The 144,179-nt window shown below is 42.2% G+C and overlaps 3 protein-coding genes across 4 annotated transcripts in view; 2 read left to right on the forward strand and 1 right to left on the reverse strand.

The window, feature by feature from the left end:
• Positions 1-47,763: 47,763 nt before the first annotated feature.
• On the forward strand, positions 47,764-51,581 carry LOC147604617 (putative pentatricopeptide repeat-containing protein At3g47840). Its single transcript, XM_086794768.1, has one exon. The coding sequence runs from the start codon at positions 47,850-47,852 to the stop codon at positions 50,571-50,573; it is 2,724 nt and encodes a 907-aa protein (XP_086650894.1). The 5' UTR covers positions 47,764-47,849; the 3' UTR covers positions 50,574-51,581.
• A 16,085-nt stretch (positions 51,582-67,666) lies between these two features.
• Positions 67,667-106,696, forward strand: LOC147604618 (Membrane fusion protein Use1). Of its 2 annotated transcripts, none has more exons than XM_086794678.1 (9): positions 67,667-67,809; positions 68,100-68,201; positions 75,525-75,592; positions 76,631-76,706; positions 76,855-76,982; positions 92,014-92,097; positions 92,229-92,309; positions 97,141-97,240; positions 106,267-106,696. In XM_086794678.1, exons 2-9 carry the CDS (start codon positions 68,118-68,120, stop codon positions 106,441-106,443), a joined length of 798 nt encoding a protein of 265 aa, XP_086650804.1. In that variant the 5' UTR covers positions 67,667-67,809; positions 68,100-68,117; the 3' UTR covers positions 106,444-106,696. The 2 variants fall into 2 exon arrangements, with proteins under 2 accessions (XP_086650804.1, XP_086650805.1); XM_086794679.1 differs by having other exon boundaries at positions 76,858-76,982.
• Positions 106,697-112,536: 5,840 nt separating this feature from the next.
• The window catches only part of LOC147604619 (uncharacterized), a 32,738-nt gene continuing 1,095 nt past the window's right edge, over positions 112,537-144,179 (reverse strand). Inside the window, exons 2-5 of the mRNA XM_086794870.1 lie at positions 114,461-114,610; positions 113,965-114,271; positions 113,611-113,824; positions 112,537-113,367 (exon numbers count right to left, since the gene is read on the reverse strand). Coding sequence (XP_086650996.1) covers positions 112,937-113,367; positions 113,611-113,824; positions 113,965-114,271; positions 114,461-114,609 — 1,101 coding nt within the window. The 5' untranslated portion in view covers position 114,610 and the 3' untranslated portion in view covers positions 112,537-112,936. The remainder of the gene's footprint in view (positions 113,368-113,610; positions 113,825-113,964; positions 114,272-114,460; positions 114,611-144,179) is intronic.

Here is a 144,179-nt window from a genome sequence, read left to right on the forward strand (position 1 = left end):
CTCTTGCTGTTCCACCACTTGCTGATAAGAAGCAATGTCATGGGCCAGTTCAGCTTCCAAGCGTTGGGACTCCTCTGTAACTCCTGAACTGATGCTCCTCATCTTTTTGTCTATCTTTTTTGGTCTACCCTTCTTTAGTTCCTGCATTATCTCCTTTGTTTCCTTTAAAAGTGCTTGCCCTTCCTACAACTCTTCAGGGGTAATTGTTGGTAGTTCTAGTAGTGTTGCAGCTTGTGGTACTTGTTCTTATGGCATGCTTTCTAGAATTGGAAGATCCGCTACATGACTAAGTACCTTGGTGAGCAAGTATGGATTGCACACTTTTGATTGGTGTGCCTTCAGATAGTTCTCCATCTCTCTATGGATATACCAAGCCTAGTCATCTTCTTTCTCTTCATGCACTTTGGCTATTCGGTTGAGAGGGACTCTATTGTACCTGTCGACTGGCTTGACTTGCATAATTATGGACATTGCTTGGTAGGATTTCTCAGTTACTTCATCTTGTATATTCTCATATGCTGCCCCATTTGAATTGTATGAACCCCTTTTGAGCATTGCTTCTATTGTCATGTTTTCAAAATTGTGAGCGTGTACTTTTATTAGTGGCGACAACTACAAGGCTTCACGTAGTAACTCTTCGGAGAGGAGGATGCTCTTTTGTACCATCTGCTTTCATGACCTGTCCCCTCTTGGTTGCCCTATCATAGGATTATAAGTATTCTGCACATAACTCTACGGCGTTGATTGTGCCGGGGAGGCATTCGGCCATTCTTCCAAGCCCCACTTTCTCCAGCTTTTCTTTGACTTCTGAATCCTCCAAAATCTGTAAACACTCCGGGCTATGGTACTATAGGGTTATCTTTCCATGTATTGTATTTTGATCTTTGCTTATCATTAAGCCCTTGAACATCTGTGCATACAGCCCCAAATAATTGAGTTTTGTACCACGTGGTGCTCTCTTTTTTCAGTCCATTGGTGACCCTGTGGTACTTGTTTGTGTGACGGTCGGAGTCTCTTTGACTTTCGATTCTAGGGTGTGGAGGATAATATTTGGAACATTGAGAAGAGCGTCAATCATAATGACTGGTAAGAGCTTGTGGTCCTCCCCCTCTTTTTTTAGGGGGGTGATATGGTGTGTTTGTGTGGTATCCTTGATGAGAAGGGTGTTAGTGGGGTGAGCAATAACAAGGTGTATAAGACGTGAAGATGTAAATGTGAGTGCTTAGTACTTGAAAATGTAGGCGAAAGGCTTAAGCCGTGAAGTGTTAAATTGTGAGAGGGTTAGTACGTGAGAGGCTTAACTCGTGAGATTGCAAGGTTCTAACCTGTGAAGTTGCAAGGTTTTAACCGCTATGAAGTTGCAGGGTTTTAACCCGTATGGTTTTTTATTTTAAATGAGTCTATGGGTCAGCTAGGGCATGATTTATTCATTCAGACAGAGATCAAGGATTGTGTAGTCCCATTGAAAGGGTCGGTGTGGATGCCGTGAAATAGCAGATTGCTATTTCACAAGGTATCTCAATTGCTAAGAGTGATCATAATTCTTATGCACATTCTTTCTTCATATGGGTAATGGGTGAATAGATATAGACCATAGAACACAATTAGATGAAGTTCTACTATTCACAATAATGAACATGACATGCGATTGATTCCCACTAAATTCCAAAAGAAGGAAAGAAAAGAGGTTCAAGCACAAGCTCCCACTTGAAATCGAAGGTCGCACAAGCAATGATGGACGGAAGACCTTGTGAGTACAACCCCGCGAGAGCGATGAGCACAAATGCAATGTATGAACCTTGAATCCAGAAGTCGCACAAAGAAAAATATGCAAAAGAGGAAAGAAATGGCTTTTATGATTCAGCCCATCGGCCCCAGCATAACTTAAAAGAATCATGCCACGTGTCATTGTTCGATTGGCAGATGGCTAGTGACCATTTCATGGCATAAAGCACTAAGGCGGTTCACGACATGAACCATGTCTGACCGTTTCATGACATGAAGTACTCTGCGTTTCATGACATGAAGTACTCTGCGTTTCATGACATGAAGTACTCTGCGTTTCACGACATGAACTATTTCTAACCCATTTCACGGTGCAAAGCACGGAGCGCTTCACGACATGAAGCTATCCGAACATTTGTGCGTGCAGATTTGGATACCCTATGCTTCATATATGATCAAACATTTAATACCCCATATCATGCATTCAGAGAAGGATCGAATACTCATGAAACAAATGATCATGTTTCATAGTGTGAAAATCAAACTCTTTTACCTTGTATTCTCGAAGAATGAATACCTCTTATACTTCTTCTCTATTTATTGCCACACGGAAACCAATTCGGTACTTTGGCACTTGTGGGAATTTGTTGTTATAACCGTTCAGTTCAAAGTGGGAGTTTCTGATTTTGCCCTCCATCCAATTGAAGAGTGCATCCACTCATCCTATTTGGTTGCTGGTGCGTGTAGGTGCACACTTTCCTTTTTCTTCTCCTCAAGTTTGGTTAGCTCATTTATCTTGGTGGTTGTAGTTGGTGGTATTGCTTCCTTCTGTTTGCTGGGTTGAATGGGTTTCTTCTCCGAACCCATTTTTGGGTCTTCTTAGTATTTGATTTAGATGGAAATTGGTTATGTTTGCTTTCATGGTCCTTTCTCGTACTTCTGAAGTACATGCAATATTGGAACTCGGGTAGAACCTAAGTACCCATATTGCTATATTACCTTGATAATAACCTTATGCAGTGAGTAAATCCTTTCAAACCCATTGTTTTTTAGTGCTTTTAGGATGGTAATTCCACTTGGAATACTGCATGCTGGCATTGGATGGCCTTCTCTGTCCTATGTCCTTTGCTTGAATTTTTTGCCTTGATCCCCAGGCTACCTCTTTTGTATCATAGTATCCCTATGCTTGAAGTTGTGGTCCTTGGGAACCCACTGTTGAATTATCAGATACTTTGGTTGTTTTTCCTATGGTATTCTTGTAAGGAGGTGTGGTTGTGATGATGACACCTTCTCTGGCACACGACAACCACGTTTTGTGGGCGTGAGTGGTTTCATGTCATCTATCATTGCTTGTTTTCCTTTGTTTAAGGGAGTCCATAATGGTACGGTAATCATTGAGTTGTGCTGCCCTCTCTTCCCATTTGATATTATAATTACTGGCGCAGATCCAGGCTCATCCCCCCACTAAGGATCATCTCTTCTTCCATAGATCTTTCAGGCATGACAAACACCTTTACAACCAAGGGATTATTTCTGATGGAAATATTCACATTTAAAAATCCCACAGCTATGATGGTTGACAAACGCACACTTCACACTTGTGCATTAGTGGCTTCAAGGTGAGGTTGGTCTAGAGCTTCCTATGTTTCATAAGAGATCAAGTTATTACTTGATCTCGTATGCTCATTGAATAACTCTCTTTCGTAGAGTCTTTTACACTGAGGCGCGCCGGCTCAATGTCCAGGTCATTTTCATCCAGGAGAGTTAGTGAAGGTGGCACATTCACTAACTCTCTTTCGTTGAGTCTTTTACACTGAGGCGCGCCGGCTCAATGTCCAGGTCATTTTCATCCAGGAGAGTTAGTGAAGGTGGCACATTCACATGCAATATTTTCTCATAGAGTCTATGTTTGGCTTTGGCTTCCCTTGCCCTGGCTTCCTCTTGCGCTTGTTTTATTTTTTGCTTAGTCAACTCTTCCTTTTGTTTCAGTAGGTGCTCTTGCATGAGCATCTCTTGGTTCAGTGGTGTTGAAATATGCAAGTGAATGGGTGTGTGCGAGAACAAGCCCTTAGCAAGAGACTGTAAAAGGGAGTCTGTAATTGAGTGGGTAGCAGTGAAAAGGTGAGAGGTATCTAATGATGAGAGAATCAAGGGTAGCATGAGTGAATATAGGGGTGTGGAAAGATCTAGGAAAAGGTGTTCCCAAATGTAGGAGAGGTGGCACAAATCAAGGAGAAATCAATGGGATTAGATGCTTGGCATCTTGTGGATGTACAACCTATAAATTGAGGCACTGGCCTAATGAGAAATTTTTGGTTTTTGAGTACCCATGCCTACATTATCGTATTAGATTTATTGTTCACTAATCTCATCTTAATCACATGCTAATTATGTTGATTCTTGCATTTTAACTTGGTATCAGAGCCAAACTTAAGATTCATCCAATTTTTGAGCCTAATTATCTTGCTAATCACCCTATTAATCATAATTAAGAGATAATCACATTTTTAGTCTATTTTCAACTAATCTCTGTACCCCCAGCTAGTGGAGGAGCTCTCTCTCTCTCTCTCTCTTCAGCCACCATAACATTAGCCCAAACCCTCTTAGCCACACCTAAGTAGACTCCCCACGCTTCAGCCAGCCACCTCAAATCGTCAAACCGCGCCGAGAGGATCTACAAAAATCGACGATTTTGCTAATGCCTATTTTTCTAAGGAAAACTCCAAATTGCTCTTTACTACTTGGAATTGGGAGCAAAGGAGTTAGCCCAAGGGGTTTTTGGATGCTCTGAACATGTTGGTGATCTCAAATTTGTGAAATTCCTCAAGGAGAAGTGGCATCAAGCTCGCTCTACATCAAATCTACACAAGTGACTTTGATAAAACAGAGATTAAGCATTCAATGTTTGGTCAAAACTTTTGTTTCTTGGCTTGATCCACTACTAGACTAACTGCTATGGATGCCTTTGAAAGGATTTGAGCTCATTTGAACTATAAGGCACCAAATCTAGCCTCCCCATACACTCTATTTTTTACACACAAAATAGGAGATTATTTCACTAATCAATGATTAATTAGCACTAATCACTATATTTTGGTACAATTGATGGTTCATATTTACCATTGGGTATCTGATACAAATCCCTATTAGTTCAGATTATAATTTGGAGATGGTTTGATATCCCAACCATTCAGTACAGGTCAGCTACCCTTGGCTTTATGTAATTTTTGGATTCATGCTGATAAACTTGTTGTAATCATCATTAAACATCACATTTGACTTGTAAAAGGGTAGACACTGCCCTTGAATCTTGAATTGGATCAAGAGGTAAGACCCCCTTCACATCATCATGAGCAATGCACAAGAAATAGCTAAATTTAATAGGGAGTAGTTTCATACATGGCAAACAAAGACCATGGATTTGCTCATGAGGAAAAATCTGTGAGGGCTAGTTGAGGGAAGAGATGAATGTCTAGAGGAGCATGGGGAGAATGAGTGAAAGAACAGGGATGAGAAAGCATTAGGACTCATTCACCACATTACAGGGATACAACGGGCTAAAGATGCATGAGAAATAAATTATTTGGCACTCAAGCAAAAAATTCAAAGATAAATCTGCTAATGCAATTCTATAAACTTGACATGAAGGAAAGTGAACCTCTAATCACACACTTGAACAAATACAAAAGCATTAAGCAACAAATGGAAGCCATTGGGAAGAAGGTAGAGGATGATGAGGCACTAGTAGTGCTTCTAAAGAGTGTGGACAAAGGAGATTATGAGAACATTGTGGGAACCTTAAAGAATGTACTAGAATTGAAGCTACATGAGATAGAAGGAGCTCTACTAGAGCAAGAGAATAAAGTCTCAAGAGAAGCAAGGATTGCACCCAACAACTAGAGAGGAAAGAGAATTCTACACCCGAGGGGGATTCTCACGTGGACGAGGATGAGGAAGAGGCAGGGGAGGAGGAAGTGAAAAGATGCAGGGGGAAAGAGAGCTTGAGCTCTTGCAAGCACACACACACTCACAAAACCCTAGTAGAGAACACACAAGGTGAGAGGCTGGAAATCTTCTTCTTCTTCACTCAACACTCAACACACCATATACAAGATAAGAGTACACATAATATGAAAGGTACTCAACCAATACATACACGGGTTCTCTATAGTGTGAACCCAACTAAATGAGCTGGCGCTATAACTATGCTAGTCTCTAGAATGGCTGTCACAGAGCCTGTCATCCCACTGGCCGCATATCACCTATGATCTCACCAACCATGCCAGTGGTGTAAGTGTGGGGCCTATCCCCCACACCAGCGCAGGTCATCAGTGTGTGTCCACCACCGCCTCACTAGACGAGCTCGATATCTCAACACTCCCCCTCGAGCTCAACTCCATCTCATGTACACCAAGCGAAGCCCTGAATCTGCGGAGCTTCTCTGTACCCAATGCTTTGGTGAAGATGTCAGCTACCTCTTTGTGCTGACATAAACAAGGTCAAGGTCTCCTGCCAAGACCTTCTCTCTGACGAAGTGGTAGTGGACCTCTATATGCTTCGTACGAGTATGAAAACTGGGTTCCTGGCCAACTATATACTGCTAATGTTGTCACAGAAAATGACAACTTGTCTATTCATTGATAGACCCAAATCTGCAACAACAAGTAGCTTTCTCAACCAAGCTACCTCACATGCTGCCATAGCAGCTCCTCTGTACTCCGCCTCTGTACTGGATAGAGCAACCGTAGGCTGCTTCTTGCTGCTCCAAGTCACAACAGCACTCCCCAAAGAAACCATGAATCCACTGGTAGATCTTCTATCTGAGATACTACTAGCCCAATCAGCATCTGTGTACCCATGTACACATATCTCTGTCCCAGTCTCATAGAATAGTCCACAATGCAAATTAGACCTCACATACCTCAGTATGCGTCTCAATGCATCCAAATGCGGTTTTCGTGGAACCTGCATAAACTGACTCACCAACCCAACAGCATAGCTCAAATCTAGCCTGGTGATCGTCATGTATATCAAGCTTCCTACTATGCACCTATACATAGTAGGATCCTCCAAAATCTCTCTTGAATCTGCACTCAACTTGCCATTCTGATCCAATGGCACTGAGATAGGCTTACAGCCTGTCATACCATACTTGGACAACATGTCCAAGCCATACTGTCTCTGCAGTAATCCAATACCATGTGGTGCCCTACTCACCTCAATGCCCAAGAAATATCTGAGCTCCCCCAGATCCTTTATCTCAAACTTCTGTCTAAGCAAGATCTTTACATCAAAGATCTCTGCATCATGGTCCCCCGTAATGATCAAGTCATCTACATAGATGACAACAAGCACAACCCCTCTATCACCATGTCTCACATACAGCGAAAAATCTGCATTGGCTACATGAAAGCCAATAGTGACAAGATATTCAGAAATCTTGTCAGACCATGCTCTTGGTGCCATACAAGGCTTTCTTCAACCTGCAAACATGCTCGGGGTGACTCACATCCTCATAACCAGGTGGCTGCAACATATACACCTCTTCTTGCAAATCCCCATGCAAGAATGCATTCTTTATATCCATCTGATGTAAAGACCATTGCTTTAACGCAGCCACTGCAATGTTGCCATCTTGGCAACTGGGCTGAAAGTTTCCTCATAATCAATGCCATATGTCTGCGCATATCCTTTGGCTACCAACCTAGCCTTATACCTATTTATGCTTCCATCACTGTTATGTTTTACTTTGTACACCCACTTGCATCCAATGGCTTTCTTGCCTTCAGGCAATTGCACTAAGTCCCAAGTTTCATTTCCATATAGTGCATTCATCTCCTCATCCATAGCTTTCTCCCAACACACATTTCTAACAGCCTCATCAATGCATGTGGGCTCAACAACCTGCACAACCTTTGCCATATATGCATAGTGATGTGCCACATAACCATCATAAGTAAATCTCTACACATGATTTTTCACTCTCCCAGATCTTCGTAGCTTTTCATTCATGGCTTCCATAGCCTTCTTTACACCAGGTGTTCTCATAGCTGGGATCCCAAGCTCCTCATCAAGGCTCATATCTGAGCCACTAGACTCTCCATCAACATGAGAATTCCCTGCAGAAATGTCAGGCATACCAAGGGGCTCAACCACTTTCTCTTTTCCTTTATGTGATGTACTAATCACATTTGCAGGATTGGTATTATGATGCAGCCTGCCACTCCATGGTCTATAAATTGACCCAGTAGATGAGGACTCTCCTGGTCCACTCAAAGACTGTGATTGCTGACTTGCATTTTGTGCAACCACACTTCCACTCACATCAGCCCCTACCGCTTCTTTTTCAGCAGCATACCAGCTGCTCATCTCATCAAAGACAACATCCCTGCTTACCCTCAAATCACGTGTAGCAGGGTTATAACACCTGTATCCCTTTTGCTCAAGGGAATATCCAATAAATACACATTTTTTAGCTTTCGGATCCAGCTTAGTTCTCAGCTCATCTGGCACATGCACATATGCAATACATCCAAAGACTTTCAGATGAGACAAATCAGGTTTTCTGCCAGTAAACCTCTCCTCTGGAGTTACATCATGTATGGCTGTAGTTGGAGTCCTGTTCATGATGTATACTGCTGTAGAAACAGCCTCAGCCCAATAGCTATGCGGCATATTTTTCTCTTCCATCAATGCTCGCGCAATCTCAGCAATGTGCCTGTTTTTTCGCTCAGTAACTCCATTTTGCTGCGGAGTGTATCTGCATGTAAATTGTCTCCGAATACCATTCTTCTTCAAAAATTCAGAGAACTCATTGGAGAAGTACTCTCCCCCTCCATCTGACCTTAGGCACTTTACATATTTCCCTGTTTGCTTTTCAACCAAAACTCTGAAATTCTGGAAGTGAGTGAACACCTCACTCTTCTCCTTCATGAAATATACCCACACTTTCCTTGTGTGGTCATCAACAATGAATGTCACATAATACCTGCAGCCTCCCATAGACATGGTCTTCGTAGGACCCCATACATTTGAATGCACAACATCTAGTGCATTTCTGCTCACATATCTGTTACGTGGAAATACATGCTTTGTTTGCTTTCCAAATTGGCATGCTTCACATATTCTCTGCATACCTTCCACTTTAAATTTTGGCAGCCCTGTCACAATTCCTTTAGTCTGCATAGACTTCATTCTCTACACATTCACATGTCCAATTCTTTTATGCCAAATGTCTATGTCTCCAACAATTCCTGAACCATTTGCAAACATCGCAGCACTCATTTCAGGCATGTCTACATTCAACGTAAACATTCTGCCCACTCTGTTGCCTTTTGCAACCAACCTGCACTTGTCTTTAAAGTCTTCAACATAACAACCATCAGGGTTAAACCTAACCTGCAAACCCTGCTCAATCATCTGGCCAACTGAAACCAGATTCTTTGTTATGTTCGGAACGTGAAGTACATCTGCAAGGTACTTCACTTTGCCATCCTGCATAGACAATGGCACATCTCCAACATGGGCAATTGGATGAGCAGTGTCATCCCCTGTTTCCACAAAACCTGGTCTTTCCGGGTTTTTCATCTCCTTGAACCACTCCCCATGACTTGTCATGTGGTTTGAAGTACCTGAATCCATATACCATACATCATCTTTTTGTGCTGCTTCAACATTTTCAGACATGGCATTCACGACATGCTGCATAACAAACAACCTTTCATTATCCTCATTATTTCTGCTTGAGGATGCATAGTTGTTTTGCTGCAATTTCCCATTTTGCATGTCAGCCTGTTTCTTATAACACTCTGCTTGTACATGTCCAGGCTTACCACAATAAAAGCATTCACGTGCATCATTATACTGCCTTTGCCAATTTCCACGACCTCTTTGACTCCCCCTGCCTCTGAATTTGCCTCTTCCACCTGCGTGTTGTTGTTGTTGTTGTGAATTCTGGGATTGTTGTTGTTGTTGCTGCTGAGACCATAATTCTGATTACCTGTTCGGCCACCTCCTTCACCATGTCCACGGCCTCCTCTTCCTCGTCCTCTTCCTGAACTTGTGTAGAAGGCTTGTTGCTCTGAACTGTTTTTGTTTTGTGAAGACTGTTGGTCTTCACCCAAGCTCTTCTCTTTTATAATCAGCATAGACACCAAATCTGTAAAGTTGGGAATGTTTTTCCGAGTCTGAATAGACATCTTGAACGCCTTGTATTGTGGCCCGAGACCACGTAGACAGACTTCCACCTTATCTCATCATCATCTACTGACACACCAATAGATGCAAGGGATTCCACAATACCCTTTATCTTCAATGCATAGTCATTCACAGACATGCTCTTTTTCTCCACAGTATGAAGTTCGTTCTTCAATTGTATCTTCCGTGCCTTGGTATTTGTTTTATAGAGTTTAACCAAGGTGTCCCACATCTCCTTGGGGGACTTGGCATCCTGAATGTGCCCAATCATGGTGTCCTGTATACTAATGGAGAGCCAATACATAACTTTCCTAGCTCCTTGGTTCCAGTCTTTAAACTCTTTCACATCTGCAGCAGCAGTCGCATTTATGTCCGGTATCTCCGGTGCCTCTTCATGCTCACCTTCTATGTAGTCCCAATAGTCCTTTCCCATCAGGAAATTCGTCAACCTGAACCTCCAAGCATGAAAGTTATTCTTATCAAGCTTCTCAGCCACAATCTGGATTATGCCATCATTTGACATCTTGCCAGACACACAATTTTACCAGAAACAGCACTCTGGTTTATCTTGCACAAACTGCTGTATTTTCTGCAGCGGTACTATAGTACTCTCAAATGTCACAAACTGCTGTATTTTCTGCAGCGGTACTATAGTACTCTCAAATGTCACAACCAGTGACTTCAATGTGCATACATACACCCAATGGCAACTGTTGACCTCTTTGTAGCACCCACAGTGTCTGCACAGTCAATCTGTCTTCCTGCAATTCTTAAAACAGAGTTCTGCTAACAGAGAATCGATGACTTACCAGCAATGCTCGAAATCGCCTGCTTTTTGAAAAATGGAGGTCCAGACACGCCCGAAACGCGTTTTCGGCCCAAAAAATACTGTTCGATAGGATCGGTAGGACAATATAGTTGCCCTATAGCCTTACTCCCGCGACGAAGAAAGCTCCTCAATCAGAGATCGTTTGTCGGTGCCTCCCGTAGAGCTCCCGACAAGGGTGTAGTCACCAACACAAATAGGGAAGAGTAGTTGAAGCTCTTACCCTCATACCGCTTCTTGTGGTTCTCTTGCTTGCAGCTCAGCCCTTATAGCATGCACCAGGCTCTGATACCATGAAAAGATGCAGGGGGAAGAGAGCTTGAGCTCTTGCAAGCACACACACACTCACAAAACCCTAGTAGAGAACACACAAGGTGAGAGGCTGGAAATCTTCTTCTTCTTCACTCAACACTCAACACACCATATACAAGATAAGAGTACACATAATATGAAAGGTACTCAACCAATACATACACGGGTTCTCTATAGTGTGAACCCAACTAAATGAGCTGGCGCTATAACTATGCCAGTCTCTAGAATGGCTGTCACTCACACAGCCTGTCATCCCACTGGTCGCATATCACCCATGATCTCACCAACCATGCCAACAGTGTAAGTGTGGGGCCTATCCCCCAGGCGGGTCATCAGTGTCCACCGCCTCACTAGACGAGCTCGATATCTCAACAGGAAGGACCTTCACTTGTCACAACTGTGGGAAGCCAGGACATATGGCTAGAGAACTGCTACAGCAAACCCAATGAAGAAGGATTGACATCGGCAAACGTCATGGAGACTCCTAAGAAAGAGGAGTCAGGACATCTTTTCTGACAAAGAAAGAGAGAGAAACCCACAACCCAATGTAACTTGCCACAATAGAGTAAAACCACCTCTAAGCCACTGATGATATAGGCCATGTGGTAGATGTATGTGTGAGCACTTTAGTCAAGGTCAGGGGCACTTGTAGTAGCACTTTAGTCAAGGTCAGGGGCACTTGTAGTAGCCTTGGACACATAGAGAGAGAGTGTCAAGGACTATGAGTTAGGGACTTGAGGCACTGGGGTTGCGGGCTACCAAGTAAGAGGGAAACTTGGTATAGGGTCCGGGTGTACTAGAGTTATTCACTTGAGGGGAGGTGTTGAAATATGCAAGTGAATGGGTGTGTGCAGGAACAAGCCCTTAGCAAGAGACTATAAAAGGGAGTCTGTAGTTGAGTGGGTAGTAGTGAAAAGATGAGAGGTATCTACTGATGAGAGAATCAAGGGTAGCATGAGTGAATATAGGGGTGTAGAAAGATTCTAGGAAAAGGTGCCCCCAGCAGATGTAGGGGAGGTGGCACAAATCAAGGAGAAATCATTGGGATTAGATGCTTGGCATCTTATGGATGAACAACCTATAAATTGAGGCATTGGCCTAATGAGAAATTGTTGGTTTCTGAGTACCCATGCCTACATTATCGTATTAGATTAACATCTTAATCACATGCTAATTATGTTGATTCTTGCTTTTGATCCACCATAGCTCATCATCTTGCTTGCATTTTAACTAGTGGTCTATAATACTTCTTAAGCTTCCATTGATGTATCCTTCCATTTGCACTAGCTCAATGGTTTCAAGTTAGACTGACCCTTGAGGAGTGATTTCGGACACTCTAAATGGTCCTAACCCTCTGTATTTTAGTTTCTTTTTCGTGCTACTTTCTACACCATACATGAGGACAAGGTCCCCCGTTTTCAATTCCTTTTGTTTCAGGTTATGGTCAAACCAATGCTTTCTTCGCAATTTCTCAACCATAAGCCCATGTGATGCAATTAGCCGGGTTTCATTAAGTTTTTATAAATCCACCAATCTTTCGGCTAATGCATTTTCGGTTAATCTCTCTTGCACCACAATTTGCATGCTACTAAGTACTCCATAGGTATCACCGCCTCAACGCCATAAGCTTGACGAAGGGAGTATATCCCGTTGCTACCTTATATGATGTTTGATATGTCCATAAAGCTGCAGTTAGCTTGTGTTCCCAATCCGTGCGGGTTGGCTTCTAATGTTTTCGTCAAGATAGTACACAAAATCTTGTTTATACTTTTTGCTTGACCATTTGCTTGCAAATAATAAGGTGATGACTTTGGGTGGACTACAAGGAATCCGACGAGTAAGTACTCAATCACCTCATTAATGAAATGTGATCCTTGATCTCACTGACTAATTCCAGTGGGTAGCCGAATTTAGAAATGATTTGTTCATATAAGAACTTTGCCGTGGTTTATGCATCAGCTCGTTTAGAGGTTCTTGACTCTATCCATTTTGTGAAATAGTCTATGGCCACGATCACATATCAAGCTTGTGATGGATGCGCAGCTGGGAAACTAATGGGTCCAAAAAAATCAATACCCCACTTCTCAAAAGGTTGTCTTACAATCACGAGGGTGAGCAGCATCCTGTCTCTTTGTTGTAGAATAGCAAACCTTTGACATTCCTTGCATCGTTTTACAAATTCCATGGCATCCCCGAATAATGTGGGCCACCATAGTCCTGCTTGAAGCACTTTGTGAGCTGTAACTTCCCCCACGAAGTGTCCTCCGTGACTATTCCTGAGTGTGCTTCTTCTAGTACTGTGAAAATTCATCTTCCCGCACACATCTTCTTAGGATATTTTCCTTACCTAGCTTGTACAATTCTCTAGCAATCAATTGGTAAGGCATAGCTAACTTAATAAGCCGATTCATTTTGTCCTTATTTAAAGGTCGTCCTTGTGGAAAACCATAAGCTAGATAGTCTCATATCTCCTCACTCCATTTAGGCACCATGTCTAGTTTGAATAAACAAGAATCTGGGAGATCATCATTAATACTAGCAGGTTCCCCATTCGGAATTCTAGACATGTGATCGGCCAACACATGTTGGGACCCTTTTCTTATTGTGATCGTGAAGTCGAATTCCAACAATAAGAGCAACCAGCATGTGATTATTCCCATAGTGCAAGGCTTATTTACCAAGTATAATAGGTCTTGATGGTCCACAAAGAAAACAAATTTGTTGGCCAATAGGTAATGTCAATATTTTCTTAACAGCATAAACCATGGCCAACCCTTCCCGTTCCGTGGTGGTGTAATTTATATCTACATCATTTGACTGATGACTAGCAAAGCAAACTAGGTAATCCAATTTGAACTCACCAGGTTGTGCCAATACACATCCTATTGCAAAGTTTGATGCATCGATGTGCACATGGAATATAAGATCTTAGTTGGGTGGTCTCTCAGAAATTGGGGCACTCATCGCCAGTGCTTTCTTTAACTTATCGTATGCTTCCTAGCATTCCTCAGTCCATTCAAGACAATGAGTAGTCTATATAATGGTCTAGCAATTTCAGCATAGAATATTATAAAGCGACGATAATAACCAACATGGCCCATAAACCTCTGTACACCTTTGTAATTGGTGGGTGGGGGTAATTCCAAGATCAGTTTTACCTTGCTTTCATCAGTGGAAATACCATTCTTAAAGACAATGTGTCCTAAGATCACACCATATTTGACCCAAAATTGGCATTTCAAAGGGTTTAAGGATATACTATACAATTGACATCGTTCAAACACCTTCCTCAAACAAGTCAAATGGTCCAACCATCGTGTGTTCGAGATATCTCAGCCCACTGGGCGTCTGTGGGTTTACTTTGTAATAGGGCATTTCGTCGAGCGATATACCTCTTTTGTTTTAGCCATCTTCTAAGGTGTTGGGCACTGATGCGGCCTTGTGATCTAGTCCCTTCTATGTTGGAGGCTTCATCCTCTGTATCCTCTTCTCTTGGTTGCACATTTACCATGCACATTGAGGTGGTCGGGACGTTTCCTGATTCAACATATTGTGCTCCTTTGGGCTGCAAAACATCTATAGTGGCCAGCACATGCATCCAGTTTTCACTGAAGTCTGGAGGGGTGAGTGACGCATACATTGCAGCTTCTTCCTCCTCCTTTGAAAATTCTACCATTGGTTGGCAGGCTTGTAAGAATGTGGTTCGCTTAGTGGTGAACCGAATCATTGCCAAACAATTGCCCTTCCATTGGATGTGCTTTCCACACTTGTAAATCTATCTTTAGGATTTGCGAGTCCCTTCAAACATACACATGATCTAATGCCCAATCATGCACCAATTTGGATTCCCCCATGAAAGGTCTACTTAAGATGATGTTGTATGAGTCTAGTTGGCGTAGAAAGTCCATTATTATAACAAATGTATGATGGTAGCAGAGCGAAAAGAGTTTGAGTTGTACATTCTTCAACAGCCCCATGGGTCTTGACAATGTTCCATCTCCCATTTTGACAATTAGATCTACTCTTTCCGGATCTGGTTTCCCCAATTCTCCCAACATCGTTTTGTAGTAATGATGCTCACTCCCGCTCCTCCATCCAGGATAGCCAATGTTTGGTACCTATTATTATGAATTGGGATTGTAGAATTTGTGTCATCACTCTCATAATATCAGCCTAGTTGATTGATTGGTATTTTGACAAATCTGGGGGTTCTCACCTGTGCATGCTTAAGGTCTTTTTCTGCCAGAGGTGACCGGGTCTCCTCTGCCCAGATATTGGGTTTAATCTTTCTTCTACCCAATCTTTTATTTCTGTCCACAACGTCCGATGAATTGCATAACAATGGTCCTAAGGGCATTTGAACAGTGGTGGATAGTACGGCCTACGAGACTGTCTATGTCTCTTGGCTACCTAGAAAATGAGGGCTCCTTCCATGTGCTTGTCTCATATTCACCCCTACTAGGGAATGAATGAATGGTAGTATCTTGCTCTGCCTCCTAAAACATTCTTGCCATGAGGTCACTGTGTGTCCCTCCCTCAGACTCTTATGGAATTGGAGTAGGCACATCCAATTTCCTTTCCCTTATCAGCTCGTTTCTTGGATACATTGTATCCCTTGCCCTGTTAGCCCTTAATTTGGCTTCATGAATTCGTTTGGCACTCCTCCACTAGGGCCTTAGCTTCTTCAAGATTTCTTATCTCTTCCTCAGCATTTGGGTATTCGCCAATCCCCTTAGGGGTTGCTGGTCTCTCTCTTTGTGCCTCTTGGGTAACGCTCATTTGATTTTGGCACTTGTTCACTTCTTTCCTTAGATTGGGTGAATCCGGTGTCAATAGTATCTTCTTCGGATCCATCCTGGATTGTGACCATGGTGTTTCCCTTACCTACTTTTTCACTCTCCTCCTTTTGCTAGTTGTAGAGGTTGTAACACCTGTTGGGTTCTTCCCTTTGTCCTCTTATTTGGCTTGAGCTTGTGTTAGGACATTTAGTGGTGTGGTGTTTCCAGGTTGCACACTTATGGTCCTGATAGTGGCCTGGTTAGAAGTAGAAACACGGAACTACTAGTGTGATATGGATAGTCTTTGATCAAATGATCAACCCCACACTTAACACAAGTGTTGGCATGTCATTAGGGTGGTGCTTCCATTGGCTAAGTTTTATGTGCATGAACCACATTCTTATTAGGATAGTCTACTATTCAATGAGGTCCATCGCAACCAAAACATTGTAGTGGCCCCTTCTCATACCGGAGTTCACATCTTTACCTTTCCATTGCACCGTGGTTTGGAACACTAGCACTGGCATGTTATTTTGTAAGATATAAAACTCTAGCGTAATCTCCGTGACCTTCTCATAATAATCATTATTGATTTCTACCTCACACACAATCTCACCCTCGTCCAATGGCTCCTCAATCAATACTTGGTTGATTTTGGCCTGTGGTGGTTGTGGGGGCGGTAGAACATGTGGTGGCAGGGGTGACCTGTCCTGTATCCAGAACATCTCTCTTGGTAAGTAGGATGGGTTTGGTTGCCTGGCCAACGGTTTGCATGGGTGGTACTGGTAAGGCTAATGGCACTTTGGGTGCTGGCATTTATGCTATGGTGTAGAACCTCGGATACCTGCACATAGACGTGTCATGGTTTCCTAATTTCACACAATGAGCACAATAGAGTAGTGGCCTTACTCTTAATTGAGGGCACCATACTAGATCCCTCCGAGGGTAGGGATGAGCATGCCCATGCCCTGATGCTTCTCTTCCATTCTTGACTTTTAATTTGTCCAGTATAGCATTACTGAGCTTGTCCTCCATAGTCATGTTTCCAACTTGCTTGCTCTGGGTTCCTGTGTCCTGGTAACTTAAGTCTCACGAAATGTTGTTGTTTTACTAAAGCTACCTTGGCATCTTTAGGTTGTGGCAATTCAAGCATGTTGTCTTCAAATTCTATTTCCAACTTACGACATGCATCTAAGGTAGTCGGTTGTAATACTAGATAGTTATGCACTTTATGACCTCAGACCCCTCTGCGGAAGCAAGGCAATAACTGATCATCCGTTAGCCTCTCTCATAGCTTACATCTTGAATTCAAGTGCTTGAGCCGGGATACATAATCTTGCATAGACTCGTTATCTCTTTGCTTTAATATTGTGAAGCTGAGCCACAGGACTCCATCTGTCCCAACACCACTTTGAGTGTGAGGTCCCAATACCCCCTCTATGCACCTGATTCCCGGATGATAGCCAGTGGAAGTAACTTCCTCTTGTGCGGGGCAGGGTTTCTCACTCGGGGCCTCGCCCTCGAATGTTCGGGCACAAGACTAAGTTGGTGGTCATTCCAAAAACCGAAATCGGGAAAATTTCCACGCTCGAAAAACGGGGACAATTCCACCATTTATATTTTCTTAATGAATTTTTCTAACGAGGTCAAGATACTGAACTAACCTTCATCTGAATAAACCAGATAGAAGGGAAACTATTACATACTTAACTTGAAGGGATCAACGCTTTTTTCCTAATTGAATCAGGCACAACCATTAATCTATTCATTTGAGAAGCCTTCAGACTTTTAATTAACTACTCGAGTTCTAAGCGTAATCCTATTAATCAATTTTATTATTAAAACTCTACTAATTCCAGCCCCATCCGGCCCATGGGTTAGCCACTGCCCAACCACTGGAATAGTAGAACCAGACAAGTACTCACCCACCCATAATTGAAAGCCTTTCTTAACTTTTGCTTTAGAATACAGATACTCACACACTCCTCTTTAAACTTTAATTTAAAAAACAATCCATTGACAAAAAATTACTGGTTACACATGTCATAACTCAAAATTTCCATTCAATCCTTGATTCTCACAAAACAGTATCAGTCTGGACTCTCCATTGAGACTAGTGGGTCAGCAACAAGATCCAGTAAACAGATTACAATAATTTTCTCGTCATCATTTATATATACATCTTCCACGACATACGCATGGGTGTCCTAAGCCCTGTGAGCCCGCGCATCGCCTGGTCAGAACCCTCCAGGATCCTCCTTAGGTGTCCTGGCACTTCACTAAGGGACCGCTTCGTCGGCCCTCGCCCATTGTACCGGAAGCACACCATTTTACACCATACCCAGGCTGGTCAAGACCTGGGCAGGTTTTTGCCACGTGAGCCGTCCTTTGAACACTCCCCGCCAGCTGTTATAACCGAACTTCCCTTAGAAAAACACATATACCAAATGCTCCCTCCAGCATTCTGGCATAAGACAGTCCTTTAAGAAAATAGGGTTTCTATACAAGTTTTTAGTTTTGAATTTCTTTTGTGAATACAATGGGTATTTTTTAAATTTGTATCCCAATACTTCTAAATCACAGGTCTGGATTCCCAAGCAGAATTCCTCGAATTCTGTAATCTTGATCCTCAGATCAAAATCAAAGGTCTCAACTTAGTTTCAGATTCGGTGGGTGATTTGAGTGTAGATTACTGAACTAGTCACATCGTCTATTCTTGAAAAACTGACGATGAAGGAGTTATGTCTTGCTCATAGTCTGATTCAGGTTTTTAGACTGGAAAGGTTCTCTCTGAACTCTCTTTATAGAAGGGTAATATTTCAATTACTACTTTACAGAATTTCATTCATTGAGTATTTGCTTAACTGAATTCAAAACTAATCACGAATTCCTATGAGGGATAATTTAATCATTTAACTAAAATATCAACTTCGATAGATTTTTTAAATTTTCTCATTATCATCCTAGAGAATATGAAATGGTAAAATTTTCTTTCATAGAGTATTTACTTAATTCATTTATCCATATTCATGCGATTTAAACAAGGATTAAAGAGAACTCTTATTTTGATATAAAAATTCTGTATGTATCTATTTATGCAGCATAAAATCCAACTTCTATGGGAATAACACATAAAAGAAAATCCTTTTATGCATCTATTTATGCATAAAAATCAATATTAGTGAAAGTAACACTTTTACAATTTAAAAAAATTCTTTTATGCATAAAAATTGATATTAGTGAAAGTAACACTTTTACAATAAAAAAATTCTTTTATGCATCTATTTATGCATAAAAATCCATTTTGATGAAAGTAACACTTTTATAATTAAAAAAATTCTTTTATGCATAAAAATCCATTTTAATGAAAGTAACACTTTTGTAATAAAAAAATATTCTTTTATGCATCTATTTATGCATAAAAATCCATTTTGATGAAAGTAACACTTTTGTTTAAAAAAATATTCTTTTATGCATCTATTTATGCATAAAAATCCATTTTGATGAAAGTAACACTTTTATAATAAAAAAATATTCTTTTATGCATCTATTTATGCATAAAAATCCATTTTGATGAAAGTAACACTTTTGTAATAAAAAATATTCTTTTATGCATCTATTTATGCATAAAAATCCATTTTGATGAAAGTAATACTTTTATAATTTTAAAAAATTCTTTTATGCATAAAATCCATTTTCATGAAAGTAACACTTTTGTAATAAAAAAAAATAACCAATATGCATCTTTCTATGCATAGAACTTAAATCTAATGAAAATCACTCTTTTATAATTTTTAAAAAAAACCAATATGCATCTTTCTATGCATAGAATTTATATCTAATGAAAATCACTCTTTTATAATAAAAAAAACCAATATGCATCTTTCTATGCATAGAATCTAAATCTAATGGAAATAACACTTTTAGAATAAATATATTTCTACTATGCATTCTTCTATGCATAGAATGAAAATGACACTTTTAGAATACACAAACGATAGGGATTATTCTTTTAGAATAATAAAAGATGAAACTTATTTCACAAAATTTTAGAAAATTTTGCTATAACCTCCTTTGTATGGCTGACCGTTTTTTCAATTTTTCCTACTTTAATTTACTTAAAAATTAACCCCAATTGGTTTAAAGCATTCTAGACCAATCAAGTTTCACTTTTAAAAGAGAACAATATGAAAAGTTTAATTCTAACAATTAGATTACTTAACTAGGATAGAGAAGGGCTGATTTTAAGAATGAGATAGGGGGAAAGCCTTTTCAACAAGGCATAGCATCCATTTATCATTTCAAACAAAACAAAAATTAGAAAACCGTTAAAAGAATAAAGAAAAATATAAGATTTCTAACTTACATGAATTCTAGGAGCTTTCCTTTGGCTTGATGGTTTGAGGGACCTACTCTTGTTTGCAACAAGAGCGGCCACCAAATCTTTAGAAGAGGGAATGGTCAAAAACTAGTGAATTATTGAGAAAAACACAGTTCTTGGCTCTTGGGAGTAGAGTAATAGTGCATAAAACACTATTAAGCTTCAACAACGGGGGAGGCTTCTATTTATAGGAAAAAATGAGCTTCTAACCAAGCAAACTGATTCTAGAATTTTCCAGATCAGTTTGGTCAATTTTTGACCATTTTTAGGTCAGTTTAGCTTAATTTTTGGAACTAGACTTGAATTAGGAGAGAGGAGAGATAAAATATCTCAATTTTTGATAATTTAAAACTCCACCACACATGTGAAATAGGCACCTCCTTCATGAGGGAGGAATTCCCATTGTGAGGTGTCAAAAATCCATTTTTTAGTATTTCCTTTGGTGGATTTGATTATAGGGGAAGATGCTGGACATCTTGAGAGGCTGGGGAGGAATCTTACATTTTCTCCCACTTGAAAAACGCAAGATGTCCTCATCTCACAAACTGGGGATAGTCCCGCAACAATTCAGCTTTCTTCTCCCAGGTGGCATCCATTTGACCAATAATTCTCTTAGAATTCTATCTCTTGAGAACCTTTTCTCGAACATCAAGGATTTCTTCAGTTGGAGTTCCATATGCCCTTGGGTTGAAGAAGTTAAGATTTCATCATCAAGCACATGATTCGGGCTTGGTACATACTTTTTAAGAAAGCTGACATGAAATACATTATGTACTTTTTAAGAAGGCTGACATGAAATACATTATGTACTTTGAGATGAGGATGCAGAAGAAGCTCGTAGGCTAAGTCACCTACTTTCTTTGTAGGCTAAGTCACCTACTTTCTTTGTAATCAGACATGGCCCACAATATCTGGGGGATAACTTCTTGTACAACCAAAGAGATAGAGAACTTATTTTGGGGCGTACTCGCAATGAACACCATATCTACTTCTTCCAATTCTTTGTCTATCCTCTTCTTATCTGCATACAGCTTCTGTCTATCCTTCGGCAGCTTTTATATCTTTTCGAATTGCCTGCATCTGCTACTCCATGTCATCAAGCATCTGTCTGGACATCTCGACCCTAAAATCAATGGGTCAGACCAAGTTAATGGAGTTAAGCAATCTTGTCCATACAAAGCTTTGAAAGGACTCATCCCAATACTTCTGGATAAGAAGCATTGTAGGCAAGCAGATAGCTTAGCCACTTCTTGGGTTTCCTGCCCCACAGCATGACCGAAGTATATCTTCGATTACTTGGTTTACCCTTTCTATTTGACCATCGGTCTCAGGATGGTAAGCTGTGCTAAGATCCAAAAAAGCTCCTACTGCTTCGAAAAATTCAGTCCAGAATCTTGACGTGAATTTGGGACCTTGATCACTTACTATTCTTTTGGGTAGGCCATGCAATCTGAAGACTTCTTTGAGGAACACTTTGGCCACATCCACTGTAGTGTAGGTTTCTTTTATTATTGGAATCAGATGGGCAACTTTGGTTAGTCTATCAACTACCACGAAGATGGAGTTGTAACCTGATTGCATTGAAGGTAATCCAGTAATAAAATCCATACTGATGCATTCCCACTTCATCTGGGGGATGTCTAATGGATGTAACTTCCCAAGCATTTTTACTCTTTCGGCCTTGACTTTATGACAGGTCAGACATTGACGTACATGATTAAGCACATCCTTTTTTAGACCAGCCTAAAAGAAGCTTTTCATCACAGACATTTAGGTTTTAATGAAACCTGGATGTCCTGCAATAAGGTTGTCCTCATGGGCTTCATTCAAAATTTGACCCTTAGTTCCCTCATCATTGGGAATGCATAGCCTGCGATTATAATACATAATTCCATCATCCAGGCTGTACCCTGAACTCGGTTCAACTCCTGTGGAGTTTTGCTTTCATGCATAAGTAGCAATAGGGCCAAAGAATCTATCCTGCATGATCTTCTTACTTGCTTCAATAATCAAAGGATTTGACACTACAGTAATTACAAAAAGCAAGGAGGCTTTTCTGCTGCTGCTGAGGGCATCTGCTACCACATTTTCTTGGCCTGGGCGGTACTTGATTTCAAAATCAAATTCCTGCAGGGTCTGCATCCACCTTCTCTCGTGTATGTTGAGATCCTTCTGAGTGAAGATCCACTTTAAGCTCTGATGATCTGTCAATCAAAGTGAATCTTTGACCTAGTAGTAATGTCTCCACAACTTCAGGGCATATACTACTGAAAGTAGTTCCAGGTTGTGGACACCATAATTCCTCTCATGCATTCTGAGTTTTCGGGGTTCATATGCCACTGCATGACCTTTTTGCATGAGTGCACCTCCCCAGGGCAAAACCACTGGCATCAGTTACTACCTCAAAGGAGGGTAGAGAGAAATCTGGCAGCTTCAGAACGAGATTGGTTACCAAGGCGTCTTCAGCTTATCAAAAGCACTCTGGCACCTGGCAGACCATTGAAACAGAATATTCTTATTGAGAAGATTTGTTAGGGGGGGAAGCTATGAGGGCATAATTTGGTATAAAAATTCTATACCAACCAGTCAATCCCAAGAATCCTCTGACTTCTTTCACTGTCTTTGGTTCAGGCCAATCTATGACTGCTTGGACTTTTGCGGAATCTAGAGAAATTTCATCTTTTGATACCAGAAAGCCCAAGTATTCAACATGGTCGGTAGAGAAAGTGCATTTGCTCTTTTTTGCAAAGAGTTGGTGCTTCCTTAGAATCTCAAGAACTTTTCTGACATGAGCTTCATGGTCAGCTGCATTCTTTGAGTAAATCAGAATATCATCAAAGAAAACAAGAACAAAATCATCCAATTATTCTCTGAGAATGTCCTGCATTAGGCGGTTGAATGTAGCTGGGGCATTTGTCAATCCAAACAGCATGACAGTGAATTCATAATGCCCATACCGAGTATTGATGGCTGTCTTTGTCGAGATATCTTGCTCATTAATCCTGATCTGATAATATCTTGGTGGCTGTCTTCGTCTCGGGATATCTTGCTCATTAATCCTGATCTGATAATATCCTGATTTGAGATCTATCTTTGTGAAGATCTGGGCTCCACTTAGCCTGTCTAGAAGCTCATCAATTCTGGGGATAGGATACTTATTCTAAACTGTCAGTTGTGATTGAGACCTCTGTAGAGTCTTAGCGTTCCATCTTTCTTTTTTTGAAAGAGAACTGGCGCACCCCAAGGTGAAACACTGTGTAAGATTCCTCCTAGCCTCTCAAGATGTCCAGCATCTTCCCCTGTAATCAAATCCCTCTTCAGAAATATAAAAGATATTGTTTCTACCTGTTTTGGCCTAGAGAGAGAAAATATTCTAGAGAGAGGTTATTTAGATTTTGAATATTTTTGGATGGAAAAATATCTCTTTGTATTAAAATAAGTTCCCCCGAAACAAAAGTTCAAAAAGATTTTCAAAAGGTGCATTAGAAATCAAGTATAATCTGTTCAAGAGGCCTTATCTTAGGGGTCCAGATTTTCAAAAAAAATTAAATTAAGGTTTTGGGGGGCCAATCAGATTCATCCAAGTGTGTGGAGAAGATAAATACAAGAAATAAAGAAAATCCCCCCCCCCCAAAAAATGAGTAAATACTCACATAAGATGAAGAGTGGACTAAGGAGGACCAAAGGAAATACTAAAAAAATAGATTTTTGACACCTCACAATGGGAATTCCCCCCTCATGAAGGAGGTGCCTATTTCACATGTGTGGTGGAGTTTTAAATTATCAAAAATTGAGATATTTCATCTCTCCTCTCTCCTAATTCAAGTCTAGTTCCAAAAATTAAGCTAAACTGACCTAAAAATGGTCAAAAATTGACCAAACTGATCTGGAAAATTCTAGAATCAGTTTGCTTGGTTAGAAGCTCATTTTTTCCTATAAATAGAATCCTCCCCCTTTGTTGAAGCTTAATAGTGTTTTATGCACTGTTACTCTACTCCTCCCAAGAGCCAAGAACTGTGAATTTCTTAATAATTCACTAGTTTTTGACCATTCCCTCTTCTAAAGATTTGGTGGCCGCTCTTGTTGCAAACAAGAGTAGATCCCTCAAACCATCAAGCCAAAGAAAAGCTCCCAAAATTCATGTAAGTTAGAAATCTTATATTTTTCTTTATTCTTTTAATGGTTTTCTAAATTGTTTATTATCTTAAAATGATAAACAGATGCTATGCCTTCTTGGAAAGGCTTTCCCCCTCTCTCATTCTTAAAATCAACCCTTCTTTATCCTAGTTAAGTGATCTAATTGTTGGAATTAAACTTTTCATATTGTTTCTCTCTTAAAAGTGAAAATTGATTAGTTTAGAATGCTTTAAACCAATTGGGGATAATTCCTAAGTAGATTAAGGTTAGAAAAAATTAAAAAATGGTCAGCTATACAAAGGAGGTTATGGTAAAATTTTCTAAAAATTTGTGAAATAAATTTCATCTTTTATTAATCAAAAAGAGCAATCCCCATCGCTAGTACATTCTAAAAGTATCATTTTCATTCATGCATAGAAAGATGCATATTGATTATTTTTTTATTATTATTATAAAAGAGCGATTTTTAATAGAATTAAATTCTATGCATAATAGAAAGATGCATATTGATTATTTTTATTATTATAAAAGAGTGATTTTCAATAGAATTAAGTTCTATGCATAGAAAGATGCATATTCATTATTTTTTTATTATAAAAGAGTGATTTTTAATAGAATTAAATTCTATGCATAGAAAGATGCATATTGATTATTATTTTATTATTATAAAAAAGTGTTTTTCAATAGAATTAAATTCTATGCATAGAAAGATGCATATTGATTATTTTTTTAATTACAAAAGTGTTAATTTCATCAAAATGGATTTTTATGCATAAATAGATGCATAAAAGAATATATTTTATAAAAGTGTTACTTTCATCAAAATGAATTTTTATGCATAAATAGATGCATAAAAGGATTTTGTTTTATTATAAAAGTGTTACTTTCATCATTATTAATTTTTATGCATAAAATGATGCATAAAAGAATATATGTTTTATTATAAAAGTGTTACTTTCATCATTATTGATTTTTATGCATAAAAGGATGCATAAAAGATTTTTTTTAATTATAAAAGTGTTACTTTCATCAAAATGGATTTTTATGCATAAATAGATGCATAAAATAATAATTTTTTTAATTATAGAAGTGTTACTTTCATCAAAATGGATTTTTATACATAAATAGATGCATAAAAGAATAATTTTTGTATTATAAAAGTGTTACTTTTATCATTATTGATTTTTATGCATAAAATGATGCATAAAAGAATATATTTTTTATTATAAAAGTGTTCCTTTCACCATTATTAATTTTTATGCATAAAAGGATGCATAAAAGATTTTTTTAATTATAAAAGTGTTACTTTCATCAAAGTGGATTTTTATGCATAAATAGATGCATTAAAGAATAATTTTTTTATTATATAAAAGTGTTACTTTCATCATTATTGATTTTTATGCATAAAATGATGCATAAAAGAATATATTTTTAATTATAAAAGTGTTACTTTCATCATTATTGATTTTTATGCATAAAATGATGCATAAAAGAATATATTTTTTATTATAAAAGTGTTACTTTCATCATTATTGATTTTTATGCATAAAATGATGCATAAAAGAATATATTTTTTATTATAAAAGTGTTACTTTCACCAATATTGATTTTTATGCATACAATGATGCATAAAAGATTTTTTTTTTCAAAATACGAGTTCACTTTAATCCTATGTTTAAATCCCATGAATGTTGGAAACATGAATAAGTAAATACTCAGCGAAGGAATATTATACCGTTTCATATTCTCTAGGATGGTAATGAGAAAATTCAAAAAAACTATCGAAGACGGAATTTTAGATAAATGACTAATTTATTCCTCATAGGAATTCCTGTTTAGTTTTGAATTCAGTAAAGTAGTAATTGAAATATTACCTTCGAGAAAGATAGTTCAGGGAGAACCTTTCCAGACTTAAACCCTGAATCAGACTATGACCAAGATGTAACTCCTTCGTTAGTTTCAAGAAATGATGATGTGACCAATTCAATAATCTATACTCAAATCACCCACCGAATTTGAAACTAAGTTGAAACCTTTGATTTTGATTTGAGGGTCAAGAATTCACAATTCGAGGAATTCTGCTTGGGAATCCAGACTGATCTAGAAGTCTTGGGATACGAAATTAAGATATACTCATTGTATTCAAAAGAAAATCAAAACTGAAAACTTGCATAGAAACCCTGTTTTCTATGCAAGTTCAGTTGTTGCAACAGCTGGCGGCGGCCGGGGAGTGTTCAAAGGATGGCTCACGCGGCAAAGCCAGCCTCGGTATGGTTAAAATGGTGCGCTTTCGGTACGATGGACGAGGGCTGAGGGACGAAGCGGTCCCTGAGTGAAGTGCCAAGACACTTAAGGAGGATCCTGGAGGGTTCTGACCAGGCGCGTTCTGACCAAGCGATGCACGGGCTCGCAGTATCGAGGACACCCATGCGTATGTCAAGGAAGATATATATATATATGATGACGAGAAACTTATTGTAATCTATTATTGGATCTTGTTGTTGACTTGCTGGTCTCAATGGAGAGTCCAGAGTGATACTGTTTTGTGAGAAACAAGGATTGAATGGAAATTTTGAGTTGTGACATCTGTACCTAGTAATTGTTTGTCAATGGATTGTTTTATAAATTAAAGTTTAAAGAGGAGTGTGTGAGTATCTGTATTTTAAAGCAAAAGTTAAGAAAGGCTTTCAATTATGGGTGGGTGAGTACTTGTCTGGTTCTACTATTCCAGTGGTTGGGCGGTGGCTAACCCATGGGCCGGATGGGGTTAGGCTGGAATCAGTAGAGTTTTAATAATAAAATTGGTTAATAAGATTACGCTTAGAACTCGAATAGTTAAATAATAACCTGAAGACTTCTCAAATGAATAGATCAACGGCTTCAATTAGGAAAAAAGCATTGATTCCTTCAAGTTAAGTCTGTTATAGTTTCCCTTCTATCTGGTTTATTCGGATGAAGGTTAGATCAGTCTTGACTTTGTTAGAATCATGATGATGAAAATGAGCGTGCCATTTCTCATGATCTGCAGATGACCCTACCATTGGCGATGAGCGAGAGGGTTTGTCAATGGTATATGCGGTGAAGAAATTCAGGCATTACCTATTGGCAAACAAATTTGTATTCTTTATCGATCACCAAGCACTCCTGTACTTAGTGAATAAACCGTGTATGACGAGAAGAATTACACGATGGCTATTGATCTTGATGGAGTTTGACTTCACGGTCGCAATTAGGAAGGGAAGAACACATGTTCTTGCCGACCACATGTCTCGAATTCCCAATGGAGAGGAGCCAATGGGTGTGGAAGATGATCTACCAGACGCGCCATTGTTTCTAGTAGATTTGATTCCCGAGTGGGCGAAAGAGATTTGTCACTATCTAACAAATGGACTACCCACTGATACGCCTTTGGACATGGCCAAAGCAAGAAGGTTGATTAGAGACGTTGCTCCTTATCAACTCATTGCAGGACAACTGTATAAACAGGGAAAAGATGGAGTGATGCGCAGTAATTTGTTAAGAAATTCAAAATTGTGGAATCGTCTCCACTTTTCGAGCATGGAAAATTTTCCCGGTTTTGGTTTTTGGAATGACCACTAGCTTAGTCTCGTGCCTGGACATTCGTGGCGAGGCCTCGAGTGAGAAACCCTACCCTGCGCAAGAGGAAGCTACTTCCGTTGCCACCATCCGAGAATCCGGTGCACAGAGGGGGCAGTGGGATCTCACAGTTGGTATCAGAGCGTTGTTATAATCTACGTAACAGCAACAAAAATTGCTTAAGAATTTTAAAGTAAATCTAGGAAATAATGTTTTCACTTGTTTATATTATGTTAAATGAACTTCAAAAATGGAAAACTCATAAATTGAATTGGAAAATTATAGATGGATACCCCGAATCTATCTGGCATTCCGAGAGTCACGATATGATAGCCTTTGCATTCGACCACCTCATCAACTCTGCTACGACCCAAGTAAGCAGAGTGAGACTCGCACGTCATTTTGAGAGTCTTTACTTTCCTAGCGATGTCGGTATATGTGGTTCTGTGGAGGGCGATGTATTAATGTCAGTACCAGTCAGCGTCAGAGGCTCAGGCAAAATATTTCCTTAGCCATGATTCTTATAAGGCTAGGGCTTGTTCAGCATGTGCAACTCTTTGATCATTCACCCAGGAACTTCAGAACTTCATGCCGAGTTTTTAGGCTTCTTAGCCGCTTTAACCCTAGAGATAGAATTACAGCACCTCTTTTTGTAATGAATCATGTGTACCATGGTATGTCTCCTTCGCAGTTTCGCTTCTTTATGCGAATACGATTGAGGCAGTGATTTTTGGGAGCCATGATACTCTATGTATATATCAAAAACTTTTGATAATAAATAATGTTTTGCAAAAAAAATTCCAAATTGTTTTCATGATTGTGAATATGGTTAATCTTGTTTCATGAAGTATGATGAAATAATTATCTGTTTAAAGAATAAATCGTAAAAATTAAATAATCATAAATTTGTTGTCAAAGTTAAGTTGACGAAAATCTTGTTTTGTCAGAGTCATGAAGCGCGCGGCCCGTGCAAGGCAACCGGATCCTCTAACTGATATGACGAAGAGTTAGATCCGGATGTTCGAAAAGCCCTGCACAGTTTCCAAGCTAGTCCCTTCAAGGGTGAAGGGGAACATTTAGGTGAAGTAGTGGAAAAGCGGATTGAAGCAATGGAGGAATACTTTGATTGTAACTGGCTACAATGAGAGAAGCAAGATGGCTCTCGCCAGGTTAAAGATTGTGGAAACGACCAGGGTCACTTGGAGGAATCACTGCAAGACTAACCGTCTCGACCGGACTACCCAGACCTGGACCGATCTTAAAGCTTACCTCAGAAAGAGGTTTTGTCCTCCGGGCTTCCTTGAATCTAAAATGAATGAATTCTTGGAATTAAAGCAGGATAGCCGGACAATTGAAGAGTACCATCAAGCTTTTGCCCTTCTCCTCAAATATTCCCCTCAATTGGATGAAGAGCAGGCCAGGTTCATTCGAGGAATGAACGAGCCATTGGACACCTTAGTGATGAAGAATGCCAAACCTGTCTCAATGGCCGAAGCAGTAAGAATGGCGAAGGACTTTGCCAAAGCCTTTGTTGTTAAGGTCCCGCCAAAGCTTGCACCCTCTAACTTTAAAAGATTCCAAACCCCGGGAAGTACAAACTTTCCTCTCCCAAAGAGGTAGCAAGGCCCAAATGAGAATCAGGATGCGGGAAGATTCAGAAGTGAAGGAAGACCCTTCCCCCAGAACACTTTCTCAGGAGCCCCACCTATTTCAAGGATTCAGAGGGATGAGCTCAAAAGTGAGAACCGGTGTTTTGGATGTCAGGGTTTTGGTCACCAGCTGAAAGACTGCCTGACTCCTGCCATGTCAAGGGGACAGGGAAGTCAAGGACCAAGAGTGCAAAGACTAAGTTGAACCCCCATATCAGTTAAATCAGGGTCCATCTCGCCCAAATCAGAGCAATCCCAGGAGAACTCCAGCTTAGCCATCTGCCTCTGTCCAGAGTAGCCTCAAAACTCCTTCCTAGAACTGGGGCAACCAAAGAGAAAGAATTCAGCCTCAGACTGCAAACAGCCAGAGCAGTCACAATTGCAGAAGTAGTGGAAGAGGAAAGAGGACAGATTTATGCTGCAATTGAAAACCAAGGGCCAAACCGTCAATTCTCCGTCATTCATACTCCAGCTGAGTATCAGGGTAAGCATTTTAAGCTTTTGATTGATTCAGGCAATATTCATTCTTTCATTTCCCCTGGATGCTTGCGTAAGCTAGTCTTAGATCAGAAATCAGGGAAACCTATGCAAGTTGAATTGGCAAGTGGGAAGATTCTTTTCACTCACCTTGAGATAGATCGTATTTAGTTCAATCTAGATCGTATTCAGTTCAGAGTTATATCTTTGGGAGTTTTCGACGGGATCCTTGGAATGAATTGGCTCCACAAAAATCAAGCTGACATTCACTATCACAATGGAACCATTTCCTTCCGTGACCTTCACAGAAACAAGGTTCAAGGAACCTTGTTTCTGTGACCTTCACGGAAACAAGGTTCAAGGAACCGAAAATTCAGGATCCCCAAGTCTATAGCTAGTAAAGGCTTCTAAGTTACTAAAAGGACTTAGAAAGAAGCAACGCATTTATCTTGTCAAAATGCATCCAGTAGACTCAAAGTTAAAAGCTAAAGAACCTGAATGGTTAAGTGATTATGATGATTTATCTTGTCAAAATGCATCCAGTAGACTTAAAGTTAAAAGCTAAAGAACCTGAATGGTTAAGTGATTATGATGATTTATTCCCAGCAGAGCTAACAGAGATGCCTCCAATTCGGGAAGTAGATCATGTGATAGAATTGACCCCCGGAGATCAGCCAGTAGCCTTGCGCACATACAAAATGGCAGCTCCTGAAGCCATCGAACTCAAGGAACAGCTTAGACAGCTGTTAGAACAAGGGTTTGTAAGACCTAGTGTTTCCCCTTGGGGTGCGCCAGTTCTCTTTCAGAAAAAGAAAGATGGAACGCTAAGACTCTGTGTGGACTACAGAGGTCTCAATCAGCTAAGAATAAGTATCCTATCCCCAGAATTGATGAGCTTCTAGACAATCTAAGTGGAGCCCAGATCTTCACAAAGATAGATCTCAAATCAGGGTATTATCAGATCATGATTAATGAGCAAGATATCCTAAAGACAGCCATCAATACTCGGTATGGGCATTATGAATTCACTGTCATGCCGTTTGGATTGACAAATGCCCCAGGTACATTCAATCGCTTAATGTAGGACATTCTTAGAGAATACTTGGATGATTTCATTCTTGTTTTCTTTGATGATATTCTGATTTACTCAAAGAATGCAGCTGACCATGAAGCTCATGTCACATCACCCCACATCATTCCACATCAATTCACATCATCCCACATCATTTCCAAATCAATTCACATCATCCCACATGAGGATTCTTGGGATTGACTGGTTGGTATAAAATTTTTATACCAAAGTATGCTCTCATAGCTTCCCCCCTTACTAATCTTCTCAACAAAGAATATCCTGTTTCAATGGTCTGCCAGGTGCCAGAGTGCTTTTGATAAGCTAAAGACCGCCTTGGTAACCAATCTTGTTCTGAAGCTGCCAGATTTCTCTCTACCTTTTGAGGTAGTAACTGATGCCAGTGGTTTTGCCCTGGGAGGTGCACTCATGCAGGAAGGTCATGCAGTGACCTATGAATCCCAAAAACTTAGAACGCATGAGAGGAATTATGATGTCCATGACCTGGAACTACTTTCAGTAGTATATGCCCTAAAGTTGTGGAGACATTACCTACTGGGTCAAAGATTCACTTTGATGAGACAGATCATCAGAGCTTAAAGTGGATCTTCACTCAAAAGGATCTCAACATGCACCAGAGAAGGTGGATGCAGACCCTGTAGGAATTTGATTTTGAAATCAAGTACCGCCCATGCAAAGAAAATGTGGTAGCAGATGCCCTCTCAGTAGAAAAGCCTCCTTGCTTGCAATTACCGTAGTGTCAATCCTTTGATTATTGAAGCAAGAGAGAAGATCATGCAGGATAGATTCATAATCTCTCTCTAAAATATTTTCTCTCTCTAGGCCAAAACAGGTAGAAACAAGATCTTTTATATTTCTGAAGAGGGATTTGATTACAGGGAAAGATGCTGGACATTTTGAGAGGCTGGGGAGGAATCTTACATTGAGCGAAGCTTGGTATGAATATATTCTTGAGCTGAGTGAAGTTGATTTTATCTTCTGGCTTCAAGGTTTAATACCATTGATGAGCCTTTCCTTCTAGGGTCAGTGAGAAGTCATGGATCATGGTCACATCACTCACTGGCCCATAGGTTTCGCATGTTGACTCAAAGATCTCAACATGTTGGATTGGGTCCCCATCCCCTGAGAACTTTTGTATAAGCTTGGAAATGATATGTGGCTTCACTTGGGATAGATTCTAAAGCAGTGCCTAGTTCCCTAACCATTCCTCGGCCCATTTTCGAAGCCATATTGAGCAAATTTGTCCTTGTGACCATGTTAAGATCTGCATTTGGATCCACCATTGGTCTTTGAGGAGCTACTCTCCCCCTACCTAGACCTCATCCTCTTCCTGCGCATAGGCTCTTCTAGGTAATTAGGGTCTATATAGGTAGGTCCGGCCAACTCATTATGGCCTGGCTCATTATTAGCAACCTCCGCTTGCCTTTGTTGAATTAAGAGCTCCATGTCCTACAAGAACGTGGGATCATTGATCATTTTCTCTATGTTTTCCTTTGTATAAAGGTGATCCTCACCTTCAACAATTTTCCTAGGTAAATTTTATCCTTCATTGTGCATATTAATTCCTTACTCCTTCCTTGGATCTTCTTTGATGGGTTCTAAATTTAGGGTTGCTTCTTTAGTCATACCCAATTCCATACCATCAGTGGTGTTTCGTGATTGAAATGGATTTACATTCTCCATTTCCTTCTGTTCAGCCCTTGTTCTTCGAGTATCGAGCTCTTGTTTCCTTAAGCTCAATAATCGCAGTTGTCACTCTGCTTCAGCCCTCTTCAAGTCTAATTCTATTTCTTCTTATTTTGGGAAGAAAACTTGACCAATCCTAGCTGCACTTTCCTTGTCTCTCCTAACCCTAGGGGTTCCACTAATCCTCACAGTGTTAGACAGCATGTGGTACTGGAAGGCTGGGTTGGTACATCTAGTCTTAAACCTTGTCCAGCACTGGTTGACGAGCCTATACGCGTAGATTGTACTTTGTCTTCTGTGCTAGGTTGGAGACCAAAAAATCCTCTGGCTTTATCAAAGATACCACTAGATCTTGTAGGGGACAATGGTTTTTCTTCCTCTCCAAACCCAGAGAGTCGTAGCCCTTCTTCCATGGACTCTTCACTACTTGTATCAATGGTGGTTAGATTTCTCTGAGCCAAAACACTTAATTGAGTGCTTGCTGAGTGGTTTGAACCAACACTCTTTTGATAGGAAGATCCTGGGTGGTTGGATGCACTATCATTGAGCAAGGTCATCTCCAACGAGTTTACCATACCTTAAGTGCATGAGAATGTGATTTGATAGGATAAATCACTACCCCAATTTAGATTTTCATAGGATTCTATCGATCTGAAATTTTAGGTCGTAAAAGTGCAGACTGCAGTTCATGTCGTGAGATAGCATGGAATTGTTCACGCCGTGAAACCGTAACGGTGCAATAGAGGCACTTTCCTAAATTTGACCTGACAGTCCTTGGTTCGTGAACTAGATCCTTCATTGATAGTTCACGCCGTGAAATCACAGAAGAGTTCACATCGTGAAGTAGTAAGCAAGAGTTTAAGCCGTGAAACAGGGAATGTTTCATGTCGTGAAGTACATTATGAAACATTGGATGTTTCACGTCGTGAAGTACTTTTTTGCTAATTCACGGAATAAGATTCCTTAGGATCCGTTGTGTGAGAGGTGTTAGGATAAGGTACCCTATTTTTAGCAAGGTAATCCTAAAAATTGTGGCGCTGATTGCGGAAGGCGATTCACACCCCGTGAAGTAGCAGGAAATGGTTCACGCTATGAACCGTTTTTTGCACTTTCACGTGTTTGGCCCCCGCATCGACAGAATGAAGTTTTGGGTGTAATTTACTATCCAAATATTCTAGAATGGTTGTACTAGGAGTAAGGAATGTAATGCAAGTTATTAGAATAGCCATTGGCTCCTTATTTTTGTAATTTTTGTAAATTTTTAAAAAAATAGAAAATAGAGTATCACACTGCTTGTTCATGGTAGCAAGTTTGGTGATACAAACATCAAAATTAAAAGAAAAAATGATGTAGCTTTCCTCTAGGATAACCCAAGTACTCACCCACACACCAAAACAAACAATTTCTAACAACTCTTCACTTCTAATCAAACCTTATCCGTTCATTTTCATCACAATGCACTTTCTGAATGCAAAGGAAATCATGAATCATTCATAGTGGGAGCTGAATCTTAAAGAGGATGGAAGAAACAATGGTGTTCCTTGGCAATGGCGCCAAAAAATGTTAATGGCTATTGCACCTCCCAAGAGAGAACTCTAAACATTCACCATTGAAGTCGCTCGCACCACAACACAAGGCAATCTCACACTCTCACTCCTCTACACATACATGCATAGATAAGGAACATGCACTAGAGTACACTCTCACACTCTCTCTCGCTCTCACAAGACAAAGTAAGAGCTCTCATAGCACAAAGGGGGATTGTGTCCTTCTATTATGAGAAAATGCCTTATATACAATTGGCCCTTATTCACACTTGGGCGCCCAAAACTTACTAACTAAATCCTTGGGTGGCCAATATCTCATAATGTACAAATTTTATAGTGCCTTTGCATGACACTTATTAATGCCCTCAAATGGAGGAGCACATTTATTAATCCAAAATGGCATTAACAGATCTTTGTAATATGTTCCTAGCAATGGTAGTCATAGCATCATTGTCCACAATGGGGGACTCATAAAGCTCAAAGATATCCTCATATACAGTTGGGCAAACAATGTGTCTTGCTCCTTTATTCGTTGACTAAAACCTCTCATGCTCCTCCTCCACATCCTCTACCCTAATGATGGGGTAGCCTAAGCAGCGTGCTTGGCCATTCCACTGCTAATGTGGTGGGTGGAGTCATTGGAGGCGGTGAGGCTAGTGTGGAGAGGAGGGAGATAAGGGGTGGAGAGGTTGTATGTTCCATGGAGATCCATCATAGAAGTATGGGTGTAGAGGAGACTGAAGATGATGAGGATGTCGAGGTTGGCAAGATGGTTGTTGGTGGGGGCCAGCTGCTGCTGCTGAGGATAGTCGATGGTGGGCTATATGATGATGATGAGGTTACAAATGCCATAGTCCCTCATGAGCTAGCTATAGGGGAGATTGAAGTTTCTAGAGATGGAGAAGAGGTGTAAGGAGGCTTCGTCTCATTGATGGAGAGGTTGCTAGGGTGAAGAGATAAAAGAAGGCTTCACTATTGAGATGATGAGGAGTGTGGAGGGGGAGTGATCGAGTGGTGCATTGAGTGGTAGCTATGAGGAAGGGACGAGGAATCTTAGACCACTTAAGTCCACGTGCATGGATGGAAGGTAGAAGTGATATCCATGGGGCTCAACCGCTTTGGATGAGCAATTGAGTGGGTGTGTAGAAATGTCATTTAATGTGGGTGAATAATGATGAGGCAAAAACAAAGTGTAGGTTTCTGTGTGGATGTGAGCTGAAAGATGGTTATACGTAGAGATAATGGCCACCTAATAGATGGCTTGAGACAGACGAATATAGAGTGGAAGGCATAGGATATTCGGGTAGGAGTGGGAGGCAATGCATGTGAGAAGATAATAGATAGAGATGTGCAATGGATGGAGTGAGGTTGATGAGACCAAATTGTTGGCATCTAGGGATATGATGGGGGAGGAATGATCATGGGGTGAATTGAGATGGGTTATCTTCCTCGGGACCAAGGCCTAGATGTTGAGAATCTACTCGTGGGCTAGGATGTTGAAGTACCCATCACCTTTAAGCCTAAGAGCCTATGAGGAAGGTACATGCTAAACTAGATCTAGTGCTAGAACAAGTGGGCAAGTACGAACCACTAACATTGATTAAGCGTATCCTGGACTCTATCCCAGAGCCATGGTGAGGGAACCTTAGAGTTTGCCAAAGGCCTTATATAGACCCATAACCATTCTTAAGAGGCCGCAATAAATAGAACCAATTTAAAAAGCCTCTGCCTCTAAAACCAAAACAACCAAGCCCTACATTGCTAGATGCAGTGATGATGAAGGGCTCAGTGGGGTGGTGGGAGGTGAAAGTTGGCCTTCCATGGGTCATCATGGTCAATGTAACATTTTCTTGGAGTTGATTGATAATGACTCCTTTAGAGGCACTACCTCAGTGCACATCCCTTACACACATCCCTTACACATTGGCAGGTCCTAGCCAACCTTAGAGTGACTATGAACTAAATATGAGACCAGCAAGACGAGTGTAAGTATTGCTCGTGGGACATAGCACCCCTCACAACCTTCTTGTGTCCTCAAAAGTCCAAGTTTTAATAAGTTCTATTTTTAAAGGAAATTCGTAACTTTGGAGATACTTATCTGACCAAATGAATGGGAAGCTAAGAACCCACGTAGCTGAATTTAAACATGAGAGAAACCTCTCTCCATAAACCAAAACTAATAGCCAAAAGTGCCCATGAACAAGCTAGCACACTACTTTGAAAGCGACAAAATGAATGCCATGTTACCTGTCATGTATAAGGTCCTTATGATCTCTCCATCTTGAATCGTGGTGCGGGTGTCAGCATAATTACCAAGGATTACTAGGAGTCTTGGGGTAGCCCACTTCCCATAGGCATAAGCCTTGTAGTGAAGCATATTGATGGGAACACAACCAAACCTGTAGGCATCCTACAAGGTGTAAAAATCAAGCTCTAAGCTTCCACCACACATTCATGGTGATGGATTTTCAAAGGAGAGTCATACAAATGATCAAGGTCTTACATGAGAGAAGCAAGGCTTGTCAGAATATAGCACAAATAGCAAACAAAGTGCAATGGACAATGCAACAGATAGAGAATTTTAAAATTTTTGAGAGAAGTACAATGTGATGGTGATGTCCACCCATGCTTAGATCGCGATTTAGATAGAATCTGGATGGAGGAAGTACTAAGTGTCAAGGGTGTGGATACTCACAAGCATTGGATACCTTACCTTGTGTGATAATTGTGTCCATATATAGTGCTGTAGGTGGTGTGATAGACATGTATACAATGCGGATAGTTACGTGGTATGGATGTGCTCACCACACACGTATGAAGAACGCGACCAATCATCCACCGCCCACTAATAGTGAGCTTAGGTATCTTGGAGAATATTCTTGGAACATTCTCCATACCGTCAAACCGAGCCCCCCGCTAACGCTTGCATGCGTGACCATCTGCTAACCATCAATGGTCACGCTTGCATGCATGACCATTTGCTAACCATAAATGGTCACAATAACGACCCCATCAACGTCTAAGTCGTGGTTCCCACTAAAAGACATGTGCACCACAATGGCTTCTCCTCATAATGGGGGCCTTTATAAATATGCACCAAACATAGATGTGAGATACATGCTGAGAGGCGGGCATTAAGTGTATACAAACAAGGCTAGTTCATGATTGGGAAACCAATCACATCTATATACACAAAGGCAACAAGTCCTTGAAGATAAACCTGAAGATAGGGAAGACTCATCTCATGGGGCGATGCATTCTCACCCCAATAATTCTGACATAAGTGTTTAAAATGCTTCAGTCAACATATGTAAATGTTGTAACAAGATGATGTATAGGGAGATGAGAACTAGGACTCTCTCAGGAGCTTCAGAACTCTGAGGTTTGGGTCCATGTCTTGGCAACCATGGACACTCTTCCAAAAAATCTTGGAGCAAGATTTGCATTACTGGACATGATGGAAATCACCTCCCTGTTCATGCTATTAGTGCAACATTCCTTTTGAGGTGATGCATTCTTACCCCAATAATGCTGACATAAGTGTTTGAAATGCTTTAGTCAACATATGTAAATGTTGTAACAAGATGATGTATAGGGAAATGAGACCTCCGAATCTTTCAGGAGCTTGAGAACTCTGAGGTTTGTGTCCATGTCTTGGCAACCATGGACACTCTTCCAAAAAATGTTGGAACAATATTTGCATGACTGGACATGTGTCGGAAATCACCTCCCTGTTCATGATGTTAGTGCAACATTCCTTTTGGGAGCTAACAGCAGTGATTTTGAGCTAGGAGTACCTAGTATCTCATCTAGCAAGGACTTCTCTATACAAGGATCAACTTCAACATTGCCCACAGTCACTTGGCAGCAGCAAGAGGGAGAAAACCACATAGAAAGCCTAAGAAGTATCTTCTCCTAATGGAGACGGATCTTCACTAGCTTTGCTATGTTCAAGCCATAGATTCACATGAAAATGGGAAGCAAACCTAAATAAGGTCACCATCCATACCTAGACATTATTCTATAAGAGTGATGAGGAGCCCTTGAGCTTTGCACAAGTCAAGATCTATCAAGCTGCCAGATGCAAGCTCAATAAGATCAAGACCAAGGTAGAGAAGGAAGAATAACTCAAAGACCTCATCGAGCCTAAAGGGGACCTGAGGTAAGTGCCCAAGTACTTTAAGTCATGTGCTTGAGTTCTACAATATCAGGGACACGGTGAGAAGGTTCAAAGAAGCATGGGCATAGAGAGCCATATGCTTCATATGATGGCCCCACCAAGGTCAACCCACCAAGGTCAAAGAAGTAAATTTAATTGGCCTAGGTGAAGAACCTAAGCCAATGTTCATTTTCAAGGACCTTACCCTTGTGCAAGAAGGAGAATTGATAGCTTTGATCAAGGAATTTCAGGATGTGTTTTCTTGGAATACACTGACATGAAGAGAATTCCTACGGAAGTGGTGAAGCACACATCCCTCTCCATGAAAGTGCGAAACATCCAAACAAAAAAGCATATCACATGAATGGTCATCAAAGGAGTTTTAGGATGTGTTTACTTGGAATACACTAACACAAAGGGGATTCCTACAAAAGTGGTGAAACACATAATCCCTCTCCACCATGAAGGTGTAGAACCATCCAAACAAAAAGCATTTAATCCCAAGTATGGGAAAATGGTCATGGAAAAAACATGAGAGAGTAAAAGAAAGAAAGGAAGTCCTGTTAAAGTAGAAGCCTAAATCTTCTTAGATGGCTTCTCAAGCTATTATCAAAAGACAATCGACCAAGCCAATCAATATAAAATATGATTTGCTATAGAATGCAAAATCTATGCATATTGCCTCATACCATTCAACTTGAACAATTCCCCCACCACCTTCCAATGCTTTTGATGTGTACAACCTTAAAGGATATCCTTTAGAAGATCTTGGAGATATTCATTAATGACATGTGCATGCCCTCTAAGTGGAAGGAGCATCTGGATCATCTTCGGTGAGTCTTTGAGAGGTGTAGACTCTACTACATCTTGTTAACCCCACTTAAATGTTAATTCTAGGTTAAACACGATGTCATCCTTGGACACATCATCTCCAAGAATGACATCTCTGTAGATAAGAATAAGATCCATGTGATCTTAGAGTTTCCCACCACCCATTAGTTAGGGGTTGCAAAGATTCATGGGAGGGGACGTAGGGTATTATAGAAGATTCATCTTTTTGTATGCTATATATGCCAAACCTTTGTATAAGCTATTGATTGTCTTTGTTGAATGGACATACAAATGACAATGGGCATATGCAAAACTCAAGAAACCATTAGCAAGCACACCCAACTTGAGATCCCCGAATTGGGATCTAATTTTGCATGTGCATATCGATGCTTCAGCATTTTCCATGGGATGCATGTTAGCAGAGCCAGGAGAGCACACCATGGACTTCCCTATGACACCGTCAACTTAATGATGCTAAAAGCAACCACATATCTACTAAGAGAGAGGGGTTAGCCATGGTAAGAGAGAGGGGTTAGCCATGGTATCTACTAAGAGAGAGGGGTTAGCCATGGTATTTACTAAGAGAGAGGGGTTAGCCATGGTATATGCCATCAAGAGGTATATGCATTATCTCCAGGCTACCATTTTTTTCCCCTCTTGCTACCGATTGCTTCCACCTATGGGTAGGTCTACTAACTTAGTACCTTTGATGTTCAAACTATCTATTAGGATGCTTAATGGATTAATGTGTTCTTGTTGCTTCTCATTCTACAGACATCATTGGCAACTTTTTGTGTTGTACAACAATATCCATAAAAGGCTAGTGTGTTGTCCATGGGAGACTCATGGATTACTATATCTTGATCCACTCTCAAGGGTAGTGTCTCCAACTCATTTGTCATCTGTTTACAGGTACATATTGGCTACTTGTTTTGTTATCTTAGAACAAAAAAGTCCTTTTTTTTACCATTTACACCAACTATGCTTTTAGGGCTTTGCAAATCATGGCTTCACATTGCTCTAACAACTCATTAAGGGAGTTTATGGTGGAGAGGCCAAGGAAGTCCTTGGATACCTTGGAGAAACCACATGTAATAATCCTGGCACCCTTGTGATCACTAACCATGAAAATTGGTATTGGTTCACTCATTCTTTGATTCTTTGGCAGGTGCCGCAACAACAGCCTAATGCTATAGATTGTGGATTCTATGTCATGGCTTACATGAAACGGATGATTGAGGGGGCATACGGCAAACGATCGAAGAGCTATGTAAGATGCTTCTATTGAGTCTTATCTCTAAGTTTCACAATTAAGGATTTGTACTCATTTGATTTTATTTTCTCGTATGTGTGCAGTTGACTAAGACCTGGTTCAAACATGAGGCCGTGGAGCAGTTAAAGCCGCATGGGTGAAGAAAAAGATCTTGGAGATACAATGAGTTCACCTTCTTTGTGTCGGCATAGTTTTGGCTTCACATGATACTCATTTTGTATTGTGGCAACGATTTTGGGAATGATACTTTGCATTATTGCAAAGTTAGTTTGTATCGTAGCAAACTTATTGACAAACTTAGTTGTCTTATGACAAATATTTTGGCAATGATAATTTGCATTGTTTCTTATCTTTTCTTGTTTTTCATGAATAACTCTACTATGTTGTGAATGCGAAGTCCCTCATGCTTCTTTCTAATGTGAGTTGTTGTGGATAATTTCTTGGCAAATACAATTTCTTTAAAGATTGTGGTTCTTTCTTGATATTTAACTCTATTATGATGTGAATGAGAAGTCCCTTATGTTAATTTTAAATGTGAGTGGTCGTGGATAATTTTTTAGCAAACACATTGTCTTTATGGATTGTAAATCTTCCTTGATGGAAAACTCCATTATGTTGTGAATGAGAAGACCCTTATGCTAATATTTAATGTGAGTGGTTGTGGATAATAGACAGACAATGGTCTGTACTCCCTTTGTTCTCAAAAAGGGCTCCTAAGTAGATGAACATAATCCTTAGAGGGTATGTGAATAAGATACTCATGCTTGTAATCCTTGTGTGATCCTAAAGTGAAACCTGTGTGAACCTAATGTGAGCCTTGTGTGAACCTAATGTGAACCTTGTGTGAACCATGTGTAAACCCAATGAACTCATGGCAATGAGTCCCGAGAACATGTACCTTCGGGAAAATATTCACAGGGTTGTAAACCCTGAGTGAACCAAGTGTGAACCATGTGTGAACCAAGAGTGAACCCCATCAATTTATGGCAATGTGACCCGAGAGCATACAATTTTAGAAAAGTATTAGCAGGGTAGCGAACCCTGTGTGAACCATGTGTGATCCAAGTGGGAACCATTTGTGAACCATGTGTAAACCATGTGTGAAGGGTAATATTGCATGGCATGTGCAACAAGTTATGGTCACTTTAGGGTCCAGCATAAAAGTCTTTGAGCAACAATGGGGACACCAAATCCATGGTTTTTCTGGGAATCTCACTCGTTGCCGACCATGTTGATGCTTTCTTCTCAACATTGTGGTGAGTCTTTTTGGCCTGGAGGGTTGACAAGTTCCTATTTGCTCCTCCTCACTTATTGAAGATGCCCTTTGTATGCGTTTCACCCCATGGCCAAGCCTCGTGCTTGTGACATGCTCCTCGGGCATGTTTTGAATGTGCCCCTCGCTAACATTAGTAGTATGCTTCTCAATGATTAGCCTTAGGCCATATAGATGCTTGCAGTTGCTTGCAACATCCGGACAATCACAAAAATTGGTCTGCAGACTGACATGATACCATTTATTAGATGAAGCACTTAACATCTTGAATAGCAAATTTAGCTCATTTACTACAATCACGGAAGAAGGCCATTCTTCAAATCTTTGCAGCAATTTTTCTCCTTCCCGTAAACGTGTTGTTTGCTGTTGAGTATGTCCATAGATATTGAATCGTCCGGAGTCAACTAAGAGAGGAGCAAAGGAGTTAAGTTAAGAAGTGAACATATTACTATGCAAAAGCAACCAACATAGTACCTATCTCTTGTTTTTGCTTGAAAAACTCTAATAAGATCCCACCCATGCGAGTGCCACTTTGCGAGTCACCAATGATTGCATGTACCAAGTCCAAAATAGATCGATTAATCTGTGCATTCAATAATGTGTACTTTATATATTGCCATAGTCTCTCCACAAGGTTTGTAGTGTCCACATTTCCATAATTGAAGAGGCGACCAAATCTTGGCCATCTAGTTCGCCAAGGGCAATCACTCCCACACAACCATTTGTAACATATCTCTGCACATTTGTGTTTAACTCATAATTTTGCAAGAGAATTTCGTAGTTAAGCTCAAATGCAGCTTCCATAGAGCTATTCAAAAGGGTACACATTGAGGAGTAGAGATGGTCTTGGGACTCCTTGGGAACTTGCAGAATATATTATCAAACATTAATGAAGCGTATGGTAACCAATGAGAAGCATTACATTGGAAGTCAATGAATACCTTTGGGAGTAAGTTCTCTACCCACGCTTTCTTTGCATGGAACCAGCAGAGAAGGACATGGCATGCCACTTGTTGTTGGCCACCTAAGCCATTGTCTATCCAACAATAAGGACCTTCTTGCACCACTTTGTTGAAAGCCTCAAGCTCCATGTGTGACTTGTCAATTACCAAGGCAGCTGAACGAATATCTCTCATTCTAGATAGCACTGTCTTGAGAGTAACCTGGAGAGCAATTGCTTCTTGTTCAGACCCTCGATCATTTGTGTATAACATAAACCAAATAGGTATGCCAATTCTATTTTGATTGGGCAATACTGCAGCATACAATGGTAGCCCAAAAATGTTTGTTTTAAATGTACTGTCAATTACCCATGAGTTGTTCAAAGAAAAACGCATTGCCATGTGCAGCATCCATTCATCTTGAATTATTACAATGAACGGTCTTTTTCCGCAGAAGGATTGTAGGGTTGACAATAACACACCTGCAATGCCAAGAAAATCTTGTTACTTTCAAGCTGCACTGGGCCTAGCACCTTTCACACATGGCCAACTAAATTTCATACCTTGCCTTGTTTTTGCAATAGCTGTACCTCTTTCCACATTGCAACCCAATCATCTCTTTCCACATTGCAACCCAATCATCTCCAGATAGCCTCCCTACAAAAGACAATAAATGCCATCGTTTGTTCATCACATTATTGCCAATTCAGTGGAGGTATGTACTAGTATGCTTTGTACCTTGCTGTCTTATTTGGAAGGACATCATTGACACTTCTCGTGGTATCAAAAAAAACCTATAGATTACCTTATCCACATTAGAGGCATTATCATAATGCAACTTCTCCTTTGACAAGGACATTTTTGCCACATGACACGGAATTCCCACATCAAACAAGTCCTCTGTACAACATTGGAGGACATTTTGATGCACAGGTAGATGATACAAGTCTTCTCGTGAGCCTGGCACATGTCCTTGATGATAGGGATACAAAGTGATGGAAGCAATATTAGAGACATGGTCAATACGTACTGCAACACGAAAAGGACATCCACACCTTTTTGATTTTCTTAGCCTTCTTTTGCTTCCTTGCCTTCGAGGTTCCCTGCCTCTATGACATGCATAGTCAATTACCTTTTTCTTTCCACATGAACTATTTTTGGAGTGAACAAACACTAGCCGTACTTTGTGCTCAATGACAATGTCATCTAGTGCTTGACCCAAATTAGAAACTGCGATGTTCACGTATTCCTGCTTTGCTAGATTTGTGTTCAACCTGTTAATACCATTTGTTCCAAGCGCTCTTTTGGAATCTTCACTATGCAAACAACTACAGCTATGTAGAAGATCTTTTGCAAACTGTATTGGGATGCCTTGCCTTCTTATATCCATGCACCAGGCGCTCTTGAGCATGCACAAAGTGTCATGAATATCACGGTGGGATACTCCATCTTCTGCCATGTGACATTCTCTAACAATTGTGGCCCACTCATTTATATGGGATATTTTTAAATGTGGTGAAGAGACCAAGCATAGGTTAGAGGACCCATCTTCATTCTTTTGTAGCTGCAAATTGTCCCGTAGTTTTCTCCATCGCTTGAGATCCAAAGAACCTGTGCTGTCACATGCCTTTATCTTCTCTAATCTCGTGGAATCGTTATTTTCAAGAGCTCCCTTCATTAAGTTGTAACTTGCTTTGTTGAAGGAGTAAAATCGTTGAGAAACATACCAATGTGGATCAAGCGGGAAAAAAATACTTGAGTTGATCTCCAAGTCGAGAGGTGGTCTTGGGGCTTCACATGAACGGCCTTCATTGGAGCTTGTTTCAACGATATTTGCCTTGGATGTAGAGAGCTCACTGTCAGTAATACTATCATTGGATGTAGAGAAGTCAGAATCATACTCACTTGATTCACACCATAGCCAATCCTCAAATGACCACACCGGTCTGTCAAGATAACTGCTTGCAAAGAAAGATGCCATAACACACTCCTTGAATAGTTGATAACTTTAACCTTGCACTAGTTTACTAAAAAATCCCCATCATTGTTTAAACCAGAAGCCGACCCGTTCACATCAAGATCACACAAGGTTCACATTGGGATGACATTGCTACTAGTTCACATCAAGATCACACAAGATTCACACTGGGATGACATTGCTAATAGGTCACATTATACTTAGAAATAGGCCTCACCACTAAAGGGAGACTAAAGGGAGCCAAATGGGGATAAATGATCCAAAGGGGGTGATAAAGGGGGTGATAAAGGAGCTTTAATTCAAAAAAGATGCCTTGCTTTAAAGTCCGCATCCTCTTTAATACTGACAAAAGCGCGTCCTGACCGCCGTCGCCGCCCCTAGTTCACACAGGGATCACAAGATGGGATCACACAGGGTTCACACTTGGATTACATAGGGATTACACATGGATCACAAAATCCGACGGTCCACCCGATCCTCGATTTTTGAGCGACAATGTCCGCCATTGATCCCCTTTGAAAAAAGGGGTGTCAAATAGTCCTGAGGCCGTCGGATGGGAAATTAAGAATCTTAAGATTCTTAAAGGGGAATGGGGGGGCTTGGTCAGTGGGGTAGGGTGAGAGAGAGAGAGAGAGAGAGAGAGAGAGAGAGAGAAGTGAGGGGGGGCTTGGTCAGTGAGGGTGAGAGGGAGAGAGAGGAGAGAGAAAAGGTGTGGGGGGAGGGTGGATAAGAGAGAGAGAGAGAGAGAGGGTTAGTCAGTGGGCTTTTTTTTGTTAAATTTTAAATAAAAACAAAAAGGAGGGAAAAAAAGGGGAGTAGTTTTTTTAATAAAACAAAAAGTAATAGATACTCATTAAAAAAAGGATAAAGAAGAATCCAAAGGGTTTTTTTGATAGTAATAATACTTACATTGAAAATAAGTCAGAAGAAGTAAAAAAGAAAATGAAAAAGAATGAGAAAAAGTAAAGAGAAAAAAAATCAAGGGTTTTTTTTAAATAAGTTGGAGAAATACGGAAGAAGAAAAAAAATCAAATTTAGAAAAAAGAAAAAGAGACCAGGGGTGCATATCCACAAGGGGAGAATGGAGGGGAAAGCCGAAGGGAAAGAAAGGGGAAGACAAGTGTAGAGAGAGAAGGGTCAGTGGGGTGGGGGGGCTACCAAGTCCTAAAGTGACGTTGGGGCTAGGGTCCTAGTCACCAGGGGGCCTCCTAGCCTCTCCGCCGCCATTAGAGCTCCCTAGTTTACAGGGGAGGTTCAGGGAAGAAGAAATAGTTTTACAAAAAAACAAGATTGCAAGTATCAAAAAGCAAAAAGAAAAGAATGTTATGCACCACCACCACTCTGCTTGGGGCCACCACTTGTTCTTTGCTCTGCTTGGGACCAAATACCTTTTCACGTGCGACCCATTGTGACTGTTGTCAAACCATACCCCTTGGAGAGTTGTTAGTTGGCATTGTGCCCATGGGGAGGATTGCCACCACCTTGAAGGGCCCCAAGCATACACTAGTTTCCGAGCTCTTAGAATTTTAAACCAAGGCAAAGTCACCTTCTTTGAACTCTAGTCGTCGGACGAAGGCGGTGGTTGTGCTAAGATTTGTGGCAGTATTGCTCTACTTCGGTAGCCACGTAGGCAAGCTGCGGGGTCTCTTCCAATACTTCTAGTTAGATATGTCGAGCCTCATAGGCTACTTGAAGCTTGGGTCTTTTGACTTGCCCACCCTAGCTGACCCTACATTAAATCCAAAGGGTAACATGGCCTCTAGGCCAAGCCAGCTAAAAGCAAGTTCGTTGGTAGTGCAATGATGCAATAAGCCCAAAGGGTAACATGGCCTCTAGGCCAAGCCAGCTAAAAGCAAGTTCGTTTTGGTAGTGCAATGATGCAATAAGCCCAAAGTACTCCCCAATAAGGCTTGGTCCCACTAGTGAGTGTGCTCCTTGGCCACTCAAAGCAATAGCTTGCACAATACTTTATTAGTGTGTTTCACTTGCCCGTTGGCTTGGGGTTAGTATGCACAAGATAACCGATGGAAGATTTGATAACAAGCTAACATGGTGTCAATTACCTTGGGGCATCCAAATTGAGTGAATATGTGCACGTACAAGAACTTGGCTACTGTGATGAGAGTGCCCTTATAGCCCTTGCTTTTGCCCACTTTGTTGCATTCTCGCAACCTCTCGGATGTGACTTAGGTGTGATGGGACCTACAAAATCTGTGTCCCACCGTTCAAAAAGGGCTCGCACTAAGGTGAAGAGTGAAGGGGGAGATGGTTTTGATTGGTCAATTTAGGCCCGGTTCTTTGATACACATCACATTCCTTCACATTTACTTGCAATCTATAAAGAGGGAGGGACACCATAGACCCGAGTGCATAATCTTTATGGATGTGATGTGCCCTACTGGGTGTCCAACCATCTTGTCCTAAGTGGCAGCTTCCATTATCAAGGGAACCTCATGTGGATTGACACACTTCCTTATTATTGCATCTTTACCCATCTTGTAAAGCTGGCCTGCTGTTGACTAGTATTGTATGCTCTTTAGCAACAACCTCCTCTTAGACCTGGTATCTGTAGGGGGAGGGAACCTAGCAGTATGAAGCAACATGACAATATCCTTTTACCAAGTGGGTGTAGCATTGACTGCAAATAGCATGCTATCAGGGAGGTCATCACATATGCCCTCTTATGAGGATGGCTATCCACTTGGAATCCTTGACATGTGATCTGCCAAGACATGTTCTTTGCCCGATCCAAAGTTTGAACTTTCTCGGTCTTGTAGGTGTCCACTTAAACCTCGTGAGGCCAGAAGGATTTGGAGCTTTGACCCTTTTGGAATGTGGCACACATGCATGCATCCTTCAATCGTTAGTTACTCGATGTGTTGGTGGGTAGACCTCTCTACAAGATGCATGTGAACCCAAGCCTAACCTCACAACCGGTCTCTATCCACATGCTCCTCTAGTGACATGGGCACAAATGGCCATTGCATTTTTGGATGCTGAAGGTTCTACCTTGCTATTTGGGCATGCTACTGAAGCTCCTTTGTGGGGTTGCTGTGACGAAAAACCAGAACATTGTTTCCACCTCGCGCGTAAGATGCTCAGCATTGGCACGGATCGGCAACCCTTCAATCGACCAACGCTTGCAGGAACAGGACTGCGTAGGTGAAACCCTAAAGGACCAGAAATCATCACAGGAACGGGCACATGAAACCCTAAAGGATCATAAATCAACACAAGAACGGGAACATGAAACCCCAAAGGAGCATACAGTAGCAGAAGAATGGGTATTTGAAACCCTGCTTGAGCAGAAAACAGCCCATGAATACGTAGGCCAAATCCTAACAGAGCATAGAAAAGAACACGCAGAGCAATCAGCCCGAAACTGCACAGGCGAAACCCCAGTACAGAACACTGAATATGCAGAGTCATTTGCACGATCATGCACACATGAAACCCTGAAAGCACAGACATCCGTGCCGGCAAGGGGAAGCCTGCATCTACTGGACTATCCTTCTCTCTTGCGCTGGTGTGGAAAAGCAAAGGATTTATGTTATGGCAAGCATGCCCACCATGTCATCCGCAGTAAGGGCATGGAGCATGACTCATACATTGGGGCTCTCGTTGTGGAAATGTACTTGAAATGTGAAGCAGTCGGAGATGCTCATTTGTTATTTTTCAGCTTGCCTGTACACAATGTGTTTTCATGGAACTTGATTATCAGGTCATATACAAGCCAAGGGCAAGATGCAGAAGCCTTGCAATGCCTACAGCAGATCCACGGTGAAGCCTCAATACCAGACAAGTACACCTTCGTGAGCCTTATTTCGTCATGTATCAATCTTGTTGACTTGGCCGAAACCCAGCGGATCCATGCTCGCATTGTGGACAGTCCCCATCAATCAGATGTGGTCGTGGGAAATGCTCTTGTCAATGCATATGCCAAATGTGGCAGCATAAGCGAAGCTCGTGAGTTGTTTGACAAAATGCCAGAGCGTGACTCCTTTTCGTGGGACACTGTGATTGTAGCCCTTGTACACCATAAACTGCACGATGAGGCATTTTGTCTCTTTGACCAGCAGCAACATCAAGGAGTATTGCCTACCAGGATCACATATGTGGCCATTCTGGATGCATGTGCCAACGAGGGGGTTGCATGTGAAGTTGTCTGGATGCTTGCACGCATCTTTGGCAGTGAACACGAGAAAGACGTTGTTGTTGGAACTGCCATTGTCAACTTGTTTAGCAAACTTAGATGTTTGGAGGATGCCTTGAGGATGTTTTGTAGAATGCCTGAACGAAACTTGTATTCATGGAATGGAATTTTTGCAGCATGCTCCCATCTTCACCAAACCAAGGATGCTTTTGAGATTTACAGCCAAATGCTGGGTGAAGGAGTATTGCCTAATGAGCTCACATTTGTACGTGTCCTGTCGTTGTGCAATAGCCCAAAAGCACTAATCTTAGGTGAGCGCATGCATGCCTGCATCATGGGCAATACATTCCAATCAGAGATTGCTATAGGTAATGCCCTTGTCAGAATGTACAGCAAGGGAGGCAGCCTAGAGGGTGCTCGGAGAGTCTTTGACTGGATGCTTGAGAGGAACATTGTTTCTTGGACTACGATGATTGTAGCCTATGTGGAACACAGACATGCCATGCACGCTATTGAAAATTTCCTTCAAATGTTAGGAGAAGGAATTTTTCCCGACAAGATTATGTTTATCAGCATTCTTGATGCATGTGCAAGCCTACACTCTCTCACACGACTCCGGCAGATGCATGTACGCATTGTGGGCATGGGGCTTGATTCTGACTTTGAAGTGGGATCTTCCCTTGCTAGCATGTATGGGAAGTGTGGCAGCCTTAAGGATGCATGGAGAATGTTTGACTCGATTTCTGAGCCGAACGTGATGCTTTGGACTGCCATGATAAGTGCCTATGCTCAGCACAGCCATGCCAACAAAGCAATCCAGCTCTTCCATCAAATGGTGCAGGAAGGAACATTGCCAAATGAGGTCACCTTTTTTAGTGTACTCGATGCATGTGCTAAAGTGTGTGCCCTAAATGAAGGCAGGCGATTGCATGCATACTTGTTGTCCAATGGATATGAAGTAGGTGCGCCTGTAAAGACTGCCCTCATTGACATGTATGGAAAATGTGGCAGTCTGGAGGAATCGCAGAGTGTGTTTGACAGTGTATTGAAGCTGGACATTGTATTGTTGACTGCCATGATGGCAGCATATGCCCAAAATGGTAAAGTCAAGCAGGCACTCAATCTATTTGACAAGGTGCATCACAAAGAGGTAAAGCCAGATGAGGTGGCCTTCATTAACATTCTCTCAATGTGTAGTCATGCTGGTCTGGTGGATGAAGGCCGCCGCTATTTTTCTTCCATGAGCTGTGATCATAATATCTCACCAACTATTCATCATTATAGCTGCATGATTGACATGTTTGGAAGGGCTGGATGTTTGATTCAGGCCGAGGACATGATAAATAACATGCCATTTCCTGCAACAGCTTTGCAGTGGATGACCTTGCTCAGTGCTTGCAGACGGCAACTTGATGTAGAAAGAGGTGAACGTGCTGCAAGGCGCGTCTTCCTGCTTGATCCAATGAATCCTACACCATATGTTGAGCTTTCCAACATTTATGGTGCGCTCAATAGGGAGGTTGATGCTGCAGCAATTATAAGCAAGATGAAGGAAAGGTTGTGATTGACTGCAGTTCCGTTTAGGCAAAACTTTTGGGCTCTCTACATTGGTGGTGTGAGCCAATATGAAGGTCGTTCCTTTCCATCTGCATTAAGCCTTACATTGAACTTCTTTATAAGCCGATATGAAGGTTGATCCATCCCATCTTGCACGGAGCCTTACATTGAACTTCTCAAGCTGGCGCACAACCAAGGAGCTAGAGCCATCATGAATGGCAGTAAAGTTACACAGTATATTTGGTGGTGGTTCATCCAGAGTTACACCAGTATGCCCAAACAACACTCAAAAGAGTACAAAGTACTTGCCCAGCCAATCACATAGTATGTTTGGTAGTTCAGGCCTGGGTTTCTAGGTAACACAAAGTGGACAATTTACTGAGCATATGGGGAGGAACATTTTGGAGCAGACTTGGCATGAAAAGAAAGGCACACCAAGTTGGTTTTACAAAGCAGGAACAAGAGCAGGCAGCATCATGGAAAGAGCCTTTATGTAGGCTACATACTCAGCAGATGGAGGAGGCTTGGAGGGAAGAGCTGGCGGCTGACTGGCCACTGGGATACCAGATAACTAATACTTTAAAGACCAGTTATGCATAAAGAAATTCCTTAGCATACGATCGGCACGCAGTGCCAGGTGATCAATCAGATGGAGCATTGCTGTAATAGACTCGGCGTAAATGAAGGGATTGTCAGGTTGGATTCATGAAGCAGGATCCCGGAGGTAACATCACGGGAAGAGTGTTTGTGTAGGGTTACACACTAAGCAGATGGCGTGGCTAGAGCTGGTGGCTGACCAGCCATCCTGGCATAACAAGAATGGCTGACCAGTCCTGCAGAGCTTCTCCAGTCCCCCATAAAGCATCAGTGGACCATCATAATAATTTGGTGGTGCCCCATGAGGCGACTTCATGCTGCACTTTTACTGCCATAGATTCCAGCACAGTCTTCAGAGCAGTTAAGCATAAGGTTACTCTCCTGAAAAGCATCTTTTTAATTCAAAAGCATTATTGAAGCAATTCAATACATCAGTAAAGGCAGGTTGATTTGAAAGTAAGTGTTTTGCTTTCTCGGTTCCCAAATTTTCACAGTAGGAGGGTAAGTGACTGCTGCTTTTGATGTCTATCACTGTCATGCTAGTCAAGTAGTAAGTCTTCACAGTCACTCAGTATTGATCTTTGCCTTATTGCTCAGCCTTAAGGATCTGCAGTCCCTACTCCTCTAGCATAAAGGTCCAGCAGGTAAATAGCAGAATTACTCAACAGCAAATTTTACATCATGAAGTCTACAGCAACTCCTTTTACCCTAAGGAAAAGAGTATTTTTAAGATGTACACATAGCAAGGGTAGGAGTTTTTTCTTTGGAGGAAGGGAGACGGGGACTGTTATCCTAGTCTATGACTTCTGAGCCTGAATTGGAAAAATATTATCAGTACCCTTGAGGAGGAGGGAGTAAGATGTGGAGTGAAATGGCATTGTACTCTCCTAGCCTTGAATCTTGATGGACTAATATCCACAATGCCCATATCCTTCTAAATGCCTTGTGTTAGTCTTGTGACTATGCATTTCCACTGAACCCTCCTAGCCTCAATGAACGAATATCCATAATATCCATATCCTTCTAAAGGCCTTGCGTTAGTCTTGTGTGGCATGGCCGCCACTATGCATTTCCGTATTTTTTTAAAGCATTGATCAGATCTTTTTGTGAGACCCCTACCCCTCTATCCGTGGCAAGAGAATCACACTAAGGGTAGAGCAACTCGTTATATCACAATGTCCTAATGTTTGGCTATCTCATCAGTTCTCAATGTGATTAGAATAATCCTCTCACAGGAAAGGTGAATGATTCCTCAAGGTGTATTTCCTTCATAATTCTCACAAGCAAGTCATATTGAGCGTCTCCTCTGGGCTCAACAAGATGTCAAGAGTCCTTGATTATGAAGGCAACGTGTCTATCCTTGTTCATGATTTCCCAACTAAACTACTCTTCCTTTGTTTTTCTCACTCTAAAAGTTAACATAGATTTCTTTCATTTTGGAAAGTACCCACTTCCCAGGTTCACCTGGCCGCCCACTTTTTAGTGTTTAATCCTTTTTCTACTTCAACTAAATCCATAGGCTCAGACTAGTTCTGTCCAATCCCATGGGTCTAACCTTTCGCCCTCCATTGGACCTATGGCACTTGTGTGAGCTTGCACATCCATAATTGAATTTGCAACTTCTCTCACACACCAATTAAATCAGAGTTCACTCTCACACTCCTTTATAAAAATAGCTTCTTAAAAAAAAACATCACATTGTTCTTTTCAAACCATATATATATCATATATCCACATTACATAGCAAATATCCAAGTAAAACATCAGTGTCATCTCAACAACATAAATCTCCTCATACCATGACTATGATCCTTAGACCAGGACGGTACGCACCAATGAGCCTAAATACTCTTGGACCATTGTGATGATTGAAGGAGCTCTCCAATGTCTCACATCTGCCTTAACACAAGTGTCAATAAGTCCTAGGAGTCGCTTCTATTGGTCATTACCTATCCCAAAAGCACGAACACTCTAGGTACTGGTGTCAAGAGTCTTACAATGTCTTGTACCAGTAGGTATACTTACTCACCAAGCATTGCCATGTGTTTCATTCCGCAGTCGCTTTCTATTTTCACACTGATTGTACTGGGAGCACATCCACGTTCGATCAAGAGGGGTCAAGGTCTTGAACGACCATCTTCGTGTGATGCACCCCATAGATGACACTTACATCACGACAATCCATAAACCTGTGTGGTACCTTCATAGACTACACACAAGCAAACATATGATATCACACGAATACAATATTCTAAACAAATAAGCAACATTTTAATCCAAACACGTCATAATCTCATTTTGCTAGTTGGCGATCTGAGAATTTCAGAGAGCAAAAATATGTAGTTTTTTAATGTTTTTTTTTGGTCATTTTCAAGGTTTCTTTTTATGTTTTTAAGTTTTCTAGCATAATAGTGATGCATAGAAATGCCTTAATGCCATGATTAGCTACTCAATGCATCTAAAAATAACAATTATTAAGATTAACAGTGGCTAGATTATGCTAGGCTTGCCAAGAATACAAAAAAAATGCTAATGTTGTGCATTAATTACCTAATTATCCTAAGGCTAATGCTCGTCGAAATGATGAAAACAACCAAATGGGAAGATAACCTGTGCCAATCGTGCTTGTTGGGAGGGCTTGCTTTTTATCACTCCCTTGAGAGACAAAGAATAGATCAAATTAGCCAAAAAAAAAAAAAACAACAACAAAAAAGGTTGTGGTTAGTAAGAAAACCTACTCTACACAAATCACACACATTAAACACTCTAATCCACTTAATACCCTACTCTAGAACACATTTCCTCGTGATTAACCAAGGATTTACATCCAAGACATGATTAAGTAAGAATAATGAAAAAGATGGCTCTACTTCCTTCCCTTATCCAAGAAGATTAGTCCTTCTCCCTATAGCAAAGCCATTTATTCATGTCAAAGAACCTTCTTGTCCTTATGCAGCAAATCATAGGATGGTGGAAAACCACTTATCTTGGATCATGGAAGTCCCAATAGGAGAGGCAAAAAAGGCCAAGAGAAGTGTTAATCCCTCTTGTTTGAACCCTTCCTCTACTCTCAGTCTTCATGGAAACCCCCCTTCCAATGGCAATGGTCAAGCTAGTAACCTTGAACTGCTCTCTCCACTCTACTCTAGCTCAATGACTATTACTCAGGCTATGTAGAATGCACACTCAACACACTACAAGCAAACAAGAGGGTAAGAGCTCAAGAGAAGAAAGATATGCTCAAGTGAAAATAGTTATTCTCCCCATTCACATTAGTAAAAGTTGTATATATACATAGAGCTTTGCCTGGCCGCCCAACTCAAAAAGGGTGCTCATAAAACTAATACATACAAGCCTTATGGCTGGGCATTTGTTACGTCAATGGGGTTCATGGCCATGCATAATGTGTATTGCTATTAAAATAGAGGCGTTTTGAAGCAAATAATTGTGTTGAATAGAAATTTGATATTTTCCATCCCTTTTAGAAACAAAATTTTAATGTACTTCATGTAGCTTGATCTAGACCCTTTGCCAAATCTATCTAGAATATAGGTTATTCTTATCAAGGCGTTGTTAGGAATGCTAACGATTGCATCGAGACATCGAGATCACATTGAGTCTCCTCAAAGCATATCACATTCACATCAAGATCACATTGAGTCTCCTCAAAGAACATCACATTCACAAAGCCAATCAAGCTTAAGCTATTTTCTATTGTGTTTCTACCTCCCTTATGATGATAACTCTCACCAATGCACCAAGGCTACACAAATTGCATGATTACTTGACGAAAGAGTCATCTACCTATACCACAAACTTTGCTCCATAAAGATACTCTCTGCACTTTCTAAATGCAAGGTTCCTCTTTTAATGTAATGGATACTTAAGCAAAGAGTCATCTATCTACACCACAAAGTTTAAAGTTTGCTTCATGAAGATAGTGCCCCCACTTTTTGAATGCAAGGACCCTCTTTAATGTATTGAATACCAAACATGTGCATTAATCATCTTTTGGTTTATAATAAAAAGACGGTGCATAATGAGTGGCATTTATTCACAAATGGCTCATCAACATTAATCCACAATTTGCAATATGGGAAAAGTTGTTTTCGAATGCTTTAAACCATTAAAGCAAATAGCATATTTATTTATTCAAGTATTGGCTCCTCACTTCTTGGAGCCTCACATCTTCTCTTGTCTTCAGTCTTCTTGTCGTGGTGGGGCAGCTTCTCTTCACGCGTCCATGTCTTCCTCTTCTTTCAGTCTTCTTGTTGTGGCAGCTTCTCTTCACGCATCTATGTCTTCCTTCAATGCTTCCTCTAGCTCTTCTTCTCGGTGTGGATCTTCCTCTTGGAAAGAGATGTTTTTCTTCTTTCATAGCTGGGGCCATGAGCTTGACCGTCAGTTCTTGCTCCATGTGAGCAACATGTTTTAATGTATTGTTGACAGTTCTTTTGGGCTTTTGATGTGTTTATCTTGTGTCATTATGCAATGCAAACCCAAATCTATGCGGGAGGTCTTGCCTCTTGCCTTATTCAGGACAAGGGTAGTGTCTGATCCCATTTTTACAATGATGTAATGTGCCCAATACATAATGCATACAGCATTCATTCTTATGCACATTCCCAAATGCAACTCTGGCTGTGAATAATCTTGAATTTGAGTGTGATTTGCAGGCATTAACCAAGGGGTAAATGCAAAATGATGATTACCACAAATTTGTCTGCATAATTTTACCAGAAATTACATTAAATCAAGGGTAACCAATTTGTACAGAATGGTTGGAGTATCAAACCATCTTCGAATTGCAATCTGAAGTTATAGGGATCTGTATCAGATACCTAATGGTTAATTTGAACCCTCAATTGCACCAAAATACACTGATTAGCAAATTAATCCTACTTGTTTTCGAATGCTTTAAAGCACAAAAAAAGTAGTTGCTATGCTAGTTGTTTTCGAATGCTTGAAACCATTAAAGCAAATAGCATATTTTTTTATTCAAGTATTGGGTGTGTAGTTAATTGTGTTGTTTGAAACACCATTACCATTACATAATTGCATAAGAATATCTAGAAGAACTCTACAAGTCCCAAGAAATTCAAAAAAATTGACCAATCATCATACGTTGGAAAGGAGTGTTGAATTAGGTAGTGCAAATGGTAAAATCAAAAGCTCATAATGCACACACCTTTCTAGAAATATCATTTTGGATACAACGTATTTTCTAATCCAAATTCAATAATACTCGTACTTAAAGCAAATATGGTGAAACAATTTGCACCATCATGCAAAACAATTGCTAAGGTATTATCTTTTTTTTTCAATGTGAACTACTAGTAATGTCTCAAGGGGACTCTCAGCAATTCACTGCCGCGAGACGCGTGCAGTACACAAGGGGTACACAAGCAGTACTATATTGGCGACGTGCAGGCAGGCGCACGCAAACCGGCAACAGAGAAGTTCTAGGACGCCGCCATAGAGTAGATTTCAGAAATTCAACAACTCACTTGGTGTAGAAATTCAGCAGCAGAGACAAGAAATTTCTTTTTTTTTTTTCCTTAATAGAAAATTTCAAAGGCCTTAACACTTCCAAGGGTTTGGAATTTAGAGGCTATTCCCACGGTGAGTTATTCAAGTGGAAAATTTCGGAGCTTTCTTACGAAGCTTGGACTGAGTTTCCCGACAACTCTCAGCTTTTCATACCGCACACTGGTGATTCCACTTCGAGCTGACAACTCGATTGGTTTCCTAGAGCTCGGACTTGAGGTTGGTGCTTGTGTTTATTCTGTTACATCGCATTTAGAGGGTTCACATGGAGTCTAATAACCCTAATGAATCCATAAGTGGAGATCCCAGTTGTTTGTCGGACACGGAGAAGACAGTGGCCAACCCTGATGTCGCGATGACTGACGATGATCTTCTTGATGATAATTTGGTCAACACTTATAGTTTAAGGCTCTAGAGTCCCGTACTTTGGACATTGAGGCCAAGTATGATAAGATACTCCTTTTTCTTCAGGAGTTAAAAGATAATATACAAGCTTCTACCATGAATGTTGGTACATCTCACTCTAGAGATATTGCTTTATTCTAAAAGATTTGAAACCTCCGACCTTTAATGGGGAGGAGAAGGAACACAATAAGGATGTGGTCAATACATTTTTACAAAGTGAAAACTGTAGAAGAAGCAATTAAGTTTGCTCAGATTTTCAACGACACCGTTGGAAAGAAAAAGCGTACGTAGAATGCACAGTGGACATCTAGTGTGTTCAAGGGTTCCAAGCATCATGGTTAAAATAAAAGAAAAAAACCTAACCAAAAGAATGACCAATTTAAGAAGTCTAAAGGACCACAAAAGTTTCTAAAGCATGAAGATTTTGAAAGAGCTAAAAAAGAAAATATATGTTTTCACTGCATGGAAAAGGGTCATAGTAAACTACAGTGTCCTAAGCTAAAAGACAATGAGAAGAATCAGTGTGATCAATGTAAAGAAAAGCAAGTGCATACTATTCAAGTGCTCCCTTTAGAGACTTCTCGTAAGTTTAAAGAGGTTCAAGTTTATCATACTGATTCTACTCATGCGTGTTGTGTCACATCATCGATGTGGGTACTAACATTTGGACCACGTGAGTTGGTTTGAATGCATGGTCACATTAAAGGTCATAAGGTACAAGTTATGATTGATGATAGTTCCACGCATAATTTCTTGAACTATACTTTAGTCAAGAAATTAAAGTTGTCACAAAGTCCAAGTGATCATAAGTATGTGGTTTCTTTGATTAACGGCTATGATAAAGATGTGTGGGATACAATAGTTCGTGATGTTCCATTAGTCATTCAAGGTCATGAGATGCATTTGGATTTTCAAGTTACGCATATCACTCAAGTGGATGTTATTCTAGGTCGAGAGTGGTTATATAACATTGGTCCATCTTTGTCTAGAAGTTATTTGCATAATTCTTTTGAGTTTGAAGTAGATGGTAAGAAAGTGTGCTTGCAAGGTGAACATGATGTACCCTCCTCACCTCTTATATGCTCTATGCAACTCAATCGCCTTGTACAAGCTAATGAAGTAGAAAACATCTTTTTGTGCTACATGCTTCTTGATGATGTCATTTCTTTTCCCGCATGTGAAAACATAAGTGGTTTAAGTGAGCATAGTGTTTACATGACTTCTTTTCAATCAAAGCATGTTATCAATAAAAAAGTTAATGAATCCTTAAAGCAATTGTTACAAAAATTTAAAGATGTGTTTAACAATCACTTTTGGCATGCTGTGTTCAAGAGATTGGACACCATGCTAAGTATGAGTACGATAGGTCATCCTCAAAGGTGATGGTCAAACCAAGAGAGTCGACCAAGTCTTGGAAGATATGCTACGAGCATATGTAAGCAAAAAGCAAACCAATTGGGAAGAATATTTGCCCATATTGGAATTTGCTTATAATAGTGCCAAACATTCAACCACGGGATTTAGTCCATTTATGTTGATGTATGGTTTTCAACCACGAGCTCCAGTGGCCGTTGGACTCGAGAAAGAAAAGATACAAAAGGTTAAATATTTTCTTCAAGATCTCCAGGAGATGATGAAAATCGTAAAAGATAATGTTAAGAGAGCACAGGACCGTGCTAAACATTATGCCAATAAAGATCGTAGGCGAATCATCTTTGAGGAAGGTAATAAAGTGTTTTTAAAGGTTCCCGCACATTTCGAATCTTTGAAAACAGGGAGAAGTCCGAAGCTATCTCCAATACTTAAAAAAGTAGATAGTGTTGCTTATAAGTTAGATTTACCAGAAAGCTCTAAAGTTCATCCAGTTTTTCATGTTAGTAGACTGAAAAAGAAGTTGGGTGATGACGATAATCTCGTTAGTCAAGAGATCCTAGTAGAACTTATCGAACCCCCATCCTTACCACGAACCAGAAAAAGTCTTGGATTTCCAAGAGAAAAGAACTTGACACTCTGTATGACAGGAGTGTTTAGTCAAGTGGAAGGATAGACCAAAAGAAGGTTCTACCTCGGAAAAGGTAAGCACACTCAAAAAGAGGTTTCCGAATTTCACTTTCGAGGATGAAAACTCTTCTTAAGGGGGGGTAATGTCATGAGACAACGGAATTAGTGGGAGCCTAGAGAGGTCGACTATCCAAGCAAGGCACGAGCGGGGTTTAGGGGAGCCAAAAAGACTAAGTGCAGACCCAAGAGTGGCCGGACACTAATGAGAGTGGCCGGGCACATGTGAAGAGCAATAAGCTAATAAAATGGGTTGGGTCCAATCTTAGAGGGTCATGTATGTTTTTTGGCTATGGTTGGGTGGAGTAGAACGTGTGAGCTCTCAGCAGCTTGTGAGGAGTGAAGAAGATTGTGCAGCACAGGCTTCTCTATCAATATACTCAATCAAAAGAGAGAAAATTGGCATCCTCTATCTTGGTAATTAATTTGAAATAATATTTTACAAATTAATCAATTATATGATCAATGTACCATTATAGTATACCTCGTGTTGAGTGGAGGTGTAAGAGACAAACATTGAAAAAGGAAGACATCAATAAAATCTAGATGCCTAAACTTTGCTTTTAAAAATGGTAAAATGCTCCATTGCATCTTCTCTCTAGCTTCTTTAATTGGTTGTCTAACTCCTTAGCTTGCTTTAGAGCTTCCTCTAATTGAGCTTCCGACCTTTTGTCATTCTCTTTGTTCTTTCTCTTATATTCCTACATTGCTCATTGTTGGTATTTTATTAACTTTGCTTAATTGCTTGCATTATTCTTTGATTTTGGCTACTAGTTGCTATGCGAGCATTATATTTTATTTGAGAGCATCACCATACCTTTTTTGTGCCACCTCAATAGCTCTTTCAAGTGCTATTGTTTCTCTATGTTGTTGTTGGCATATTTCACTTGCTCTACTGGCCTTACAAATATGTCATTTATTTAGTGGCTCTTGTTATAGCATTAGTATGTTTGTTTTTGAATTTATTGCTCTTCATAGGCTTTGTTGATGGCTGCATGGTATTTCCCTCTTCAAAAAACCTTATCATTCTTTTTTGGTACATTTGGGTTGCACCCTTGTAGATTTGAGAGTATTCTTTGTTTAATAACCTCATCTCTTTGCCCATATGGTGTATTAGGTGGTGTATTAAAGTGCGAGCCCAAATCTTCAAGATTATCAAGGAAACAATTATCTATAAATGATGATTTTCCAACAAGAGTAAAGGACATCTATAGTGGTCTTTTTACGAACCTTCGGCATTTTCACTTACAAGGGCTCATATGGTACTACCTCTGTATTGTGAGGGGAGGCTTCTTTCGTAGTGGTAATGACATAGAAACACCCTTATTAAAAGGTGTTCTACCATTTCCATACATATAAATGGGTATCGCCTAATACCAAGTGAAACGGAGTACAAACCCTAAGATATAATATTTTTACAAAGATAAAGTATATTTTATTGCTCTACTTCAAAGTAACACGAACAAAGTATTAGAAAACACACACACACACACAAATTATCCATTATTAAGCCTCTCTCCATTTCCTTATCTGGAGAGAGGCTTGATGGGTAGTAACAATGGATAATTTGTGTGTGTGTGTGTTAGAAAACATAAACACACACAAATTATCCATTGTTTTACTACCCATCAAGCCTCTCTCCATTTCTTTATCGAGAGAGAGAGAGAGAGAGAGAGAGAGAGAGAGAGAGAGAGAGAGAGAGAGAGAGAGAGAGACCTTAAAATACTTTTTGAAGAATAATACAAAACTCACATAGACAACAAAGACTAAACCATAGAATTTAATTTTAATTGACATGATGAGCATAAAATAACATAAAAAATAAGAGAGAGTAGACATCACCTTCAATATAATATTGTTCATAAAGAGAGAGAGAGAGAGAGAGAGAGAGAGAGAGAGAGAGAGAGAGAGAGAGGTTGTAGAAGAAACAACCATACCCATGCAAGTGAAGAAACCAAGTTATGACTCTCCATTGAGTGAAGGAAAAGGAAACCCTGTTATTCAAGGTATCTGTCAATAAGCTTGGGCATTATAATGAAAGTGATTAAACCAACACACTTCTACCTCTTCACCATAAATGCCAAGAGGTGAGAAAAATTTTAGATGATGATGATGTAGGTGTTAATATTATCACCAAAAATTCTCAAAAACTTGGGAAACCCCACCCATAGAGGAAACAAATTTGGTGATAAAGCTAGCAGATTAACTACTGCAATACTTATTTATATTTTGCAAAAGCTTAAAATAAAGAAATTTGTAATGAGTTTTTGATATTATCTACATAGTAATGAGTCCCTAGACAGTTTCTCTTTAAGAAATTCTCCTTTCACCTAAATTCTAGGTTGACCTTACATGAGAGAGGATAATTTGGAGACATGTCATCACTACTATGGAGTATGTAACTAATGGGTTGAAGCAAGAGTACTACGACTAAGTTCTTACATGAGAATATTATTGCTAGGTTTGGGTGTATGCTTAACATGTTAGTAATAGAGATTTTCATTTCATTAAAAAAAGTAGTTAGATTCTAGGTAGTAATTTTTTTTTGAGGTTCTTTCCACTCCTTATTATCCAATGGTGGTCAAGTAGAGAAAGCAAGTGTGGCCAACGTCATGCTATAGTGCTGCCTTAGGCGAATCGGCACTAAATCAATGTGGTGCCTCAGTCTCGGCGAATCAACACTAAATTAACGTGCTACCTCAATCGGCGAATCGGCACTAAATGAATGTGCTGCCTCAGTTTGGCAAACGTCTTTTCTCTATGCGTAGCCAAACTAGATCATTTTCTTTGAATTTAATTGGTTGTCATTTCTTGTTGGCTTGAGCGGTGTATTTTGATTGTACTCGCTTAATAGATTGAGTGACTTTAGCTAGAATAGTAGCGTGGTCATGAGCTAAAGTGTAGGATCTAAGAAGATCCATAATGGTGATGTTGGTAGCTTCAATTTGGCCATTGCTTTCTGGATGGAAAGCGGATGTAAAGTCCATTTTAGAACCTAAGTTCTTGAGTAAAGCAACCCAAAAATGATTGCAAAAACGACCATCTCGATCAGAAAGAATGACTTTGGGAAAGCCATGGTGAGCAAAGCTAGTCTTAATGAATAGCTTAGTAACTTGAGGGGCAGAAAGGGTCTTCTTGCAATGTATAAAGTATGCTTGCTTGCTAAATCTATCAACTATCGTCCATATCATGTCATTATGAGAGGACATAGTTGGCAAATCAGTAATAAAGTCCATTGAAATCTCTTCCCATGGACCTTTGGAAATAGGTAGGGGCATTAAAAGACCAAAAGATTTACCATATGGGGTTTAATTCTTTGACAAACAATGCATTCAGACACAAATTTGGTAGTGTTATGTTTCATGTTAGGCCAAAAGAAATATTCTTTACATGCAGCTAATGTGGATTGAATTCCTCTATGTCCTATATATGCAAGAGCATGCATCTCAGTTATGGCTAGTTCTCTAAATGGTGTAGTGATGCAAAGTCTCTTTTGAAAGAACAAAAATCCATTTGCAAAAGAGTAATCATTTAGTTGCAAAGAAGTGTTAGCATATATGGCATTCCATGTAGGTAAAAAATCAGGATCATCATCATATGAGTCAATCATGGCATCGAAAGATTAAACTTGAATAGCAGACACATTATGCAAATAAGCATGTTTAAGCTCAACAAATGAATTAGAATTGCAAACAGAACTTTGATTATCTGTCAAAAATAATTTTAACACTCCAAAGAGATGTGAATCGTTAGGATTCCCATGGATAGGGAGTATAAAGTTATTAAATATAATTCATGAGAAACTTAACATCATAAGAATACAAGATAAATTGATTATTACTATAAAGATGAAAAATACTAACCTTGAGCTGAAAAGCTTACATATATTCAATTGTTACATTGATGTTTTGGAAGGTGTTCGAATCACTGTCTAAAAGATAAAACTTACATAGAAATATTGGAGGAATATCACAAGCATATGTGACGTTTTAATTTGCTGTGATGATTAAAATTATGGAAAATGGAGAAACTTACTTGGGTTGTGGACTGCAAAATATAAGTTAGAAGAAAACGAATCAACAACTATCAATTTTATTTTATGCAAGTAATCAAATTAGACAAAGTGAATACTTAACTGGTAAATCATCGGAGATTTTGCATATACTAATCTGGAGGTTGGTTTCAATATAATATCAAACTTGAATTGTTAATTTATAAAATTTAGAAAGTGTAGTTATTACTTAGCTTTCACCCGCAATTCGTAAGAAGTCGAAAGCTCGTAGAAAGCCTTGATTTAATCTGCAAAAAAGTAAGTCTTAACAAAAGTATGAGACATTGTTGATTTTATAGAGTTTTGATATTGAGCCTTGGATAATGCTTTGAAGATCTTAAGTTTGCTGAAATTTATGTTTCCTTGTAATCTGTGGTGTTGAATCCGCGTGAAGTAAGTCTTAACAAAAGTATGAGACATTGTTGATTTTATAGAGTTTTGATATTGAGCCTTGGATAATGCTTTGAAGATCTTAAGTTTGTTGAAATTTATGTTTCCTTGTAATGTGTGGTGTTGAATCCGCGTGAAGCTTGTGCTTGAGCGGTATGGCCCTCTTGTACATATACTTTTAAGTTAGAAACTTTTAGTAATTTAAGCTTAATCAAGGCTTGTTTAAGCTTTTATAAAAGCGTCCCAAATAAAGGAGTGCATAAAGTTCTCTCTTAAAAATGTCCAAAGATTAAAGCTTTTTACAAAATTTAATGTAAGGTTTAATCTAAGCTCCATAAACTTTAAACTAAGCTCTAATCTTTTCTCTTTCTCTATACAAGGCAAATACTCAACAAGTCTACTTTCAAAAAGCTTTAATCAAAGCTTTTATTAAAAAGCTTAATTTTAAAGCTAAAGCTTTTATCACCGCTAGTTGCTGCGGATGGCCAGCTTTATATATATTATAATTTTATCATTGATATTTGAAACAAGCCTCTCCATGCGTGGCCTTTAAAGCTTATAAGCTTTTTATTAGTTTTTTTTAATATAAAAGCTTTAAAGCTTATACATTAGGCTTTTAAAAAAAAAGTTAAACTTGCTACGCGCAACAGAGAAAAGGAGTCATACAATCTATACCAGCTCTACAAATTCCAAGGAAAATTCTTGTCCTTTGTAATTATTGGGGAATTAAAGTATCTAGTAAAAGTGCCTGTCATATGCCTAGTTCATAGATGTTCCCCAACAAATAGGCCTATTTCATACCGAGAAAAATAATAAAGAAACCCCAATGCCCAAAACTACTTTGGGGGGGGGATTCCGATGACGCGAGCCATGAATGCAGAGAAGTCTTCCACCAGCAGAGCTTTGTAAGACTACCTGAGACTAAGTCTTGGGTGATGGGCTCTCATTGTGTAAATATTTATTTCAATATACATTATATATTCAGAAACTTTCTAATAGAGAGATTACAACAATCCAAAATCATGTCTGGCCTACCAATCCTAGTAACATTTTGTCTTTAGTCTCAATTAGTCTTTGCCTTTTACCTAAACCAATCATTTCATTGTAGTGGGGCCCATTACCTAAACCAATCATTTCATTGTGGTGGGGCCCATTATTTTTAATATTGTGGGGATAATTTACTTATTCTCAATTTGCATTACTAAATACGAGGAATTCTTTGCTAGTCTACTACGCTTGTCTTGGGAATTTGTATACAGCCAGCGTGTGGGAACCTATGAGTGCACTTGGTACTAAACTCGAAAGATATAGTGTTTATTATGCATGCTGATACGGTTGGCTGATAGTGTTTATTATGCATGCTGATACGGTTGGCTGATAGTGTTTATTATGGTGCTGATTCGGTTGGTTGATAATGTTTATTACGGTTCTATTTGAGGAGCATGTGGCCTCCATCTATCTCTCTCACTCTAGGCCTTCCACCCCTAAGAGTGGCACGATGATCTTCTCCTTCCCTCTAAGTGTGGTGCTAGGGGACGGACTAGAGTAGGAGCCTATGTCCTACCACCTTTCATGGGTAGGCAATAGAGCTCTCACATCATTTGTAGAATTTGGATGTGCTCACTCACTTTTGGCCCTTGGCACAAATGGAGATGGGTGGATTTAGCCACAAGGACCCGAGAGGGGAGCTGGTATCCTCCAATCTGGAGGTGCTTATCTTTGTATTTCTTCATATTTCGGTGGAAGTACTCCTCCCTCCCTCCTACAGATACCTTCATTGTGACAGATGAAGCCCAGTTTGCATATTCTAGGGCCCAGACAGAGTGGCTCTACATGGAGGGCAAGATTCATGTCCACTTGGTGAGGCTTCACAACCCAAGATAGACTGTGATTACTCTCCATCCAAACCCACACCCAAGAGTCCTTGGAGGGTAGTTTCGGCAATTTCACCTCCCATCGTTCTTAGTTATGCAAATTGTCTCATGGAATATTTAGGGTTTGGGAGGACTGCAGAATTTGCAAAGGTGCAAGATCCTCCAGAGAGGAGCTTGACAGAGCTTTGGTTGCATACCTATTGACATTCTCTTCCAATAGGAGCGTCATTTAACCGAGGGTTGTACCTGCCATTTACGAGAAGATTCTTTAGATCAGGAGTCAGTTTGCAGGGGCTTTGAACACAAGCCTTAGAGAGATCAATAGTTTGTTGCAAAAGCCACATAAAGCAAACTAGCTAGCTTCAGAGATTAATTTGTTGTAGGAGACTGCACAGAGCAAAGTGGGGCTAGCTTCAGAGAGAATCTAACAATGAAGCCTTGCCTCTTTGCCTAGGGCTTCATAACAGTACCCTAGATAGCCCCTAGATCAAGGGAATAGGATATTCTAGATCATTTTCAACACTTCTCCGGTCGCCAAGTCCACCGATAGCTGTGTGCACTGATGACATGCATGGCCTAGGCTACTCATGGCTCACACCTCTCTCCCCCTTTTCGAAGGTGAGCAAATATCTCTCTTGAGTGCTATCTCCCTCTACCCTTCCCAAGTGTCCCAAGGTGAGGGGAGCATCTCTGTCGAGCACTATACCTCCTTCCTCGATGAACTCTAGCTTGGAAGATCTTTCTTGTAATAGACATCATGATAGGTGTGGATATCAAGGAGGTAGCCCCCGGCATGAGGTGTTACCGAGAGATTGTAACTTGTATAGTAACCTATATAGTAAATTCACAATATGTTATTTTTACTGATTTAGAATAAGTCATTTTCAATGATATGGTAGGTCAAGTTTCTAAATCATTTGTAATGATTCAAAATAAGTAATTTTCAATGACCTACCATAAATCAATGATATGGTAGGTCAAGTTGGTGTTTATCCCATTGATTCCTCTTTCGACTACTATCTCTGGAATTTCCCAATGGTCTTCCCACTTGGTCGATTGGCAAATTATTAGGATGGGCTATGTTCAATCCCTTGCTTGCCCTTAGTTTGTCTTCAAACCTTTCTTTCCACTCTCAAACCATGTTTTGTGCATCCTCAAAACATTGTTTAACACAAATTTTATGATTTGGATTGCATTGTAACGCTCCAAACAACACTAACACAACTTCAATGGACCCAACCCAAAGGATAGTGTACACAAGAAGAGCAATTCAATGTAAGCCAAATGGACCCAAACCAAAGGATGTGTACACAAGAAAGGGCAATTTAATGTAAGGCAAACATCACGGTTTAAAGGCACAATTCTTGGACATACACTTCTAAAATCAGTCATCTACTAGCATTATCCATAACACAGATGCAAGTCACAACTCTCTCCTTCTCCCACATATTTTATAACTCTTTTAATTTAATCATAGTTATTTGTATTGCATTTTCTTTAGACATTTGAGATAGCAAGAAGGAACAACATGGAAAACAAAAGGCATCAAAAGCAACGAGTTTGAGGGCATGACAATGTACATAGAATGTTGCATGTTAAGCACTGTTATGAAAAAGAATCCATTCTCTACACATTCAACACCCAAAAGAGTTTCTAAACGGGGGAAGGATACATTACCCTATGTTTATAAATTTAAGAAGAGTATAATGCAACCTCTCCGCCATACCTTATGTATAGTGCCGCGCTCGGCCACCCGTACACAAAAGAAGCATTATTGTAGTTAAAACGAAAAACTCAATCAAGAGAACTGGTTCACATGTTGTGCAAGGAGTGTGAGAGACTTCTTCTATATTGAACAATCATAGCATCCATCTTGTTTTTAGTCTCAAAATTCTAACACTTCTAATAGCATTCCTGTTATCATATCGATGAGCAATTGGGATCGATTTTCCTTACTTTGTGTCAGGGAGTTGTCTATAGTAACACTAAGAACGAATCATTAACTGTGTGAATATGTATTGATTATAACAACGATTTGTGCCATTTTAAAGTATAAAAGACAAATAATTTCATTGGCTAGGCTAGTTAAAGTTATGTAATTTTCTCTCCCTGAGACCACAAGGCCGGGCAATATGCAAGAGCCTTTTCACATGCAAGGTGCAGCAACGCCCGCCGGCGCCCAGACGTAAACATTGGCGGACGGACACGCGCATTTGTCTGAAGCTGACGATCCCTTGAGTGACTAGGGAGAAAAGGGGAAAAAAAAATTCTTTAATAATAAGGCAACTGGAGAATCGAAACATCAATCGCAAAATAATCAGGTCATTACTTGGGTTTTTTCTATAGCTGATTGGGTTATAAATTCCTCAATTCAGTGGTTTTTAATTGAACCCAATTTTTCTGAATACAATTAGAATCCCACCCAGTAATTGTTTTATTTTTTATTTTTTTTTGGGGGGGGGGATTAAAAAGAAAAACTCAACCAATAATGCCATTTTTTTGGAATTAAAATGCCTATAATGAGCAAGAATTAAAAAAATTCAAATGCCTATAATGAGCAAGAATTTTTACACTGTGCAAAGGTGAAGTTGAATATTTGCATAAGTTGCAGATTGCAGTTGGCAAGTCAATGGGGCTCACCAAAACAGAGATCAATTTGAGAAGACTACTGGCAGCCATGCCTGAACAAACCAATCAGGCCAAGTTGGCACAGGTATGGTGGATATCCAATCTGCATTTTTCCATGAAAATTCTTTAAAAGTGACTTCTATCTTTTTGTTTTACAAACAGAGGTCCTTTCATCAGTATAGAGAAAGAAGTACATGTGAAAAAACCCTTTAATAATACATAGAGGTCTAGAAAAAAAAAGAGGGGGGGGGGGTGGATTGTGGATGGCTGCTCCTGTGGGAGCCACACTGGTTGCCTGTATTGCCAAGTGATGTGATTCCATCTTCACTTCTAGACATGAAAGGTCCAGGGCTAAAGATGTGTTGAATAGCTGGCCAGCGGTCTTGCATAGCTCTGGAACTGCCCTGGAGGTGCTTCCATTTGTCAAAGAGGGTATGGATAAGGCAGTTCAGAAGATGCTGACCGATGCAAGGGGGTTTGCAATCCCATTGATGGCCTCACAGCAGTGGGCTTGCCAAATATGCCATGCCGCGATGCTATCAACATCTCCAAGTGGGAGTCAGGAGGTGTGGAGAATGTATTTAATTTTGTTACAGGCACCAAACTGCTTACCGGAGAACAAATCTAGTGCCATGCTCTCCTTCTCACGGGATTGGTCTCGAGATTCCTATCCTTATATTGTCAATTTTAGTTTGAAAACGAATTTTGATAAACCATGGCTTGCTAAATTCTAGACCCTCCTGCATATGATCAAAGTTTCGTTTTGTATGTATAGAGATAAAAGATATTATATCCTTCTGGCTTAGGGCACCTGCTAGAGCATTGTGTTTTCCTGGTACAATCATCCTGCCATATTGTTGGAAAATTTGACCAATTAATTTGGTGGTATGCCCAACTTACTGGGCATAGTTTGAAGCCACCTCAATCTTTAATGATTGGTCTTCACAATGAGAGTAGGGAAAATATGCAACAGCACCATGAAGCTCAGATGGAGAATTAGATGGTGACTGAATTACAAAGGAGACACATCTGGAGATGAGCAATGGGCTTGAGCTAAGCAAGCAGTTGTAGAGTGGCAAGCCCAAGATTTGGGAGGACCAGCTTGCAATGTTCAAGAATCAGCTCTGGTTTGAACAAAACGGCAAAGAAAGGCTCAAGAAGAAAGCCACAGGAACGATCCATCGACAACAAGAAGAGGCCAATGAGGCTTGATGCCTGCAAAGTGAAGAAACTTGGATTGTTGCTAGTGATGGGGATAAGACTAGAAGGGGGTGCATTTTAGGGGCGGGGGGCACAGCTTTAAGACTTATTCCTGCTGACAAGTCAGCTCATTTTGAGGCATTGGGCAAGGTGGCCATGACCAAACTTTTTGGCAAGGCCTCCCCAGTTGGACTGCCTTGCCTCCGGTGGTCTTGTCTACTTTCTTGCTGCTTGTATCCTTTTAGTTGTGCCGAGGGATTAGTTTTGAAAGAGGCTGTCTGTCTTTTCCTACCATAAATCTGTGAGTGCAAGACAAAAATGGAAGTCTCTTGCTGACTCCTTTCTAACTCTATGATTGGATGTTGAGCTAAAGTACCACGTTCTGGCTGTCTTTGTATAAATCCTTTGTGCTCATTCTTCAGTTTTTGCAAGTACAGAGGGGGGAGAAATCTTTGCTACAATCTCTTCACAAAGTTATCTTGATATAGAGGGGGAAGAAAAGTCTTACAATCCACAGAGTTTTCTTGAGTACAAAATCTACTTCCCCATCTAAGATGCAGTAGAAGCGTGATGGGCCAACACAAAGAAATTCAATATTTCCTATCACTCATTGTAAAATGCGTTTGTCTATAAAGGCCACACACACGCATGTGTACGCTTCACACTTTGGCACTATCATTGACACTTTACTCAGTGCGCTTTAAACAGGAGTTCAGCAGATTGGTCACCATCCTCCAAACTCCATTCATCATCAATGATACTTTGATCAACACCCTCTTCGAGGTTCCAACAACTCACTCCATATCTTTTGATGACAACATCGGCACTGACAACTTCATACGAGCCTTGAAAAGTATCAAAAGTTTTAGCAACTTTCTTAGTAGTATTTTGTTTTAAGCACAAGTGTAGCATGCTACCAATGCCGAATAAACAACCTAGCAACATCTTGATCAGTTACATTAGCCCTGCAAGGAATAAGCGTAACAAATTTGCTAAAACGATCAACAATTGTCAAACACTGAGTATTACTCTTACCTGGACTAGGAGGTAGGTTCGTTATACGAAATCCATCGAAATGTCTTGGAAAGGTCCGTGGGGAATGGGTACAAGTTGTAACGACCCTATCTTCTTCCCCTGAGGAGCTTTCACTTTTGACAAACCTCACATTGTTGCACATGAGTGAACACGTCTCGCCTCATTCTTGGCCAATAAAACTGCCGCTCTAACTTCTCCAGAGTCGAGTTCATGCCCCGATGACCACTAGTGACGGCATCATGGGCATCGTGGAGAAGGGTTGCTTGGAACTGTTTCAACGTGCGAGTCGACCTTTGTAAAAAACCAACCATCGTGTATCAAGAAATGGCATGGTCATGTGGTGTCCAATGCCTGTTCCCATTGAGTACCGAATTTCACGGAATCCGTGTACTTGTGCTTCATGTCATCTAGTCTTGTACCAACGAATTCGAGCCAAGTGGACTGGATGTGGGACACGGTTTTGGCCTTGCCCGGAGAGTACCATCAAATTGCTAGAAAATCTGTCTCCAGTGATGCTGACGGTCACTCCAATTTGCACTTGGTATCATCTAAAGCCAACTCAAAGCCTGGTGATCTGTGCGAACCTCAAAGTTGCACCCGTAAAGGAAATATTTCCAATGCTTCAGGGCTTGTATCATCGCAAAGAGTTCCCGGTCATAAAACGAGTAGTTCTTCTCTGCAGGGATAGAGAAGAATATAAAAAGAGTAGTTCTTCTTTGCAGGGATCAACTTACGGGATATGTAAGCTACTTGATGGCCATTCTGCTGCAAGACCGCCCCGATAGTAATGTTACTCGCATTGGTGATCATGTGAAATGGGTCATCCCTGGAGGCTAATGCTAAACAAGGAGCCTCAAATAATGCAACCATGAGGTCCTTGAAAGCTTGCAAATCCCAAGGGGTCATCTTGATCTTCGGCCTCTGAGTCTTGATGCCTTTAAGCAAATGGGTCAAAGCTGCCGAAACGTCAGAAAACTTGTCGATGTGGGTGGAATATGCCTAGCAAATACCCACAAACAAACTGACATCATACGTTACTTTCGGAATCTCCTAGTTCAGGATCTTCGCCACTTTTGTTGGGTCTAATCGGATGCCTTCGGCACTGATTATATATCTGATGTAGTGAACCTCGTATAAACAAAATTCCAATTTCTTCTCATTGACATAAAGCTCGTTGCTTTCCAACAACTTCATCACTTTTTCTATGTCAATGTCGTGTTGCTCTTTTGTAGTTGAGAAAATCAGTATGTCGTCCAAAAAGATGAAGACACACTTGCCTATCAAGTCCCTGAAAACACGCATTATCATGTGGTTAAACGTAGCCGGGGCGTTGGTTAATCCAAAAGGCATGACCACGAATTCGTAGTGGGTCCGCTCAGTTCGAAATGCAGTTTTGGGGATATCTCCACTCACAATTTTCACTTGATGGTACTGTCAAATCCCCACGGATCTCCTCGTGATCGTTCCTGGTACGAGACTGGAATCCTGCAGACAAACGAATAAACAACAAGAGGTTGCAGGCCTGACTCACCTCCCAACCCTGACAGCCGTGGGCATGCCCACAGTCTTGGCTGTCCCCACCGAGCCACGAGCTGAGCTAACTAGGTTGACGTACCGACCAATCTCCTCCTCGCGACGTCCCATACCGCCACGAAGCTACCCTCGCGGGCCTCGAGATTGCTGCCGGCCTCGGCTGCGTAAAGCAGGTGCACGTTTGCACCAGATCCAGGCTCCAAGACCATAGAGCTCTCACAAACTCGCGAGACTCTCTATATCAATAACTAACCTTGGCCACCCTTTTATAGGCTCTTGGCCGGTCATCGGGCGTCCACACTTGGCCGCCCGTCCGTCCATACTTGGGTGCCCGCTCGTTAGTCTATCCCTAACTCAGCTCGTCAATCAGCGTGCCTAGCTCCAAGCTTCCCCAAGCCTCGAAACTAGTCTTGCGTGCGTGTAGCACACGATAGATACATACTGTGCACATGACATACTCCCCTTTCTCTAAGAGTTCACTCCTGAGCTCACTAAAAAGGCAGGGTAATCTCTCTGAAGAGTAGTCAATGTCTCCCATGTAGCGTCCTCCTCAACACGATCCTTCCACTTGATCTTGTATCCTGTGATAAGCGTATTACGCAATCTTCTTTCACGAAATCCAAGAATCTTTTTAGGTTCGTGCGGAACAAATGTCATGTCCTCGACATCTATAATTTCTTGAGGAGTCACTAACTGATCTGTTCCACCCAGTACTTCCTTAAGTCTACTGACATGAAATACAGGATGAACTTTCACATGAGAAGGCAAATCCAATTCATATGCAACTGAACCAATCCTTTGTGTAATACGAAATTGTCCACAGTATCTTATCTTGATCACTGTAGCCTTGTAGGTGGAATTTTAGCTTGCCGATATAAGGTACAAGTGTCTTCTCTGTATCTCCATCATCAGGATGGACAACTTGGTGCAGTTCCAATGGAGTATCCATATCTTCATTCCTTAGGCTAAGCTCTTTTGCTAATTGCCAAGAGATGAAGTTCTCATTGGCTGCAGGGTCTATCAAGAAAAGAGCTTGCTTTCCTTGCATTTGACTCCCAAGCCTTCAATAGTTGGCACATCTCTGTGGTGTGAGTTGTGTTTCCTACCACATCTCCTATCGCATTGATTGTGACTTGTGGTATGGAGTTGTTGGAGGGTTTGTTTTGTCCTTCACCATCATATTAAACTTACAATTAGTAATGATATGACATGGTATCTAGAACACATTGGAACACTTTATAACTAGAATCCTTTACTATTCTTGGCATATCAGATGGCATTATCCAATGTTTTCTTTCAATTATTCCTGATCTGGAGCTTATATCCATCAGGCAATCCATCCACTAAGAATCCCAAAATAGTATAGGGTCCATGTGTTGCCCGATCCTGCAACTCTCTAAATTTCTACAAATATGTGTTCAAAGGCACATTCTTCATTTCCAAGTTTTAAAACTTGGACACAATGTCGTACTCATCCTCGGCCTGCAGGATTTCTTCCCGGAAAACTCTCCCAAAATCTACCCACCTCGTGGGCTTTACTCGTAACTCTTTCTACCAGGTAAGGGTTTTTCCTTGCAGGAATCCCTATACCATCTGTATCTTCTTATCCTTGGGGAAAGGATGGAACTCAAAGTGCGTACCCCATCTATGAAGAAGCCAAGAGTCAACTATCTCTTGAGTCTTCTGTTTCCGCTCCCCCCTATAGGGCTCTGGAGTAAAAGAGGGTGCAACTAAAGCTGTCCCAACTCCCCTTGCTGTCACCAAACCCACCAAGTATTAGCGCGCTAATCCCTAATCCCGGGGCCCCCTAACCCCGTTGGAGAGTAGATCCCTAATCCGTAGATTAGTGTCCAGCTACATAACATATGGACATCTCCACATCAAACCACTGAAAGGTGTGCATGTGACATCTCTTGTCTCTCTCTTCTCCTATGTGTTTGCTAGATCATTTGGATTAGTGTTAATGTAGTTTGCTTAGCATTAATAATGTATTTCAGTCTTCCGTGGTTAGCACTCATGTGACACCACCTCCACTAAGGGGTTGGAGTTGAGCGGGAGGCATGTGAGAAAGCTTAGTCCACGGTGTGCCCCTTGGAGGCACTCGGATTTTAGGGAGATGGCTAAGACTAGAGAGAAGCAAATGATTGTCTCCAATTGGGTTAAAGTACTGCTCCAAGCCTTTGTATCAGGTTATGGGTTGCTGGTGTTTGACAAGTACTCCTCTAGGTGCCATCTTGGGCTTCTGTTTTCTTCTCTTCAAAGAAGAGGCCTCAGGTGAAGGGGAGGAAGAAGAGGGCGGTGTAGTGGGAGTTGGTGTTGTGAGTGAAGCATGTGAAGGTACAGGGGCGGAAGGTGAGGGCAAGAGTGGGGCCAAGGTATGGCCATCAAACCCGCCATGCAAAAAAAAAGGATCCACCCTAGGGGATCCATTGTTGAATTGGGTGACCAGGCGACAAATGTTCATAACGGCTGCCACCAAAAGTGTTACCTCGGTGCTGTGTCCATATCCATGGTGATGTGGGTCCCACCACATCGATCTTGGCAGCTGGTGGTCTGCCACTCTTGCCCGTTGAGCAGGTCTCTGCTTGGGGCTTGGGGGGTGGGGGGTGTGGATGTTGGGGTGGAAGCTGGGGAGGAGTCAGTTGGTGAGGATAAGGCTAACGTCGGGCAGTGTGAGTGTGCCCTAGCCCCTAGCATTGGGGGCTCTTGGTGGCATTCTTGCTCACCCGCTAGGGCAGCTTGCAGTAGGTCCGGTATTTGTTCCAGTGCCAGCCTGATCAGACGAAGTTGCGTACCTGGGTGGTGGCTTCAAGGGAGGCTACTGACGAAGCTAATAGCTGGAGTTCCCCTTCAGAAAGCTAACACTGACGGTGGCCTTGGATGGGGTAGATGGAGTGCCTGCCGTGGAGTCCTCGAGGGGGGAAGAGCCAAAGGGAGCCAGTCAGCTGCCAATAAAGCACAAAACTAGCCTGGCAGCAGCAAAAGGAAAGGCGGATGGTGAGGAGGGGGAGCAGTCCAGAAGGCTGAAGAAACAAATGAGGGGGCAGAAAATGGGGAAGGCAACAAGGGTTAAGAAAAGGGGATGGGGCTGCTGGGATTGGTGAGCAGCTTGAAATGGAGGGGTGGGGCAGAGAAACAGGAGAGGGGTGGCAGCGTGACAGAATGGGAGGGGTAGAGGTGGGGCTAGGGGCAAAAGGTGGGGGGTGCACGAGGCAAAGGTAAGGGGGGTCTGCAGATCAGGAGGGAGGGGACTAGTGCGCAGACCTGGGGGTGGGCAGGCAGCGGGCTAGTGTGCAGATCTGGGCGTGCGCAGAGAGGCAAGGAGGGGAAGCTGCTGTGGGAGGGGCTATTGGGTGCTCCAGCTCTGCTCGAGATGCTTCACCTTATATCATCTATTTTTTAGAACAAATTCAAGACCTTTTTGAGTGGTCATCTTTGCTGATTGATTCCACACAAGCGAATCATGAAAACATAATTGTTCAGCACATCAAGTCTTACAGGGTGGTTATGTCTATACTTAATCTTTTTTCAGGGTTAATGTCTTGATTATCTAAAGCTCAAGTTTGAATTGCAAAATACATGCATTTTTTTTTTGCCATTTCTTAACATACCCTTATAAATTTTGCTGTTTCTGTTACAGTATATTGTGACATTGAAGGAACAGCTAGCATTGCTTACTGGAGAAAGCGGGCAAGGAAATCTTCCTTGGTATGGAGATTATTCATGAATGCTCTTGTTGATTTTGAATCAAGGCTTACTTGGGACTATGATTATGGCTTTGAATCGAACTTATAGTAGGTCCTTTATAAGTTATCCTATCTCAAATCAATGTATGAACTGCAGTTTTATCTTATGTTTATTTCTTCTCGATAGGGTTTATCCATATCCTCTTTTAAAGAGTAGGTATGAGGTGAGGAAATAGAGGCTCTCAAGATCTTGAGCTCTCTATCTGAAGAGAAAGCCAGAGAGGCATTTCTCACATAGATCAAATCCATATGTGACCACATGCAGTGTGAATTGTCTTGACTATTTCTTTTGCAGGGTTAGTACACTGTTCCTAAGTAGAGAGGCCCAAAACAGGCTGTGAGCAGTTTTTCAAGGCCAATATAAAGGGGAAATAAAAGGGAAGAGCAAGGACTCATGTAACCATTCTGAAAACGTCGTTTGTTTTAGGCAACATTGGCAATGTGGTCACAAAGGCTTTTGGCACATTGATTTGTACCAGACCAATGCTTTGCTGCCCTGGCCAAAATGGGGTCTTTGCACGAAGAGTTTAGGCCATTGAGTGTCAGTACTCTTGTGGAGACGCATCAATATGTTAATGCTTGATGTTCTGAAGTGTTGTGATATGTGCATGAGAAGCTTGTGGGATGGGCAAGTGAGATTTGCACATGTTTATCAATCAATAATCAAAAATCATCTACAACAAGCAATTGTAGTGCCATCTCTTCGTCCAGTTTGGAAGGGGCAATCTACACCATGCCCATGGAGGACGATGACAAAGACATAGGGAAACATGCATGCTTTAGTCCTCTTAACAAAGTTTCCCAACCTGATATGTGCAGTGTTAACACTCAGATTTTCTGCGTAATTAGTGTGAGGTTTGACAATCTCATCTTCAGAAGAATCTGAATATGTACAACTGTTGTTTCAAAATGAGCTTGGGGTCTGATGTGAATCTTGTTGATTGACTAGGCCAATCATGGAACATGGAAGCAGTTCACAACTGTTTTTTTTTCTTTGCAGCATAACGGAAGAAAAGGCAAAGGAGTATGCTGAGCAAATCGAAGCAGCAGCCTCGAGAATCAATACAGATGGATTGGTATTTTTCCAAAGCAAGCCTCATGTAGTGTTATGCTGCATTGCCTGTTTACTGGTTGGGTACACATGATTGGAACCATCTTCCTGTTTTTTTTTTTTTTTCAGAAGCAACATTTTTGATCGAACACTCACTTTTGCCAGCACTTTAGCAGGACATGTGGGAGATGCTTACGTCAAAAGATGCTCAGTCAGACTTTGCTCAGAGACCAAGAGAAAACCTGCCGACTGCATTTTCAAAAGATAGCTCCACAGCATCCGGACTCAGAAAAAGACTTTTGTAGGTGGAGGGTTCTGTGGGTTCTACATATAAGAAGATTATAGTTTATGAGTTACATGTGTTGATGGCTTAAGTTCAGCTTGTAATTTTAGGCCCGTGCGCACGATCGTGTGTGTGTGTGTGTGTGTGTGTGTGTGTGTGTGTGTGAGAGAGAGAGAGAGAGAGAGAGAGAGAGAGAGAGAGAGAGAGAAAAAGAAAGAAAGAAAGATATATTAAAGTCTGCAAAAGGCCAAAATTGGCCTATGAGACAAACAAGTAGTACAATGATGTTCTTCCAGTCATCAAGAGGAAAATGTGGAGTGAGAATAAAATGTACAAGTATGACAACACGACCATAGGGGACTCAATGGTGGTGTACAAACGAGAGGGTGTGGATGGAGTACTAGCGCTACTAATGCATCTCTATATGCTGAAGGGGTGATACAAGTATGATATGTTATCTACTCCTAACTCCATCCAGTCCCATAGTCTGGGTACAATATGTCATACATCCGATCTGAGGATGCCGTAAATGTGTAGAACATGCGTCGTGGATCAGAGCGGAAATGTGGGCTCCTCGACCTCCTGCTGGTGTCGAGACCGGATGGCCGCGATCTCTCTGTGGTGTAGCCGTGGTGTCTGGTAGCCGGCTAGTCTGGGTCGTCGCCTAGCTCGAATCTCCTCCGCTCGCTGAGATGTCGCTCCCAATGTATGTGGCTGGGCTACTGGTGCAAATCTCTGGAAGAAGTCAGTCAACTGGTGTATTAACGTCTACTAGAGGCCGAACTTGACCTATGAGACAAATCAATGTACAGCTGTCAATGTCTTCTGGATGTCCAGAAAAAAAGAAAAAAAAAAGAAAAAAGAAGAAGAAGGACAAAATGAACATGAAATAAACTATGAAAGTACTGAGCTAGTGGGGGGGTGTGATGGATGGAGCACTACTGCTAGAGGCTCAGTATGCAACCTATATGCGTAGGGTATACAAGAATGCAATGCAGATCTGTCTAGCTCCAACCAGTACCATAATGGGGGTGTAATATGTGATACATAGGCGTGGCAAGGCAAACATACCTCGGAGCATGATCTCCAGGTGTGAGTGTAAGTGAGCTAGCCGCTCTTGGAGATGGTGCTGATGTTGAGCCCGTATCTCTGTGATCTTCCTCTGATGTAGTTTGGGAGTCTGGTAGCCTGGTGCTCTCGGTCTCCGTCTGGCTCGGAGGTCCGCAGCGCGTTGAAGTGTAACCCCCTCCTGTGTCAGGGTGGGCACTGGGATAGATTTCTGGAAGAAATCAGTGAGCTGGAGCTGTCGCCCACCTCTCCCTGTGGTATGAGTCCGTAGCAGTGTCTCTTTGTGGCGCTGTGTCTCTAGCAAGAACTGGCCAAATCTGCGCTGGTCTGCGGACTCCATGATCTGGCGGAGTGAGGGATGTCCACTGCAGAGAGAGAAAGAAAAGAAAGAAAGAAAGATATATTAACGTCTGCAAAAGGCCAAAATTGGCCTATGAGACAAACAAGTATAGTACAATGATGTTCCTCCAGTCATCAAGAGGAAAATGTGGAGTGAGAGAGAGAGAGAGAGAGGGGCGTCCACACCAGACCCGAAGGGCCTATGAGACCATGGATAGTACAATGATAACATGGGTATAGAGTGCCATGGAAAAACTAAAAAAGAACATGAAAACTGAAAACTGAAACATGACTCTATAAGCCTCCAGATGGGAGATGTGGCCTATGGTGAGGGCATGTCATGTTGTCAGAGAATCTCATGGATCTGCCTTGGTGTTGTAATTCTGCCGGTCGGTGTGGAATGTTTGGTTGAACACAATGCTAATCAATACACTTAAATACACTAAGATTTAATGGACAACAAGCACAATACAAAATGTAATTTGCTGAATTGAAAAGAGATGCACAAAGAGATCCTCTTGCTACTTGCTTCCATAATTGATCATTAAAGCTTATCAATTGCAAGTAGACATGATGTGAGCAGAAGTTTTCGCGATGGAAGTGTCTAGAATGCGAAATCTTCAATTTGTTGCGATCCTTTGCGACAAATAAGTCTTCAAGTGGTTGTAGGGAACCTGGGAAAGCTTCCCCTATGGTTCAACTTGAGAAAGGAAGGTAGAAATTAGGGTTTTAGCAAAAAGACTAGAAATTACAACAAATAAAAGGGCTGTTTTGCTGAATTTGAGCCATTGGGAGTGTGTAGGAGAGTGAATATGACCTAGAAACACTCTTGCAATCTTGAAAAACACTTTAGCAATCTTGGATATGGTGTACGGAAGGAAGAAGTGCAGAAAATACAGCCATAAGGCCTCCTTCAAGAGGGTGCCAACTTCTAGAGAGGGGAGAAGAGAGAGATGATGAGATGTCCACCTTATATGTGAGGCAGAGGAAAGGTGAGTTGGGGTCCAAGTTGGGAATGGCACATGGCTGGTTGCTCTCTTTGAACAAAAGGGATAAGGTCTCGGTGGGTGGACATTGAGCTTTGTCCACCTCGGGACATCAGTGTGTACGAACATAGGACTGGTCATAATTTATAAGTGAGTTTTGGTCGCCCAAAACTTAATAAAGTGTATACACTTTCACTTATAAATTAATACTAGATCCTAAGGCTCAACTTTGACTAGTACTTACCACGTGTCACATGCCACATAACCATGCCAACAGACAGTTTCGCATGCACGGTTCACAGGTGGGCGTTCCCTTACCTGGATCTACACATTGGTCAAGCAAGCATGAAAACAACATGCAAATTCAATTTGTTGCAAGATCTGAAAATGAAGCATGGAGAGGAAGTTGGCCATCCTCATATGGTTCTCTGATAATTTAGTTTGGGTAAGAAAATACCTCAAACTCTAATGATCTGTCTTCGCAGTGAAATTAGCTCCAAGAAGGTAATTTTTCCATATGGTTAGTGCATGAATTACGGCCAAGAGCTCTTTCTCATAAATGCCAAGAGATAGCTTTGCATCATGCAGTCTACCGCTCTCATAAGCCACAACATGTCCCTCTTGATTTAGGACAGCTCCTACACAGTTTTCTAGATGCATCACATTCCACACTGAATGGCAAATCCGGAATGATCAACATTGGACCATGTGTAGTTGCATCTTTCAATTTAAGGAATGCACCTCTCTGAACATCAATCCATTTAAATATAGCCTTCTTCTTTGTCAAGTCATGCAAAGGAGAAGCAATCCATGCAAAGTGCCGAATGAACCTGCGGCGGTAGTAAGAGCATAGCCCAAGAAAACTATGGATCTCATGCACCGATCTCAATTCAAGCCAATTCCGAATTGCATCAATCCATGGAAGATCCATCTGCACTGCGTCTTTGGACACAATATGCCCAAGATAGTGTATCTCTAACTCACTCTTCTCTGCATTTATGGAGTTTATGCTTATGGAGTTCTTCAAAAACAATAGTCAAATGAGCTCTATGCTCTTCTTCGGTCTTTGAGAAGACTAGGATGTCATCAAAGAAGACACGTGTAAATTTGCTATACCTACGATCCATCATTCTATTGAATGTAGCTGGGGCATTCCTAAGACCAAAAGGCATAACAAGATACACATAAAGCCCAAATGCTGTCCTGAAAGTGGTTTTATATACATCTTCAGGCACCAAACACACTTCATGATACCCACTCTTGAGATCAATTCGGCTAAAACATGCCGATCCATCCAACTTGTCAAGAATGTTATCTATGCGTGGGATCGGAAACCAATGTTGATGGTGAGCTTATTCAAAGCTCTTTACCAACACGGAGTGCAAGTGGTAAAGTGGACATGACGGGACTTATGTCTATGCCAAGGGTCATGTGGACCGATGTCTTGTTGGCAGGAGACTTATTTTGTCTCGCCCATTTACTTGGGACATGGATTATGATATCTGGACTTATGAGACTGTTTTGTCTCGCCCATTTATCTTGGGACATGATTATGATATCTGGACTTATGGGACTGTTTTTGTCTCGCCCATTTATCTTGGGACATGATTTTGATATTGGTATTATGGAGACTTATTTAGTCTCGCCCATTTCTTTGGGACATGGATTCTTCAGTTATATTGGATTTTTGAGACTGCCTCGTCTCGCCCAATCGATAGGACATGATGATATCTTGAATATATGGCTTGAAGCTTAAAGTTGCGGACAACTTTTAAGAAGTTGGGGAGGATGTCACCAGCCTGGACATTTCCCAGTCTGAAAGGGGTCTGGTGGACTCCAGGATGTTTAAATATTTGGAAAGTACAAGCTTTGGGAATGGGGGATTATCCTAGAATACAAAGGACCACACTCCTAAAATTTAGGAGAGTTGCTATTTTTGGCCCGACTTCGATGGAAATTCTGTTCGCGTCATTACATCTGGAATTGAGGAGATACCAAGAGTTGGCAAAGTGCCTATGATAGAATGTCTACCAGTTGGGATATTTTTAGAGATAAAGTTTATGGAAGGACCTATCTCTTAGATTGGGACATGTGGCAAGAAAGTGGACCAAAGTGAGACAAGTGGCCTGACACTTGTTAGAAAGTGGATCAAAGTGAGACAAGTGGCTTCACACTTGTCACTTCAACTATTGTGTGGCTCTCCACTTGTCATTGTAGCCTTTTCTTGCCATTTTAGCTCATGGGAGGCCCAAATCTATAAATTGGAGCCCTTTCTCTTCATTAATGGAGGCTCTCTTGCTGCACACTAGCCTCTACCACCGTTACAGGCTGCCCATGAAGAATACCGGCTGTTGGGGACTGTTTTGGAGGCTTCCATCGCGAAGAAATACTGAAGGCAAGGGTATTCAATCATTTATTATGATTTCTAGCCATTGTACTTGTTGTACCAGCATTTGTACTTGCTGTACCTATTGTACCAGCCAACCGTACCGACTGTACCAGCCATTGTACCTACTGTACTGGCCACTGTACCTATTGTTCCGGCTGAATGGAGAGCTGAACATGTTGTACCAGCTCTATTGCATGAAGACCCATGGTTTTTGGGGAAGAATCAGTACCCACACGGAGGTATATGGATTATGTTGTTGGCTCGGCATTTCTACAGCCTATCTTCCGGCTTGGTTGCCTCGTGTTGGGTTGTGTTATGGCATTTGCATATGGATAATCCGGCATCTCCCGTGGGGAGAGTAAGGCCCTCAAAGCTTGTACATGATATTATTCTCCTTGGGTAATAAAATACTCCAGGGGGGGGGGGGGGGGGGGGGGGGGGGGGGTTCGGCCCATTCCGACCTCTATGCGGTGTCACACGTGCAAGCTCCATTTTCAGCATTTGTGGATGTTTTGTCTAGCTTTTATGTTTTATGCAAAGTGATGATGGATATGTGTTAAGGCTGTGGCCATGTTTAAATGTTTTAATATGCATTGATGGTATCAACAAGTGTGTCAAAGGCCCTAGTCCCTAGTCCCCCGGGCACCCGCCGCGAGTTTCACAAACTCCCACAACATATCCCATGTGATAGGTGTACATCCATGTACGCCGGGCGGTTGATAAAATCATTTGGTAAGAGGTGTAGAAAATGGCTCTTGTAATGAGCCATTTTCGTGCCTAAGGGCTCAAGGGGGCTAGTCCATGTCCTCTCTGTGTCCACTCTGATGATATCCATCCTGATCACGCGGTTTTGCTCTGAGCGGGTGAGATCCAAAAATGGACAATCGAGACTGTACTGAAAGGGTGGTAGTGCCTCTATCCTCAAACCATGTAGGTCAAACCATGATCTCATCTAAGCGTACCAGCAATGAGTATCTCCATCCTTTGCCAACTGTATGGATGAGGTCAATGCCAATCGGGAGTATTTCTACTGAGGGAGCTCCCACAGCCGCTGTAAAAAGGTAACTCCCTGGAATATGGCCTTGGTCACTACTGGTGCGGCACCCAGCTCAGCCCGAACAATCTCATGTGGTACTGATGATTTGCTCTGAATCATGCGGGCAATCATCATAATCAGTGGTCTCTCCATTTGCCTCCATCCCTCATCCGTCCCTCTTTTGAGATCTGTGATGTATGCTGGGCCCCCAAATTGGAGCTCCGTACAGGAGGGTCGGTGTGACAAGCATATCAAATAGCCACAATTTGGTGCGTGGCTCCTGAAACTGTATGCGTGCACACTGCCTCTCAACTGCCCCCAAGGCTGCATGCCCTAGCTGCTGCAACCTCCTTCAAGGAGAAACGCGGTCCTGTGAAAGTAACTCCCAAGTAGACATATGACCTGACGTACTCAACCAGCTCCCCTCGGAAAGTGAACTGCGGCTCTAATCTCATCACCCATGCCTATGTGGTGTGAAACACCATAACCTTGGTTTTCCCAAGGTTCACTGTCAGATCTCTATCCGCACAGAAAGCCTGTAATGCATCGAGGTGTCTCTGTAATCCCTCCGGAGAGTCTGATATTAGAACAATATCATCAGCATATAACAAGATGGGTATCAACACCCCTGCCAGGCATGCCCCTGGGCTCTACATAATCAGACACCGCATCAATGCATAGTCCAAAAGAGGGTGGGCGATAGCGGGCATCCCTGCTTCACCCCTATCGTGCTGGTCACTATATCGGACAGTCCGCCTGGAGCTCGGACGCTGCCTGTCACAAACTCATACAAAGCATATATCCCCCACTGCATATCCTCGGGTACCTCAATGTCATGCAATCTGTGCATAAGCCTAGCACGTGGTACGGTATCGAAGGCTTTGCGGAAGTCCACAAAGCAACAGTATATCCTTCTCTTATGTGACTTGCCCTCTTCAATAAGTGCCTGAAGTGTCAGTATGTGATCTAAGGTGGTAAATCCTCTCCTGAAGCCGGCCTGTCCATGTGCTCAATGACCATGCCTCTCTGCCCAGCGGCTCAGCTCCGACTCCAATATAGAGCCATATAGTTTAGCCAAGTAATGACCAATCATGATCGTCTTGTAGTTGCCTGGTACCATGGGGTCCCCACTCTTAAAGGGTGGTACAATGATATGCTGTCCAACTTGCCGGGAAACCCTCACAAATGGCACGATTAACCACATGGACGATGAGCGGAGCCAAAGTGTCGCGTGCATATGAGAAGTGCTCTCCAACTAGCCCATCATGATCCTGTGCCTTTCCATTCTGTAACCTGTCCATCGCATCTAGCACCATCCGCATAGTAAAAAAGGTGCTGCTAGCCGATCTAGCTCCCAGTTGAGGGGGGTGTGGGGGGCTGTCTTGGTGCATCATATAGCTCTCTATCATAAGTATGCCATGCCTCAGGTGCAGTAATCAGAGTACCAGGCTGTCTCTTTTGAAACATCTTCCATGCCCTCTTATTATCCTTCCCCAGGAAGAGTTGGTAGATCTCCTCCTCTAGCTTAGCTAGATAGGCTCGTTTCTTCCTCCACACAAGGCGCCGAAAGATCATCCTGGCCTGTCTATGCATGTGAGTCCAAATGGCAATCTCACGCTGTAGCTGTGCTCGTGTCTGACGACACTCATCATCATACCAACTGTTCTGTGGGGCAATGCTGCGAGGGTGGGTGGAAGGGATCATAGTGCAGGGAAACGCATATGAGAAAATGCCTGCCATAATCTGTAATCTGCCCCTCATCTTGTGCTGATCTCTGCAACCCTACATCCTCTGCCGTGATCTCCCGATACATAGCCTCTTGAGTATCATACAACTCTTATCTGCTCTGTGCCTGTACGTGCATTAAAGTCTCCCAATAGTAATATGTCTCCCATGCTGGCAAACCTCATGATATCATCATATAGTGGCGTATAGGGCGACTCTCCTGATGGTGCAAACCTGGAGTGGGCTGGGGGAAAGTAGCATACCGCCACATATAGCTCGCGGAGCCCCTCTGCATATTGGGACCCACATGTACCTCGCATCTGCATCTCTATGAACCACATGTATTTTGTCACGAAGCTCCTCCCTGAAAAGTATTGCCACTCCTCCAGATCCTCTGGTACCTCCCACTGTGCGTGATTGAGGGCAAAAAACGTCTGAAAGTATCCTCAAAGTATCCTGCATCTGTTCTAAGGGCTTCGTTGCAATTCCACACCGTGAATCGCAAGGTCTCATAGGCCGCGCACCATCAAGCGGGCCTCCTCTCCGTAATGATGACTCGGCCATCTCTGTATACCGCCCATTTCCCCTCTTTCCTTGCCTCAAGCACACGCGGCATGTGTTCCTTCCGGTGTGCTATCTGTGCCAGTGTAAGGTCCTCATCCAAATAAATCTTTTCCCCCTTAAGGGCCATCCTTTTGGAGAGGAAGGCCGTCTTCTTCTCCAAGTCACCAAACCTGATGATCAATATCTTCGCCTTGGTTTCATCTCTGCCTACTCGCCATGCTCCGGTAATGGGTACATCAGTGGCTCCAATTTTTGTTGCAAGAGCTTTTGCATTCTCTTGGGGATTTCCCTTATCTTCCCACCCAACTACGCGTACATGTAAGGCATGTGCCCGTCTCTTGGCTTCCTCTTCCAATGTAGCATTTATCACCTCTACTTTATTGACTTATGTATCCTTCTGCTTTTTTACTACTTCAATCCATGGGTTGACTTCCTCAATTTGTTTCTTTGTGGCACTGGCAATTTCAGCCCATGAATGCATCTCCTTCTCACCTGCAGCCACTTTTGCCTTACATGAATGATGATTCCAGAGTGTGTTGCATTTCTGTGATGTCTTTTTCGCGGTCAGCCATACATGTCTTCAAAGTGCCTTCGTACGATGCAACTGCTGTGCCAATCTCCCGGAGCATGTCGTCTTTCCATTTCTGCATCTTTTTTTTCATTTCCGTGTGCATCAAGGCTTGGGCTAATTCCATCTCAACCCGTACTTGGGCTTGCATTTCTCCCTTCAATTGGACATATATCTCTTCCTTCAGCGTTTCGTATATCACTTTCCTTTGGGCATGCATCTGCTCGGTCCATTCCTTTTCAAGCTCATGTCGCATGGTGTTCATCTATGTCCTTATGTGAAGCTGTATCTCCTCATAAAGGGCCTCATCTCGTCGGGCCATCTTCGCAAGCCTTCGTGAGCCAGGGGACATGATCCCTTCCCTCGGTCTTCTGCGGTAGGTATTTGGTGCCTTCGTGGGGGTGTGAAAGCTTGTCTCACCATCCTGTTCTCCCTCCAGGGGTTGAGACATGTTTTCCACTAGTTGTTGCCTTGGGGGCCTGAGCAAGGGTGGGTGGGAAATCGGGGCCAGCTGCCTACGCACAACTCGCAGCAGAGAGGCGAACAGAGGCGTGCAGCGCAAGGGTGGGTGGGAAACGGGGGGGCAGCTGCTTGCGCACAAGTCAGATCGCAGAGGTCAGAGCAGAGAGGCGGGCAGCTGCCTGCGCACAAGTCACAGCAGAGAGGCGGGCTACAGAGGTGTGCATAGAGCAGAGGTGCACAAGTCAGAGCAGAGAGGCGGGCAAAGGTGCGCAGGTTGGTGCGCACAGAGTTGAGCAGAGAGGCGGGCTACAGAGGTGCGCATAGAGCAGAGGCGCAGCAGGTCATCTCAGCAGAGAGGCGGGCAGAGGCGTAGCAAAGAGGTCCGCATAGAGCAGAGGCGCAGCAGGTCATCTCAGCCATGGGAGCCGGTAGCGCTACCAGAGAGAGAGAGAGAGTTGTATTAACGTCTTCAAAAGGCCAAAATGACCTATGAGACCAAAAGGTTACATCATATCCATGAGGTACATCATCCTGGGTACAAAATAGTAATAAAGAAAGATAACAAAAATCTAGAACTTTAAAATCTGATCTAGGTACATGAGCAGAGAGCTCTCATATCACCCTAATACATCCCACATGGTGCTCAAGGTGGTAAAACTGAGCTGGCGCGAGAAGGCCCTACGATGATGGGAGATGATGGCCCGGATCTTCCTGTGGTGGCGTGGCCGTGGGTGAGGGCCATGGGGTCTGGGGCGTCGAGCTCTGCATAACTCAGTGGCTCTGTCGAGTGTCACACCTCTCGGCCGAGCTCCTACACTAGCCTGTGGTCTGGGTATGATGGGTGGACCCGCCCTCAGAGTGCTGGTATGGAAGAAGTCGATGAGAGCTCTCCGTATTGGTCCTCGAGCAAGTACAGCTGATCTGGATCTCACTAAGGATTCCTTGTGTCTACGGAGCTCTAGAAGAAAAAGTCCCAGGCATCTCTGATCCGGAAAGTCCATGATCCTGGAAAGTGGTCCGAACAAAGCTCAGAAGAGGCAATGGAACCTCCCCCGAATCTCATAGTATACAAGGCATCGGCATATGTAATGGTCCTCTGTCTCGGGCTCTATGTGACAGAGCTGGCATATCCTATCCTCTGGTGCGGCTGATCCCAAAGGATAGGTGTATGTCCATGTAGCGTGGACGGATGATGAACCCATCCTCTGTCAGGCATAGGAGGTGATCTCTGTAGAAGGCCATCTTCGTCCCCAATGGACGGCTAGGTGAACTCCATGTCCTCTGAGTATCCAGTCTGACAATGTCCTTCTTGATAACCCTGTTCCGCTCTGTGCGTCTGAGAGCAAATGACGGGGCCTCTATGCTGTGCTGGAAGGGGGGGAGTGCCTCCATCTGCATACCGTGCATGCCAAACCAAGTGCCTACCTGTGCATACCAGCACTCTATATCTCCCTCAAGTGTCAACTGTCTCGAGGACTCCAGGGCTAGCCGGGGGTATCTATCAAGTGGAAGCTCCCATAGCCTATCCCAGTATGTCACTGTCTGGAATAGAGCCTCTGTCACTAAAGGTGCAGCCCCCATCTCTGCCCGCACAATCTCATGTGGCACTGATGGTTTACTCCTAATCATGCGTGAGATCATCGCCACTAGGGGCCTCTCCATCGGCTTCCACCCATCATATACCTCCTCTGTATCTGTCTCAGCCGGCTCTCTCCTCTGTCTCCTCCTGTGGTATAAGCTAGGACCCCAGATGGGGGCACCATACGTAGTGCAGGTGTAACTAAAGTATCAAATAGCCAAAGCTTTGTCCTCGGCTCCTGAAACTGTATCTGTGAGCATTGCCTCTCTAGCGAGCCAAGGGCTGCATATCCCCTCATCAATCTAGCGTCGGCCACCTTCCGCATCAAGAACTGAGGTCCAGCAAAAGTGATCCCAAGGTATACATATGAGGTAACATACTCCACATGCTCTCCACTATATGTAAACTGTACTGTAGATCTACTTATCCACTGTGAGGAGGTGTTAAAGATCATGACCTTGGTCTTTCCAAGGTTCACAGTAAGGTCCTGGTCCTCGCAAAAGGCCCGTAATGCATCCAAGTGCCTGTGCAGCCCCTCTGGTGAATCAGAAATAAGAACAATATCATCTGCACACAAGACGACGGTATCAGGACTCTTGCCAAATGTGCTCCTGGTCCTCCCTGTCTGTCTATGTAATCCGAGATCTCGTCAATGTATAGACCAAATAGAGGAGGAGACAAGGGGCAGCCCTGCTTCACCCCGATAGTGCTGTGTATGATCTCTGAGTCACCTCCTGGAGCCCGTACTCTGCCTGTGTGACTGACTCATAGAGTGTAATGATCCCCCACAGCATCTCTACTGGCACTCCCATATCCTGCAGTCTCCTCATTAATCTGGCCCATGGGACAGTATCAAAAGCTTTGCGGAAATCCACAAAGCAGCAGTATATCCATTGCACGTGAGCTCTCCCCTCCTCAATGATCCCCCGTAGTGTAAAGATATGATCTAGTGTGGAGTGCTCTCTCCTGAAGCCTGCCTGCCCCGGTGCTCTGAGTCTCTGCTCCTCCGACCATCTACTAAGCTCATGCTCCAAAATCGAACCATAAATCTTGGCCAAGGTGTGACCAATCATGATAGTCCTATAGTTGTTGGGGTCCATGGGGTCACCTGCTTTCAAGATAGGTACAATAGTATTCGATGACCAGCTGACGGGGAAGCCCTCACATAAAGCCGTGTTAAACATGTGAACCAGTAAAGGGGCTAGCGTGTCCCTAGCATGGGAGAAATGCTCGGTGAGGAGTCCATCATGATCTTGTGCTCTCCCAGTGTGCATCCTGCCAATAGCATCTCTCACCATGTTGAGGTGAAAGAAGGAAGAGTGTGGGGGACGAGGTTTGGGTGGATGGGGGAGAGGTGGCTGCTTGGGGACATGGTAGAGAGAGGTGGCTGCTTGGGGACATGGTAGAGAGAGGTGGCATAGGTGTGAAGTAATCAGAGTTGGAAGGCGATGATCCTGGAAGATCCTCCAGGCCTCCTTACAGTCCCTTCCAAGAGCTGGTATAGCTCCTCCTCAAGCGTGGCTAGGTAGGCTCTCTTCTTTCTCTGTGTGAGACGTCGAAAGATTAGTCGCGCCTGCTGGTGAGTGGTGGATCCTAGTGCCATCTCCCAATGTAGACGGGCTCGGGTATCATGACATTCCTCGTCGTACCAGCTATTCTGTGGGACAGTCCCTCCTGGTGATGTAGGGGTGGCTCTGGAGTGTGGGAAGGCAACTGCAGCGAACGTATGGAGGGTGGTTGAGAGGTGTGTAGTAAGCTCATCAAGTGGGATGTGGGGGTCGAGGTCGGAGAGGATGCGGTAGACGTGATCAGAATAGATGGAAGAGGTCTCTCTGGTGAAGTGGTATCTCAGACGGTGATGGGGCAAAGCAGGTGGTTGCATGGTGTATCGGCATGTCAGGGAGAAGGCCAGGTATGCATGGTTGGCTGCAACACCGATGGGGCGAGGAGAGATGGTAAACTCCGGAATGAGTGGGATCACAAAGAGGGATCCCATTAGATAGTCCACTGTACTAGCTCCATGTCCGAAGGGGTAGGAGGTGAAGGAGTTGGATCTAGGCCATCTAGCCAAGCCATTATAAATGGCTAGCCTATGAGCCCCGCCGAGGGCTAAGAGATACTTTCCATATTCTGTGCAGGCTGCTGTATCCTGTGATGTCCGCTCGAGATCCGTACCTACCGTGTCGATCTCCTGGTACATGGGATCATCTGTCTCAAAGAAGGGTACCTGTGCACCTGCGGTGCGGGCATTGAAGTCTGCAGCCAGGAGGATGTCCCCTAGAGTGGAAAACTTCATAATGTCACCATAAAGGGGCAGGTACGGGGACTCTCCATGGGTGGCATATTTAGAATTGGAGGGTGCAAAGTAGCACACTGCAAGGTAGATGTCTCGGGCCCCCTCTGTTTGGATCCTCACCCACAAAAACCGTGCGGCCTCATCCCGTCCGACCACCTGTATCACATGTTGAAGCTCCTCCCTGTATAGTAAAGCCACCCCTCCCGACCCCTCCCGACCCCCGGGTACCCCCTACTGTGCGTGGGTGTGGGCGGTGAACAGACTCCCATCTGTATCCTCTCACCTCTGGAAGCTGACTCCCGTGGCACTGCTGAGTCTCTGTGTATAAGACCAAGTCTCTTCCTCTAAATGTCTCCTCGAACAGACCTGCATCTGTCCTCAAAGCGCCATTGCAGTTCCAAACCGCAATCTCTGGCTTGGTCTCATAGGTCTCGCACCGTCATTGGGCACATCGCTCGGTGATGATCACCCTCCCATCTCTGTACACTGCCCATTTCCCTGCCTTCTGTGCATCCACCAAGATGCGTGGCATGCACTCCCTCTTGTGTGCCACATGTGCTAGTGTGAGATCGTCTTGGAGGTAAGTCTTTTCTCCTTTTAGTGCCCTCCTTTTGGTAAGGAATGCTTGCCTCGACGAAGGGGGTATCAGCGATTTCCAGCTTTCTGCATAGTGCTATGGTGTCATCTTTCGGCGAGGCTCCTTCCCTCCATCCCACCACTCTCACTTTCAATGCCCTAATCTTCCTTCTTTTCTCCTCTTCGAGTGTGTCATTGATGATGTTTGGGGATGATGGTGGGTTCCGTTGCTTCTTGGCAACCTCAATCCAGCTGCCCACTTCTTCTACTTGTTTCTGTGTCTTCTTAATCACCTCGGCCCATGTGATTGCCTCGTTTGCCTTCTTCTCCTCTTGTTCCTAGAGGGTCTTCATTTGCTCTCTAAGTGTATTCAGCTCATCATTGAGGGATAGTTGAATCTCTCCTTCTTCGAATTGAGTACGTGCCCTCAAGGTCTCGTTTTCCACTCTAAGGGTGGCGACTTGGGCCTCCAGCTCCATTATTAGTGAGGTATGGTGGCTGGTTTTTGCGTCCAACATTTGGACCATTTCCTGCTGCATCTTGCTTAGCTGAGTTGCCATGTATGCCTGCATGTTTGCCTTCCACCTATCCATCTCCTCTTGCATGGAGACACGCAACTCATGCCTAAGGCCATCACTATCCTTGTTCTTCCCAAGCTTCTTTTGTAGGTGCTCAATGTCCGTATCCTGCATTTTGCATACTTCTCTCATGGTGGTCAGGCATGTTTTGATATGGGTGTCGCCGATCTTCTGTGTGCTCGCCCAAATCGAGTTGTATTTCCTCTCCTTCTCACCTCTAGTCCTTGTTGCCGGCGAGCTGTCCATGTTGGACTGAAGGGGTCCCCCTTCTAGTACTGATTTTGCTCCTCGGCTGGTGGCCCCCATAGGTGGCCAGCTGCAAGTGGGGGTAGCAGCAGATAGGTATGCTGCTGCCTTGGGGTCCTGAGCAAGGGCGGGTGCGGAAACGAGGCAAACAGAGAGAGAAACGAACAGAATGTGGGGCTAACAGAGAGAGAGAGAGAGAAGCGAACAGATTGTGCAAGGGCGGGTGGGGAAACGAGGCAAACAGAGAGAGAAACGAACAGAATGTGGGGCAAACAGAGAGAGAAGTGAACAGATTGTGCAAGGGCGGGTGGGGAAAGGGGGAAAACAGAGAGAGAGAGAGAGAGAAGCGAACAGATTGTGCAAGGGCGTGTGGCGAAAGGGGGCGAAGAGAGAGAAGCAAACAGAATGTGGGGCGGGCGAAGAGAGAGAAGTGAACAGAATGTGGAGCGAACAGAGAGAAACGAACAGAGAGAGAGAGTTATATTAACGTCTACAGAAGACCCCAAGATTCTATGAGAGAGAGAGAGAGAGAGCTAAATGTTGTTTGTTAGGGTAACTAATCAACAAACTAAATAGCAATGCAAGCAAGAGTCTGATGAACTTTTAAATGTTGCTGGTTGGTGTAAATGATCAACAGATTGAATAGCAATGCAAGCAATAACAAAGGTGCCAATGGGAGACATGACAAGCATAAACATGACCCCGTCAATGGTGGGCATGGGTGAGTTTTAGTGTATTTCTAATTTTAGGGCACTTTTATTACTGGTAGGACAGATGGTCAAAGTATGAATGAAAGATGGAATGAGCTGGATTAAGAGTTTTTTTTTTGGTTTTCTTGGGAGATTTGGCCAGACAGAAAAGCAAAGCAGGCAGTGATCACGGCTCAGCCATGAAAGCGGATTTGGCAACCCTTGAGCTCATAGAAAAGCACAGGTAGTTCGCAGTTGGATCAAACGAATCATGTTCATAGTAAATACTTGGCTTGACAGACGTAGTTTACTTGATAAGCTTAACACCTGTTTCCTTAGAAATTTAGAAAGTGGCATGTGAACCTTATTGAAGGATGAGATTTTGGGTATACCTCAAAGGTTAAAGTTTTTTCATAATCTGTACAATGATTGTTTATTTATTGAGAGACACTTCTTAACTTTGTAAGGAGTCCAAAACTTAGTACAAGCCTGGAGTTCTGGCAAGTGAAAAAGCTCTCCTCACCTCTTACTGGTCGACACACACTTAAAGGGTGATAAGAGAGAGTTCCTAGGACTAAAAGAAAAGAAGGGATCGTGATGCCTACAATACAACACTCACAAGCCTCCATGATAGTTGCACTAAATGAAATATTTTAAAATTGATGAATGATTGCAACAGCAGATAGCGAATTTCTCTGCACTTGTGTGCCCTGGCAAGATAGAGGGCTGAAGCCTGAGATGGACGGCTAAAATTTGCTGATATATGTGTGTAGCAAGAGAGGAGAGAAGGGCTAGGGCTAGGGCTAGGGCTACTGCTCTAAGTACATGCTTGGGAAAGGGTTTATGACCCACAAGAGCCACCTCTTTGCAGCTGTTGCAAAGGGTTGCAGCTAGCTTGTAGCAAGCTGTGCCAGTTGTAAAGGGATCGAGCCAGTTCCAAACAGCTCCAGAACTGACTAGAATCTATTGCTGGCCATTCATAGCTGGTTAGCCTGGTCAAACCTGCCATGGGGCATCCTCCCCACAATGAGGCATCCTTCCAAGGGGTCAAGGCCCCCATTCCACTGGGGGATAGTGGGGGCAATAGAATTGAGTTACCCCTAGTGTCAAAAGTGTTCCACCTTGGGGGCAGTAGGGGTAGTTTGGTTTTTGAAAACCCACTGCCCCTACTAGTCCCTCTCAAAGATGAGGGTGATAACACAAGGTTAAGAGGAATATCCAATGAGGAGGGTGAAACCGGCCTCTGATAGAAACCAGAGTGCGGTAGACTAGCAGTCACCCGTCCACTTGTAGTCTAGATGTGAAAACAAAACAGATTGGAGCTAGAGTGTCCAAATCTGAAAACAAAGCGACACCTGTTGGCCCCAAAGCTTGGCGCCCCTTGTAGTATTTCTTTATTCAATTATAATAATATGAATAGCTGAGTACAACAAAAATCAGCCAAGAGTTTACACCTGTATGTCCAATCTGACGGCCCACAATAACTCTTAGCACAGAGGATCTATGCACACAGATCTGTGTTCCACAATAACACACTGTGCCTCCCTCTGATCAGCCAAGACAACTAAGCAGGGCAGCCATGAGCATACATCTGGCATAACTCAAGTGCATGATACAACATCTCAGCTCATACATACATATGCTGTCCAAACTCTATCTCAACCCTTGTCAATCTGCCATACCCCTCCTCTCACAAGGGGCCAGATAACTCATATCTGCAATAGACATCAAGCAGTAGAAAGAGAGATAGATGAACAGAAACGGAGCTTACCAAATTCAGCTCGTGAAACAGCACTGGAGGAAGCAACGGTACCAATTTGTACTTGCAGGCACTTGTTTCCACAACCCTGCTTCACACAAGTGTTTGTACTTGTCTGTACCCTCCTCCTTGTGTTCACTTCTATGCTGTCTTTGAAAGTACAGATCTGAAAAACAGCCCCGTACCCGTCTGTACTACCTCGGGATACGTGCCAAGAGTTGTACTTGCAAGCGCAGCCTGCTGTCCACACTTGTACTCGCCTGAATCGGCGTAATCAGACCTGTCCAACGCCGCCTGCAGCAGTACTTGCTGTACTTGACTGTCCGTACACTGTACGGCAGTCGTACAGTGCTGTACCTGCTGGTACAGCCTGTCCAGAACCTGTGTGCAGCAGAGATCCTTGCAACAACTCCTATGCGCAGTGAGCAACAGAAGAGAAAGAGGGTACTTGCAGCAGATCTGGCCGTACAGTGCTGTACGGCTGGTTTGCACTCAGAAAAACAGCAGCAGCAGCACGACTTCTCCAACGACCCTTCTCTTCCTCTTTTCCACGCTTGAGTACATGCGCATGAAGGCTCCACGACTCTCTTCCCCAAAAGCTAGAGAGAGGGGGAGGAGAGAGAAGCACTCACTCCAAAAGTGGAGTGGCCTCCTCCCCATAAAAATCCTAGGGCCCCCAAACTTTAAAAGTTCCCTAGGGCCACTAAGGCCTAGGGGCAACTTTTATAAACATTAAAAGTTTAATGTTCTAGTTCCCCCCTTCACACCTAGGGATGTCCACACATCTTAAACTCTGTCCGGGCACCCCCCATGTGAATCATAAAATATTCTGACTCTACAACCACCATGCCAACACCTAGGGATGTCACACCTTAAACTCTGTCCGGGCACCCCCCATGTGAATCATAAAATATTCTGACTCTGCAACCACCATGCCCACACTTGTGCTGTTCCATTTTCACAGGGCCATGACAGAGGGTGTTAAACAACCTTAGCCAATCACAAACCTTCTTGTTTTTTTAAACTGCAATAAAATCAATTCCTCCTCTTCTCCTTACAGGATGCCATTTTTTCTCTCCTCCTACCGACTAACATGAAACATTTGGTGATTCTTGATTGGGAGCTAGTGCTAACCAATAGGTTATATCACCGATCTTCTTTGTGATTTGATAAGGACCACAACACTTTGAAGACAAATTGTAATGTCTACTTAAGTCCATTGGGACTTTTAGGTATACCCACGTGGCCTCTTGTAAGACTCCTGGATTTCTCTCTGGTTAGTGTAAAACTGGGCCTGGTCTTGAGCACTCTTTATGCTTTCCCTTGTAGTCTTTAGTATACCTTGCATGCCTTGCAAGAAGTCCACAAATAATTGCATTTTAACTTCCCTGAGTTCTATGGCTATGGAAGGTCTAGGTTGATATAGCATAAACAGGCTAAATCTTGTAGCTGAACGCTTACCACTATTGTACTTGAACTCTATCTGCAGTAGGTACTTTTCCCACTCGCACTCTCTTGGTGACATATGCCCTCATGCTATCCTCCATAACATAGTTATGAGAAGCAGGAAAAAGAAATGGAAATGGAAAATGAAATCGGAAACGAAAACGGAAACGGAAATGGAATGGCCATTTCAGGGGGCTTAAAATGGGAAGATGCCACATTAGCAAGAGACCTGAAAAATAAGGGAGAGGAGGGACAAGAAAAGGGAGAAAAGAAAACAAATGGAGATGCAAGAAATCAGGAGAGTATATGATTGGAGATTGGGGGAAAGGAGATCACTGTGAGGAGGAAAAAAATACTCAAGAGAAGCTAATGCTGCCTTGAAATTGGGGGTTTTGGAGGAGGAACACTAGGTGTTACTGAGGAAGTGTTTCCCCTGCCATTTCCCGCCGTTTTCTCACCTTGAAAACATTTTCCCAACAGAAAGTGTTTCGGGCTGCAATCAAAGGGGAAACACCATTTTGTGCATGTAGAGGTGCCATTGCGGCGTAACTATGCTCCATAATCTGATTAGTATCTTCTATCTTACCATCCAACTTGGGATGGTTTATGATGACATGCTCAACTTTGTTTCCAAATTTGGTAGAGAGAGCTTGCCAAAACTGTGCAGTGAGTTGGGTATTCCGATCATTAACAATCTCCTTTGGCAAACCATAGAGCTTGTACTACTACTCAACTAAGAGCTGAGCCATCTCATGACTCGTAGTTGACTTAGTAGGTATAAACCTGGCCACCTTAGTCAATCGGTCTACAACTATCCAAATTGAATCATGACCCCCACTAGTATGTGATAATATCCAAAAGATCTTGGTAATGGATTTTCTCCTCTCCTCCTTTTGGAGTTCCTCATGCTTCGTACTAGCAAGTTTGACTCTGATACCAATGTAAGACTCTCCTGTGGAAGTTAGAAGCATTAGAAACATGGCTCCACATGCAAAGCCTTGGCATCCCGTACCACTAGGACACACCCCTCCGGTGTATGCACAGAGTAGTCTCACGGACTTCGAGTCTAGGTCTAAGGAGATCCTCCTCAAAGTGACTCCAAAAGTCACTTATATAGGCCTCCTATAAATCAAGAGCCATAAATAGTACATGCCTCTAAAATGCTCCAAACCTTCCAATCCCTGGTTAACCTAACCTGAAGTTAGACCTGTTAACCCTGCTAGGGCCTTGGGATGCACATTGCACGTGTGAAGTGCTCAAGAGTGGGCACATGCACTGAGAGACTCTGCTTTTCCATAACAAGAGAGCTAAGGCAAGTGTGGGTTTCGTTGGCAACAAAAGCAATGTTGAAACTTTGAAGACTTGCTTTCTATTTTCTTTTGTTCAGACGTTTGATGCCCCAATCATAAGAGCAGATGCTATCTTGGGTGTTCAGTTCTCTCACAAGTATGATCCTTTGACCCACTAGTGGAGGTATCACACACTTACTCTACTCTACAGAGAGAGATGCTAGAGAAGGTGGTAATTAGAGGCGATTCAGGGATTTCTAGTGTGTCCATGGTGTCAGCCATCGAGCTCAGAAAGTTTTCATGGTAGGGTGGTGTTTTTTATGTATTTTCCAAACAGGTGTTATGATGTATGCTCCGAACGAGCAAAATAAATGGACGAAATAATTCGGTCTAGATCGACGTTTAGCTACAAAGGGTATCCTCTTTTTTGAATGTTTTTAATTTCATGCACAGGGGTAGTCAAAGTATTGTAATATTTATAGGATTATCCATCCATGTCATGGTATGAGGATTAATTTGTAATGAAATAGAGTTGGTCATGATGTTCGTGCTAATTCAGAAGTCTCTATTGAATCTTTCAGGGATCTACAAGAGGATTTGACAGACGAAATGGTTGACTTGGCACGCAAGATGAAGGAGGCCAGCCTTTCCATGAACCGTGCAGTGCTTGATTCGGAAAAAGTGAGTGAAAGCAAGTTTCTTATTTGCTTAGCACTCAATCTCATGTCTTTTCAAAGTTCAATTTAGAGCTCTCTCTCTCTCTCTCTCTCTCCCATGGCGTGACGCTGCGCAAGCCCCCCCTCCCTGCTCGCGCTGCGTGCTGGTGGTCTCTCTCTCTCTCTCTCTCTCTCTCTCTCTCTCTCTCTCTCTCTCTCTCTCACCCCTGCCCCGCCTGTGCCCAGCCCACCCCGCCATCTCCTTTCTCTGCCCGCCTCCACCCAGCACCTCAGCCCGCCATTTTCTGTATTCCGGCTCCCCTGTACCCACCCACCCTTCACTCAGGCCCCCAAGGCAGCAAGGCAGCCCACTTGGGCCCCATCTCTCTCTTTCCTCTCTCTCTCTTACCAATGTGAGTATTTTTCTCTTACCTGCATATTGCATTTCCACTCCCTTCTCCAACATGGAGTGCTCTCCGGATACAAGAACTAGGGGTGAGAAGGAGAGGAAATACAGCACTGTATGGGTGAATACACAGAAAATCAGCGACCCCCATGCTAAAACATGCATGACAGCCATGAAAGAGATATGCAAACTGCAGGATACAGATATAGAAAGCCTGCAAAAGAAGCTTGGAGAAGGTCAGGACGAACTCTTACAGGGCTGGCACACCTCTATGCAAGAGGAGATGGACAGGTGGAAGGAAGAGATGCAGGCCCACATGGTGAGCCAACTCAACAAGGTGCGGGAGGAAATGGTTCAGATGCTGGAAGATAAAACCAGCCATCAAGCCTCCCTAATCTCGGATTTAGAGGCTCAAGTAGCCATACTTAAAAAGGAAAACAACCACTTGAGGGCACGCATCCAATATGAAGAAGGCAAAATTCAGCCATCCCTCAATGAGGAGCTGAATACACTTAGGAAGCAACCCTCCAAGCCCAAGAGGAGAAGAAGGCCAATGAAGCAGATACATGGACTGAAATGATCAAGAAGAGGCAACAACAAGTCAAAGAAGTAGGCAATTGGATTGAGGTTGCCAAGAGCCAACAAAATCCACCATCAATCCCGAATATCATCAATGACACTCTTGAAGAAGAGAAGAGAAGGTAGATCCGAGCACTCAATGTGAGAGTGGTGGGGGCATGGAGGGTGGGGAAAGACACCACAAAGGAGCGCGCACTCATCCTCAAGTTTGAGGGGGTAGAGGCGAGGCAGGCATTCCTCGCCAAAAGACAGACATTAAAAGGGGAAAAGACTTACCTTGAGGATGACCTTACACCAGCTCAAGTGGCGCACATGAGGGAGTGCATGCCTTGCATACTGGAAGCGTTAAGGCAGGAAAGCAGGCAGTGTACAGAGAAGGGAGGGTGATTATCGCGCTCTCCATGACGGTGCACGACCTATGGAACCACACTAGAGATTGCAGTCTGGAACTGCAATGGCGCTCTATGAATAGATGCAGGTCTGTTCAAAGCTACATTTAGAGGGGGTGACATGGTCCTTTATACAGAGACGCACCAGTGCCATGCCAGGGGAGCCGTTTACCTGAGGTGCGGGGATATAGATGGGAGTCCGTCCACTGCCCACAGCCACGCACAATAGGCGGCAAAATAGAGAGCTTTTGTTGGTGGTGCAATAACTATATGCTGGCAGATGAATGCTTAAGTTTTTTAAGTTTCATTTGTTTCTAGATGAATGTAAACAATGCCTTGCTCAGTAAAAATTAGTGAATTAACCAACCTCAAAGTAAAGGGCTCCATCAAAGTAAAAAGAAGGGTCAAGAAGCAGCTGAAGAAAGTTCCCTACTATTACTACTCTGCAAACTCTTATGGAGTCTCAGATTTCTATGCATAAATATGCACCTTTATGGATAAGGGCATATGAATCCTTGAAAAAACTTTGCGTTGAGGCTTTTACCCCAGTGGGGGGTGTGGCATAGTCACCAGAAACGAGAAACAGGAACGGAAACGTTCAAGGAATGGAAACAGGGAAACGGATTTTTAGGGGTGGAAACGGCCGTTTCCTGTGACAATATCACTTGGGAAACAAGAAACGGCCATGGAAATGGATGGGGTCCTAAAACAAATAAATGCGTTTCTAGGGACTTAAACGGCCGTTTCCTGTGACTATGGGGTGTGGTCTTTTAAATCAATTTGTAGTATGTTTTTCACTTGAGGAGTGTTTGTGGAATAGGATCATCTTTGTGGTGACAAATTCATTGTAAAAATCCTCAAAACTATAAAGGATTTTCTTTGGTGTGAGTATCATGGGCTCCAACGTGGGGAGCATACTTTGACAAACATGACAAGTTTGATGGAACTATGCACCACACAGATGGAGATGGCACTTATTGACAGAGGCATGTGGGGGTTGTAAATGGTAGTACAAGAAAACCGTTTGGCAGGGATCCAGAGGGGGTCTCTAAGTGGGAAAACACAGACAACAAAGCTCTTTCTTACATCATACAAGGACTAGCAGACTCGCAAATTTACCAAATTGCAATGCCAAGTCCTCAAATGAGGCCTGGCCAAGACTTAAAAGGCATATTTGGGCAAACAAACATGGCAGTGAGGCTCTTCCAAGCATTCAACACCGAAGAGAAAAAGAAGGGACCCAAGTTTTGCGACTATTGCAAGAAAAAGTATCACATCATTAAGGATTACTTCAAACTCAAGGAGGATGAGGAGCAAAAGGGCAAGCAAAAAGACAAAGAGGAAGCTAAGGTGGCAGAGGCCAACCTTGCAACTGACTATGCTTTCTAGCATTGTAGGATCCTTGTGATCCAAAATCTTTGTAAATATTTCTAAGCCAATGGGCATTTTTGTTTTTGCACTGTGTGTGTGTGTGTGTGTATCTTGGTCAAACGAGCCGTGTGTGGAGGATGCTTGATCAAGAGGGAGTGTTAGAAGAGGGTGATCAAACAGGCTTTGTGGGTGATCACTCTAACCTTAGTGGGGATCATAATTATCAAGAACAAAGTATTTCTCTAAGGTGAGTCCTTAGGTTAGAAGAAATGGCTAGGAGGTTGCCACATAAACCCATTGAGGTGGCAAGACCATGTGGGGGTGACTCCCAACTTGGGATAGAGCACATGGAAGTGTGGAGGTGCATTGGATGAGTCAAGGCTTGGTGGCCAAGGCAAAACTAGGCGCCTTCCTTCATGGGGACTGTATATGGAGGCCCTATCCATTGTATTAGTGTGCTTGAGACTATCTCTTGTGGAGAGGTTGATTATGGTCTAATAAAAGGCTTAGTGCTAATCCTTAGTGGAAACCTTGTGTACTGAGTGCTTATTTTTCAGCTCTTAATCTTGTCCTTAAATCTTTATGATTATCTCCATCTGGTGGTTACCATGTGTGACTATGTACTTGTGATAAACCAATGCTCATCTTTGGTTAATCTGTGGTTAACTCCTCTTTTTACCAGTATTCTTCTCTTACACGAAAAGTAGGGTTCTTTTGTGAATCAGCAAGGATTCCTACCTTGTGGTTAACTTAGCCACAAGAACTCCACCATCACTCTGCTTTTGATGATGCAAGCCAGGCTTTGATACCAAACTGTGATATCCACTCGATGCTATCCCATGATCATCTTGCATCTAGAGCTTGCATCTAGAGCACACACATTTCACATAGATGACACAAGGAAAGTAATAGTCATCGGACTCACCCCCCAACTGTAGGCTTGCTACTCCAAACCACTTCCAAGCTTGGGAGAGAGAGACAGGTGCACCACCATAGCATGATACCTACCTTGTAGTCAAATCACCACCATGCACATTGCATACCATGCGTGGTACTAGCCTACAAAGCGCAGCAGCCCTAAAGGGTTAGTCTAGATCCAGACCCACACAAGGTTGGCTCAACACACTAAGTTATGAGCCCACCCCTTGCTTATATAGGACTAGTGTGATATTTTTATCCATTAACGTATGGAATAATTGTCTAGCTCTCTCAATAGCCAACTGCTTAATATTGTGACACTCCCTTGGCTCGTAGAGCATCCACTCATGCCCATGCCATGGATGTAATGGCTTCCATGCTAGGGACATGGCACAAGCTCAGATCAGATCTTCAGCAGTCTCTTCCAAGCACTCAGGATAGATAGGCAGCCCTTTGTGGGAATTGAGATGGGGTGACCCTTGGAAGCTCGTGCATATGGGATATAAGGCCAGCTTCTTCTATCGGTGCATGGAAACTTTACAAAGCTTTATGATGTGCGAAGGAGATTGTCATAGATTGATTCAGCAATCCCTTGGATCTTTAGAGGGACAGGAGATATGGGTATCGTGTCCCTTGGCTGGGAGTTTTTTCATGCACTCATATACCCTCTCAAGCCTTTGGAATTCATTGGAATGAGAAATAGATAGAGGCTTGAAGATGAAAAGGATGAACTAAGCAACCATTTATAGTGCTTCCACTTGTCCCCACAAGAATTGTTGGGGTTTGGGGAGCAAGCTTGAAGACACACAAGCACACAAAGGCACACAGAGAACCTCTTAGACAGAAAACGTGAAGGAGAGAGCGAGCTGCTGGAAATGTACTCAATAATAATGTATGATGAAAGTACAAAAGATATGAGTACTAAGGGATAAGTGCCCAACACATGAATGTGTTCACATGGGGAAAAAAACGTGTCTCTAGCCGCAGGGAAAAAAACGTGTGTCTAGCCCCGCAGGGAAAAAATGCCCGTGAGTAAGTTGGGTTCACACCTAAACTAGCCAAGAGTGGCTAGGCGGACATGACCAGTGTGAATGGGTAGCAGGGTGATAAACCTGTGAATGCTACCCTGCACTATGCTCCACAGTTAAGAGTGATCAAGAGGGATCATGGTGGTATAGATGCACTGCAGTGCCAACGAAGAAGCAAGCACTACATGTCGGGAAGATGAGAGACCCCAATGTCATAGTGCTAAAGTAGAGCACAGTAGTACATAAACGTATCACCTGAAATGCATGTCAAAGATCATGTGGACATCAACTACATCAAATCAAGCAGCATTGCATAAGCTGCAATAGGAGGAGGTGTGTTATAAAATCCTCCAGTAAGGAAAGTAAATATAATACCCCCCTCAAGGTAAGCATCCAAATGCCAAACTGAACTGCATGTTATCCACATCAATGACAACGAGAGCAAAGCATAGCTCTCTAAGGGCACCAGTGATGAGCATAAGAAGATGTAGCAAATATACGCATGTGTAAAGGCAACAGGATCCAAAAGTCATGCCTATGAGACACGCAATGTAAGCTACAAGAGATAAACTCATCAATGGAGGTTCCGATGAGGAAAAATCAGCAATGGTAGGGCTGATAAAAATAAAAATTCAGCAATGGGGGAAAGCTGAAAATCGGTAGAAAAAAGTGGGGACTCAGGGCGGCGGGCATCAGCCAATGCTATGAGAGGATGGGTAAACTCTCAGCGATGCCATGATCAGTGGCATGTATGGCAAGTGTAAAGATACATAATCCCACACTAAATAATATATATACATGTGACATGTCAAAATCATGAGGGCAAGCCAACACTTGCCAAGTGTGTAGAAGGCACTCCCAGTAAACATCACATGTGAGAAAGTGACAATGTCAACACTGTAGAAACAATCCCGCTGCAAGGGAAAGCAGTACAAAAGGCATCTCCAGTAGACATCACATAAAGAAAGCGTCTAGCATAGACAAGCATAAGGGTCAACAAGCATAAGTGACCATGAGGCATCACCAATTGCATGTGGGCAAGTAAACCCCCCCCCCCCCCCCCCCCCCCCCGCGAAATGCATCTGCCAGACAAAGCATACCAAGAAGTACTGACTATATAGCATAGTCATCAAAAGCAACCGCATCAGAAGACATCTTTGCAAGTGAAGAAGATGAAATGGCAAGGTTTTCATATTTGTAGCCAAATTGGCCTCATGTGCACCTGTTGAAGAAGATGCCAGCTTCTTCTCCTTCTCACTCTCAATACGCTTCTTGCATTCCTCTATGGTGTGCCTTGTTTTCCTGCAAATTATAGCGCTTTTTCTTTTCAGGCTTGTCCTCTTTCTTGGGAGGATCCGATGGGCTAGGTTTAGGCCCAAATCGATTCCCACGAAAGAGAGCAATCATTGCTGACTCAGTAAACATCATGTTGTTCCTGCTGGAACGGGATTTCTCTTCATTGAGCAAGAGAGTCACAAGGTTGTCAAAAGTTGACCGCATTAGGCGCATTACCACTCAACAGCCGCAATGTAGTCCCAAATGTCTGATAAGAGTCCGGCAAATTACACAAGACTATCTGAACAAGATAGCCATCGGTCAAGACCTGCTCTCGAAGATCTTTAACATGTGTAAGGTACTGATCGATAGAGTCACCTTCAAGCATGCGGTCAGTCTCAAGCTTGCCCCAAAGGTAAGCTACACGAGCCTCATTGCGACTTGAATACAACTCTGCCAAGGTATCCCAAGCACCCTTTGCGGTGGTGGAGGAACGAATGTGCGGAATGATGTGCCTACAGCACGAGAGAGCAATCAACGCATGGGCCTGAGCATCCCTAGCATCCCAAGTACACTGCTACTACTGGGTAGGAGGAGGACTAGAAGGTTGACTTGTAGGAGGGTGAGCAGGAATCACTTCACCTTCCACTAGAGCAAGTGCGAGAGGATGCTCCTCATCAATGCCATCCACATATAGCCATACATTCTTGGCAACCAATACATGACCCATCATATAAGCCCACATAGGGTAGTTATTCCCATTATTATTGCCGGCCATGGCAACACAACAAAAAAGTCTGTCATGGGTCACCATAAGAGTAGGCAATGCCCAGCAAAACTGTAAGAATGCGGGAGAGAAATAGCAGGAAAATCAATGGACTGGAAGGGAACTCCTTCACCACAAGAGAGATAAATACATGTGCCAACACTGCAAAAGTACTACACTATAATGCAAATCTATCAAAGTGTCCACAATGGCATACATGCATTGTAGGAACCCACAAATGTATACATATGCCGTGAAAAAACATTGCAGCAAAAACTGTACCTGCACCTGTAAAGCTGCTAAAGTGTCCAAGTGTACAACAAAATTTGGGGGAAATTGGTGAAACACCCAAATGTCACACAAAAACACCTGTAAGAGCTGCAAAACTGACCCAATCTGCTAGAATCCCCAATTATGCATACATAAATATCGATGCCAGGCAGGGAGCAATGTCACAAATGTGAGCTTAATTTTTGAAAAGCCCCAAATTATACTGATGCAAATCTGCTCAATGTTGGGATTTTTGCTGGAGAAAATGCCCAAATGTCGGGGTAGACTACCTGTAAAGCACCGGCACCTGTAAATCCCTTAGACAAACCTGTAAATCTGCCCAATTTCTGCAAAACCCCCAAATTTGAGGTTCTACTGAAGAGGAAATTAGGCAAGCATTGCTTTGAAAAAGGCTATGGGCTGCACACAAATGCTGAAAAGCTGTTGCAGACCTGCAAACCCTACGAAGCAATTTTGCTAAGTGTTGTACAACAGCAAAAAGTGGGTGGGCGCACACTGTATGGCAGAAAGCAGGGGGCTGCATGATCCAACACCGGCCAAGGTGGCCAGGGAGAGATTATGGCGGCTATGGATATGGGAGTGCCGACCTCTCACGCGCCTTCAATGGGATCCGGGAGAGTAGACTTGGCATGATCCAGCAAATGGAGAGGAGACTCTGGATACCCCCTTCTTTGCATATACTGTGCGGCTAGGCTGCAGGATCCAAATGCTTGAGGTAGATGGCACATCGGCGGCAGCAGCAGCACATTGGCAGTCTCAGGGCCTCTCACAGCATTTCCTTTCAGATTTCTAGAAGAGACCGTGGGACAGTTTTCGGCCAAGAAAGATCACCCTCTTTCTTTGGTTGATGGCACATAGGAGTTTGGTGGTCAGTTGGAGGTTGACCAGTGGCTTGTCCGCGGTTGGAGGTTTAGTACTTGGCTGGAAGTTGGAGGTTGACCAGCGGCTTGCCCGCGTTGCGGCCACCCCCAGGAGACTCAAAGACATTGCCTTTGGGATCTGTACGGCAGCACTCAGCTTAGCCAATGTGCGCGCGAGCTATACGGCTGAAGCACAGCAGGAGGGACGCGAGCTGTATCAATGTGCTCAGATCTGCAATCAGCAGCAGCAGTAGCGCTAAAGCACTCAGCTCAGCAGCGGCGGCAGCATAAGCACAGCAGTAAGCAGCAGCGTGGCAGCGCGGCAGCGTGGATATCAATGACGGGTGCAGCCCTTAGTTTTTCCAGATGCACTGCACCATGAGAGACCATTTGATGTTGTGGTTGGGGATGCCAAAAAGTATTGACGTAAGATTGCATTGCATATGTCTCATATGAGGAGAGGACCTTACTTTATTAGCTAGGGAGCAGTTACTTGGCTCACAGATTTGGGATGTCATGTCTTATAAAGGCAATCTCACAGATAATGCCCTGTATGCTATTTTGTGAAATGGTCCATACCTCGACCCTGGCAGAGATCCCTAACTTTCCTTTCAGAGCACATGACTGGCAGTAGACTTAGATAGGGGATTATTTGGAGCTTGACACCTTGGCAGATTTGGAGGGCCAGATGTAAAGAAGGCTATTGAGAGCATTCACATATCATCATTCCTCAATTCTGTCTGATACAGTCTATACCCATTTAAAGTGCTATCCAAGGCAGGCTCAGATCAGCAGAGGTCAAAGGGAATGCTTTTATAAGTATCTGGGTTAACAGCCCATTCCTCTCTTTGTCTGCTACTCCAATAATTGGCATTACTTCATTCCTGACTGGCTCCACCAGCAGTGATTATTTTTTTGAGTCATCATCATCTTCCTTGGTTGACTTGTGCGTTTTGTATGCTATGTTATACTTGATAGAACTCTTTTTTGAAAAAAGAAATAGTTTTTTTAAATGTATATGATTGTTTTATATTATGTTAATACAGTATGTAATAATATAGAAAGTTTGTCTAATGATGTATAGTTCATAAAGTGATATAGATTATATAATAACATAATTTATTTATTTTTGTATTTGTGTTGTCGTCTGCTTTATTGTGTGCTGCAGGTGCTTGATTCTACAGAGCAGGCTGTTGAGCATAGTCTGGCATCGACAAACCAGGCAAACAAACGTGCTCAAGACATTTACTCACAGAGCTTCAAGACAGGCTGCCTTACTTGGCTCATTATATTTATCATGTGTTGCATGTTCTTGCTTATGGTGTTTTTAATTCGTATCACTTGAGCCAAGGCAGTCTACAAAAATTGCTTCCATTCTTGGTGTGTTCTAAATGCAGTGGTTTATTCCTCTGGCCCTTCAGAGTTATGCAAACAATGCCACCATTTAAACAACTTTGGTTTTTTCCGGTCTTTCTCACGTGTTGAGCACGAGTGTATTTGATGAATTGAAGCATTGTGAGTAGACTCTTATGGAATCGATATTGATCTTGGGTTTTTGTTAAGTTTGGGAAATAATCTAAACTTTACATTGGTATATATATTAATTCTTTCTATACAAAGCAGTGCAATAGCCCATCCAGCTACCTTGTGTGTGTGTGTGTGTGTGTGTGTGTGTGTGTGTGTGTGTGTGTGTGTGCGCGCTTTCTTCTAGTGCTAGCCTTCATCATGGCTGTGTCGGCCCTCACCTCTAGAGAGTGATAGAAACTCAGTTCAATGGTTTTTATTATGGAGATTTGATTGTTTGAAGCTTTGTGAGTAGAATCTCATGGAGTCAAGATCACTTTTTTTCTTTTCATTAACTTTCCATTGGTATATGTCAATAGGAAAACCCATGACAAGTGAACTAGATTTGTAATTGTATACTAATGCATGCATACCAAACTTTTGGAGGAAGAGAGAGTGGAGTTGTTGCTTTCTACGCCAGAGAGTGGCGCGATGATCTTCTCCTTTCCCTTGAGTGCAGCCCCGTGGATGGAAAGGGGTATCAGAGTCGGTGGCTGCTGCCATCCAAGGGCAGGCAGTAGAGCTCTCACACCATCTTCATGATCTACGCATCACCGACGTACTCACCCACGTATGGCCCCTGGCTAGGATGGAGCTGGGAGGCTCAGGCCATAGAGATAAGGACGGGGAGGTGGTGTCCTCCAACCTTGGAGGGGCTGCTCTTTGTATTCCTTCATATCTTAGTTGCAGTACCCCTCCCCCCCTTTTAGAGATACATCCACTGTGATCGATGGAGCTCAAAGTATGCCTACTCTTGCACTCGGACAGAGTGGCGACACACGGAGGACAGGATCCGCGCCTACTTGGCGCACCTTCGCCCCAAGACTGATTGTGATTATTCTCCATCAAAACCCGCGCCCAAGACTCTTCGACTGGAGGGTGGTTCTGATAGTTCCGCCTCCCACAAAGATTGATATGCTGAGAGTCTCATAAAACATTCAAGGTTTAGGAGGTCCTCAGTGCTTTCAGAGGTGAGGCGTCCTTAGAGGAGAGCTTCACAGAGCTACAGTTGGGGGACCCATCAACATTCTTTTCCTCCAAGAGCACCGACTTTCCAAGGGGCGTACCCGCCACTAGAAGAAGATTTTACGAGGCAGAAGCCACACTTTTTGGTCTCCCTCTTTTGGCCCCTTGGGGGCGCAAGGAGGATTTTGCATTTCTGTCAGCAAGTAGCTCTTGCAGATAGTGACAGGCTCAGGTATCATAGTCTTTGAGCGACACAGTGGGTTACCATTGGGATTGGAGAGGACTGCGTGGGCTTCCTCAATGTTTATGCCCTAAACGCTGCAGCAAGTAGAGCCACCGTCTGGAGTAGGATCCCTTAGTCCCTTCCAAAGACAAATTCTGGTGCATGGGTGGAGACTTCAACATGATTGAGTCAGCAGCGGACAGACTCAGAGAAGGCACGGCTACAGTCTCAAGCGTAGAGTACTCTACTTGGAGGAGTTGATCTTGGCACTCAGGAGACAGGACTCTTGGCACTTGCGAGAGTTTTGGTGCAGCCCTAGGAGCATGTGCTTCTCGCGTTTTGATAGGAGGAGCACTGGCCCTAATCTCTCTCGGCTTGATAGATTCTGTGTGGATGAGTGTGCTTGCAGTCGCGAAGGTATGGTTGGTATCTTGGCGGGCACCGCCTTCTTTGATCATGCTCCGGTTATTCTATCCTTGGAGGACCCCTAGAGGCAGAACAGGCATGCGAGCACTAGGATCCTAGATAGCCTCATTCAAGACCCAGAGATTTGCAATAGGATAGAGCAGATATGGGAGGGACTGGATTTTATCTCAGGCTCTGCCGCGTGTACCTTGGATGCCGGCCTTGGGGAGATTAGCAATTTTTTGCAGGAGGCAACAAAGAGAAGATTGGCGGGATTTCGCGAGCAAGGAGGAGCATTCGGAGGGGTCTTGCTTCTCCCCAGCATCTGCCGAACAGCCCATGGATTGAGGGTCAGCTTGCTACCGCCCGTACAGAGCTCAGGTCCATCAAGGAAAGGAGGGTGGAGTACAAATACCATGCCAGAGCCTCCTTCTGGATCCAGGCTGGAGATAGAGTCACTGGGGACTTCTTTGAGATTGCAGGCCCTCACAGGCAGAGAGAGGGTATTCACAGATTGCGTGGCCAAGATGGAGCGTGGTGGTGGTGAACCAGGTCCTTCTTGCCACCATGTGGTACATTACTTCTTGTTGGGCCTTCTCCCGAGCATGCATTGGTCAGGTACAGTGGTTGATCCAAAACTTCTTGTGGGCTGGTAGTGTGGGAGGCCTACCTGGGCCAAGGTGGCCTGGAGAGTGATCATTCAGCCACGAAGCAAAAGGGGCCTTGGCATCATTGACCCCGCCATTCAAAGCCGCGCCCTGCTAGGCAAGCTGATTGTTAGAGGACTCCTTCCCAGTGGTGAGCCTTGAAAGGACTTCCTCTTGGCCCGGATTTCAGCTCGTATCACAAGCCTGGGGGGCCGCTGGCTAGATGGATCTTCACTAAGATGTGGGTCCGCGGATTTAGCCCAGCTTTTGAGGACAGATTTGCAGCCAGCCTACTTCACCTCAGGTCGGCCCTTAGGCAGTTAGCTCCAACGCCCTTAGAGGAGCATCTTCAACAGCCCTTGATCCGTTTACCCAGTGGCCATATGTTGGGGGCCCGACCTCATGTATCATGGGGAGCTTTGAGATTGGCATGCACACAGACAACTGCCCCCAGAGGCTCAAGAGAGAGGCCTGGCAGGGATCAGGGGGAGAGACAGACTCAGCCTCAACATCGACTCTGCTATTCCCCAGGAGTGGCTGACACCTATCCTAGACCCCACCCCCCCACAGTGGCTTGGGCTGTTTACTTGGCATGATACTCTTGGTAGTCCATGCCGCAGATGAGGGCTGCAGTTTGCTCACTTTTGCTATTGGTCCCCATGGCATATTAGAGAGATCAAAGTCCCCTTTGGAGGATTTCAATGGCTGCACCTTATAGAGGATGAGGGTGATCGGATTTTAGGCACATGAGTGGCACATAGACCCCCCACCGGCCAAGGTGGCTAGGGAGAGACTATGGCGGTTATGGATTTGGGAGATCCGGCCCCTCTTGTGCCTCCAGTGGGACCCGTGGGAGTGGACTTGGCGTGATCCTACTTATCAGGAGTAGACTCTGGATACACCCTTTTTGGCATACACAGCGCAGCTAGGCCGCAGGATCCAAATGCCGGAGGTTGATGGCACCCCAACAGCAGTACATTAGCAATGATAGGGCCTCTCATAGCGTTCTCTCAAATTTTTGGAAGAGGCTTTGGGACAGTTTTCGGCCTCGAAAGATCACCCTCTTTCTTTGGTTGACGGCACACACGATCTTGGTGGTTGGCATGTGGTTGGCCATTGGTGGTCGACCAGCAACTTGTCCGAGGTGCGGCCACCGTCAAGAGTCTCAGCGACGCTCTCGTTGGGATTTCCCGAAGGCTTCGCAGGTTTGGCAGCGGGATCTCCGCATCTTCACAATGGACAAGACCTCGACCCATATGCACTGTTGCTTAGGCCACAGAGGCTAAGGTTATCAGGGATTATGAGGAGAAAGGTGGGGGGCTAGCCCTTCAGGTCTCTAACCTTTGTATTTCAGCAGTACCAGTACCAGTCCCAGTCCCAGTCCCAGTCCTAGTCCCATCTACTGGAGATTTGTAGTAGCATTGCAGCCTGGCACATATGGAGAGCTAGATATTGTGAAGCCATCGAGGGTACCCACACTCCGCCTATGGAGTCCATCAGGAGCATTTGGCTTGACATCATCCATGCCCTCCGCGGTCATTGGGGGAAGTTGTAGAGTGGCTCTAACCGCATGCAGAAGCGGCAGGAAGCTTTCTTGAGGCTTTAGCGGCTTGGCTCTTTTCTCACAAATAGAGGTGGTGATCCCACTTGGCATTATAGACCACCTGTGTGGTTATTCCCCCCCTCCCCCTGTATGAGATAGCCTTCTCCTTATAGAGTTACCAGCCGGAAGAGAAGTGCATCTTTCTCCACCTTTGATTATTTGTTCCCTGCCCCGTACATGGAGGCGAGGGTGTACCTAGCCCTTCATGGTTGTATATAGCCCTTTGTGGCTGGTTTTTTTATTAACTAATAGAATTACCTTTTTCCCCGAAAAAAAAAACGATTTTTTGACATCTATGCTCTTTTGCCCCCTTCGATTTCTGGAGTTTCCGGAGATCCTCTTGCAAAGATGTTTTAGTTTACTCTTCGAGGAAAAGTACTATTTTTATGCTTGGACGTGAAAGACAATAACAGTTGTTTAGTGGGGCAATCTTAGATACATGTTGTAAGAAAACTCTTAGCCTTCTTTTCCTAGGGAGAATTATCATCGTATTCGAGGAGTTAAAGATTCAATTATCAATGCACTAGAACTTCCCAAGTTATTTTTCATTAGTTCTCCATTGCAAGCTTTCATGAACTTTCTTATGTGCAAGTTGCTCAATTTGAATTTAAGCTGGAGGTAAATATCAAGAAACATGTGCAAGCCTCAACATCCATGCTTAGCTTTCAATAGCATAATGCAGATTGGCCTACTTGCAAAATCATAACATATTTGAACTTCTAAAGAGTGTAATGCATGCATTTAGAATTAATGTTTTGGAGGAATGGTTGTGTGATGGTGGGCAGCTTTTCGGGGTTGCCATGTTCTTGCTTGCCTTCAAGATGCATAGCTATTTTTTATGGTTCAAAGAATATGTGAGGTGGTTTGTATTAAGCCTTGCACCCGATAGCGTCATTCAAGCATGTATAGAGTCTCCTAGCCTTTGGTCTTATTTAATTCAACTTCTAATGGGAGTGGAAGATCCATTGAGCCCTCAAAGAGTAACAACTACCCACAAGAAAGGCTAATCATACTAAAGTTAGATTTTAAAACGCCATCCCTCTTGTCACTACAATAGGAAAAGAATCAACTTGGGTCTTTGAAACTAACGATTGAAAGAGGCAATTATGTGGTGAGCCATGCATATGTTCAATAATGGGTTGTCAAATATAACTATATGTTTTTGTTAGGATTTTATTTACCATCTTATTTGGTCATAAGCAATCAAATTTTCCATTGAATCTTACAAATTGTATTCTTGTATAAATGAAGAAACATTGGCATTCATGTTTGAAAAAACAGACAATATATTCTACAGACTTTGTGAATTGATCAAGGATGACTAAGAGGCTCAAAAATGTTGCACATCTCGATATTGATGTCAAAAATAATCTTGAATAATTGCATGTCATATAAGAAATAGTGTTGAGTGCACTTTTGAGATAAGATGAGGTCACCTTTTAACGTTGTAGCAAGCAAAGAAAACACGCGATCAAATGATGGGATGTGAGTGCCCTCTTGATTAAAAGCTTGATGCGTAAAGAGAGAATGATTGAGTTATATTAATCACCTATGAAAGACCCAAAGGGTCTATGAGAACAAAAAGTGTACAATGATGTTCATGAAATCTCATCATGGGAAAAAAAAAACACAACAAACAACAAAATGTATACAATGATGTCTAGAGATGGAGTGATGCATATCCAACCAATCTTGATCTAAAACATCAATCTATGAAAATATCCATGGATGCCTCTCAACATCACCTGAGTAAGTCACTCATGTGGTACTAGGGCACCCGTCTAGGATAACCGCATGAGAGAGAGAGAGAGGGAGAGGGAGAGGGAGAGGGAGAGGGAGAGGGAGGGAGGTTGCCCTTTAAAGAGAATACAAATAGTTTCTTGCTTGAAATTTTTCTTTGAAAAGAGAGACTTTTAAAATGAGTGTAGGATCCTAGATAAGGCGAGGTGGCACTACTAGCGCAAGTAAGGTTCAATGTGTAGACTTGAATTTGTAGGCTTGATAGGGACAATGCTAAGAGCCAAGTAATAATTTCAACTTTAAAGATGAGCACAATCACTCTAACATAGAAATAAATACACCAAGTGCTAGCACTCGCATGATAGTTTATACATGTAAAGTGTTGGAGCAATGAGCTAGTACTCCAAAGAATGTCCATCCAAAAGTACATGCATCAATCTTTCTAGAACCTCATGGTCCAGCACATTGAACATGTCCCTACATTGGACTTGGACTCTAGGTTTTTCAACAGCCAGCAATCTAGCAAGGTATAGCAATCAAGGCTTTGCTCTCTCAGGGAGTCTACAAATCCATACACATTTTCACCTATCTCAAAAACCTGACGATGAGCGGAAAGTAGCTATAAGCTTGAGCTCCACCATATGTTGTCCTCAAATGTCAACCCACACCTTTGATGAGGTGCACCTCGCTACTAGGTCTCCCAGCCACACAGAAAACGGAGGGACGGCCACATGATCTTCCTGATGACAAGCAACATAAGGGCACCAAAGCCACCTATTTGAGCTAAAGTTGAGAAGAACTTAGATTCAAGAGATGCTTCCTTCACCACATCACAGTAGATTGGGCTACACTTTTCAACATATTTAGTCCAATTGACTTGGATGCCAAGGGCTTGTTTGTTGTCCATCACTTGGATAAGTTGCACATGTGAGCTTGTAAGGGTATCATTGGCCATGTTCCAAAATTGTCTGTCCGACGCATGTGGATTAGAAGCATAGAGTTGTAGCATGTGTGTAAAGGCCTCATATATATCTCGGAGTGACTCGAAGGGCTCGGTCACATTCCATGATGTCACATCAGACATCAAGAATACACAATCATTCAATGCCTTGTCCAAATTGGCTGCATTTTTCATACAAAAAATTTATTAGATTAAAAGAATCGGGTGTCCATATGAATTATCAAAATACAGAAGAAATGCATTGACAATGGAAATGGGTAGCAAGAAAAGAAATGAAAACCGATCGAATTAAAGTGGCACCATGGATTAACAATGGATAAAGCACAAAAATGGGGTGGGGGGGAAAAACAACAGAGAAAAATTGATGGAATAGAATTGGCATATGGGTTACAAGTTCAGCTTACATTGCATGTATCTCTGGACTGTTGTGTTGAGCAAAACTGGATCCATCAGAGAGATGGAGGCTAGGATGGTTCTCTGATCCGTCTCACTCACTACGGAGTTGACAAGATTAGGACATCCAACCCTGGTGATTAGTGATTTGTTAAGAGCAAGATGAGACACTTCCTTGGTGCAGAAATCAGAGCCATTGGTAATAAGAGAGCTTCTGATTGGCCTCTGATGAAAAGGACAGGAAAATTCCGACCAATCAATCCATATAAAAAAAACCCCATTTGCAGATGGTTGAGGTTGATTAAAACTATTTGAAAATGATTCAAGATTTGATTAATGCATGTTTAAGAAATAAGAATTAGCACCTGGAGGCCATTGGAGATGGTGAAGAAGTCCACATAGGAGGTCCAGGTGAAAGCAGTGTTGGAGCAAGGGCAGAGGGTGGAGGCTGTTTTGGTGTTATAAGAAGGGTCCTGGGTTGCATTAGGGCTGTAGATAAAAGGGGTGAATTCTTTGAGAGCATAGCTTGAACCCCAGTATCTCAGAGTTCTGAAAGTGGGCTCCTGTGTGAACAAGAGCAGCAAAACCAGAAGAATCGAGAGCATGCACAGCACCACTGTGAAGAGGAAACGCGTGATAACCCTCGATTGTGGATAATGGAACTGCTTGGGCCTGGTTTTCCAAAACCCAAAAAGGAATCATGTGTTTAATCACCCAAGTAATCCTGATTTGGAAAACAAAATACAGGACTGAGCTCTCTGGTGCACAAAATCAACTTAAAGTGTGATGAAAATCCTTTGGCCTTCCCGATTTGAAAACATGATAACTGTTTAATCAGGGATTAAATTAATTGGAGATTACCCTTCGTGGTCTTCGCAGAAGCCTGCAGTTTGGCTGTTAATCCATCCAACAAGACCACCACAGGTGAAAAGATTAGCAGGCTGGGGCTTGGGATGCAGGGTCCTGCTGGGAGATCGAAGAGGGGCTGCAGAGGACTCATTGCTTGACATGCTGTTGCGCAACAGGCCAGCAAATCGATGGATAATTATGACACTAAGTGTACAAGAAAGGTGTTAAAGACACTGTAAGTGTATAACTGTTTAATCAGCGATTAAATTAATTGGACACACAATTCAATTTGTAGACAACAACAGGATTGAATGGTCAACAAAAAAAAACCCCCCCCAAAAAAATATTCACTCTTAATGCAAAGAAAAATATAGGAAAGCAAAGGGAAGACAGAGAGAGTAGAGATTATATTACTTAATGATTATATTACTTAATGTCAAAAATGAGTTATATACAAAAACCATGTGTTTACACTTGTCCAAGCAAATTTTTGGAAATTAATCTAGTTCCTACACTATAGTACTATAAAGTTCTAGACTTCTCCATATTTGTCATGAATCCATGCTTACAAACATTTTGAGGCAAGGCAATGTGATTCATTCATGATCAAACATGAATGATCTTCATTCATGCATGTGATTAAAGTGAAAGTGTGTTTCAAAACATGAACAAAGTTTATTCACATCATGAATAAAGTTGTCCATGGACGTGAACATAGGCCGAACACGATCATAATTCATTCATATGTGTGCTTCAGTTTTGCTCACGTACATTATTAAAGTTCATTCATGTGAGTGAATACGTTATTCACAAGCGTGAGGTTGGTTGTTCATGCCATGAAGATGGTCATTTCATGAGAGTGAAGTTGTTGAAGGCCATGAATAGAGTTGTTGATGCTATGAATAAAGCCGTTCACACCATGAAATTAACCAATGATTAAGAAAGTGAATATTTTTAAAATTAACCTTTTAAGAAATTTCAAGGGTCTATATGAATTTGCATGGCTCTCGATTCACCTAGTTCTCATGGATAGCCTCCATAATTCGTGGAATGTCTATGCCACTAAGGCCCCAATAAGTGGTACCGCGATCACTTTAATTATCAACCAGTTTGTAGAATCATGGGCAACTTAGATTGTCCATCTAGTCATAGATATTACACAAATTGAGTGGAAAGCTTTGTGAATCTAAATGCTTCTCTGTTGTCAATAACTTCTCCGACTTCACTTTTGGCCAATGCACATATACGAACAACCAATCCTTCCATGTCTAGCTTTGACCAAGTGGGAAAAACAAACAATGAGGGCCCCTTGATGAGTAGTACCCCTCCCCAGACACCTTTGAGACACTCCTCATAGATCCTCAAGCCTTAAATGGTTGGCCTAAACTCATTGCAAATATATCTCCTCCCCCTAAACAAACCATAATTATGATAAAGATGGTGCACACTCTAGGAAGGAGAGAATTTACAAGAGTAGGCCAGGAGGAAACATACAATCTAAACATCACATATACAAGGTGCAAGATTACAGATGAGGCTACACCCACCTCTACCTTGAGTGCAAGGTGAAGTCCTCCCCCCACTTATTGTATTTAATAGCACTAATATTCACAGATAAAATTTTGTGGATGCAAAAATAGCTAGTCCTTTGGAACCCTAACGTAGACGAAGGTGGATGTTACTACCTTCATTTTGTCCAATCATAAACGAAGATTTAGAAGTCAGCGTCCCAATTGAAGTGTTATCGATTGCGTGTTTGTGCATAATAAACATGGCCACTAGCACGCATTCCCACCCCATCGTACAGGTGTTCTAGCCCAATCCCACCACCCCATTATGAGGTGTTTTGGCCCCACAAAAAACTAAATTTTATTTTTGTTTTTCTGTGTGAACTGGTGTTTCACGCCGTGAAACAGTTTTCATGCATGAACCGGACTTCTCGTGGAAATTAAATTTTTATTTTTTTAAATTTTTATTTTTTGGCCGCGGGAACTAGTGTTTCACGCCGTGAAACGGTTTTAACGCGTGAACTAGACTTCACTTGGAAATTAAATTTTAAATTTTTTTATTTTTTGATCGCGTGAACTGGTGTTTCACGCTGTGAAACGATTTTCATGCATGAACCGGACTTCACATGGAAATTAAATTACGATGTTTTTTTATTTTGTCACGTGAACTGCTGTTTCACGCGGTGAAACGGTTTTCACGCGTGAACTGGACTTCACATGGAAATTAAATTTCGATTTTTTTTTGTTTTATTTTTTTTGTTGCATGAACTGGTGTTTCACACCGTGAAACGGTTTTCACGCGTGAACCAGACTTCACATGAAAATTAAATTTTATTTTTTTATTTTTATTTTTGACCGCGTGAACTGGTGTTTCACGCCGTGAAACGGTTTTCACACGTGAACCGAACTTCACGTGGAAATTAAATTTTACCTTTTTTAAAATTTTCTTTTTTACCGCTCACGCATGGACTGACTTCACGTGGAAATTAAATTTCACTTTTTTTTTATTTTTATTTTTTTTATTTTTATTTCCTGCGTGAACACCAGTGTTTCATGCTGTGAAACGGTTTTCACGCGTGAACCAGACTTCATGTGGAAATTAAATTTCGATTTTATTTTTTATTTTTTTTGCTGCGTGAACTGGTTCTTCACGCCATGAAACGGTTTTCACGCATGAACCGGAGGACTTCACATGGAAATTAAATTTTAATATTTTAATATTTTTAATTTTTGGCCACGTGAACTGGTGTTTCATGTCGTAAAACAGTTTTCACACATGAACCGGACTTCACGTGGAAATTATTTTTTTTATTTTTTTATTTTTTTATCGCATAACTTGTGTTTCGCGCTGTGAAACGGTTTTCACGCGTGAACTTCGGACTTCACGTGGATTTTTATTTTTATTTTGGCCGCATGAACTGGTGTTTCACGTTGTGAAACGATTTTCACGCGTGAACTGGACTTCACGTGGAAATTAAATTTTGATTTTATTTTTATTTTTATTTTAGAGTCTAGTGGGAAATACGAATTTTCCTTTTGGAGGGGAATATTTTTTGAATTGAAAATGAAAGGGATATGGGCATTTTCTCAAAAAAAAAAGGTAAATGGAATCACAAAAGTCAACCTTTTAATGACACCCCTTACACCCTTCATAAATGACTCCCAAAATGGACGAATTGACAACTCATGAGCATCTTCTCATTGAATGCTCATTAGCCTTAATGAGTTATGTAAAAAAGTGATTAATCAATCTAAGATTAATCTTTTCACTAATCTTTCTCTCTTTTACACTAATCAAGGACTTTAATTAACCACTTATCCCTAATTAATTCATACAATTAAGCACACCATTGGATAGAGCAAGGAAAAACTAATTTTTGTGCATCAACCATTGTGTAAATTAATCTAAATTAGGAGATTAATTAGACTCTTGATTATAGTCTCCTCTTTAAGGCAAAATTAAGCAAAGAGTCAAATTTCTCCAATTGATCAAAAAATTGATATGATTAGGTATTTTGATACATCTAGATACTCTCAAAACACTCAAAAATCTAAATTTTGACTCCTCATATGATCAATTTAGACTCCCATTAACACATTTTCTAATTTTTTAGCCTCTTGAACAAGATTAATCACATTTAATGACAAAAACCAGTCCATTAAGAGAAATTAGTCAAATTCAAGGATTTTTTATGGTTTTGAGAAATTTTTTGAAAGATTAAGCTACTCCTAATGCTTGCTAACACTCTAATCCAAACAATTTCAACAAAAAACACACAATTAAACTAAAATTAATGATCTTACATCTATGTTTAAACAAAAGAGAGCTAACATTCACTAAGAAATACATTCTCTTGCATTGTTTGATGCAATGGATGTAAACTAAGTCTAATACAAACTATGTGGAAGCCCTAAGAACATGAAAAACCACCAAAACAACAAAAAAACAACAAATTAATCTAAAAATTAAGCAAAAAGCATTCTTTTCAAAAACAAAAAAGAGAGCTATTCTACACCAAATCCCACACAAATCACCATCAAATACGCATCTTTTTCCTGGGAAACCACTAATCAAGATAATGGACAATTTGTTATGCGTAGATTAAAGACAAAATGATGGAAAAAGCCAAGGAATGGCTCCCCGACAGCGATGCCAAAAATGTTATGGCTCACCCTAACCCTCCTTGAAACACATCCAAAAAGAGCTTACCTGGTGAACCACAACTGGCGTGAGGATCTTTCCAATGGTCGAGCTCATAACCCTTGAGATCTCCAAGCTCTACAACTCCTTGAGAAGCAATTCCATCGCGTCTCCCGTGCGAGCGTTGTCACACCGTCATGTTGCACTACGGGTCCTCGTCCCTCCTTTCACCTCACTTCACTCACACACACTCACTAGCATGCATTAGGGAGAAAGATTAGCAAGAGCAAGACTCAATTGCACAATGGGAGAGTATGTTGTATTATGAGAGAAATTCACTTATATACATGGCCACAAGTGTTCACACTCACTTAAACTGTGTGGCTGGCCGAGCACACTTGACTCATAAGAGGCCTAATGCTATTACAATGACTACTCTCATAATATATCCATGAATTACATCACTTAGGACTTCATCCTAACTTGCTAGCACACGCTCTTGAAAAGCGAGAATCGCTATAAATACTCCATCACATCATTACAAGAACCCGTCCAAGTTGTAACTTTGGACACTATTGCTTCATATCTTGAATGTATGACCCTTTGGTGTATCTATCATGACTCCTTGATGTAAGATAATGGCGATAGCTCTTGTTAATCCTAGAATTGGACTAACACACACACACTCTCTCTCTCTCTCTCTCTCTCTCTCTCTCTCTCTCTATCCTTCTCTTTACTCTCTCTATATCCGATAGCTCTTGTTAATCCTAGAATTGGACTAACACACACACACTCTCTCTCTCTCTCTCTATCCTTCTCTTTACTCTCTCTATATCCTTCCTCCCTCTGTCTCTATCCTTCTCTTTACTCTCTCTATATCCTTCCTCCCTCTCTCTCTCTCTCTCTATCCTTGTCTTTGCTAACTCTCTCTATCCTTCTCTATTTTGTAGCTCTCTCTCTCCCTCTCTATCCTTCTCTTACCTCCTATCCTCCTTCCCTCTCTCGCTCTCTATATCCTCCTCTCTCGCTCTCTATCCACCTCTTTGCTCACTCTCTCTATCCTTCTCTTTACTCTCTATATCCTCCTCTCTCTCTTCCCTTCTCTTTGCTCTCGTTCCCTCACTCTCTCTATCCTTCTCTTTACTCTCTATATCCTCCTCTCTCTCTTCCCTTCTCTTTGCTCTCGTTCCCTCTCTCTCCTTCTCTCTCACTCACTGTTTATGTCCTTCTCTTTGCTCACTCTCTCTATATTTCCTTCTCATTTCTCAACACAACATACTTAACTAACTCATGTTTTGGTATAGATCCTTGAGTCTAAAAACGCTTCACTATGTTATTTATCCATCCAAGATTAAAAAATGTCGATTATTTAGTGGTTTGTACGACATGTTGTACATAAACATCGTTGCAGAGGAGAATGATATCTTATTGTAAAACCCCAATATGCGTTGCTCTCGCCCTCTTTCTCTCTTTTTTAATATGAAAAATAAGATCATGACATAATCATAAATAATTCCTAAACCCAGTCACTTGAATATTCACAAATAAATATGTTTACTATACTACAATGAAATCTTCATCAAGACACCCTCTACTACATCTTCTTCGGGATCAATACAAACAATGTTCATGCCTAATTTTTGTGCTACCATAGCACAATCTTCACATCCATCATAAAGCTCTACTAACACTTGCCCTTGCTTTACATGACGCCTCAACAGGCTATCCCACCAAAACTCATATCCATGCTGAGATCCACCTGCAAAGAAAACATCTCTCTTAATTCCACCAAAAAATGTAAGGCCCTTATTTTGGAGCACAAAAATGTTAACTCCATATTTCGCCATGATGTCCCATCCGGGCGTCTACCCCAGTGCATCATGTTGCAAGGATCGATGATATAATCAGGTGAGAAAGATTGTGTATGGTTTTGTCCAACTATGCTCATGAAGGTAGCAACGACGACGAGGATATGTATTTGCACAAGAGTATGAGGTGATTTTTTTTAGCAAAAAGTAATGCTCAATGGCAACCTCTATGGTTAGTGTTACTTACCTCTTGTCGAAAGGCCCTTCAGATCTACGTTGTACATTGCATATTTACCAAGCTGTCTAAGGAAAAGCCAGAGTGCTCGGCGTGAGCTATAATGGTTGCCACCCCACTTGATATAGAGTACCGATGACAATAATAGAGCCATTGTCGTCTACGATGGTCTCACAAATTTGAAGCAATGCATGCTCCTCTCCATCTACATGGCATCAAAATGACATACACAAAAAACGTAAGCATAACATACATGCAACATATGCACAACAACGCATAAGGTCTTAATGAAGGGAAAATAATCTCATCACTCACATGTGCAGAGATTCCATGGTGCGACAATGTCATCGGGGTAGCCATAAACAGAACCTCATGTGGGGCAACCTCACTACAATACAATCACATGTTGTGCTTGTATTAACACCTTTAACAGTAAAGTTCATGTCTCCCACGTTAGCCTTCTACATCATATCAAAGACATGTTCTAGCTTCGGTGGTGGACACTCCTAGTTTAGAAGTACAAGGCCTATCTTCAAGAATGATGTCATGCCACACCATGTTAAGTAGAGTTATACATCAATTGTCATTACAGGATATAAAAGACATACCTTTACAATCTTTTCACACGTGGTTACAATTGATTATTACACCTGTTAACGTCGAGGCTTCTATAACAGTAGAGGAACTAACACTTTGATGTTCGCTCGGAGTGCCACAAGAGGACTACTATCGTGGTACGACGAGACACTCCTACAAAGCGTACATTTTGTAAGTGTATGCACTACACAAATTCTTTGCATTATCATTACCAATGAGAAATCATACCTAGCAAATTCATTTGAATTGGAGTCAACTCACCCAGGCTAGGTGGATTAATAGGTCACCAATGGTGCATTAGGCGCTTCACCTCTTGCCAAGCTTATTTGAATCCATAACTTAATCTATGTTAGTATCCAAACAATGTAACAATAATACCAATGAACCTCATATAAAAGGGTGCCCTGCCTGTATTGCTGCATGACCAACTTCTTCAACATCGGCGAAGTAGGGTTTGCTCGCCACAGCTAGGCGTCGAAATAGGGGAAACGTAGGACCATGGCTATACAGGATTAAGGAGAACCCCACCTCCCTCCACGTGGGCAAAGGAGGTGGGGCTATTTCAAAATACCCCGTCCTCCTACAAGTGTGACGTTCTTGCTTGCATTTGATACCCACTCCTCCAACACGTCCGGGTCCAATCAGTTCCAGTCGCCTGCTGTTCCACGCTTCCATCACTGCTGTTCCACGCTTCTGAGTCGTCTCGAGCTCCACACGGTGCAGGTACGTTTCTCCACTGAGTAGAGGCTACGTTCGAAGGTTCCCATCCGTGTCCATTGTAAACGAAGAGCCAAAATGAACGTTATGATGTTGTAAAGCTAGATGTTTCCGAGTTGATCGAATTGGACAAAGATGGATTGCGCGGGGAGGGTCATAGCCGGAGCTTCTGTTGAGGAGGACCAGGCTGTCGGTATTCAGATGTCCATCACTGTCTAGGCCATCGACTTTCCAGATGCGATCAATACTTATGTCGTCAGCTTGCGGTTCCATGAGGGGCAGACATGATGCAAGAAACATTTCACAACAGCACGGACACGGTCCCATGGCGGCCAGAAACGACGCATGAACCATGTCAAGAGGAGGAGGAACACCTAGCGATCAAGGATCCCATCATGTTGGCCCGGTACTTCAACATGGGCGGCAGGACGGTGAAGCCTGCCCCGCAGCAAATGCACCCATCACACAGACGATGGAAAACGTGAGCATGATAGATGCCACTAGCAAGGTGTGATGGAGATATACCACGGTGGTGGCGATGTAGCGGCCAGGGATGGGGACTACACCCACCAGCCTTGCTAAGACGGTGGCGATGGTGGCGAAGATGAAAGAGTGGCTGTTGAAAGCCCAGAACACATGCACGCCCACGTGCTGTTGCACGGCAACGTGGACGGAGGAGCGGGAGGGGAGGCCACTGGAGGCAGGTCGTAGTATGTGGTGGTGTAATTGAGAGGCGGCTGAAGCCACCCGGCAAATGTAACGCTTGCAATCAACGCAGCGGCCACCAAGATAGCATTGGTTGCATCCAAGAGCTGGCACAGACGACACCCTGACCGGAGCTCCAAGTGTGCTGGAGGGGTCCGGTGACACCTGCAGCTAGAGAAGACGGACCGGGCTGCCGGAGTTGGGGCGGAGGAGGTTGTATTATTCTCAGATAAGCCATTTGGTGGAAAGGTTGTATTAATGGGGAGAGATTTTAGACAAATCTTGCCTGTTATTATGAAGGGAAGACGTGAGAATATTGTTAATGCAGCATTGTGTCGTTCCTTTCTATGGAACTCTATCAAAGTTCTAAAGTTAACTGGAAATATGCGTATTCAATCAAGCAATACTAATGGATGCAATGAGTTTAAACAGTGGGTCATGAATATTGGGAATGGAGTGGATTGTAGCGATGATAATACGATGGTGACACTACCAAGTAATATGGTCTTGCAAAGATCGACTCTTAAAGACTTGGTACATTGGGTATACTCTGAATTGGCTATCACTACGACATATGCTTCATACTTTAGTGAGCGTGCTATTCTTGCTCCGATAAACAGTCAAGTGGATATTGTGAATAAGACAGCTTTGGATGCAATGCCTGGTGAGCCTGAGCAATATTTTAGTGCAGATTCAATTCTTGAAAATGATAAAAATTCATTCCTATATTCCACAGAATTTTTGAACACAATCGACCTTCGGGGTGGATATCCACCTCACTGCTTGGTTTTAAAGTTAGAAGCTCTTGTTATTTTGCTTCGTAACTTGGATCCAAGATGTGGACTCTGTAATGGTACACGGATGATATGTAACGCCTTTCACTCTAAAGTCTTGGAGACTGAAATCATCACTGGTACTAAAGTTGGTGAAAGAGTATTTCTTCCACAGATTACCTTTATATGCAGCGAGGCCCAACTACCATTCACCATGAGGCGGAGACAGTTTCCCGTGCGGTTGGCATTTGGCATGTCAATAAACAAATCACAAGGTCAAACCCTAAATGTCTTGGAGTTGTATTTGGTGACTCCAATGTTTACTCATGGGCAATTGTATATCGCATTGTCACGAGCACGGTCTCCTCATGCTGTAAAGGTGTTACTTGAGGATAACGCTAATGTGGAGTGTTCATTTGATGATCTTCAAAGTTATACACCTATAACAAACAATATTGTTTATAAGGAGATCTTGATGACTTTAGAGTGACAAGTCAGGTTTCTTATTTAAGTTCTGCAATTTGATTAATTTTGTTGTGATTTCTTTTTTTATACATATTTGTCCATGGTAAAAGTACCTATTTTTGTTGTTTATGTTTTGACAGACATGTCTAAGATTACCTTTACATTGGATGTGCCTTTGTCGAGGATAGTAGGTGAGTTATTCTCTATATTTGCATAAATTTTCTTGATTACAAAGTATGGAACATGACATTCTATACTGATGTCTATCTGTACAGAGCCACCGCTATGGTCAGCTCCGATTACTGCAGGTCACTTAGCAGGGATTATGATTGATGCTTATAGGGATGGGTAAGTATAAGTGTAATTGTTAGGCATTGTATGAATATTTTTTGAACCTATATATAAATAATTGTATAACCTATTTGTTATGCTTTGATTTTAGAATATTGCATGACATTGATACAGAGTTGTCGACAAAGGCATCGAGATGTACGGGATCGGTGTTCCTGATGAGGAGTGGGGTGTCTATTTGTTTTGGAGAGAGATGGATAGATGCTTTGCATCATTTGAGGGGTATTCAGTACCCGATGAGTGGTTGTTTCTTACATCCATCATGACCATTGGTATTCATTATGGGTTTTATACTAGAGCTCCTCATGTACCATCCACTCGATGTTCTATTCTACGAGGTAATTTTGATTATGTTTTTCGTTTGTGCAGGTCCTTTGCATTCATCGATAGTAGAGCATGTGCGGGATGGATCACCGCTTTACAATAGAGAGCGTATTGTGATGAGGAGACAATTGAATGATCCTTCTTACAAGAGAAGAATTCAATTTGTGATTCTGACATTACTGACTGAGAATACGTATTTTGTGGTGCATTTTGAGAATATGTAATATTGGTCCTTTTTTGCTTCTTCGTATGCTACATTACTATGATATTTTTGTTTTCGCCATAAATCTACGAGACATGGATGTTATTTTGAGATATGTATATATGAAGTCACTTGAAATAATGTATTGTGTTTACTTAAAACGTGACCTAAATTGGAGAAACTGAGTCTATTTTTTCTGGAACTCTACTTGCCACAGCAACACGCAGATCCAATACTAGTATGTTTAAATGATGTGTGGACCTTAAACATGGCCATGTGTTCCCACAAAGGTGTCTTATCATGCAGTCCCATTCTTAAGCAACAAGGACATAAGCAATGTATGAAAGCTTTGACTTGGCAAGCTTGGTTTCTTGCAATTGTTAAAACTAAAATACACAAATTAAAACATACATGCTAGGAACAAGGTTTGAACTAGCAAGTTGTTCAACCCATTAGAAATCAGTGTGTTCAAACTATTAGAATCTAATGGATTCTTGTCTCCATCCACAAATTTGCTAGATTGCTCCTAGTTTCACAGATTTTGTTTTTTAAAAACATCGGTAAATCAAGATTTTAAAGATTTTGATGTTTTTCATGCCTTATAAAGAGATAAAACATGTATGCCAAATTTACAGAAGTTAAACCTAAAACACACATTTTTGACCTTCTAATTGACATTTTTCAAGTGCAAAAAAAGAACTCATAAATCACACCAATTAAGCAAATCTTCTCACTTAATGAAAGTTTAATAAAGCACTAATATACTAAAATCATGAAAGTGAAAGTGTGTTTCAAAACATGAACAAAATTGGTTCACATCATGAATAAAGTTGTCCATGGATGTGAACATAGGCCGAACATGATCATAATTCATTCATATGTGTGCTTCAATACATTATTAAAGTTCATTCATGTGAGTGAATACGTTATTCACATGTGTGAGGTTGGTTGTTCATGCCATGAATAGAGTTGAAAGCCGCTCACACCATGAAATTAACCAATGATTAAGAAAGTGAATATTTTTAAAATTAGCCTTTTAAGTAATCTCAAGGGTCTATATGAATTTGCATGGCTCTCGATTCACCTAGTTCTCATGGATAGCCTCCATAATTTATGGAATATGTCCATGGCACTGAGGCCCCAATAAGTGGTACTATCATCACTTTAATTATCAACCAGTTTGTAGAATCATGGTGGGAAACTTAGATTGTCCATCTAGTCATAGATATTACACAAATTGAGTGCAAAGCTTTGTGAATCTAAATGCTTCTCTATTTTTGTCAATAACTTCTCCGACTTCACTTTTGGCCAATGCACATATATGAACAACCAATCCCTCCATGTCTAGCTTTGACCAAGTGGGAAAAACAAACAATGAGGGCCCCTTGATGAGTAGTACCCCTCCCCAGACACCTTTGAGACACTCCTCATAGATCCTCAAGCCTTAAATGGTTGGCCTAAACTCATTGCAAATACATCTCCTCCCCCTAAACAAACCATAATTATGATAAAGATGGTGCACACTCTAGGAAGGAGAGAATTTACAAGAGTAGGCCAAGAAACATACAATCTAAACATCACATATACAAGGTGCAAGATTACAAATGAGGCTACACCCACCTCTACCTTGAGTGCAAGGTGAAGTCCTCCCCCCGCTTATTGTATTTAATAGCACTAATATTCACAGATAAAATTTTGTGGATGCAAAAATAGCTAGTCCTTTGGAACCCTAACGAGCGAAATTTGTACATTTGTGATGAAAAGAAATGGTGCAAAAAAAGGAGAAATGAGAGGATAAATTTGAAGATAAATGATTAAACGTGTGATGTAAAAAATCAATCAATTAAAAATTTTGAGAATATTAGGCAATTTAATAAAAACGAGGGTGAAGATTTACCCTTTGTGGTCGTGGAAGAAGCCTGCAATTGTAGAGATATATTCATGGTAGTAGTGGCCTCCTTTTTTTAAAAAAAGAAACTTTTTTTTTTGCTTTTTCCTTTTTTTTCCCATGGGCCTGCCCACACCAAAAAGGTTGAGAGCTCTAGGCAAGCACCTTTTTGATAAACAATTGCTGAGCGACAATACCCTTTACTTCCGCACAGAACTGGAACGGTGGTTCTTGGGCTCTAGTCAGCAAACACATCAACGTTGAGGGTGCATGGGCGTGGTCACAGTCTGTAAAGAAATGTCAGACAGGCGGGTGATTGTGGTGATCTGATTGGTTGGGCAAAACGTTTTCGTGGGCTTCCACCCAAGTGTGTAAACACCCTAAGTTGCCCTTGTGCTAGCTTCTCATGTAGTCATGTAGTCATGTAGTCATGTCCAATGTGTGGACCTTGATTTGTCCACTTGGCTTCCCTATCTTGGGTTCCTGGGTAGTATATGTATGTGTACTTGTACCTTCTTTCATTGGCTCATGTTGGGGTTTCTTCGGAGGGTTTTCGGTTGCGTGTTTGTGCATAATAAACATGGCCACTAGCACGCGTTCCCACCCCATCGTACAGGTGTTCTAGCCCAATCCCACCACCCCATTATGAGGTGTTTTGGCCCCAAGGCACGTGCAAAGTGTGTGCGCCTACTAGAGCAATTCTTGAAGTTCTTGCTATAGATGTAGTGCTCTGGTTTCTTCCAAAGGCTGGTTGCTTGAATATTATTTTTAATTGTTTTGAACTTGAAGTGCATCAAAATTTTCTCTTAAGAATAATTAAAGGGATACTTATGTACAAAAAGGTGTTAAATACACTGCAGATCTAGCAGTGGTAGTATACATTATATATATACTACAGTAGTATATATACATTGTATATATACTACAGTAGTGGTTGTATACAGTATGTATTCTCCCACTGTAGATCCAATAGTGGTTGTATACAGTATGTATTCTACCACTATAGATCCAGTAATGGTAGTATACAATGTATTCTAGAACCCCTCATTGGTTTGACTATTCCTTCAAAAAGAATTTTTTTTAATTTTATTTTTTCTTTTTTTTAACCTCTTTTGGCCGCGTGAATTGGTGTTTCACGTCGTGAAACGATTTTCATGCATGAACTAAACTTTACGTGGAAATTAAATTTTACTTTTATTTATTTATTTATTTATTTATTTATTTGCTGCGTGAACTGGTGTTTCACGTCGTGAAACGATTTTCACGCGTGAACCAGACTTCACGTGGAAATTAAATTTTAATTTTTTTCTTTATTTTTTGGCCGCGTGAACTGGTGTTTCACGCCATGAAACGATTTAACGCGTGAACCGAACTTCACGTGAAAATTAAATTTCTATTTTATTTTATTTTTTTCCTTTTTTTTGCCCACGTGAAAATCTAGTGTTTCACGTCGTGAAACGGTTTTTACGCTAGACTTCACAAAAAAATAAATTTCATTTTTGTTTTTCTGTGTGAACTGGTGTTTCACGCCGTGAAACGGTTTTCATGCATGAACCAAGCTTCACGTGGAAATTAAATTTTAATTTTTTTTTGTTTTTATTTTTTGGCCGCGTGAACTAGTGTTTCACGCCGTGAAACAGTTTTAACGCGTGAACCAGACTTCACGTGGAAATTAAATTTCAAATTTTTTATTTTTTGATCGCATGAGAACTGGTGTTTCACACTGTGAAACGGTTTTAATGCATGAACCAGACTTCACATGGAAATTAAATTACGATGTTTTTTTACTTTGTCACGTAAACTGCTGTTTCACGCGTGAACTGGACTTCCGTGGAAATTAAATTTTAATTTTTTTTATTTTATTTTTTTTTACTGCATGAATTGGTGTTTCACGCCGTGAAACGGTTTTCACGCGTGAGCCAGACTTCATATGAAAATTAAATTTTATTTTTTTATTTTTATTTTTAGCCGCGTGAACTGGTGTTTCACGCCGTGAAACGGTTTTCACACGTGAACCGGACTTCACGTGGAAATTAAATTTTACCTTTTTAAAAAAAAGAATTTACTGCATGAACTGGTGTTTCACGGCATGAAACGATTTTCACGCATGGACTGAACTTCACGTGGAAATTAAATTTTACTTTTTTTATTTTTTTAATTTTATTTTCCCATGTGAACACCAGTGTTTCACGCTGTGAAACGGTTTTCACGCGTGAACCAGACTTCATGTGAAAATTAAATTTTGATTTTATTTTTTCTTTTTTTTGTCGCGTGAACTGGTTCTGTGAAACTGGTTCTTCACGCCATGAAACGGTTTTCACGCATGAACCGGACTTCACGTGGAAATTAAATTTTAATATTTTAATATTTTTTATTTTTTGGCGCGTGAACTGGTATTTCATGCCATGAAACAGTTTTCACACGTGAACCGGACTTCACGTGGAAATTATTTTTTTTATTTTTTTTATTTTTTTTACCGCGTAACTTGTGTTTCACGCTGTGAAATGGTTTTCATGCGTGAACTCCGGACTTCACGTGGATTTTTTATTTTGTTTGGCCGCGTGAATTGGTGTTTCACGTTGTGAAACGATTTTCACGCGTGAACTGGACTTCACGTGGAAATTAAATTTTGATTTTTTTTATTTTTATTTTAGAGTCTAGTGAAAAATACGAATTTCCCTTTTGGAGGGGACTGTTTTTTGAATTTAAAATGAAAGGGATGTGGGCATTTTTTCCCAAAAAAAAAAGGGTAAATGGAATAAAAAAAGTCAACCTTTTAATGACACCCCTTACACCCTTTATAAATGACCCCCAAAATGGACGAATTGATAACTCATGAGCATCTTCTCATTGAATGCTCATTAGCCTTAATGAGTTATGTAAAAAAGTGATTAATCAATCTAAGATTAATCCTTTCACTAATCTTTCCCTCTTTTATACTAATCAAGGACTCTAATTAACCACTAATCCCTAATTAATTCATACAATTAAGCACACCATTGGATAGATCAAGGAAAAACTAATCTTTGTGCATCAACCATTGTGTAAATTAATCTAAATTAGGAGATTAATTAGACTCTTGATTATAGTCTCCTCTTTAAGGCAAAATTAAGCAAAGAGAGTCAAATTTCTCCAATTGATCAAAAAATTGATATGATTAGGTATTTTGATGCATCTAGATACTCTCAAAACACTCAAAAATCTAAATTTTGACTCCTCATATGATCAATTTAGACCCCAATTAACATATTTTTTAATTTTTTAGCCTCTTGAACAAGATTAATCACATTTAATGACAAAAACCAGTCCATTAAGAGAAATTAGTCAAATTCAAGGATTTTTTGATGGTTTTGAGAAATTTTTTGAAAGATTAAGCTATTCCTAATGCTTGCTAACACTCTAATTGAAACAATTTCAACAAAAAACACACAATTAAACTAAAATTAATGATCTTACATCTATGTTTAAACTAAAGAGAGCTAACATTCACTAAGAAATGCATTCTCTTGCATTGTTTGATGCAATGGATATAAACTAAGTGTAATACAAAGTATGTGGAAGACATAAGAACATGAAAAACCACCAAAACAACAACAAAAATAACAAATTAATCTAAAAATTAAGCAAAAAGCATTCTTTTCAAAAATAAAAAAGAGAGCTATTCTACACCAAATCCCACACAAATCACCATCAAATACACATATTTTTCATGGGAAACCACTAATCAAGATAATGGGCAATTTGTTATGCGTAGATTAGAGGCAAAACGATGGAAAAAGCCAAGGGATGGCTCCTCGACAGCGATGCCAAAAATGTTATGGCTCACCCTAACCCTCCTTGAAACACATCCAAAAAGAGCTTAACTAGTGAACCACAACTGTCGTGTGAGGATCTTTCCAATGGCCGAGCTCATAACCCTTGAGATCTCCACGCTCTACAACTCCTTGTTGAGAAGCGATTCCATCGCGTCTCCCGTGCGAGCGTTGTCACACTCCGTGTTGCACTACGGGTCCTCGTCTCGCTCCTTTCACCTCACTCACACACACTCACTAGCATGCATTAGGGAGAAAGATTAGTAAGAGGATTAGCAAGAGCAAGACTCAATTGCACAATGGGAGAGTATGTTGTATTATGAGAGAAATTCACTTATATACATGGCCACAAGTGTTCACACTCACTGAAACTGTGGTGACTGGCCGAGCACTTTAGGCTCATAAGAGGCCTAATGCTATTACAATGACTACTCTCATAATATATCCATGAATTATCCACCTCTTCAGTGCTCACTCTCTCTATCCTTCTCTTTACTCTCTATATCCTCCTCTCTCTCTTCCCTTCTCTTTGCTCTCGTTCCCTCTCTCTCCTTCTCTCTCACTCACTGTTTATGTCCTTCTCTTTGCTCACTCTCTCTATATTTCCTTCTCATTTCTCAACACAACATACTTAACTAACTCATGTTTTGTGTATAGATCCTCGAGTTTAAAAACGCTTCACTACATTATTTATCCATCCAAGATTTAAAAATGTCGATTATTTAGTGGTTTGTACGACGTTGTACATAAACATCGTTGCAGAGGAGAATGATATCTTATTGTAAAATCCCAATATGCATTGCTCTCGCCCTCTTTCTCTCTTTTTTAATATGAAAAATAAGATCATGACATAATCATAAACAATTCCTAAACCCAGTCACTTGAATATTCACAAATAGATATGTTTACTACACTACAATGAAATCTTCATCAAGACACCCTCCACTACATCTTCTTTGGGATCAATACAAACAATCTTTGGAAGAGAAGTCATATGGCATGAGATTGGAGCGCAGGGTGTAGCCGTCCTTGTAAAAATATTAGAAAAGTAAAAGGTAATTTTCCAGATACATTCCTAGAGGACCTCACCGATCTTAAGAGTTTGTATTTTGGGAAGCTATTTGAGGAAATGGTGGGATCCCTAAAGAAACAAGGTGTGGTAGCTTCAAACCCTGCTGTCGTTCAAGACTACCAAGCATGTTGTGTTTAGGTGCATAACATTCTACAAAGCATACTTACTACTTAGTTGTAATCTTAAGAGTTTGTATTTTGGGAAGCTATTTGACGAAATGGTGGGATCCCTAAAGAAACAAGGTGTGGTAGCTTCAAACCCTGCTGTCGTTCAAGACTACCAAGCGTGCTATGTTTAGGTGCATAACATTCTACAAAGCATACTTACTACTTAGTTGTAATCTTATATTTGTAAACTAAATGGAAATAATAATGTGTAGATGGATTTTTAAGTATCATACGGAGAGATCTATTGTAGATGTGCCTGCAATCTTAAAAGATTGGCACAATCCAAAACACGAGAGCTCTATGTATACACAACAGCAACTTTAAGACCTTTGGGATGCAGGGATATATAAGAGATACCCATTGTTCCTTGACTTTCCAAGTAGCAAATTTCCCAAGAGCGAGAAGGAGATGTATACTCGGGCTGGTAAAGCGAAGAAATCAACCATGGTATGAACTATACAATTATATATTTCACTTTATTTTTTAAATATTGTTTCTTATATCTTTTCGAACCGTGAATTCTATTGTGAAGCCTAGAAGTCCAAGTGACAAATCACATGTTCAAGGCAAGGGCAAAGGTCTTATGAAAGATGAACGGAAAAAAGTGTCAAAAAAAGATGCAATGAAGCAAAAGAAAAAAGGAAAGTCACTATAGGGAAGAGGACGACTCTGATGCCTCTCCATGATGAGAATATGATGAAAGCAATTCTGATGATAGCACTTGCAAGATCGAGGCAACCCCAAATGTTGAAGAAGTTGGTCATGCAGCAATACAGGCAGGGCACCCTTTTATATGAGGTTCATTGGTAATATTGTTACATTGTTTGGATACTAACATAGATTAAGTTATGGATTCAAATAAGCTTGGCAAGAGGTGAAGCGCCAAATGCACCATTGGTGACCTATTAATCCACCTAGCCTAGGTGAGTTGACTCCAATTCAAATGAATTTGCTAGGTATGATTTTACTCATTGGTAATGATAATGCAAAGAATTTGTGTAGTGCATACACTTACAAAATGTACGCTTTATAGGAGTGTCTCGTCGTACCACGATAGTAGTCCTCTCGTGGCACTCCAAGCGAACATCAAAGTGCTAGTTCCTCTACTGTTATAGAAGCCTCGACGTTAACAGGTGTAATAATCAATTGTGACCATGTGTGAAAAGATTGTAAAGGTGTGTCTTTTATATCCTGTAATGACAATTGATGTATAACTCTACTTAACATGGTGTGGCATGACATCATTCTACAAAGATGATGGCATTTGTTGGGGATCCTTTGAAGATAGGCCCTGCACTTCTAAACTAGGAGTGTCCACCACCGAAGCTAGAACATGTCTTTGATATGATGTAGACGGCTAACGTGGGAGACATGAACTTTACTGTTAAAAGTGTTAATACAAGCACAATGTGTGATTGTATTGTAGTGAGGTTGTCCCACATGAGGTTCTGTTTATGGCTACCCTGATGACATTGTCGCACCATGGAATCTCTGCACATGTGAGTGATGAGATGATTTTCCCTTCATCAAGACCTTATGCGTTGTTGTGCATATGTTGCATGTATGTTATGCTTACGTTTTTTGTGTATGTCATTTTGATGCCATGTAGATGGAGAGGAGCATGCATTTCTTCAAATTTGTGAGACCATCGTAGATGACAATGGCTCTATTATTGTCATCGGTACTTTGTATCAAGTGGCAACCATTATAGCTCATGTCGAGCACTCTGGCTTTTCCTTAGACACCTTGGTAAATATGCAATGTACAACGTAGGTCTGAAGGGCCTTTTGACAAGAGGTAAGTAACACTAACCATAAAGGTTGCCATTGAGCATTACTTTTTGCTATAAAAAATCACCTCATACTCTTGTGCAGATACATATCCTCGTCGTCGTTGCTACCTTCATGAGCATAGTTGGACAAAACCATACACAATCTTTCTCACCTGATTATATCATCGATCCTTGCACTGGGGTAGATGCCCGGATGGGACATCATGGCGAAATATGGAGTTAACATTTTTGTGCTCCAAAATAAGGGGCTTACATTTTTTGGTGGAATTAAGAGAGATGTTTTCTTTGCAGGTGGATCTCAGCATGGATATGAGTTTTGGTAGGATAGCCTGTTGAGGTGTCATGTAAAGCAAGGGCAAGTGTTAGTAGAGCTTTATGCTGGATGTGGAGATTGTGCTATGGTAGCACAAAAATTAGGCATGCCTGAATAAACTTGCATTTGCTGAGTTGCCATTGAAATTGTTATTCAAACAAAATAGAGTACTTTGTAAATATCAAGAAGATAGAGAAAGCAATTATTACATACTTTTAGGGATTTGTGAATCCTTCAGCCTCTGCAAAATCGCCAGCAATCAAAATATCCAAAATCTTTGTTTTGTGGTCATTCGGCGCCGAGCTAGTTGCCATGCTGTATAACCTATCCTCTATCAAACAATCCGATTTCTCGTCCTAATTAACTTGCACTAGTTGTCTGCAATACAACACCAAAATTAAACCGTAACATTAAAACCATAAAATTTTGTTGCCTACGAAATAGACAGAGGAAAGAGTGTAGGATTTTTTACTCAAAGAAACCTTCCCCTTGTGCAGGTTTTGGAATCATCGCCCCCCCAGCCGCCTTGTAACATGCCTTCACTTTCTTTCATCTTTATAAAATGTCGTTCTCCATTTCTCTTCAAACTCGTGTGCAAGAAAACTATCTACTACTAGGGGGTCAATATCTCGGCGGGTGGTTGTGAGGTACTCATCCTATTATCCCATTCCTCCTTCCTTCGCCACTGGGATCTCATGGTAGGCAGCCTTCGAGCAACCTTCAATGAGACTATGATTACAGGCGCCATGCGAGAGAGACTCTCGGAGGGTTTGATTCATTTGATTCCTAAGGAGGGTGGTGACAGATTGGAGATTCGGCAGTGGAGGCCCATCACCCTCCTTGGGACCGCCTACAAGTTTTTGGCCAGGGCCATCACGCCGGAGACTTCAACCTTTCCTCCCCGACTTGATCCATGACACTCAGACAAGTTTTGTTCAGGATCGAAGCATTTTGGACATCATCTTCACTTTCTGGGAGGTGACAACTTTGGCCAAGTTGCGGCGGCAGGACCTCATAGTGCTCCTCCTCGACTTTGAGAAAGCTTATGATAGGGATGATTGGAGCTTTCTGAAGGGCACAAGGTACCGATGGGGTTTCCAGAGGACTGGATCTATGGTGTTTCAGGACTGTACTCAACCACTCCAGGCTTTCATTTATTAGGGAGCACAAGGTGATAGATTTGCCCTTTCTCGCTCGGTACGGCAGGGCTCTCCACTGGCACCTTACCTTTTCCTATTTGTCAAGGCCATCAAGAGTTTCCTCTCCACTCAAGAGACGGGACTCCAAGGATGGTGTCTCCCCCTCTATACTCAAGAGGAGTTGCTAGACTTAGAGTTTTCAAATGACACGGCAGCATACCTATCCGAAAATGTGGGATGGTGTCTCCCCCTCTATACTCAAGAGGAGCTGCTGGACTTAGAGTTTTCAAATGACACGGCAGCATACCTATCCGAAAATGTGGGGAATCTCCAGAGATTCTTTGCAAAATGATTGAGATCTTTTGTTGTGCATCAGGAGTGCAGATCAACTGGCACAAGTCCTGTGGTTTCTGGGTAGGCTCTGCACTCACCACCCAGTTGAGGCTTTCCAATGGATCCCAAGGGGCATGCCAATCCGCTATTTGGGATGCTAGGTGGGCATCGATATCTCTCCAGGGCAGTAGCTCGCCCCTCTTCTTCTAAGCATTCGGAAGAAGCTTTTGTGGAGCTCTGCAAGGGTCTCCTTAGTTGGTCAAGTGGTGGTGGCGAACCAGGTCCTTCTTGCCACCATGTGGTACATAACTTCTTGTTAGGCCTTCTCCCGAGCATGCACTGTTCAAGTACAATGGTTGATCCGGAACAACTTGTGGGTTGGTAGTGATGGGAGGCCTACCTGGGCCAACGTGGCATGAATAGTGAACATTCAGCCACGAATCAAAGGGGGCCTCGGTATCATTGACCCCGCCATTCAAAGTCGTGCCCTGCTAGGCAAGCTAATTGTTAGAGGACTCCTTCCCGGTGGTGAGCCTTGAAAGGACTTCCTCTTGGCCTAGATTTCAGCCCGTACCCCAAGCCTGGGCCAACGTGGCATGAATAGTGAACATTCAGCCACGAATCAAAGGGGGCCTCGGTATAATTGACCCCGCCATTCAAAGTCGTGCCCTACTAGGCAAGCTAATTGTTAGAGGACTCCTTCCCGGTGGTGAGCCTTGAAAGGACTTCCTCTTGGCCTAGATTTCCGCCCGTACCCCAAGCCTGGGGGGCCGCTGGCTAGATGGATCTTCACTGAGATGTGGGTCCACGGATTTAGCCCAGCTTTTGAGCACAGATTTACAGCCATCCTACTCCGAGATTGGGATCACCTCAGGCCCTTAGGTAGTTAGCTCTAGCGCCCTTAGAGGAGCGTCTTCAACAGCCCCTGATCCGTTTACCCCAGTGGCCATATGTTGCGGGGCCGACCTCATGTATCATGGGGAGTAATGAGATTGGCTTGCACACAAACAACTGCCCCCAGAGGCTCAGGAGAGAGGCCTGGTAGGGATCAAGGGGAGAGAGACTCAGCCTTGACATTGACTCTACTATTCCCCAGGAGTGGCTGACACCTATCCCAAACCCAACCCCCCCCACAGTGGCTTGGGGTGTTTACTTGGCATGATATTCTCTTGGCAGTCCATGGCGCGGATGAGGGCTACGGTTTGCTCACTTTTTCTATTGGTTCTGATGGCAAATTAGAGAGATCAAAGTCCCCTTTGGAGGATTTCAGTGGTTGCACCTTTAGAGGGTGAGGGTGATTGGATTTTAGGCACATGAGTGGCGCATAGACCCCCCATCGGCCAAGTTGGCCATGGAGAGACTATGGCAGTTATGGATTTGAGAGATCCAGCCCCTCCCATGCCTCTAGTGGGACCTAGGGGAGTGGACTTGGCATGATCCTACTGATCGGGAGGAGACTCTGGATACACACTTTTTCGCATACACAGCGCAGCTAGGCCGCAGGATCCAGATGCTAGAGGTTGATGGCGCCTAGTAGTAGTACATTAGCAATGACAAAGCCTCCCATAGCATTTTCTCAAATTTTTGGAAGAGGCTTTGGGACAGTTTTTGACCCCAAAAGATCACCCTCTTTCTTTGGTTGATGGCACACAGGAGCTTGGCGGTTGGCACGTGGTTAGTCATCATTGGTGGTCGAGCATAGCAGCTTGTCCGAGGTGCGACAGCCCTCAAGAGTCTCATCGACACTGTCTTTGGGATTTCCCAAAGGCTTCGCAAGTTTGGCAACGGATTCTCTGCAACTTCACGATGGACAAGACCTCGACCCGTAAGCATTGTCTCTTAGGCCATAGAGCCTAAGGTTATCAAGGATTATGAGAAGAAAGGTGGAGGGCTAGCCCTTCACGTCTCTCAGCTTTGTATTTCGGTAGTACAAATCCCAGTCCCATCTACTGACCACTAGAGACCGGCTCATGCCAGAGATGGGAGATTTGCAGTAGCATTGCAGCCTGGCACATATGGAGAGCTAGATATAGTGAAGCCATCGAGGGTACCCACACTCCGCATACAGAGTCCATCAGGAGCATTTGTCTCAACATCATCCATGCCCTCTGCGATCAGTGGGGGAAGTTAGAGGGCGGCTCCAACCGCATGCAGAAGCAGCGGGAAGCTTTCTTGAGGCTTAAGCGGCCTGGCCCATTTCTCACAAATAGAGGTGGTGATCCCACTTGGCATTATAGACCACCTGTGTGGTTATTCCCCCCCCTCCCCCTATATGAGATAGTCTTCTCCTTATAGAGTGGGCAGCCGGAGGAGAAGTGCATCTTTCTCCACCTTTGATTATTTGTTCCCCGCCTCACACATGGAGGCAAGGTTGTACCTAGCCCTTCATGGTTGTATATAGCCCTTCATGGCTGGTTTTTCTATTTACTAATAGAAGTATCTTTTTCCTCGAAAATTTAAAAAAAAACAAACTTTTGACATCTATTCTCTTTTGCCCCCTTTTATTTCTAGAGTTTCCTCTCGCAAAGATGTTTTAGTTTACTCATTGAGGAAAAGTAACTATTCTTATGCTTGGACGTCAAAGACAATAACAGTTGTTAGTGGGGCAATCTTAGATACATGTTGTAAGAAAACTCTTAGCCTTCTTTTCTTAGGGAGAATTATCATCATATATGAGGAGTTACAGATTCAATTATCAATGCACTAGAACTTCCCAAGTTATTTTTTATAAGTTCTCCATTGGAAGCTTTCATGAACTTTCTTTTAAAAGAGAGACTTTTAAAATGAGTGTAGGATCCTAGATAAGGCAAGGTGGCACTACTAGCGCAAGTAAGGTTCAATGTGTAGACTTGAATCTGTAGGCTTGATAGGGACAATGCTAAGAGCCAAGTAATAATCTCAACTTTAAAGATGAGCACAATCACTCTAACATAGAAATAAATACACCAAGTGCCAGCACTCGCATGATAGTTTATACAAGAAGGGCTTTGTAAAGTGTTGGAGCAATGAGCTGGTACTCCAAAGAATGTCCATCCAAAAGTACATGCATCAATCTTTCTAGAACCTCATGGTCGAGCACATTGAACATGTCCCTTCATTGGACTTGGACTCTAGGTTTTTCAACAACCAGCAATCTTGCTTATAGCAAGGTAGCAATCAAGGCTTTGCTCTCTCAGGGAGTTTACAAATCCATACACATTTTCACCTATCAAAAACCTGACGACGAGCGAAAAGTAGCTATAAGCTTGAGCTCCACCATATGTTGTCCTCAAATGTCAACCCACACCTTTGATGAGGTGCACCTCACTAGTTCTCCTAGCCACACAGAAAACGGAGGGACAACCACATGATCTTCCTGATGACAAGCAACATAAGGGCACCAAAGCCACCTATTTGAGCTAAAGTTGAGAAGAACTTAGATTCAAGAGATGCTTCCTTCACCACATCACAGTAGATTACTACATTTTTCATACAAAAATTTTATTAGACAAAGAATTGGGTGTCCAGATGAATTATCAAAATACAGAATAAATACATTGACAATGGAAATGGGTAGAAAAAAAAGAAATGAAAACCGATCGAATTAAAGTGGCACCATGGATTAACAATGGATAAAGCACAAAAATGGGGTGGGGGGGGGAAAAAACAACAGAGAAAATTTGATGGAATAAAATTGGCATATGGGTTACAAGTTCACAGCTTACATTGCATGTATCTTTGGACTGTTGTGTTGAGCAAAACTGGATCCATTAGAGAGATGGAGGTTAGGATGGTTCTCTGATCCGTCTCACTCACTATGGAGTCGACAAGATTAGGACATCCAACCCTAGTGATTAGTGATTTGTTAAGAGCAAGATGAGACACTTCCTTGGTGCAGAAATCAGAGCCATTGGTAATAAGAGAGCTTCTGATTGGCCTCTGATGAAAAGGACAGGAAAGTTCCAACCAATCAATCCATATAATTTATTTTATATATATAAAAAACCCCGTTTTACAGATGGTTGAGGTTGATTAAAACTATTTGAAAATGATTCAAGATTTTATTAATGCATGTTTAAGAAATAAGAATTAGCACCTGGAGGCCATTGGAGATGGTGAAGAAGTCCACATGGGAGGTCCAGTTTCAAGACTGTACTCAACCACTCACAATCAGGCTTTCATTTAGGGAGGAGCACAAGGTGATAGATTCGCCCTTTCTCGCTCGGTAGTAGGGCAGGGCTGTCCACTGGCACCTTACCTTTTCCTATTCGTTGAGGCCATGAAAAGTTTCCTCTCCACTCAGGAGGCGGGACTCCAAGGATGGTGTCTCCCCCTCCATACTCAAGAGGAGCTATTGGACTTAGAGTTTTCAAATGACACGGCAGCATACCTATTTGAAAATGTGAGGAATCTCCAGAGATTCTTTGCAATAATTGAGATCTTTTGTCGTGCATCAGGAGTGTAGATAAACTGGCACAAGTCGTGTGGTTTCTGGGTAGGCTGCTCTACACTCGCCACCCAGTTGAGGCTTCCCAATGGATCCTGAGGGGCACGCCAATCCGCTATTTGGGATGCTAGTTGGGCATCGATATCTCTCCAGAGCAGCAGCTCGCCCCTCTTCTTCTAAGCATTCAGAAGAAGCTTTTTGTGGAGCTCTGCAAGGCTCTCCTTAGTTGGTCAAGTGGTGATGGCGAACCAGGTCCTTCTTGCCACCATGTGGTACATTAGTTCTTGTTGGGCCTTCTCCCGACGAGCATGCATTGGTCAGGTACAATGGTTGATCCGGAACAACTTGTGGGTTGGTAGTGATGGGAGGCCTACCTGGGCCAAGGTGGCCTGGACACTGATCATTCAGCCACACGAAGTAGAGGGGACCTTGGCATCATTGACCCCACCATTCAAAATCGTGCCCTACTAGGCAAGCTGATTGTTAGAGGACTCCTTCCCCAGTGGTGAGCCTTGAAAGGACTTCCTCTTGGCCCGGATTTCAGCCCATACCCCAAGCCTGGGGGGTCGCTAGCTAGATGGATCTTCACTGAGATGTGGGTCTGCGGATTTAGCCTAGTTTTGAGGACAGATTTACAGCCAGCCTACTCCGAACTTGGGATCACCTCAGGTCGACCCTTAGGTAGTTAGCTCCAGCGCCCTTATTAGAGGAGCGTCTTCAACAGCCCCTAATCCGTTTACCCAGTGGCCGACCTCATGTATCATGGAGAGCATTGAGATTGGCTTTCACACAGACAACTGCCCCCAGAGGCTCAGGGGAGAGAGGCCTGGTAGGGATCATGGGGAGAGATAGACTTAGCCTCGACATCAACTTTGCTATTCCCCAGGAGTGACACCTATCCCAGACCCAACCCCCCCCCACAGTGGCTTGGGGTGTTTCCTTGGCATGATATTCTCTTGGCAGTCCATGGCGCGGATGCGTGCTACAGTTTTGCCCACTTTTCTATTGGTCCTCCCGATGGCAAATTAGAGAGATCAAAGTCCCCTTTGGAGGATTTCAGTGGTTGCACCTTATAGAGGGTGAGGGTGATTGGATTTTAGGCACATGAGTGGCGCGTAGACCCCCCACCGGCCAAGGTGGCCATGGAGAGACTATGGCGGTTATGGATTTGGGAGATCCGGCCCCTCCCATGCCTCTAGTGGGACCCAAGGGAGTGGACTTGGCGTGATCCTACTGATCGGGAGGAGACTCTGGATACACCCTTATTCGCATACACACAGCGCAGCTAGGCCATAGGATCCAAACGCTAGAGGTTGATGGCACCTAGTAGCAGTACATTAGTAATGACAAGGCCTCTCACAACGTTTTCTCTCAGATTTTTGGAAGAGGCTTTGGGATAAATTTTGGCCCCAAAAGATCACCCTCTTTCTTTGGTTGATGGCACACAGGAGCTTGGTGGTTGGCACGTGGTTGGCCATTGCTGGTCGACCATAGCAGCTTGTCCGAGGTGCGGTAGCCCTCTAGAGTCTTAGCGACACTGTCTTTGGGATTTCCCGAAGGCTCCGCAAGTTTGGCAGTAGATTCTCTGCAACTTCACGATGGACAAGACCTCGACCCGTAAGCACTATTTCTTAGGCCACAGAGCCTAAGGTTATCAAGGATTATGAGGACAAAGGTGGAGGGCTAGCCCTTCACGTCTCTCAGCTTTTTATTTCAGCAGTACCAGTCCCAATCCCAGTCCCATCTACTGACCACTAGAGACCAGCTCATGCCAGTGATGGGAGATTTGGAGTAGCATTGCAGCAGCCTGGCACATATGGAGAGCTAGATATAGCGAAGCCATGGAGAGCTAGATATAGTGAAGCCATGGAGAGCTAGATATAGTGAAGCCATGGAGAGCTAGATATAGTGAAGCCATGGAGCGACCCACACTCCGCCTACTACAGAGTCCATCAGGAGCATTTGTCTCAACATCATCCATGCCCTCTGCGGGTGGGGGAAGTTACAGGGTGGCTCTAACCGCATGCAGAAGCGGCAGGAAGCTTTCTTGAGGCTTTAGCGGCCTGACCCATTTCTCACAAATAGAGGTGGTGATCCCACTTGGCATTATAGACCACCTGTGTGGTTATTCCCCCCCTCCCCCTATATGAGATAGTCTTCTCCTTATAGAGCGGCCAGCCAGCCGGAGGAGAAGTGCATCTTTCTCCACCTTTGATTATTTGTTCCCTGTCCCGCACATGGAGGCAAGGTTGTACCTAGCCCTTCATGGTTGTATATAGCCCTTCGTGTGGCTGGTTTTTCTATTAACTAATAGAAGTATCTTTTTCCTCGAAAAATTTAAAAAAAAACAAACTTTTGACAACTATGCTCTTTTGCCCCCTTTGATTTTTGGAGTTTCCAGAGATCATCTCGCAAAGATGTTTTAGTTTACTCATCGAGGAAAAGTAACTATTTTTATGCTTGGACATGAAAGACAATAATAATTGTTTAGTGGGGCAATCTTAGATACATGTTGTAAGAAAACTCTTAGCCTTCTTTTCTTAGGGAGAATTATCATCATATTCGTCGAGGAGTTAAAGATTCAATTATCAATGCACTAGAACTTCCCAAGTTATTTTTCAGAAGTTCTCCATTGCAAGCTTTCATGAACTTTCTTATGTGCAAGTTGCTCAATTTAAATTTAAGCTGGAGGTAAATATCAGGAAACATGTGCAAGCCTTAGCATCCATGCTTAGCTTTCAATAGCATAATGCAGACTGGCCTACTTGCAAAATCATAACACATTTGAACTTCTAAAGAGTGTAATGCATGCATTTAGAATTAGTGTTTTGGAGGAATGGTTGTGTGATGGTGGGCAGCTTTTCCAGGGTTGCCATGTTCTTGCTTGCCTTCAAGATGCATAGCTATTTTTTATGGTTCAAAGAATATGTGAGGTGGTTGGTATTAATCCCTGCACCCGATAGCAAGTCATTCAAGCATGTATAGAGTCTCCTAGCCTTTGGTCTTATTTAATTTAACTTCTTATGGGAGTGGAAGATCCATTGAGCCCTCAAAGAGTAACAACTACCCACAAGAAAGGCTAATCATACTAAAGTTAAATTCTGAAACGCCAGCCCTCTCGTCACTACAATAGGAAAAGAATCAGCTTGGGTCTTTGAAACTAACTATTGATAGAGGCAATTATGTGGTGAGCCATGCATATGTTCAATAATGGGTTGTCAAATATAACTATATGTTTTTGTTAGGATTTTATTTGCCATCTTATTTGGTCATAAGCAATCGAATTTTCCATTGAATCTTACAAATTGTATTCTTGTATAAATGAAGAAACATTGGCATTCATGTTTGAACGAACAGACATAATATTCTACAGACTGTGAATTGATCAAGGATGACTAAGAGGCTCAGAAATGTTGCACATCTCGATATTGATGTCAAAAATAATCTTGAATGATTGCATGTCATATAAAGAAATAGTGTAATGTGCACTTTTGAGATAAGATGAGGTCACCTTTTAACGTTGTAGCAAGCAAACAAAGCACGCGATCAAATGATGGGATGTGAGTGCCCTCTTGATTAAAAGCTTGATGCATAAAGAGAGAATGATTGAGTTATATTAATCACCTATGAAAGACCCAAAGGGTCTATGAGAACAAAAAGTGTACAATGATGTTCATGAAATCTCATCATCATGGGAAAAAAAAAACACAACAAACAACAAAATGTATACAATGATGTCTAGAGATGGAGTGATGTATATCCAACCAATCTTGATCTAAAACATCAATCTATGAAAATATCCATGGACGCCTCTCAACATCACCTAAGTAAGTCACTCATGTGGTACTGGGGGAGCCCGTCTAGGATAACCGCATGAGCGAGAGAGAGAGAGAGAGAGGGAGAGGGAGAGAGGGAGAGGGAGGGAGGTTGCCCTTTAAAGAAAATATAAATAGTTTCTTGCTTGAAATTTTTCTTTGAAAAGAGAAACTTTTAAAATGAGTGTAGGATCCTAGATAAGGCAAGGTGGCACTACTAGCGCAAGTAAGGTTCAATGTGTAGACTTGAATTTGTAGGCTTGATAGGGACAATGCTAAGAGCCAAGTAATAATTTCAACTTTAAAGATGAGCACAATCACTCTAACATAGAAATAATTTCAACTTTAAAGATGAGCACAATCACTCTAACATAGAAATAAATACACCAAGTGCCAGCATTCGCATGATAGTTTATACAAGAAGGGCTTTGTAAAGTGTTGGAGCAATAAGCAAGTACTACAAAGAATGTCCATCCAAAAGTACATGCATCAATCTTTCTTGAACCTCATGGTAGAGCACATTGAACATGTCCCTTCATTGGACTTGGACTCTTATGTTTTTCAACAGCCAGCAATCTTGCTTATAGCAAGGTAGCAATCAAGGCTTTGCTCTCTCAGGGAGTTTACAAATCCATACACATTTTCACC

Source organism: Cibotium barometz, chromosome 61 (genome assembly GCF_041138505.1).
Source record: "Cibotium barometz isolate CiBa-2024 chromosome 61, ASM4113850v1, whole genome shotgun sequence".
Lineage (NCBI taxonomy): Eukaryota > Viridiplantae > Streptophyta > Polypodiopsida > Cyatheales > Cibotiaceae > Cibotium > Cibotium barometz.

Coding starts and splice junctions, on each gene's coding strand:
- LOC147604617 (XM_086794768.1), top strand. CDS start 47,850: ATGCTGAAGGTTCTACCTTGCTATTTGGGCATGCTACTGAAGCTCCTT.
- LOC147604618 (XM_086794678.1), top strand. CDS start 68,118: ATGGGGCTCACCAAAACAGAGATCAATTTGAGAAGACTACTGGCAGCC. Junction 92,310..97,140: donor GAGCTCATAGAAAAGCACAG/GTAGTTCGCAGT, acceptor TGAATCTTTCAG/GGATCTACAAGAGGATTTGA. Junction 97,241..106,266: donor CAGTGCTTGATTCGGAAAAA/GTGAGTGAAAGC, acceptor TGTGTGCTGCAG/GTGCTTGATTCTACAGAGCA.